Below are 144,179 nucleotides of genomic sequence, written 5' to 3' on the forward strand. Positions count from 1 at the left end.
TTTCTTTAAGGCCTTCATATATATCAATTATTTCAATCATATAGGACCAAATATTACCATCAGTCATTGCTGCCTTCATTTATTACTGATCTGGAGCTAAAGTCTGAGGGGATTTTGGGGTGGAAGAGATTTTAATTCATTGCCACTTATCACTCTTCCCTCATGAATTCACGAAAAAACACACCAAATTATCCAAACTACATACTCTTCTGTAATAAAAATTCTTATCACCTGATACAATTTTTTTTCAGATTGTTGAGGGTTTTTTTGCTTCCCTTCATTAAAAAGACCTGTTTCTGCAGTGTAATGCATTTCTTTGAAAAGAAAGAGGAAAAAATTTACAGCTGTTCAAATTAACTCATGAACTGGGCCTTGAGAAATTGGGTAGTAATTTTTATTGATTAGATAAAATATCAGCACTCTGTGCTTAAAGTTATAGTAAATTTGCAGTCAGAAAAAGGATGGTATTTTAAATTCATACTCTGTGTTCTACTCCTCACAGATTTTTCCACTGCATAAGGTCTGTATACTGTGCTTAGATATTTAATGTAGTATAATAATGGCATTTTAATGTATATATGTCCTTTGGATTGCTGAAAACTCACTGATTATTTATTTTAATTCTGTTGATCAATAAGGTTTGCTTAGTTATTTCCCCTGAGGTCTGGAAAGAGACCAAAACCATACTTATTGTTGTAACTGGCTATTTTAAAGTTCCACTGGAGAATATTGGTTGCAATGCCTTAATCTTCTGTTTCACAGTGTTTATGGTACTTGTGTACAATTATTTATTTATGATCTTGATATATTTATATATATGTTCAAGAAATGCAAACAGTCCACACATCTGTTTTTGTTTTTATGGCTTAGGCTGGTATTTTATTTTTGGTTTCCCATATTTTTATTTGTTTCTATCAAAGTCATTTTAGTAGTCTGGAATCAGATTAAAACTGGAGTGTGTGAATTAAAACTTTTTAATTCTTGTTCTGTTACTCTGTACCTATTTTTCCTTAAGAAATGCAGCATACATTTATATAGTGAAAGAAATTCCATATTCACAAACATAACAGGTGTTCATTGTTATAATTATTATCACTGCATCCTTAGTATAAATTCTTAAGAAACTCTTTGCCAAAAGTCATCATAGAATGAACAGAAATTAAAACTTCTGATACTCCAGAGAAATTATGTGCACAAGAAATATGCAGGAGCCTGTAGAAAATATGTCAGGAGAGGCAAAGATTAGTGAATTAAGTGAGGAGGGGGGGAAAAGCCAAAACTCATGCTCATTAATGGTGAAATTAGGTAAATCTCTCATTTTCAACATTTGGAGGAATGTAAATATTAATTGGGCAGAACAGTGGGTAATAATTCTTAGACTGATTGGTTTCTTTCACAAAGAGAAATTCAGCTGCAGAACTTTTTGACCAGAGCCACTTCTCATATGAGATAGGTTGAGACTCCCCAGAACTGAGATGCTCCATCTGTGTTTAAGAGTCTCCTGTATTTACAGCTCTGAGGAGAATATCTATCAAATGTCCATTTCACTACAGTTACTTTGATATTTTGGAAATTCTATGTGGTTTTAATTATATATTGTAATTCTTAAGAATGACAACAAGCTAACGTAGGTTACTTTAATATGAAAATCTTTTCACCTACGTGTGATTGAGTGACATATTTCTTGGAAAAAACCTACAGCACCAGTTACTAAGCACTTAAATGTGCATCTCTCAATGAGACAATAAGTAAAGACAAGGCAACTTGTTTATTTTATTTAATGTTTCATTTCTATCAAAAGAAACTTTTTTAATGCTTCAAGATACAGAAGCTTGCTCATGCCATATGAGAATGGAAATTATAAAACAATTAAGTCCAACAAAGGCAGGTTGTTAAAGCTGGGTAAGCTCAGCTGCATGCAGTAGAATATTGTGTACATAATTTGTGTGCACAAATAGCACAGAAATTAGGCCTTGGCTGGGTAAACAAGACATCCTTCTCCAGTATATGAATGAATCATAGAATCATAAAATGGTTTGGCTGGAAGGGACCTCAAAGGTCATAGTTCCAGCCACCCTGTCATGGACAGGGACATGGTTGCCCAGAAACCCATCCAACCTGGCCTTGAACACTTCCAGGTCTGGGCAGCCACAGGTTCTCTGGGCAACCTATTCCAGTGCTTCATAACTTTCTGAGTAAAGAGTTTCTTCCAAATATTTAACCTTAATCTCACCTCTTTTAATTTAAAAACATTCCTATATCTGCCTGTGTTAATCTCCCACTTTTTAAAAAGCTGCCTCTATGTACTCGAAAGGCTGCAGTGAAGAAGGCTGGAGCCTTCTCCTCTCCAAGCTGGACAATCCCACCTCTGTGCCCCAGTCATTGCAGGAGAGATGCTGCAGCCCTGTGATGATCTTCTGTCCTGCTCTGAAGATCTCTGATGATCTTCACAGTCTTGCTCTGGACCCACTCCAACAGGACCGATGTTTTCCTGTGCTGAGGACCAGCCCCTCCCAGGTGGGGTTTCACAGTGAGCCATAGGATAACTCTTCCAGCCACTCTCTGAACTCAGACTCAGACTTCAGGTTGCCCCGGACAGAAGGCAGGGAGCTCGGGACTGTGAAGTTTGGCAAGTGACTCTCTCTGTTGGTTGCTCACAAGTCCTGGCACAGCAGGGAGAGCCACCCCTAAAGGCTCTCTGTCTTTCTGGTTTGCAGGTGGGTACAGCACAGCAGCCCAGATTGACATCAGGGGGCTGGTTGTTTCCAGGGATGTTAAATATAGGATGATGCGTTCTCATCTAGATGCAGGATTAGCACAGTCTGCTTACTCTCAGGAACAGGGCAGAGGGGTCCATAATGACTGAGTCCTTTGGGATTTGATTTAAATGCTCTGGAGTTCAGGAAGTTCTTCAGTCCATCCTTTGGATGGCCATGGGTAAGGACAAGTCCATACTGTGCCTATCTCTGTTCAGTTAGAAATACACTATGCTTGGCCTAGAGGGATCTAAGAAAATTGTTTCAGCAAAACAGAATGGAGGTGTAAATGGATTACAATTAATTTATTGCATGGCATTCCATTTTAAAATAATTACTTTCATGTCCTTCATGCAAAGTTGTATGTCTTTTGTCTTCCTTGGGCTGTTCTGACTTCATAGTAAGAATTTCAGGGAAAATTTACAAGGATGGAGCTTGTCAAATTGAAAATATTTTGAGTTTACCCCCACTAACATATGAATGTTCAAGCACCGAGTTGCATTGAGTAGTACTTGCTGTTGACTCTGTTCCTGATTAAAGTCATATTTTAAATTTGCTTGTAAATGTATTCAACTCTTAACGTAAAAAGGTAAACAATTCAATTTAACATTAAAGTTAAAACATATTCCTCTGACGTAAGAATGTTTATACAGCGGCAGTTCCATATTCAGTTAGAGTCAACAAAATGCTACATCCTTTTTGAAATATTTTATTAATTATATAAATAGAATTTCCCTTTCCTCTTCAACATGAATTATTTGCAGGTATTTTACATTATTTTATTTTTTAAATATTGAATATATTCCAGCTTTCTGATGGTTTGGGATTTTTTTTTTCAAATGTATGAAATAGCAATTAATTGCCAGTTTCTGTTAGATAAAGGTGGATGCAATTGTAACTATCTGCATATGAACTGAAGTAGTTTTGTCTCAGTGGGTAGTAAAGCCACTGTGACCTTGATTCCTTCAGTTCTAAAATAAATGGGAAGACCAAAACTATTTAATGATAAATGAATGAGTTTCTAACGTTATGAACACCACCAGTTGCCAAACCAGTAAGAATTTAATTTGTCTTGCTACCTCATAGACCTCAGTCTCAGTGGGTAGATTATCAGGGGATGGAAAATTCACTGGGGATGGAAAATTCACTGGGGATGGAAAATTCCCCAAAATTCCAGTTTGTGAACACAGATAGAATCTTTATGAGAATTTCATGTCATTCAACTGAGATTATTGTTTGAAGTGCTGATATATAGCATGAACATAAAGGCCTTCATTATATGATTATTTATTGATGCCTTGAGAGGTTACCTAGATCAGAGGCTAGAGAGAAATAAAGGAATAAAGTAGGTATTTATTAAAAAGGATTCACCTTGGGCAGTACAAGAGCCTGGCCAAGGCTACACCCAAGATGGACACCCGGTCACAAGTTTTCACCCTTTTATAAGTTTGGCCCATTTACATATTGGTGTTAATTGTCCAATTACAAATTCTGGCTATGAAGTCCCATCCTCCCAGTCTGCTCTCCTCAATTCTCTGTTGTTTACACATTTTGGGCCTGAAGCTGCAATGGTGTGCTTGGTTCTCAGGCTGGAAAAAGATTGTTTTGTGTAACTAAACTGTGAAGAGAACTTGCTAACACTTTGTATGAAATTCAGAGTTATACATTAATTCAGTACAGAGTCTAAAAATATGAAAGCTAAAACTTAAGGCATCATTATGACAGAAGATGATGAGGATCCAAGGGCCAATATAAAGTCAGAAAATTTTCAAGTGGAAAAAATATTACACTGAAGCAAGGGCTAGTGAAGAATAAGACATTGTTCAGGATGCTGCAGGTAATGACAGAAAAACTACCAAGGTTACAAAAATAACGAGCTTTCCATTTTAACCATCAATTCAGATAAAGTGAAAAAAGGAAAATATTCAGTGAAAAGCACCCTGAAATATCTCTTTTCAATTCTCTAAACAAGTCTCTGAAAATAGCAATGGATTCATTGACTTTCAGATATTTCTTTCAGAAGATAACATGAAAATATCTTAGCAATTCTTTAAGAAAAATTAAATTATTTGAAAGTAATATTGGTTGCTTAAGTGCTTAAATTTGTGGCTGTTAATACACTACATGGTATGCTGATGTGTCTGTTTCTAGCAGCAGTCTGATTCACTGTGAGTGCATGACCTGCTTTAAATTATTGAACTGAATAAAGCTGGGTTCTTAAGCAAGATGATAGAAATGTGCCTAGCAAATTGTCAGTCAAAAATAAATATAAGTATAAATATTGATGATCTAGACACAGATAAAGATGTAGATGACATAGCTACATATACAGATTCGGATATTTATACAAAAATGCATTTTTCTGTATATATTTATTTGAAATTATATATATACATGTAAATAGGCAGGCAAATATTAAATTCTTAATGTTCTAGCCTGGAAAAAAAGGCATATATGAAATAATTCCAGTTCTCATATTTTAGTGAAAGTGTTTATGCTCATTTTAATGAGTCAGGGCTTAGAATAGTCTCTCAATAATTAAGTTTGGCTTAAATGCTTGTAGTGCAAATATTTCTCAGGAGGTTTTCTTCAAGCACTCGGCTAAGTTACTAGGTTACATTACTAAGCTGAGCAGGAGAATTGTTTATATGTCTCATTTCTGTATTTTAAAGGGTTTTATTCTTTCTTTAAGAACACTTTTAATTTTACATCTTTTTCCTGACTTTCAGATAAACCTAACTATAACTTGACTTTTTTTGTTATTTAGTCAACAATAGTTTCTAATCAACCTTGATAAAAAAATATTTCTCCTCTAGCCACAGAACCACAGAATATCCAGACTACAGAAGAGTAGGAAAAAAGAAAACAAAGATTAATTTCTTGGTCTTTCAAATGCAACAAAAATGGAGAGTGTTTGAAGACAGCAAGTCTGAAATTTTTGATGCATAGTAACACACCCTGAAGTTTAAGTATTTCTAAGTGCTTATCATGTTACAATCATACCATTTTGGAGTACAAAAATAGCATGGATATGAGTTTTTTTTAAAGAACAGAGATGGTTGCATACAAAAGGATGAATCTATCACATTTGGTGGCATTTTATCCAACCCAAAATCCAAGCAAAGGAGAGATTTTGGGAAGCAAGCAAAAGACCTCTTTGATCCCACATTCTGAGTTAAAGAACAGTTGTCTCAGAGGCAAAATTCTGTTCTTTAAGACATGGGATCAGGAGATTTGGAGGTAGCCTCTCAGAGAATACTTTATTTTGGCTAGCTAAGAAAAGATGCTTGGGATGTGTTTGACTCATTGTGAATGAGGTTTATGATACACAAATAAAAGTCTGATTGCTTCAGTGGTTTCACACAGGTTTCCTTCAGTCTACAAAGACTGTCTAATAAATTAATAAGCCTTGCAAAACCTACTAAGCACAAACTAGTCCAGTTAGACACTTTTAACAACGTCTTGGTAATTGCTAATGGTTCTGGGAATTTGAGCCAAATGTATCATTTGTTCTCTCATCCATATGAAAGGACTTCTGAGCTGCCTTCCTTCTTTTGCTCCCTTTTTGACTTCTAGTGCATTTTTAGCAAGCTTCTCATCTTTTGAGACTGATCTGGCTTGGCTGGCCATTGCCTTCTTTCTACCACCATGTCTACAGTCATTTCCACCTGAGCTTTTTACAGATGATGAACAGAAAAAAGCCAGGCATAACACGGCCTACGACTCTGGTTTTCCAAGTGCAATCTGTGATTCCATCCCATCTCTAGGTGCCAAATATCATTTAGCATTCTTCAGAGTCTTGTTTACTAAAGTCTCAAGAGAAGAGGGAAGCTATGGGGCTCCAAAAAAGAGAAACTTTTCCATGGAGAAACTTAAATGCAACTGCATTCACTCTGATCAAAAATGCATGGGAAATATTCTCCACTCTCTTTTAACAAGATAGAAATATGTTTCAGATTATAAAATTGTAGTATGGACTTGGTTTATTTCTTTAGACCTGTCACTCTTACTGAATACTGAATATTGTCTGAATTAAGAAAAATGTTTGTGTTTGGGGGATTTTTTTGTTTTGGTGGGGTTTTTTTAGATACTGAAAGACTATCAGCTAGATTGCATTAAAAAGAAACTACACTTTCAACAACAAGGGTGTCATGTTTTTCTGATTATTTAAAAGAATTGTTGCCATCTTCCCTGGGGCAATGCGGAGCATAAAGGGAAATAACATGGGAATATTCATATTTCTGAAACACTTCAGCAGTTGCTCCCATAGCAAAATCAGCTTGTCAGGTACATAGTTGTAATATGGTTTTTTTTTTCCAGAACATCTTAAAGAAAATAAAAGTATTAGTTAACCAAACAAGAATATTCACTGCATTATCAGTTTAACTGAAAGGAAAATATTCCCTTATCTAGAAAAAAAATCTTAGAAATAAATTAATTATTAATTTCCCTTAGAGCAAGCCTAATCTTGATGCTTTAATATTATTGAAAAGCACTTACAATAAATTCATCATTTCAGCTTTTGAAGGAGTATATGGAAAACTGTGACTCAACAAGACTCCTCCAACATATAGTCGTGTTTTGGCTTCTGCACAAGGCTTGATAACATTCTCATGAATAGCTGATTGGGCTGTAGACTGCAATGTCTGCATGCATAATTGAAGCTATACAGAAATAATTGATCTAATTACCAGTGCCGTGTAACGTCATTCTGGTTAGAGACCTGTCCCACTGGCTGATGTCTGCCCTACAGTTTCCCCTCAAATAGCATATGGGATATTCTAAAGGAATGCTTAATATTTTCAAATAGTCTTTTGCCCTGCAAAGTCTCTTCTTGACTGCTAATAAACTGTGCTGAATATTCTGTAGTAACCAAACCCTGTTTCCATATCCAAGTAAATTATTGGAAGGCATCCAATCTTTTTGAACATATGGATTTTCTGTTTGTTATCCCTACACCTTCTCATCACGAATGGTGGAATGAATGAAAAATACAAAAAAGAAAATGAACAATTTTTAAAGAAGAAACAGCCCTCTTCTCACCTCTTCCCAAGTTTAAGTATTGACCTAGCATTAATCACAAGATACACTTGCAAAATCCTTTGCCTTTCCTCTCTCATGGGATTATTGCCACAGGCTTTCTGTGAAGGTTTTGAACATTCAGCTATCATAGTATATAGAATACAGGTAGAATTCAAGTGCTCAAAGGGGTTTCTTTGCAAAATATCTCATTTCCACCTCTGCCAATTCTGATGTCTTGACATGTGAGCGCAGTCCCAGAGTCCTCAATCAATATCGACTGCAGGAACTTTCCCTGGAGAGTTTTAGGAGTCACACACCAGGTGAATGGATTCATAAGCACACACCAGAAGGAGCAAGTTATCAGGAACTGTCTGTGATGAGTATGAGCTGAGAATGAGGAAAAGGCTTCTCAATATTTCCAGTCTCAAATTCATGGGTTTGTGTACCTATAGTAACAGAGAGACAACCCACCCTAAAAAAAATAGCGGCAATAAATAAGTACCAAACAGAAAACAGAGGTTAATGAAACAAGATTTTAAACTACTAAGCACAGTAGGTGGTCCAAAAACAGGCAAGGATTTACTCTTCCAATAATAGAAGGAATTTGCTTCATATCATCTGATCAAATGTTCAAGGAGGAAAACTCTGAAAAGTTCCAAATTGAAAATGGCATGGCCCAGCTTTCCAAAAAACGTATTAGAGCCCTCCTAGCCCAGTTTCAGAAAGGAATGGTACAAATGTACTTGATTTAAAAATTATCAGTTTTATGTCAAGAATGACAAGCTAGAATTTCTTTTCAAGAAACCAAAGCCCTCATAACTGATGCAAGCAAAAAGGATATGTCTTCAAGTATATGATTCCTATTTAAAATATCCTTGATTTATTTTATTGCAAGTTATCAACTTATGAAAATGTTATTGACATCAGTTCAGAAATTTTCACTTCGTAAAATGAATGAGAATTTCCTTTCTAAAAGGGTGGAATGTGTCACTTTGGTGACACTCACAAACAGTGAGGAAGTGAGAACAGTTTCGATGCTCCATGTCAAAGCACCAGTGAAATTTTCTCTTGGTTGTGTCCACAAAGATCCTGTGGATAAATCCAGAGAATTCTGCATACCAAGGTAGAATTAATTGCAGTAAATCTCAGGTATGTTAATTGCTTAGAATTGTTTTCAGCTTGGGAAATTATTCTTAAAACAAGAAAATAAAATTGTTTTAATGCATAAGGGTTTTTTCTATGAATAAGTTTGCTGATGTCTAATGAAATAAATAATTACTTAAGCAAAGACATGAAAAAACAGAGGCTTAGGAATGTATGATAATATAAATCAAGTACATTTTAGGAAGTGAACTGTTTCTTTTATCTATTCTTGAAGTTCCTGAATTTAGGATTCAAGTGGTGCATCACTTCCCCCAATTGTCTACCTCCACATAAAAGTTTAATAATACAGTAGGATTTATAGTAAAGATAATTTTGGCTTTATCAGCTTCAATATAGGTTCTTTATTTCCATACAAATATATTTTTATTTAAAACGTAGTATGTAGAACCTTAAAACTTTTGAAGGTAAAGGAGAAAATCACATGCTAGGTTAACATCCTGCAAAACAAAATACTTTATAAATGCTTAGGAAACATATTAAACCCATTTATCTTAGACAGGTTCCAGTTTATACACCTGCCCCCACCTTACCTATAGACTTTCTCAAATCTTTGCTGCTTTTGTAAAGTAGTTACAAATACAAGCTGTGAGCACAGCCTTGCTGGGCACACGGACCAGGTGCAAAGCTCTGCTGTGGAGGAGGTTCCTTTGGGGCTCCCAGGAATTACTGCTCCGTGTAGCACCTGAAGTGGAAAAGCACCATACACTTGAGAGGGTGGTGCATGACAGTAGTATAGGCAGGAAAAGTTAATTCAGAAGAAATAAATGAGCTGCCAACTGTAAAGCATCAAATCATCTTAAAGTTTCCTACTTCCCTCCCGTCCCAAAGTTAACTTCGTGTCAGGGAAGACGCCAGGTCTACTCTGCTGCTGGGCAAAACGGGAAGTTTGATTGCGCCTTGCTCTGGAACTCAATTGCTCTTTCAACACCAAACACTGAGCTGTCGTATGACGGGAGCCATTGGCAGCAGGGGAAGGAGACACTCGTGGGCTGGGACCCCCCTTCAGCCCCGGCCCCGCACGGCCGCTCCGCAGGCTCAGCGCAGGGCGGGCAGGCGGCTCCTCCCGGGCTGTGCCCGCTGCAGCCCCGCTGCTAGCCACAGGGAGCCCGGGAAAACACCTGGGGTTTCTGACAACTTTTTAGGGTGGCCCCAAACACTACTTGTAGATATCTAAAAGAGTGTTATTGACAGTAATTCTCGAATAGCTTGGCAACATCCATCAAACTCTGTGCTTCAGCTACCTCATAGATAATTTCTCCTTCATGTGGTTTGGGTTGAAGCAGAGAGTTTTGTCTATTTTTTACTTTAGTCACATTGTAACATGAAAGCACAAAGGAATATCGAGAATGCACGCATTACAGCATTTTTTAAAATGTGCATATAGTCACTTGGACTCGATAGTGTAGGAAATACTGAAACACTGCCACTCAAAGCACCTCTCAAGAACTGAAGGAGCCTGTTCAGGGCCCAGGATCCTTCAGTCTTTTAGTGATGTCAAAGAACTCCACTATATTCTGCCATGCCTTTACAGGATAATCCATAAAAGTATTTGTTAAGTCATCCCATCCAGGTCCACTGCCTGCTAGTTGGATTCATAATCAGCACTGTAGCTATGGGCAGAAAACTCAAAACAGTTGTAAACTATCTTTCATTTAAACTCACATCTGCCACTTCGAAATGATGCTGCAGAGAGATCCACCTTTAGGAATGGCAGAAGGAAGTGTGCAACACTGGAAGGTGAAGTTTTGCCACAGTATTTACTCTCTGCTTGTTTAAAGATGATAAAACTGAACACCTACAAACATCTATGCTTTCCATTGTATAGTATCCAGTGCTGTTGATTTTTATGTACTCAGGGAGAGTTTTCTCACAGTCTGGTGTTTGCATCTATTGACTTTGTAATCTGTAGACAGACTCTTAATGAGCAGAAAAGACAAGAATCTCAGAGATAAAGCCTTGGAATAACAGTGGACCTTTACAGCTTGTCAGTAGGAGAAAGCTCAAACATAAATATCTGATTTACAGAAGTAACACAACTTATTTTGATAGATTACATTGTTTCTGTTTCAAATTACTCTGTCAATCGAGAAGAAAAAGGTTAAGAGGTCATATTTTTAAAAAAATGCTTGAAAGGGCTCTTTCAAGGGATTTTTCATAAATTTCACCCCCATAATTAATTGCTTATTTGTGATATTGCAGAATCTCTACTTTGTCTGACAAACATGCTGATTTTGTGAAATGTTGCCTTACAAATCCCCTCAAACGAACAGCAAGAGGACCAAACCCCCTACTCGTGGACTGAAATGTAGTGATTTGCACCACACGGTAGTTCATGACATGTCGTCGTCACATCTTCATTTCAAGTTTGATCTTTTTTCCCTTGTTGGGTGAGGCTTTGTTGCTGTTTTGACCTGTTTCACTTGGGAATGGATCATGCAGAAAACGACACGGGTTTTTTAAGCAAAAGTGAGGTCAAGCCTGAGAATCGTCTGTGTTGAAAACTTTTAAACCAGTGGTTAGCCAGCAAGAGATGGGGAAGGAGAAAGGTTAGGGTGTAAAGTGTTGAAGCAAAGATTCCCCTTGGCTACAGTGGGGCTTGACTTCATTCTTAAGTATGAACTCAACGCCCTGGGCGAGCCTATCTACTGGAGACGGAGCCTTTTGTTTCTCCCATGCCCTTCCCGTGTCATCGCCCCCGCGGTGTCACCCACGGCCGGGGAGGACACCCGGCGGGACACACTCAGCACTCACGGGCATCCCGCCGCCCTCCCTGCAGCACCGGGGCCGGGGTGAGCTCCGTGGGGATGCGGAGAGCCCCGCTGAGCCCCCGCCCGCCCAGGCCGTGGTTCGGGACGCAGGGAGGGCACCGCAGCCTCGGTGTAGGCAGGGCTGGGTGGACACTGGCACCTCCTGCTCCGGGCACAGGAGTTCGTGGGCCCTCGGGCGGTTCTGCCGGGAGAGGAGGCACCGGAGGCCGCGGCGGGTCCCTCGTCCGCCCCTTCCAGCGCAGCGCGGGGACGCGGCGGCGGCGTCGGTGCCGCGACACGAGAGTGATGGGTTTGTCAGCAGCGTGTGACACCGGGAGCGTGTGACACCGGGAGGGTCCTCCACACGCGTGGGCCGGCCAGACCTGCGAGGAGCGGCTGCTTGGCCCCGGAGCTGGCCCTGCCCGCTGCGCCTTCGCTTTTCCAAGGGCTCGATTCCCCGGCAGCCGGCAACAGGAATAAATTACAAAGCCGCACTTAATGTTAGTGACTCTTTAAATGGAATTTTTCATTCAAACTTTGTCATTAAAATAGAAAGGCCTTTTGGTTGTGACCATACAGGCATAATAAATTGTATATGTTTGCGATACTGAATGAATCTTGCCCATATGCTGCGCTGCAAGGCTACATGAATGAAGCATTTACCAAATCAGGCCCACCACATTAAACAGAAAAACAATCTTTATTCATGGTAACTTATCAGTTTCAATTAATCAACCTCAACAATAGAAATTCTGATGTGTTCAAGCAACTTGAAAGCAATAGGTCATCTCCAGGGCAGCCATGTTGTGTCTTTGTGCCTATGGCTTCAAACAAAGCAACATCTCCAATAAATGTACATCCCCACACACAGATGTGTGACTATATCTGTATAAACATCCAGGCGCACTGAAGGCCCTGGTGTACACGTACGGCTGTACGTAGAAGTGTTTAGCCTTTTTGTCATACAAAAAGTAATTGTTTTCCAGTATTTTTTTTTTTTTTTTTGGAGCTCCACAAGTTTAAACAAAAGAAAAGAAATTTCCATTGGATGACCATCCTTTCAGTTTCTCTGCTGCTATGTGAATAGCATTGTGCAAACCATTCCAATGGTATTGAAAAGGGGTAACCATTGGTTTGATTTGGTTACACGGTTTCGTAAAGAGCTCCCTCCCACTGCCTTAGGGTCTGTGAAAGGTCTGTGACCTGTTTAGAACTGCCAAGTGAAATGTCATGTCGCCCCTCCCAAATGGGAGTATCTGCATTCATTTGATCAGTATAAAAAATGATTGGGGATGGCGAGATCAGGGCTTTTGAATTGCAATTTATAGCAGTTTACAAAAATGCACATTGTTGGAAAAGAAAACATGGAAGTGTTTCTTTCTAAATTGCATTACCTGTGAAATGTCATTAGTCTTTTTAGGATATCGCATCCTATTTTTTATGAGAGAGATTTAAATGAAGAAGTTGAGTGTTTGCTTGAGATACGAAGGCACATTGCACTACCTACAGCACCTGCTAAGTTTTGCCATCAGCTGCTGGAGGAAATGTTTCCCCATTCTCCTCCAGCTTACGTCCATAGTTTTGCTGTCATCACTTGGTGGGACCGTGTATTTCATGAGATCTTGTCTTGTCATTTTCGTGCAATGACACGAGGCTGCTGCTTTCCGGGAGGGTGGTTTGTCCATGTCCAGGGCTCAGCATCCTCCTACCTCCCGCCGAGCGCTTTGACCACCGCCGCCTTGTCCGGAGACGGCTCCGCCGAACATTTAATTTGTTCCTCTTGTGATTGCCCGCACCCGAAAGGAAACAAAACCACAGCAAACGAAACACAGCAGCGACGAAAAAACGAAGGGTCGGTTGCACTTATTTAAAACTATCCTTCCTTCAGTGTGTTGTCTCTCACGCCATACCCCCCGGGTGCTGCGCCCCTAATGCTCCCAATGGTGGTTGGGGGCGCGGGGGGCGCGGGTCTGAAGGAGCGTCGTGGCCTAAGGCTGGGCCACCCTTTCCCTGGGCCTTCCCTTCCCGGCTCCGTGCCTGTCGCAGGCCCCATTCCCTCAGCACTGCTTTGGGAATGTCAGCGCTGCTGGTCACCGGAGGCACAGAAAGGACCAGACGGGGGACAGTGGCAGAGCTGCTCTGCGAGCGGTGCGGGACAGAGAGTGGTGCGGGGGAGAGAATAGCGGGGGCACGGCTGTTTCAGAGGCAAAGGCGAAGGGTGAAGAGGCCCCGGGTGTGCCCGGGACGACAGGTGCCCTTGACTGTGCTCGAGCCAGGCCCCGAGGGCGAGGGTGAGCAGGGTTGCTGGCTGCAGGGCCGACAAACAGGGCAAGGAGCCGGGGGCTGCTCCTTCTCCTGCAGGTGCCAAGTCGAAGGCTGAAGTTCTCTCTCAAGACTTTCTTCTCCTCACCTTGCAGGTGCTCTGCTGCCAGCAGCGCAGGGAGTGGCGGCTTGCTCTGAAAAGAGCCCCCCACCCTCCGGGCCAGCTCACCGCGTACTCGGCCGGCGGCCGGGTCACCCTGGGACTCCTCTTCGCTGGCCCAGAGCGAGCTAAACGTTGCTTGCCTAAAGGTGATACCTCACTACCACCGAGAGCCTTGGAGCGGCATGGCCGGAACGCCACGTTGCCGAGAGAACCGCTGGCAGGTCCTGGCGGGCACAGAGTACTGCAAGGGCAGAGTGTGTCCTGCGTCTTCTTGGGCTGATCCGGACCCTGGGACGAGGGGAGATGAAAGTAGTCACGGCACCAAGACTGCCAGTGTTCAAGACGCGTTTGGACAATGGTCTCAGGCACATGATGTGATTTTTGGGGTTGCCCTGTTAAGAGGCAGGAGTTGGACTTCTATGACTTCTGTAGGCCCCTTCCAGTACAGTATTTTCTATGATTCTGTGACCATGTTCACTGGGTCCGGCACAGATGCTCTTTGTAGCTGTCACCCAAGGCTGAAACGTTAAAACGGGACAGATAAATTATTAGGAGTAAAAGCCTTGAGCGGCTTAATTGGGAAAAGCAGTCCTGGTTCCAACCAATGTCCGTACAATTGCACACTGCAGTCCACCATTATTCGAGCTTCATCTACTATGCACTATGTACCACCGTCTCCAAAGGATTGTTGCCCTAGAAACTTGTTTTAAATCTCCAGCTATATATCAACACCTTGTTTTAGCAGTCCTTGGCTGAATTACAGTTACACAGTTTGGCGCTTCTTTCAAATTTCCTCCCATCAGTTTGGCCAAAGAAAGGAATTTTTCTCCTTTAGAAATGAATTGGCTTAATTAGTAAGTAGATTAATGGCAATTGCTGGTGAGTTGGTTTCCAGCAGAGTTTCACCAGAGAGGGTTAATCGGAGTCAGGTCTGGAATCTTTCCCAGAACTGGCTGCCAGCCATTTCCGTCAACCAATCAACCCCGTAAACAAACGCGCCATCCGCTGAAATAGAGTTTATTTCTTACTGTCATCCCGCTGGAGTCATTTCCCCAAACAGCCGCCACCTCGCCATGGGTTGGAAATGGATTGCCCTGAACTCAGGGCTTCTAATTTTCAATGATTTCCTCAAATACTTTTAAGCGTTTCTCCAGCGAAAAAAAAAGATTTGTTGGGAGCATAGGCATTCAATAAAAAGTAACCTGCTTTCAGCAGCCTCCGGCTGAGAATTTTCCCTTCTAAGAAGCTTAGAATTCGAGGCAAAACCAGTTAACATAACAGGGTGATTCAAAACTCTTTTCCAAAGCCACTGTCTCAAACGTGGGGCAAGCGATAAAAACATCAACATTGACTTTGACATCTTTTTCAGCCTTTCCACTTATTTTTTTCTATACCGATACAACGTATTCATACTTCGACTTGCAGCTGCATTAGTCTTGCAAAAAAAAAAAAAAAAAAAAAAACCCTGCTGAGAAATGCATATAATAGGAAAAACAGATCGGCTGGACAGCAGCGTAATTAATGCCAGAAAGGGCTGAGGCCGGTTTCATAGTTTGTCTTTTGAGGATATCAAGACGAGACCTGGTGAAAAATGACGCATGCTTTAACATTTCAGAAAGCTGGCAACTAGCAGCGCTCCCCCCCCCCTCCACCCCTCCTTTTTTTTTAACTTTATGCCTCTGAACAAAGGGGTCGGCAGAACTAGCTAGGTTGTAATGAGTTCTGTGTCCCTAGCACATTAAGTGCATCATGGAAACATATTGTATCGAAATAGTTTGGAGGAGAATACTGGGGATGAAAGAGAAAGGGTGCTTTGATCAGCTCCCTGGGGTCCTGAGTGCGCGCAGACCGACTTGCAAGGACTTATTCAGCTCCAGCGAGACACACTTACAACGCCATTCAAAGAAATTTGCATATCTGTAATTTATCACATTTGTCCCCAACATTTTTGCAAGGTAAATAAAAGTTGGCTGAATAAAAAATATCAATCATCACAGAGCAAGGGAGAGAGGGAGCCGGGAGCAGGGCGAAGTGTTTGTTTAACCAGACTCCGTTTGGAAAACTTTTGCTAAACGCGCGGTAAAACTCACCCCGAAGCGTTTTGCAGTTTATTTCAAGGCTGTGACCGCGCTTGTGACCGCAACGGGGGCTCCGCGCCCCGGCCCAGAACAGCACTGCCCGGCTGGGCTCGACCCGGACCCCCAGGGCACAGAGCTCTGGCACTCCGTGCCACCACCACCCCCCCTCGCGCAGCACCGAGCAGCACCCCGGTCCCTCGGACCGCGCCTCGGCCCCGCAGGTCCCGGAGAAAGGGCTGGCAAAGGGGAAACGGGGGAGGTAGAAATATAACGTCGGAAAGGGCCCCCTTGTTCAGCTTCAGCCGGCGGCGACCGCACCGCCACCGGCATCTTCAACTTGACCTTGGCGAGGGGTCCGCGCCTTCGCCTCATCTGTCACCCGCGCCCGGTGACAGTGATGCATTTCACGCATTGTCGGGGCAGGGCACGGGGAGAGCCGTCGGGGACGGGACGGGACGGACTGGCTGCGGAGCGGGTGCGGTGTGTCCAGGCGGTGGCAGGGAACAAAAGTTATAGCGAGACGTCTGTGCGGCTAATTCCGTGAAAGGCGCGTCCCGGTCCCCCCCGCGGGAAGGTCAGTGTCGCGGGCTGCGCTCCGCCGAGGGGGGGCCATAGTGCTCTGCGCATCTCCGACCCCGTGCTCCCCACACCGGCGGGCACGATCGCTCAAGACACGTCCCGAATGCACCATGTTTCCCCCCATTTCCCAAAACTGCCATTCCGAACCCGTCGGCGGCGGCCAGGCACGAGAAAGAGCTCTCTGAGCCGCGTTGAGCCTACAGGGGCTCTCGCCACTCGCCCCAACGCGCCTCTAGCCGCTTCTCGCTTCAGCGGCAAGGGGCAGCTCCCAGCGGTATCGCCCGAGTGGGGGTCTGCGCCGTCGGGGGTGCCCACCTCGCGTCATCCACCCTGCCCGCCATCCACCGGGGAGCCGTCCGCCCGGGTCCGAGCCGTGGCTCCTGCCTGGGACATCTCCCTGCCCAGGGCCGGAGTGCGGGAGGCTGGGGCGATGCGCGGCCGCTCTGAATCGGTCCCGGCCCCCGGTGAACTTGGGGGCCTGTGCATCCGTCGGGGCACTACTCGGCGGAGGTATTTCCCAGAACGGGAAGGCGCCTTCATCCGCCCGCGAGATGCGGAGCTCCTCCGTGGAGGAGTCTCCTCCACCCGGTCCTCTCACTGCGCCCCGAGACGGCAGAGGGCTCGCGGCCCCGTCGGGGCTCTGGCGGAGGATGCTCCCGCCCGTGAGACCCCGCCGCGTTGCCAGTCCTCGGGGACCGACAGCCTGCGCCCGGCGGGGCCGGAGGCTCGGGCCGCGCCGCTTCAACTGGAAATCCCGGGGCGGGGAGGATCAGGGGGACCGGGGCGGCCGTGGTCCGTCCGGGCGGGGCCGGGCAGGGCCGGGCAGAGCCTCTTGGCACCCCAGTGCTGTTCTGCGGGGCGCCATAGCGGGGCTGACGCGGCGGGACCGGGCCTCCCCTGCCTTCTCCAAGCCGCTCGGCGTTCCAGGTTGCGCAGAGCAGGTGCACGGGGAAAGCGGGGCTCCGCGCCGATCCGGGGCGGCAGGCGGAGGCTGGGGACGCGGGGACCGGGGCGGGCAAGGGGCGGGTGGTCCCGTAGGTCCCCCGGGTACCGGCTCCCGGCCGCCCGGTCGGGTATTGCGCCCGCAGACGCAGAGTGGAGAGCTGCCTCCGGAGCCGGCGCCGCCGCCCCAGGGGCCGCCCGGGGGGAGCCCCGCTCCTTCCGGCGTGGCCGCCGCCAGACGTGGCCCCGCGGCGCGACGCGACGGCTCCTCGCGGAGCACCCCCCGGGGCCGCCCACGGCGCTGCCACCGCACAGCGGCGGCGCCGCCCTCGCCCGCGGGGGAGCCCGACAGACGGGCCCCCTCTTGGAGACCTCCATGCGCAACGCGGGCCGCCGGGCGGGAGAGCCCCGCTGCCGCCGCCCGCTGCCGCTCGCCGGAGCCCCGACGGCGGCGGGTCCGCACCGGGGGCCGCGGCTGGGAGCCGCCCCCGGCCCGGGGCCGTCCCGCCCGGCCCCTCCCGGCCTCGGCGGCGGCGCGGGGAGCGGCGGGGCGCACGTGCGCCCGCGCGGGGTCCGGCCCGCGGCGAGGCGCGCGGCGGCGCGGGGCGCGGGGGCGGCGCGGGCCCGGGGCGGCGCGCGAGGGGAACGGCGCGGGGGGCGCGCGGCGGCGCGGGGGGCACGGGCACCCCCCCGAGCCCGCCGGGACCGGCCCCGGGCGCGGCGGCGGTGGCGGCGCGCTCGTCCCCGCCGGGCGGTCGCCGGAGAGGCCAGCGGCGGCCGGGCGCGCCTTGCCTGCAGCCGGAGCCATTCATCCCCCGCCCCTTTGTTCGCCCTGAGAGTAACGCTGTGAATTAAAAGAAATGACAATATTTCGTATCTGCTCGCCCGGCCAGGAGAAGGGCCCTTGAGCCTGGCAAAAATCAGGCGGATCATTCATCGTGCCACCCCGCACCTGTGGGCTTGGCATTGAAAACCCCGCGGACCTCTTCCTATTCAACCTAATTATTCCCCTAAGGCGCACAATGGTTGAAATGGAGCAGGTTGGAGTCTGTTTATTGGTCGTAAATGTTTTTCTGAAGATCTTCTGAATCTCATTGTTAGCTCGTTGTTTGAGGCTGCCCTCTTTCTTTCAGACGAGAGTAGCCTTGGACTTTTCAATTTTCAATCGTAACATCTGCTTAATCGTACGGATCAAAATATGGAGACACAAAACATATGTAATGGTTGATTTGTTAAATCCTGGTAATGAGTTATTAACAAGGGAAAACAATAGGGCAGGATGGTGAGAGCCTTATGGTAACAGAGTCACTTTATGCAACGCCTGACGTTTCCCTTCTTGATAAATGGAACTAAGGTCTGAGCGCCAGGTGATAGCAAGAAAATCAATGTCTTTAGGGGCCGGCACCGAGACTTTTTTTTTATGTGAAAAATTAGGAGACATAAAATTTAATTGGCTGATCAGGGGAAAGCAGTGGTCTTAAGTTTAATTGCCAGTAGGCTTAGCGAGGGAGACAAAACAAGATTTGGGCCTGTTTGTTTGCTTGCATCCCAGCGCCGAGTCCAAGTGTATCGTTGAAAATGTGTTTTATTATAACACATGTCATGCTTTACAGTTCCCATATTGTGTAAAGACAATAGTTAATGGTACATTAAAGACAAGCAAACCATGCCAACACGTCTTGGACACATTGTAAGGGCCTCTCTCTTTGCTCGCTTTAGGCAGCTGCAGTCCAGGACCCAGAAGCACAAAAAGAACAAGTTTGAAATACCAGGTGCATCCGAGAGAACCACGACAGGGATTGATATGTTATAGCCCAGGACATGAACCTAGCAATAAAGATATCATTGCGATTGTTTGCGGCTTCCACGCCATGTAAAGCCGGAGGCGCCGGAGCAGGCTGCTTTCTGGCAGCGGAGGCTCTGCCTCCCCGGGCTCCCCCGGCGCCCTCCGCCAAACCCGAGCACCTGTTGGCCAGACCCCGGCCCCGTCGTGGGAATCGCCTCCCGCCCACGCTTCCAGGTCTCGGCAGAGCGGTTTGTTGTGGAGTTATTTAGGACCATTCCCACCGGCTGCGGGATGCTTTGGAAAGCGGGAGGTTTACCAGGGGACACTCAACTGGTGTTTGTTCGACCTCGCAGCTGGTACTCGGTGCCAGCGAGAGATGCGTGAATGAAAGAGGGATGAGATCCCGGGCTCGGGAGGCTTCACGTCCCGCGCCTCGCAGGGCGCTCACCCGACTGCCGGCAGATGAGAGGCCCTGGGAACCGCGGCGGGACGGGTTCACAGTGCCCACGGCAGCCCCTGCCTGCGCACAGCTCTGCCGGGAAGTCACGCACGCCTTCTCATCTTTTTGCTGGCTGTGCAGATGAGCGGTCTGATGCTTCCCTTCCTTTGGGTGGGGGTCTTGTTGTTTTTTGGTTTTTGTTTGTTGTTTTGGTTTTTCGGGTTGGGGTTTTTTTTTTGTTGATGTGGTTTAGGGTTTTTGTTTTGGTTTTTTTAAAAGGAAGGATTGTCGGTTTCGATAATTAAGTTGTCTTTACACCTTGAGCATCAAGAGTGATGCTGGTTCCGGAAGCACAGCAACAGCCCGCACACCTACAATCCGCACCTCCCTCCTGTGAGACTGCGGGAAGCAAACTGCCTGCAAGTGCCTTTAACATTCCCTCCTACCCCAAGCGGGGCTGGGGATTTTCTCCCCCCTTTCCTTTTTGTTCTCTTCTACCCTCCTTTCCAGCTCCCGCGGGGCTGCGGGGAGAGGCGGAGGGAGGCGGGACAGTCCCGGGGCCCGGACGGGCCTCTCCCGCCCCCCCCCGGGGCGCCGTCGGGGCAGTGCGGGCGCGAAGGGATGGACCCACAAGAGCCGGAGCGGGGTTTCAGGAGTAAAGTGGGGGGCTCTGGGAGCGGGGCAGGGCGGCGGGGAGACACTGCCCACGGGGCCCCGGGGCACAGCGCTAGAGGGTGCAGCTCACGGCCGCGGGGAGGAGGGGGCAGGCGGCTGGAGCCGGAGTTGCGTGGCTGTCAGGCACGCCTTCCCCACTCTGGTCCGTACCGCGCCGAGCCGTGTTCCCCACCAGCAAACCCCCCAAAGCTGCCGCAAAAGCTGCGGTGTTGCGGGAGCCGCCGGGTCCCGCCGGGACCCTCTGGGCCGGGAGACCTGCACAGGCGCTTCCCTCCTGCTCTGTGCGGCGGATTTTGTCGCAGGAGCGCGGCGCTGGGGTGAATGGATGATGAGTCAGTCAAAAGGAGCTGTCAGTCTCTTTGAAGATTGCGTTTAAAGGGACTTGCCAAGTCAAGACGGGAGAGTGACAAGATAGAGACCCTGGTGCTTTACATGCGAAGGCCGGCTCTTCCGCTTCATCTGCACCATACTAAAGGATGTGTTGAAGCATTGAATCACAAAAAAGTGGCACGCCAAAGAAAAGGTGCCACATAACAATGATTGTAGTGTTTTAATTGTGGGGGATCGCATCACCAAAGCCAATTGAGACGAACGAGGCTATACACAGAAGGAAACGGTACAACACTTCCATAACTTATAATTAAACTGAAGTCCGACTAACATTTGACTTTCTAATGAGTGTAATGAGATTACATGCCTGATGGAAGCATTTGTGAAAAAGCGACTTTCTGTGTTTAATGAGGTCCTAATACAGGACAAGATCGAATTATAGGTCGGCTCTTTTTCTCTCAAAGAGCGCCGTTTAAGTTCAATGACACCGGTACTGCCCGCCTGTCGCGGGACGGGGCGAGGCTTGCGGCCGGTCAGCCCCGCTGCAGTCCTGAATCCCAGGAAAAGTGAGCAAATAAATAAGCAATGACCTCCCCACTCAGCCCCCTCCCCGGCCCAGCCTCGGCGTGTTTGTGTGTGTAAGTAGCTCCTCTAATTGCTATTGGAATAGATCCATGCCATCCGCGCTAGGGAACTAAATGTGTTTAACTAGGTTAATGCAATTAGCATGCATGCAACATATTGCTCCCACTTTGCAGCAGTTTTGGAAAAAAAAAAAAAGCGGGGGGGGAGAAGGAGAAGGATAGATGTATGGTATGTGATGAGTTATAATTATACCTTGGCTCACCCGGGCCGTTCCCATCCGCCTGGGCACCGCGCGGGGACAGCTCTGCTCCGGCCGCAGGCCGGGCTGGGCATCTGGGACTCTGCCGGGGGCTGAGCCGTCGGGGCTCAGCCGCGGGTGCCACGGGAAAATCAGCACCTGCGGCGTCGGGCCGAGCCCCTCGCCCCGGCCCTGGGTCGCCCCCCCGTTCCCGCCGGGAGCACTTGCAGCCCCCGGCCCGACCGGCCCCTGCCGCCCCCACTCCTCGGCCCCGGGCAGGTGCAGCCCAGCCGTCCCTTCCGCAGCCGGGCACGCTGAGCTGGGGCTACCAAGCGATTCTACCACCAGTTGCACGATGGCTTTGCCATCCCCCCTAATCCCCCCCCCGCCCCCAGCGGCAGCCTCAGGCGAGGAGTGCGGGGGCTGTTTCCCAGGCGCGGCCGATGGGAGAACCGCGGAAGGCTACGGGCAGACGGCAGAGCCCCAAGCTTGCCCGGACCCCAGCCTCGTCCTTCCCTCCTCGGCAACTTTCAGGAACAGCTTTGTGCGGCTCCGGAGAGCGCACCCATTCCCCTGGTGGCGAGGTCGGGGCTACAAGGTGGGGGACACGCACCCTCGCACGGTTTGTATTTGGGGGCTCGGATCTTCCAGCTGGAAACCACAAGCAGTGCTGAGACACTGAAAAGAGGGGACCTTCTAGAGATAGACAAAGACATCAGTTGGAAGCACTTCAGGAGAGGACGTCAAAAGGGGTGGAGAGAAGGCGAAAGTGTGTCCCCGCCCGTCCCTGTCCCCAGGCGCTATAAAAGCAGCCCGAGCCAACGACGGGGCAGAGTGGGGCCAGCATCTGGGCCGAGGGTGCCACTGGGTGTCGGGGCTCACCCCGCCTGGAGATCGGTCCAGGCTTTCATTGTAAGTCTTCCTTGGGATGTGGCGGGGCTCTCGGAAGCCGCTTCCTACAAATACACTGCTCCTCAATGTACAATTCGGGTTTATTATTAACAAACACAAGGAGAATCCACGTGCAGCAATAAATTATTTTCACAGGTTCTGACATATTTCCCCCATTAAAAAAAAAAAAGGTGCTGGTGGAATTAAACCTATTGCATATATTTAAAAAAATCAAGATAAATTATATAAATTATACACTCAAAACAGACGATTCTACCTCATTATCACTACTCCGTAATAAATAGATAAATAAAGTTGATTGCCCTTAGAGTCTGAATCTTAAATTACATTTACAATATAGGTCTCTACATACAGCATGTACAGAGCAGGCGGGGGCGGAGACCACCCGCGCGGCGCCTCACGCCACGTAGTCGAAGGGGGGCTCGTTCTCTATGTCGTTGACGGAGGGTTTGTTGTTCACCTTCCGCGGGTCCTCAGGGGTCCACACTTTGGCTGTCCGGATGATGTTTTGTTCCTTGAGCTGCTTTTCATCAGTCCACGACAGCGAGTGACCGGCCAGAGGGGGGAGTCCGTAGTCGGGGTCGCTCGGGGAGGGAGATCCTAGAGGGCAGGAGGGAAAAGGAAGGCAGGGGGTTATTGCTGGGGCCGGCATTCCTGCGGAGCGCGGTGCCGGGACGTACCGGGCCGTGCCGGCCCACCACTTACTTGTGCCGCGGTGGCAGATGATGATTTTCTTGGGCTGGCTGGGGCTCTCGCTGCTGGCGCTGCGCAGCGGCAGGTCAGACTGCACCAGTTCGCTGAGGAAGTTGATGTAGCCGATGGCCAGGCGTAGAGTGTCCACCTTGGAGAGGCGCTTCTCGTAGGGCAGAGTGGGGATGTGCGAGCGCAGCCCCTCGAAGGCGTCGTTGATGGATTGCATCCGCCGCCGCTCCCGCACGTTGGCGGCCTGACGGAGCTGCTGCAGCTCCGCCTCGGAGCGCACCCGCCGCCGCCGCTTGGCCGAGCCCAGCGCCTGGAGCCGCCCCCCGGGGGACAGCAGCGCCGCACCCGCCGCCCCGCAGCATTCGTAGGCGAAGCCGGGCGAGGCGGGAGACGGCGGGAAGGCGGCGGCCGGCGCCGGGCAGCGGTAGCCACCCTCGGTGTCGCCGCCGTCGCGGTAGTACTCCTGCAGCTGCCGGCTGAGGAAATCCACGTCCGGCTCCAGCAACACGTCCGTGCCCAGCACGTCCCGCGGAGGCGGCTCGGAGAAAAAGTCCTCCTCGTCAAAGTAGGGGGGCGAGGAGAAGGAGTCCAGCCCCCCGGGGAAGTGCTCCAGCAGCACAGTCTCCATGCTGCTCCCGGTCCCGGCGCGGACTGGACGGGGCAAGGGGGCAGCCCCGCCGGGACGCGCCCGCAGCCGCTGTCGCCGGCCCGCTGGCCGAGCCGCCCCGGCGGTGGCGGGGCGGCCGCCCCCGCCGTGCCCTGCCCTGCCCGCCGCGCTGTGCGGGAGGCGAGGCCGGGCCGCCCCTGCCCTGCCCTGCCCGCCGCGCTGTGCGGGAGGCGAGGCCGGGCCGCCGCCGCCGCCGCCGCTCTCCGGGGAGGGGCCGGAGCCGCTGGCGCCGCGGGCCGGCACGCGAGGGGTCTTATAACGACATCCCCGGGCGCGTGCCGCCGGCCGCCGCCGCCAGCCAATCAGGGCGCGCCGGGGGGGCCGGGCCGCCCGCCGGGGCACAGCGCGCGCGGCCGGGGGCGGCGCCGCCGCACGGGCGGGGGCAGCGGCGGGACCCGACGGAGCCCCCGCCCGGCACCGCCGCTGCCGCTCGCACCGGCGGGCCCCGCACGTCGGGCGAGGGGCCCCGGACCGCCTCGTTGCCTCCCCTCGCGAGCCGCTATCGAAGCGCGCCTCTCGGCTTTGACACAGCCTCCCTCTCGGCACCGGGAAGCGTCATCCCTGCGCATCTCACCCGCAGCGCTTTTCCCGCTCTCCCGGGACCGTCAGTCCCAGCCGCCAGCAGAGCGGGGCACAGAGGGAATCGACGGCGCGGGTTTTTTCGGGGCGCTAGGGCCGAAGGCAGTTCAGTTCTACTGCAACATCAAAATACATCACATCAGCTCTTGCGCCTGGCCGTGCATCGATTTTGACCTCATCGGGCTCCGTTACGTTCTCCCTTTCCCACTCCCATTGCTCCTTTTCGGACGAGCTCTCTCAGCGGAGGCTCTGTTAATAATTCTCTAACAGACTCTCACTGATTAAAGCCTTAAAAATTCTCACTGCGGTGAAATGGATTACCCGCCAGATTAGGAGAGGATTATCTCTGTCATTAGTGCTGCAATAGTTTGTCCGGCAGAGTCTGTCGAGGTTTATCGAAAGTGACTTTCCAGCGTGCCACCAGCGCGGGCAGAGATCAAACTCTGAGTGGAAACGTACCCGGGTCTATCAGCAGAGCAAGACAGGGCCAGCTCCGGGAAGGTAATAAATGACTCGACTTCAAAGCTGCTGACATCGCCGTGATAACGGCAGGGAAACGCGTGAGTCACGGGAGGGAACAAAGAGCTTTGCAAGAACCACTTATTGGAAAGTCCTGTCTGCAGACCGACTACGAGGAAAAAAAAACGAGAGGGAAGGCGGAGAACCTCTGCGCGAAGTCAGGGACGCGCCCACGCGCGGCCGTGGGACTGCTCCCACCGTCCCGGAGAGGGGAAACTAAGGAAGTGTCCCGCTAGAGGGGCGATACAACGGCGGTGTGGTTCCCCGTTCACGTCCACCCGCGAGGCGGGACCGGGGACCTCGGAGGAGACTGGGATGAGCGCGTCAGGACTCCGTTCACGCCGGCCATCCCTCATTCTCTCTCAACGCACCTCTGTCAAGAGCCAGGCTGGATGCCCATCCCAGCAGCGCTGCGGGCTGCCCCCGACACTGCCTCTGCCCCAGGCTGAGCCAACCCCGCTCCAGAGAAGCCTTCGCACCCCAGACAGCTGCTCCACCTTTCTCTGCCTTCGCCCCTCACGGCTGTTTTCTGCACCGGCTGTCCCAAAACCGCCCGCAAGTCTTAGACGCGGTCTCACGAGAATCGAGTGCGGGCAATAACCGCTTCCCTCGGTCCCTTGCGCTGTGATCGTGTTCATACCGCTCAGAGCTGCTGCTGGCATTCCATGTGGCCGGGGCACACGGCTGGTTTCCGCCCAGTTCGCTGCCCACCGGCACCTGGTGGGGACCGCTCCGAGTGGCGCTGGGCACGGCGCCCAAGATGTCCCTCGGCGTTCCCAGCCGTGGCTTGGCAGAGGCGTCGCTCGCTCTCCGCTCACTCCTCCCGAGCAGCCCTGTCCCGTTGAGCCGAAAGACCCACCTGGGAGAGCAAGCACAGCTTCGGCACCTCACGAATCGAGATGTTTTCCCTTCCCCGCCCCGGGGATCCCCGGGGGGCCGCGCTGCCCCCCCTTACACTGCGAGCATCCCTGTTCCTCCTTTGCCCTTCTCAGCGCTGGGTGGGCTAAATGCTTGGCGACCCCACGGCAGCCGAGTGTGAGGGGCTGGTGGGAGGGCAGGGACCTGTCCTGCCCAGCCTTTGAGGCTGCTGTGGCGGGTGGAGAAGCCGGGTAGCCCGGGAGAGCCCACGGCCCCCAGGAGCCGCCAGCTCATCCACAGCCGGTCCCACAGCTGTGCTGCTCTGCCGAGGTGAGGTTCCCGCGCCCCTGGTTCGTGTCACCTCCAGCAACCCCGGCTCCAGGCCTGTGCAGACCCGGGGGAACAGGGGCTGAGCTCGCGGTCCCTCTTGTCCCCTGGGACACACCTGAACGGGAGCCTGGACCTTCCCCACCTTGGCCCCGCGCAACGCAGAAGAATCTCCTTTTTCAAAAGCAAATGGACTTTAGTGCAGCCAGGGAATGATTGCTACGGGTGAAGAACCATAGCCGGAAGCACAAGTATAAATCTAACACATACCGTGCATCCCTCTCAAATCCATGTCACACCTACCGCAAAACACACGGAAAATGAAGAAAGCCAATCCCCTTGCAACACTGAGGTGATTTCGGGGGAATTTCCTGGCCACAGAGCTGGCTCGGTTCCCTCCTTTGCATGCCCAAGGAGTCATCACCCATGGGGTGGCGAGTCCTTGCTCGTGTCACATTCTGGCTGGACCAGACACTTGAAAGCCGATGAGCAAACCATGTCGAGTGGCCCCTGACACTACTGTTCCAGCTCGAGACACGCAGACCCACATACATACACTCATAGCCCACTTTGCAACGTCTCCCCCAGGTCAGACAGGCTACGTGCCACAAGATCCTGAAGAGGAGTAACACCCCCCAAACAGGCTCTTTCCTCCAGAACCTCTACCACCAGACTTCTCCCAGTGCAGCAGTTTGACCACGGTATGTCCCAGTCCTCGAGAGCGTGACAAGGAGCCAGGGTACCTCTCGTTAACGCAGTGGTGAAACATCTTCAGCCTTAACTGAAGGTCTTAAGGGGTAAGAAAGAGGAGAAGAGGATCTCCCCTGCTGATCCAGAGAGACTGGGGAGCCCGATTCATTTATCATGCCAGTCTTCCCCCCTTTCCCAGGGCTGCTGGTGCCTGTTCAGCTCTGGCGCACCACAGTACCGCGCAGCCGGGGTGAGCTCTGCAGCATTAGGATGCGAATGTCACACTAGAGGTGGCACGACACCATCGGGCCATAAAACTCAGGCAGGTAGTCTGGGAAGTCAGTCTGTGCGGTCTGTCTGTCCCTGAGGGGCAGCTCCGTCAGGACCGACGGCGAAGGGAGAGCGCTGCAAAAGGAAGCGGAGGGATATTTTGAGAACCCACTGTTTCCAAACTGTTGGGGGCTCAGAGCTTGTCTTGAAACTGGTCAGATCTAACAGATCATTGGAAAATTTGAGAGTAGTACCCCAGGGAGGAAAGCGATGGAGGGAGAACTCCACTACAGGCACGGGTAACGTTCTGCCTGTGCGCTGGGTTGCGCAGACAACGAAACTTCCCTCTTGGCTCCTCAGCGCTCGATGTGACGCCCGGCAGAAGCGAATCCCCTCGCTGAGCCGAACTCAGCCCTCGCCCCTGCGGCAGTGATGGCTTTAAAGATGAACGAGTCCAGTTTTGTACATCTGCCTCTGGGAAATAAGCACCGTCCTCGAAGGAACCACCTGAGGTGCGGGAAGGTTTCTCTCGGATTGCTTAAGATATTACAAAAGGAAATCTGCAAAAACTAGGAACATGTACAAGCGGAGCCAGGGCCGCTGCACCACACCTGGGCCACTACCGCCTGTGTCGCAAACTCCCTTCTTTCAATATTTGTCCAGCACGGATGTCTCACCTGGCCCCGTTTTGCCCTCGGGAAGGACATCTCCTTGCACCACTCTCCAGTAATGAAAATGTATGAACAGCGCTCGACACTTCGTTATTAGGGCACTAACAAGTGTTAAGGGGGAGGGGAAAGGTGGGGTAGACGACAAGGAACGATACACCAAAAGCGCATCGCCTTTCCCTCAGAGTCAATGACCACGAGCCAAATTCAGTTGGCAGCCACCTTCACGAGAACCAAGACTCGCCAAAAGTCCAGAGATGGGAGGGACATGGGGCCATGCAGGGCTGCCTGAGGAGTCTGGGCCATCAGCACCCACTCCTGACACTCCGCAGGACCACGCAAAGCCCCTCGCCGGGGGAACAAGGAGAGGGTGCAAACTGAAGGGACCTGGAGCACGCTCTGCCCTGACTCTGCTGGGATGCTCAGCCCTATGCACGCCCCGGCCAAGTAAACCGAGCCCTAATTAAGAGATAGGGCCCGACCCTGGCTCGAGAAGACGATATAGATCTCCTCTGTCGGCGGGGGCCCTCCAGCACCATTGAGAGTCCACAGAGGCTCTTCTTTTCTAGGGTAAGAAGCGCGCCTGGCCCGCCGCCACCAATCACTTGCCATTGATAGATAGGTTTCCCCTCAAGGTCTCTTAGGGCCGGAACTGGGACGGGAAGCGGGGGCAGTCCCTCACCCCGGAGGGGCTGCAAAGCGCACGACTCCCTGCGACGCTCTGCACTTAGCGCGACAGGATGCCAGTCTCGGCTCACTGACTGTCCCAGTGCCTGCCGTGCTGAGCACATCGGGCCGGGCCCGAGGGTTCGGGTCCTGGCAGGCTTTGCATCTCCCAAGGGTCCGCCCCGATCCCCACGAACACCTTGGCACACCCACGTCCTGGCTGTCTTAGCGGCAGGCGCGGCGGTGAGCGTCTCCCTTCGGGCAGGAACACGGCACCGGGCGTTGCTCCTCAGCCCCTCCGCCGGGGTATGAGCCGCAAGCTGAGAAGCGGCAGCGCTCGTCCTTGCTACCTTTCCGCGCCCCCGGAGCCTCCGCGGGTGCTGCATGAAGGGAGAAACTGCTGGGCCCCCGCTGCCTCCGAGTCTCCCCAGCCTACAGGTGCCCCTGCTTCTACTTTCTGCCACGTTTCACCAGTTAGTTGGGACACGGAAAATGGATAACAGGTGGCGTTAAAGGGGCAGCAGGTGAAGGGGAGACACAGCTGAGATCCCCACCTCGCATATTGCCTTTTAGTCCAGAGTCTTGTGAAGTAGCTCCAAACTAATGTGATATTCCAGAATAAGGAATCCTGTTAGCTAAAGCTGAGGCAAAACCCAAGGTCCCCAGAAGTGCCCAGGTTTGTTTGGTTTCCCATCCAACTCTTATTCCTATATTATCTGCATAATTTTCCTGACTTCTGTTGTTGATCCAATATCCTTCAAGGGGGTCATACCACAGGCATGGGAAGACAAGTCAGGAGAGTTCCACCTTCATCCATGCAGGCTCTACCCAATATTCTTCTCAAATCTTCGTACCTATACCGCCAGTGTTTGGCTAAACAAGATCCGGAGTCCATAAAGTCTCAGCGGAGCAAATTCTGAGTATGATGATTTTCTCCTCCAGGTTATAAAACTCAGCAGCTCACCTGCTGGGATTCCTTGGTGTGCTGCACGTATTCAGAGTTGCAATGTTTGATGGAGAAAGGAAGTAGGAGTATTTTAAAAGACTGAGTTTGCCCCGTATCTGTGCAAATGATATTTACCAGGAAAGGTTTTGGGAGAAAAGAAAAACCATAAACACTGCAATTCACTATACAAAGTGGCACTTTATTGAGCAACTTCTAGGAATTTTTTACCACTGAAAGAATAATTGGAATCAAACCTTTTTCAGTGCAACCCTGGGGCATTGTGTTTTTCATGGTAATAAACTTGTACATAACTTTCCTGGTCTGAAGACGAGGAGAGGAGTCTCGCACGTCAGGCACCGGGCAGATCTGACCTGCCAGGTATTGGAGACCCAAAACCACTTTGCAGAGACGTCTGCGGGAGCTCGTTTGCTTGCCGCGGGCCAGCAGACCCTCATCAGCCCACAGCATACCTGGACTTTGTAGCCCAAGCATCACCGGAGGCGGGTGCCCGGGACCCGGGCGGCTTTCCGGGAGCAGGGACTGGCCGGGGGAGTGCGGAGGGAGCAGAGCAGGCAGCGACGAGCCCACCCCTTCCCCCTCCACCACGTGAGGCCCACAAATAAGGCGGGGACAAGCTCTCCCCCCTCGGCGCGCTACCGGGGCGAGCGCGGCGCGGCGGGAGAGCGGCCCCACAAAGGCGGCGGGGCGGCCCCGGGCGCTCGCCCGCCCGGCGGAGGAGGCGGCACCTGCAGCCGGGGTCGGCCCGGCTGCGCGCCCTCCCCTCCGAGCCGGTACCTGGGCGCTGGGCTGGTAATGCACCATAGCGGGCAGCTTTTCAGGCTCTTTCAAACCGAGATCGTGGAGGTCACCGTGTCTGCAAACCCCCCTCCTTCGGCCGCTCGGGCCGGGGTGCCAGTGCGGCAAGCTGGAGAGCAGGCACAGCCCATGGGAATCCCAACACTTGTGCCGCTGGCTCCCCCGGCCCGCCCTTCTCCCCCCTCCCCGTCCCGAGGAACCGCTGAATGTATCAAATGAGCTGCAATCGATCTGCGGGCACAGGGGAAAATCAAATTATATGGTGCGGCTGGGCGGCCGCGGCAGGCAAAAGGTGCGGGCGGGCTGCCGGCTTCCCTCCACCGGAGAGCCAAGAGGCTGCCAGCCCCAGCCGCGCTCCCACCGAGCCCTGCTGGCTTCTCCTGCCTTTCCGTGCAGGTCCCTGAAAGGCAGGTGTTCGCCCCAGTCCCGTTAAACGCCATTCCCTCGATCGGTACCTCCCTGCCCGACGGCCTGCGCGCAGGTTCCCCGGTGAGCGGAGGAGCGACCGACTACGGCAAAGCACGTGCAGGGTAACGGGGTGGGGCGGACCACAGCGAGGTCGTTCATGAAAGGTCTTCCCTTCCCTGCTGGTGCCGGTTTCAGGTCTCCGAACTCCTCTCCCGGGCTTGGCAAAGGGAATCAGCCCCTCCCGTCTCGCAGCCGCCGGGCCCGTCCCGCACCTGTGGATCCCGGGGCTCGCCGCCCGCGGGACGCACCGCCCCGGCGAGAAGCGAGTCGGGCACCCGCCAGCTTGGACGGGCAGCACCTGCCGAAGCCGCGGGCTGTGAGCAGAGGGGTTTCAGACAGCGAGCTCGTACCTGAGCCCTTTTCTCGCCCCCCAGACGTGCGTAGGGGGACAGCTCCTCTTGGGAAAAGCCCCGCGCGGGGCTGGCGGTTGTCTGCGGGTCCATGGGAATCTGGCCACTTGTGCCGGCCGCAGCCGGGAGGGGGCTGTGCTTCCTTTACAAAAAGAGACACAATTAAGCAAAATGCTCAATGAACATTATAAATGATGTGCAATCGCCTCGCAGATTGCTTAGCAAATCAAATTATATGGTTGCTCACGGATGATTTCCATGTTCTTTAAAACGCAAACAGGTACTTTCTGATTCGGGGGGGAGGAGTGTTGGTAGTTTTTTTTCCGAGACAAAACAACAACAACAAAAAAAGCACAGCGCTTTAAAATTGCGAAGCAATGCCACACGCTGAAAAGAGGCTGTGTGAATATTCACGTTCTCCTTTGTTTGCCCCTGATTTTCACAATAGCCCGGGAAGGGCACGTTCACTGCGCTCTTGTAAATTTACCAATCCTTGACTAAAACCGCCAGGCACCTGCTTGGCAAAGCACAAAGCTGCCTACGTTTCCACCAACAATTTACTGTTTCATCAGCTTCTAAATTGACCCGTCAATAGAAGGGTTTAAAGTTAATATCATTTACACCAACGGAGATGGTCGGGCTCGAGGCTCCCCAGCCGCGGCTGCTGCTCGGCTCTGCCTGCGGGAGCTGTTCAGGTGCGAGCGGGGCGGCCGTGCCCAGCCTGCGGGGCCAGCCGGGCTGCCCTGCCAGTCCCGGGGCACAGGGAAGCCGCAGGAAAAGGCAGCGACGGCGCAGGGCCGGTGATGTCGGGCGGGTGCTGGTTTTGCAGGACGGGGAAGCAGTGACTCCTTTAGTGCAGGGCAGCTGGAAGGGACCGCAACAAACCCAACTGGTCCCCGCAGGGAACGGGCTCCTCTTAGGGGCCGTGACCGCCCCAGAAGGCGTGGGCAGGCTGGGAGCAGGGGCTGGCTCCTCGGGCTGCCCCGAGCCCCTGGTAGAACTCTCCCGATGCCCCCCGCCCACGCCCTGCCTTATGGACTGTGGTGTCCCTCCCGTTCCCCCGTGGGGAATGTATAAACAGGGCCATTGGAGGAAAGCAGTATGTAAAAAGTATGTTTGATAAGGAGTCTCTTATCTTCCAAGACACAAAACTACTCAAGAGAAGGGGAAATGGTTCCTTGAATCGGCTCCTGACAGCGTTGCTCTGACGCAGGATCGCTCATTTGAAACCGTACACAAGACTGTCCCTACAAGTGCAAAAGGGTTCGCTGAAACACAGCAGAGCAGGGCGCAGCTGATGGAAAGCTAGCGACTTGCTTTACGGTGTAACGAGGGCAGTAAGGCTCCCCAACAGCAGCTGGCAGGAGGCGTTGTGATTTGGCTTCAATTATTTTATTCCTGACAATTTCCAACAACTGAGTCCTATCCAAATGGGTAACAGGGTACTTTTTCATTCTGTTAAGCAGCTGTATTACATCCTCTCTTCCATAAATACAACCAGCTCTAGGTTAAATAGAAACTAAGCTTTCCAGTCATTGATCCTTCTTGTTGGTTAGAGACTCTATTAATTTTGTACCCTCCTTTCTTGAATTCTTCTTCCCTGGTTTATGCCCATCTGTTCCAGTGTGGGTGTTGATTCCCATGAACGATCTCATAATCTCCATGGGATTTTCTCTTAGGTCTATACACACACGTTCCTTCCCAGCTCTTGCTTTGCCAGGGCAAGCAAAGCAAGCTCAGGATTGGACTCCACCTTTCTTTATCACCTTTCCCTATCCTTTTCTCCATGTAAGTTCATCTTCTGGGGTAACCAGAACCCATGTAATGGTACACATCTACACTATCTAGGAGAGTTCTCACAGCTCCTTGGAGAATGATGTCAGCATTTGCCTTTCTGCCAAAATCCCTCACTTTGTATTGCAAAGGCTGTATTTACCTTTTTCATGGCCATGTTCCTTCAGTGGCTCATGACCACTTAGTCATTAGCTAGTGACCCAAGGTCTTTTTCCTCCTCTTCCTGGCAAGGACTATCAAGACACGGCCATAGAACATGTTCTTAACACACATCTCTAAAGTGTGACCTCTTAACACTGGATTTCTTTCTTTCTTTGCCACTTTGATACTCACAGTCCTAGGCTTCTTCTGAGGATTTTTCAAGCCTCTTCCATGCTGGGATGCCTTTCCTGCTCCAGGACTGCCAAATATTGTTTTCAATCCTTTTGTTCTACAGTTCTTCCTGAAAAATTTTATGTTTTGTCCGTAAGAGCAATGAGATTACTATCCTGGGCCACAGCATAGATCCATGTGCCTAAGAGTTCTTGATATATTTCCCTCTCTCTCCCTTCCATGAACTTGTCTAATAGCTTTTAAAACTAAAATAATTTTATTGAAAGTATTAGGTACTATTTAGTAGAGCTGAATTTTTAATTGATGATTACTGTCTTGGAAAGAAGTAAAGTTTAGAGATGCAGGAAAAACCAAAGGCTTAAAAGCACCTTAAGAGTCCACACTCCTCAGGAATCTCGCATCAGCTACCATCTAGCCTCACACGTGTCTCTCGCAAGGAAATACTCTATATTGTTGATGTTTTGTTGAGTAGTCTAGGCTGTAATATGATGTTAAAACTATCTTGATGACTTTTGACAATAATGGCTGACCTGCCATGGTTGATTTCTGCTGCATATCCCTCAAGCCCCACTTCTAAGTGCAGCTATGTTTTTGTCCAGCCCAGAGCTAGACATTTTTTAGCTCCCTAGTGAGCCCTCTGGGTCTCTCCTACATTCTTTGTTGATCACCTGCCTCCCACTGTACCAGGAGCCTTGGGGCTGCGTGCCCAGCACCTACAATTTAGGCATTGCAAAACCACATCTCTGCATCCATTTAGCCCTGAGGCTTTTATCTTTGTGGCAAATTATTAACCAAGTCAGGGACACAAAAAAAACATCTACACAAGGAGATGCTGCATTTCCTTTGGAGTTGTCCACACATTGAAAATACTGTTTTACTTAGCCTGGTAGCTCTTCTCCAGTGCTCACCTTCCAGGAGGCATGGGAGAACATTGCTCATTCCACTCCATGAAAAACTTTTTCACAACAAGGATTGTTTTCACATCTCCTCTGAATGACCTTTTCCTGAGACTAAGCAAATCCATATCCCTTCAAGTGTGCACTCTTTAAACATATTAACATTTTTATAGTGTTCACTGCTAATTTCCCTGTAGCATTTCTTCAACTGTAGTGTCCGAAATCGGGCACTGTACTTAGGCTAAGCCTCACCAGCGCCAAGTAGAGCAGAATAATTACCTAAGTGTTTTACTCAAAACACTGCTGTTAGTATACCCTCAAATGACATTTGTTTTTCTGCATCTCCCATTTTGCCTAGTGCATAGTTCACAACACCCAGCTGATCCATTCCTGCACTACTGCTGCCTTATCAGTTATTCTTCATTTCACAAATCATGCATTTGATCTATCTTTTCTCCCAAGATTGCATTTTGTACTTGTCTTATTACAGTGAATCTTATTGATTTCAGGCAAGCTCTCCAATCTGTGTAGATCAATGTGAGTCCCAATCCTGTTCTCCAAATCAACCTCTCCCAACCAGTGCTCTCAGCAGTTGAATTAAGCACTCTCTTTCCCTGTAGCCTATTTATTGTTGAAAACATTGGAGCTGCAACAGACACCTGCAGGACTCCACTTGGCACATCCAGCTTTGACAGTGAACTGTGGATGAGCACTTTTGTATGATTCAAACATTATGTCCTCATTCCAATCCCTATTTTATTTAGATCTCATTAAATGGTTTTGTTTATAAGAGGAGTAAACACTAACAAAGTTGATGTATATTCTATCTATGTCTTTATACACTTGGCTAGTTAGTCCTTCAAATAAGGACACTGAATTAATTTGAAGTGATATGTTCTTGATTAATCCATGCCAATATGTTTTACTGCCTTCTTATCACTTATGTGCTTACAAATTGATTAATAATTGACTCTCATTATCATGGTTACGCTGATGGATTTATACTTCCCAGGACCCTCTTCTTTGCTCTTTTTTAGCTTGTAAACACATGCCTCTGGCATCAACGTCCTCAAGCAAGTTGCTTAGGGTATGAGTCCTCATTAACTTCACCCAGTCAAGAGCTGGACGCTAATTAGGAGGGGGATTCAGTCCCTCACACAGAGCAATGACATATATGGTCTAGTACTATGTTAAATACTACATAGTATCCAAAACTTGGGGCTTGCAGATGTAACACAGGATCAACAGGAGACCTGCACCTTTCAGAGGGCTCAGCTGGAACTTCCATGCAGGCTATCCATGTGGGATATCTGAGAATATTTAGAACAGGATAGGGCATCTGTATCTGTGTTAAAGTAACTGCTCTCCTAAGAATAAGGTGTTCAATAATAGTCAAAGGGAAAAAATGGATACAACAAATCACTCTCAGGAGGGAACTTTTTTAAGGTGGAATCTGGTGGCCATTGAAGATGCCACTCTTGGTTCACCAGCAACAGAAGGAACTGAAACAATTAACCTGCAAGTTAAAGGATTAATATTTAGGCAGCTACATGTTTCCCAAGGCACTCTGCCATTTAAATGATTCAAAAGCCTAACGAGTTTTGAAGTAATCAAGCACCTTGCACTCAGTCTGGCCCATACTTAGTCTGGCTGATTTTTCAGCACTACTGAAGATATTCCATGTAGGAAGCTAATTACTTCAAATTACTTCTAGACCATCTTTACATGCTTATAGGTCTCTAACAACTACGAAGAGAGCCTGCACTGTTTAAACTTTAGCTTGAGTGTTTTGGTTGATTCAGAGGAATCCAAGGTTTTATAACTCAGTCCTACCTACTAAATGCAGTAAACAGCCTTCCACTCACAGTCAGGTGAGGATAACCAGAGGAAAGCTTGCAGGGCACTCTGATCTGTGGTAACAGAGCCACATGTACCCAAGGCAGACGCATTAGATAGTACAGACTGTGAAAGTGGAAATTTGAATGAGCTGAGGTACCACCTCTCTCCAAATCTACAGACAGGACACCCACCAGTGGCAAGACATGCCTAACACAACAATATGCAATACACATATGCAATAAATTTGGAAAACAGTAAATATCACATCAGAAGACAATTTCATTTTTTAAAAAATTTTGTTTGCTGCCAAAACTCTCAAGACCTCTTCTGGACATAGCAAGTCCCAAAGGTATGTGAACACTGCAAATGCCCTTCATGTGTATAGTCAGGCTTAGCTGATGTACAAGGTCTTTATGATCAATTATAGCTTAATGAATGAATGAATGAATAAATGTAACAGAATATGTGAGAGAAAGGGATAGCTTGAGAAAGAAGCTTTTCCATCATCTGTGCCTTTATTTGCAAGCTGTCAGAAACCTGTAGGAAAAGTTCCACTGCCAGTATCTTACAGGCTGTTTGATTTAATCCATGCCTCCATCGGCTTTGCAATCAACAGAGCCAGCAAGGAGTTATCAGATCCAAATGAGCTGCTGCAATTTCCCACCGCAGCATGGGGACTGAACCTGAATTACCCTAGGCCACCTGTCCCCCCTCACCACTGCAATGTACAGTAGAGGGATTTAGGCCTTATTTGTAATCTTTTGTCTGCAGCCTTGTTGTTTGGGTGGGGCTGCACCTGTTCATGGCGAGTGGGAATCCCTTAATTATGGCTGTGGGAGTGGGCAGTGAGAGCTGGCCCTGTGCACTGGCACATAAAGGCTTAGAGCAATGCGTGTGAATTCAGTGCCCTCTTTCTGCCATGCCAGCTTTCATTGCAAATCCTCCATAGGTCTTCACGGCTCAGCTGCATTCCCAGGGCTCCTGCCTGGTGTTTCACACACCAGATTGTCCTCTCTTTACAGGGCAGAGATGCTGCCTCCCTTTATTTTGGATCCCTGGGGAGTGCAATTGTTTAGGAATAGCAGCCAAGAGACAGTAACACATTTTAAGGTGTACTTTCATTCATAACATTGCCAGTTCTTTACTGTTATCAGATACAAATGGAGTTTACCTGGTGAACATATCCACATGTCTTTAAAGGGTCGTGTTAGTAATGATAGCTTGAGCCACAAGACACATCCAGGTCACACATCTAAGGAGTCCTCAGAGATTCTGTTATCCACAGTGTCAACACAGGCTGGGGATGAACAGGCCAAGAGCAGCCCTGCCCACAAGGGCTTGGGGGTGCTGATGTATGAGAGGCTGGACATGACCCAGCACTGTGCACTCACAGCCCAGGAAGCCAAACGTGTCCTGGGCTGCACCAAAAACAGTGTGGGCTGCTGGTGAAGGGAGGAGATTCCTCCCCTCTATCCCACCCTGGTGAGACCCCACCTGGGGTGCTGCATCCAGGTCTGGGGTCCCCAGCACAGGTAGGACATGGAGCTGTTGGAGCAAGTCCAGAGGAGACCGTGAAGTTTATTAGAGGGATGGAGCACCTCTCCTATGAAGAAAGGCTAAGAAAATTTGTATTGTTCAGGGTGGAAAAGAGAAGGCTGACTTCATTGTGATCTTCCAGTACCTAAAGGGAGCATACAAGAAAGATGGAGAGGGACTACTTACATAGTCCCTAGCATGTAGTGCTAGGACAAGAGAGAACGGCTTTAAGTTAAGAGTAAGTTTGAATTAGACTCCATGAAGAAATTATTTACTGTAAAGGTAGTAAGGCACTGGAACAGGTTGCCCAGAGAAGTTGTGGATGCCCCATCTCTTGATGTGTACAAGGCTGAATGGGACTCTGAGCAACCTGGTGTAATGAAAGGTGTTCTTGCCCATAACAGGAGGGTTGGATCATTTAGGTCCCTTTCAACACAAACAATTCTATGATTCTGTGATGCCACCCCAATCCCTTCCTTCACTCATTCTAGTTACCTGCTGAAACCTCTGTTCATGCCCCCTCACTTCAGTGGATACTTCATTCCCTTTCCCATTCCCCTGCCCTGTGCCTGGAGTCACTGTCTTTTGCTCCTTCTTCTCCTTCCCTACGCAAGATTTACCCCTCTTCATTTCAAATGTTATTGTCTCTCACCAAGTGCCAGCAGAAAAGATACTGATGGCACGACCAGCCTCCACTTTTTAGAGAGGCAAATGCCAGACAGATCTCTCAAGACTATAAATAAGTTTGTGCCTGGAGTGCATTCCGGGGTGGAAATGTGACCTGTTCAGAAGAAAACTATGGTGTACCTGACTGCAAAAATCGACCAAGCTTCCGTTAAACGTGAACATAGACATCACCAAAACTCTCAACGCAATAGTTTATCCCACCTTTTTCCAGGCCAGCTCTCCAGATTCCCCACGGGAAGAGCCGGCCAGGAGCGGAGCCTCGGGGCTCTGCCGCCACCTCGTGACGCCGCTCGGAGCCGGCCGGGAGCGGCGCTGGGATGGCTCCGCCGCCTGGAGCACCGCGATACGGCTGAAACAGCCCTGGAAACATTTGCTTTCTCCCTAGCTCTCGCCAGGAATGGCGTTTCATTTGCTGTGCTGCTGTCCCGTGAGCTGCGGCCGCAGCCCAGGCTGGGCGGTGCCGCTCAGCCCGCACTGATCCGGGACAGAGGCTGGGGCTGGTACCCGGCAGCGGCTGCCGAGCCCGCTGAGAACAATTCCTGAGAAGAGAGAGAGAAAAGCGCTTAAGTGGTGCTCCCTCCACTTCGCCGCAGCACCTGGACACCCCCTGCTCCCCTTGCTCCTTGGCAGCGTGCAGATGAGGGACCATCCCTCCATACCTTCTTTGAACCTGCTGTAACAGCCACGAGGATAACTAGGGTTGAGAGCCAGCTGTTGCTGGGCTTATATGACAAATGAGAGATTCAGATGTAAGATTGATAGTAATTAGATTGCCACCTGCTATCGCTTTAATCCGTATCCCGGATTTTTAATTGTTAAGGGAGGGGGGGCTGTTGGCACATGAATACATGAAGACTATCTTGTAAGGCACAAAGCATTGGGATTGTATCCCAGGCATCACAATTAGAGCTGCCCGGTTTTTGGTTTTAGCCTCCACTGTGAATTTTGGCCTAATTTTTCAACATTTTCCTCCTGAGTTTTCTAGGACTTATGCACTCTGTCCTTCCACTCATCAATTTGTTTGTTTGTTTGTTTGTAGCAAATGCAGGCAATTTCATTTTAAGCTTGGACAGCACTTTCCAGTTTGGCGTCCTGACAACCCTCTGCATCAAGTGGCCTGCATTCACTGGCATTGTGTCTGATTTTCATCAGGTTCCTCTCTGAGGCCTATTCCTCCTGGCTGTTACCCAGGTGAGCAGTCCTGCTGCAGTCAGTGATAATAGCTGTCAGTAATTAGTACTTAAACAGATTTGTAGGGTTGGGGCTTACTTCTTCCCCCTTGCTTTGGATAGCACCAATCTACTTTCAAGTCACACTTCACCAGAAAAAGAGAACACCAAGAATTTTGAAAGGTTTGTTATCAGGTTCCACAAAGGGATATGCTTGGGATGAACGTATTGGTTTTGTTGGAGAGACACACAAAATAGACTATAATTTGCATAAGGAGCTGAGAGACAACTGAATGAGGGGTCGAGGGAAGGGGTTTCATTGACTTCAAAGAGTATTGGATCAGATTCATGCAGACCATCTGCAACTTCCTTTGATGCACCAGCAAACTGGAGATAACAAGCCTCTCCTCTCTACATGCCTTGTGTAGGGCATTATGTGAAGAAGGACTTTGAGCCTGGCAATGGCACAAGCCACTCTTAGAAGAGAAAGTAGGTCTACATAATATGCTTGGGGGAAGCTGTTTTTTCGAGGTTTGCAGCAGGTTTGAAAGCAAACGTACCCTAGAGGTCACTGCAGAGCAGTCATTTCAGTTGCAATGTGTTTCGAGGGAAAATTGTCAGAATACTTTGGAATATTAGATTTAGTTGAGGTGACTCTCAGTAGTCATTGTAGAACTCTCTCCAAAACCACCCAACCATATGCCATACCTCCATAGAGCAGGATCCCGAAACTCTACTCTGTTACCTTTCTCAGGCAGAATGTCACCTCCTTCATGCTACACATTCCACCTCATATTCCCACCTACTCCCTCTACCACACCTCACCTCGTGAGGTCTTCCTGCTGTGGAGTAGCCCAATCTCATTATCCTGTCTGGTCACATCTCCACAGCACACACAGGCTGCTCCCCTCACCTTGCCATAGTTCCATCAAGTAGCTTTGTTGGCCTTTCTCCATGCAGAGGAGTGGTTGTGATGGCAGATAGGGATAGGTCCTGTCAGTGGTTGCCACAGGCTGGGAAGCCATCACAAGCACAGCTGTACACCTCTGATCAGATGAAGGGGAGAGGTGCTTAAGGGACTTGGGTAAATACTATGGTATGGGTGGAGCAGAGGAGTTGCATTGTCTCTTTGGAGAAGTTCATCTGCTTCCTCCGTTTAGGTAATGTTTATCAACTGGCAATTTCTGGCTATTCTTGAGGCAGGTGTAGCGCAAGAAGGTGAAATTTCGCAGAAAAGATAAATTGGCACAGGGGTAATAGAAATAAAAAGAGGAACAGGATCAAAATAATAAGCCATCATAAATATTTCTACAGCCCTTTTCATCTGTGCATGTCGAACAATTTTCAAGAGCTAAAAGAATCAAGCCTCTCAGCAGTGCTCATACACCAGAAATACGCAATTCCTTTCACCTATTGCTTAACTGCTGTCACCCCTGAATTAGGAGAGAGAAGCTGTTCATTGCTCAAGGCAACAATGCCTTGTGATTTAGGGTATGAGAGGCTAGCTCAAACTGTAAGACAAGGCAGTATTTAGAGAGTTGGCCAGGCCACTGCCTTACAAAAAAAGCCATGGATCTTTAACACCAAGTGGTCAGGCCCTCAGTTTGACGTCTCAGCTGATAAAACAGGAAAGGTGAAAGCAGGGGCAGAACCAATCTTTTAACAGCTGGCTGTAGGAGAAGACAAATTTGTAAACTGTAAGAGGGACAAAGGAAAAACATTTACCCCCTGCTTTTAATAGAGATTCATTCATAAAACTTAAGTGAAGACTACAAGGTCATAGAAAGTTACATGTGATCTAGTTTTGGAAAATGCCCTTCTTACAGACTAAGCCCAGAGGCAGAGGCTATTTTAGCTATTGCTAAGGAGAAGTGTCATGGAGGCCCCTTTTTTCCTTCTCTGGGGGCCTAAGGAAACTCCAGCTAGACATATTGTACATGACAAGGTTTAACGATCTTTGTTCATAATGGATCCAAGCGTGAATACCCAAGTGCATTCAGGAGAGACCCAGGACTAAGAGGTAAAATGTAAAGCCTGAAATACGGAGGGAACATTTTCTGGATTGGGGTAGGGTCATTCCTGGGGCAGTGAACGTATGCGGGTTCATTTTGCACCTGGTATTCTGATTAACAGTGAGGTCAATCTCCTGAACTTCCCAAGCATGAACACCTGCTTCTAGCACTGCTCATATCCTAGCCCTTCACAAGGCTTTCTCCTTCAGTAATCCCAGGAAATGCATAGGCATCCCATGTTTCTGTCAGAACTATCCCCAAGAGACTTTCACACCAAGGAGGATTGATCTCAGCTCTCCCATTTCCAAGAGCTCACAGACAGTTCTTCAGCTGACATCCACCAGCTGTGTGATGATCCTTCAGTGCTGACTCCTGAAAAGAAAAACATGAATTCTTGTTGTCCCTGATTTCAACACCTTTCTCTCTGTTGCCTTTGCCTCTTCCTTAGAAGATGTGCAACGGTTGCTGTTCTTTCCTGTTCCTTTTCCCACTATTACAAGATGTCTGGATCCATCTTTTGATCTTCCACAAATGACACCTGAGCAAAGATGACCTGGCTGTGATCCACATTTCTACATCTCATGCATCAGTAGTACAATAGGGCAGCACAGCCTTTGTTTCCTGAATGAAGCAGGCTGTGCAAAATTCCTTACGACTTTTTTACCGTCTTTTTCCTGACTTCTGTGGCAACGCCTCTGCCCCTGATGAGTTTTTCTGGAAGTCGCTTTGTAAATGTTGTCAAACTGTGTGTGCAAAGCAGGCGAGCAGAATGAGGACGTTTGCTCTGGCAGGGGATCCAAGCCCCGGGAGCCTGCAGGGGATCCCCCCTGGCACAGGTAGGGAGCTGCTGACTCGGAAGTGGCTGCAGGACCTTGTGCTTGCTCATCTCTGGGCACCAAGGGGAACGAACTGAGTGTGCAGCTAGGAGAGTCAAGGCACAAGGTAAGGGTGAGTGCAGTCAAGAAAGCCAGATCCCAGGGAGGAGGAGCAAGGAAGGATACCACAGAGCAACAGAAAAAAAAAAAAAAAAAGTAACACCACAACAAAAGAGAAGACAGTAAAAGGGAGAGCAATAATGGGCATGCATTTCTCTTTCTTCTGCCCCATGGCAAGCTGCCAATCTCTTCCACACAAATTCCTCACTGCTACTAAAACCAGCCCCCATGGACACACCTGCCTTGAGACAAATTCTTTTAGTCTTGAAAAAATCTGGGCACTTCTTCAATAAAGCGCTTTGCTTTTAAACTGCTTTGCCTTTGTGAATTTTGGCAGCAGCTCACACTTGGAGAGCTTTTGAGAGCCCTTTCTGTAATCAGATTTCCCGGCCCTGCCCCAGGGGACTGTGGGCGAGTGACTTCCCACAGCTGTGCCTCAGCTTCCAGTTCTGTGACGTGTGGCTCACCAGCGCCTCAAAGGGCTGGGGCGAGGCATCATTTGTGTGCGAAGAGCTGTGAAATCCGTGAGGATGACGAGCACTGAGCAGTACATGACATGCTGTGAGCGTAGTGTTACCATCAGCTCATCACTTGGGTATGGCAGGAGGTGGGGTAGGCACGGGAGTATGGTTTAAAACACTTCATTGCCCAGTGCAAAACATCATAAAGTGAATGAAGGAGGAGGCAGTGGAGTCATGTGGTGACAGGACTTATTTCTTCTACACAGTAGGGCAAAGGTTTAAGACCAGAAAATACGAACATGCTTAGGACTGCTAGCTAAATACTCAGAAAAAAAGAAAAGCTCAAGCTGAGACTTTTCCAGTTCCTTCTCATGCAGGCTGTCTCCTGAGCCACCTCACACACAAAAATCTTATATCTGCATTGACAATAGTCTCCCTTCTTTTCCTCTACTGACCAAAATCAGACTAGGCTCCACAAGCATAAAGAAGAATCCAGATGACTTGCAGCATAGTGCAACAAAAATCACTACAATTCTGTGGATACATGGCTAAAATAATGGGCTTTATGATTTCTGCCCATTTCTGCCCATTCTGATTTTCTTTGGAGTGAAGTTTCTAGTAGCATAAGAGTAACCTGCTCCTTCTTTCCTATTCTCTCTTTTTTTTCTATAATTTCTAACCAAGCCCTTACCACATTTGCTCTGAGAAAGAGGTCAAGTATTGCTCTTTATGAGCCAAGTTGCTTATGTTGGCTTAGATTTGGTTTTAATATCATAGCTAGAAAACATATGCTAAGTTTACCTCCTCTTTGTTGGCAATTTACACCCTCTCCCCCCTAAACAACCAATTACCAAGCTGTGAAAAAGTAGAGTCTGAAGATATGGATGCTGCCATGAGCCATGCAGAGTCTAATTCTGGCTTGGCTGCAAATTTAATTTGAAGTCTTAAGCAAGTCAATTAAATTTTTCTCATCAAGTCTTTCCTCAGCAAAAGAGGGAATAGTTACTTGCCTTGTAGAGATGCTGTAAAGACTAAGAAAGTAATTAAATAGTTTATTTAAGATGTAAAAAAACCCTTAAGAATTGTGTAGAAACCTCAATTAGGATCTATAAAAAGGCTATTTAAAAACACAATGGGATAAAGAGTATCACCATTGAAACTAATTAATGAAATAACCATGGTAAAAACTCCTCAGATATGAACAAGAACATAAATCTGTAGTTGCCTGGCAGAGTATATTCCACTCAGAAAAGCAACTGCTCTTTATTTGCTATGGTGGAACAAAGTAATTGCAGATACATAAGGAAATTCTTGTAGCCTATGAAACTCCTTGATAATGCTTTCCATTATTATTGGTCTTTATTTTTCATGATCTTATAACACTTTGGTCCTTTAGTTGGGATCTGTAGTGGTGTGGTTGGTACCACAGACACAGAAGATAACGAATTGCACTGCCCCAAAGAGCTTTTGGTCAGAGATCCCAAATGTCCACATTGAAAGGTGATGTGCCATTACTCTGATTTTACACACATGGTCTAATTTTTCCCTTTCCCCCTCTTTCATATGAAGCAGAACAAGGTTGCTTATCTCAGTGTCTGGTTCCCCCTCAGTGGGGGCTTTGCTGTGTTTGTTTGGTGACATACCAATGCAGTGCAGCTCTTCTTGGAGCTATGGATCTGTTCATGTGATTGTGTGTCAGTAACACTGCACAAGCTGATCTGGGGCCTTCCAGGACTCTTTCCTCAGGTCATCCTGCTCTATGAGTGAGGAGGCTGCTTACCCCAAGCATGCAGCTGCATACAATGATCTTTGTAGGTGTGAAATAAATGTGCTCTCTTCTCTGGCCATCTCCCTCCGTCAGTAGTAGGTACTAACTTGGCATTTTACTAAGAGCTGATCTTCACCAATCATGTCCATCCATCTAAGGTACTAAACCGAGTCTGGTTTGCACATGGGTCTGTGTGGATGCTTGTTTTGTCAGTTCCATGGTCTGCTTTGTTTGTATGGCACTTTCATTTGTAAAAAGTGTCAGTGAGACCTGGAATCCCTGGGGACAGGAAGAAAACAGTATTTTGCCAGTTCTATTCTACTTTAGGCTACGGAAGTGAGAAGCATTTCTGTTGGTATCCCAGCCAAAAGTCACTCTTCTAAGGCAGGTGCTGGCTTCTCCCACCAGCACTTGGCTGAACACAGGAGTCCTTGCGGGAATACCTTCCCCTTTACTGAGAGAACCCTCTCCTGTTAGGAAATGCAAGGAGAGGAGCGACGGCTGCCTGACTAAAGAATGCCTTTAAAGGTCAAATAACCTTTTCAGTAGCTGTGCAATAGATTTTAAGACAAACAGTGGATGAAAGTGTATCAGATTAAGGGAGCAAATGAATTCAGATAGTGCAAAGACAATGATTTCTGCACCACCTGTGAAGACTATTGAGAGCAGAGACCTGAGCAGGCTGGGCATGCACAGCCTGGTCAGAGCAGACAGAAAATACAGTGGGGGATGCAAGGGCAGGCCTGAGAAGCAGAGCATGATGCAGCACAGGCACAGCAAGTAGTGTGTTAGTGCTGTTAACAGACACCTCTGATGGCAATGGGACTGTCCCCAGCTGTGACATTACATAAAGTCAGTAGCACCAAGCCTTGGCTTCAGTCATGCTGCTTCACACCTCTGGTGGGCTTTAGGTTCTGTAGCAAACTGGTTTAGGTTGGCTGTGGTGATCATTTTTTCTATAATGTGTTTGGATTTGTAGAGTTATGATGTCAGGGAATTGTAGAGTACCCCTGTAGAAAGCCGAGGAGAATGAAAAACCACAGAGCTCCAAGACAGAAGGAGCAGAAGTAAATTCAGTGCAGTAGAGGTCCATTTTCTGAAGACATTAAACAGCTTTAAGACTACACTAGTAAATGAACACACCCTTTTTATCACTGAGGCAACCAAAGTGGGGAGAGTGGAAACAGGCTGTTATAGGTAGAGCCAAATGAGATGTTGCCTAGTAACTCTCAGCAGGGAAGCATTTAAACCCAGCCAGTTTAGTGAAGCTGATGTTCTGAGTCAGAGATTATTTTCTCTGGAAAAAATTCTGAAGGAAGGAAAGCTCAGTTTAACAGACATAGGATTTATTTTGCTGTTAAGGCAAACCTAAATGACAGTGCTTGGGAGAATGCAGAAGTATTTACAAACTCATACAAGGAAGAACAGACAAGGCATCAAAAGCGAGACTTTACCAAGCCTGGTTTTTGATGCTGATTTATTTCCCCCTAGTACAGTAAATTCCATATTTATTTTTATTTTTGGATTCTAAAATACACAAGTGATAACAAAAGTCTGAAAATATTACACAAATCATTACATTATTATCATATAATTGCTGTAAGAGAAGTTTCTGGAGCAAACTCTATTTCAACTCTGCTATTGGACACAGAATCAAAATAATTGATTTAAAAGAAGAAAGACTCCATGTCTCCACTGGTTCCATTGCCTGAAATAGTTTTAATTAGGTCCTCCTTCAGGACTTTGCTTTTATGAGTTCACAGAAAAGTCACTTGGCTCAGCTAAAGGTCTCTCACATCAGGGGGAAAAAACCCCCTCAGACCTTATTTGAAGATTCATGTTATTTTTGCTTCCCTTTAGAAGGATATGATGATTTTACAGAAGTATATAAGCTTTGCCATGATCAGCCATGTACATCTGTGTTCCTGAGTGCCACAACTACTGCTCAGAATAGGCAGTCAGGTTCAGGAGAGCACCTCATTTCAGCAGCCTCAATACAGTTAATGATGATAGCTGTGAATGTGAACCATTGCACAGATTTTTTTTTTAATTAAAAAATACAATAAGCAGATCAACACACTACACTAACCATGGAAAGACAGACTGCCGAAGGGTTACAACAAAAATATTCATTTTATCAACAATGATAAGAGCTGGAAAACAAAGCTACTACAGTATAAATACTAAAATTTGAGTTATATATTAAAAACATGAGAGGTTTTTTTTTCACAAGCATGCTGTATAAGCAGAGAAAAAATGTTCTGCAAGCCAGAAAGAGCCACTTCTCACTGACCAGAGCCTGGTTTGAAGTTTAATGAGACACTGTTGATACAGAACCTCTGCCCAGAAGGTGTGGGTCCATCATCAAATACATGGCCTAGATGGGCGTCACACTGCAACAGAAATTATTACCATTTTATTGTTGTATTGCTACAGAATGACAGAATCATTTAGGAAAAGACTTCTCATTCACAGAGCCCATCTTTGACTGATCACCACCATGGCACTAATTGCCATGCCCAGTTGCTTCCTGAACACCTCCAGGGATGGTGACTTCACAATCTCCCTTGGCAGTCTATTCCAGTGTTTAATAACCCTTTTCATGAAGAAATTCCTACTGATGTCCAGCCTGAACCTCCCTGGTACAGCCTGAGGCTCCTGTCCCCAGCTGCCTGGGAGAAGAGGCCAAGCTCCACCCTGGCTGCACCCTCCTTTCAGGCAGTTGTAGAGTGATAAGGTCATCCTTGATCCAGGCCAGGATGCCATTGGCCTCTTGGCCACCTGGGCACTCACTGGCTCATGTTCAGCTGCTGTTGACCAGCATCCCCAGGACCTTTTCCAACTTGGATCTTCCCAGGCACTCTGCCCCAGCCTGTAGCACTGCAGGGGTTGTTGTGACCCAAGGGCAGAGCAGGCACAAGCACTTGGCCTTGTTGAAGCTCAGACCTCTGGCCTGTCGCCATCAATGCAGCCTGTCCAGATGGCCCTGCAGAGCCTTCCTGCCCTCCAGCAGATGAACACTCCCACCCTGCTCAGTGTGTCTGCAAACTCCCTGAGGGTGTCCCCCATCCCCTCACATGGATCATGGATAAAGATATTAAACAGAACTGGTCCCAGCACTGAGCCCTGGGGAACACTGCTGCTGACCAGAAACCATTATCATTGCATTATTAGCATTGGAATTATGGACCAACATTATGCTGGTACCTACTGTGCTATCCTGAATTAAGAAACTTTCATGATTAAATCACTGCAGAGCTGTGTGAGTGGGAGACTCCTAGGGAGTGACAAAGAACCACATCTTGTCAGTGGGCAAGTATCTGCCCCCAAACAAGCAGATCCCAGAAGAGAAGGTCAAAAGTTGTTAATGCCAAAAAGTGCAGGAAATAAATGAGAGGATCTAAATATCTCAATATTTCAGGAAAATTTCAAGTTAATTAATAAGTCACTAGTAGGTCATCCTAACAGATCAACTGAGGATTCCCCTCTCAAATTACTGAGGTGAAAATATTAGACACAGTAAAGCTATCAGCAACGTTACAAAACTGGAAGATCTTCAGCTGGGGTTCTTGAAGGTGTTTGCTGCATATGGCTGCAAATGTGAACTCTTCCTGGAGTTCACATAATGGACTGCAGCAAATTGTTGTTACGTTTGTAGATGTAGCTAAGCCTGCAGCAAGCACACTGAAGGACAGCATTAACAATCTTAACAGTTTACAAAAACAGACACACAGAGACATTAAAAGAACCCCAAATCCAAGATGCAACTCATTAAATTTAGTTGCATATTTTTATATCTTAACAAAAGTAAGAAACAGATTCAGGGTTGGGAAGAAATGGTTAAGGGTGGCAGTATTTTAGAAAAAGAACCTGGGTATTACAGCAGGTCCCAAAATAAATAAGTAAATATTATGTAATATGGTCTGTGGAAAGGTAAAGGTGTAAGAACAGGAACACCATTTCTAACACACCTGAACACCCTCTAACCCCTGCTGTAGGCTGGGCTCAGCTGCAGTGCTATGTCCAACTTTGATCTCTACTACCAAGAAGGAAAAGGGTCAGTTGGGAAGAATACAAAGTAGAGCAACAGGATGATGAGCACATTAAAAAGCACAGCATAAAAAGGAACAGTTGAAGGAACTGGACGTTTCTGGCCTAGAAAAGAGGGGGTCAAAATAGCTAGAAAAAATAAAAGAGTGGCTTCTGTGAAACAAGTGAATCTACAGAAAATAGCTGTGGAGATGTCGGGCACAGCCACCATCCTGCAGGGCTAATAGTAACAGCTGCAAATGGCTCCAGTGGCTGGTGTCTCAATCTCTGCATATTTTAAGAACATCTATAACAAATATTTAGCACGACTGAATGAGGAAGAACTGTCCCTGTGATGGGCCAAATGCATGGACCCTATCTCAGAGTCTCTTCTACCATCTCTTGTCACACCTTGCAGCATACCTGGAGTACATTTTCTGTCTAAACTCCAGCTTTTGGCTATACATACACAATTGCTTTCCCCAGTCACATACTTTTCTTCACCACAGACTGAGAAAGAATGGCTCCAATGATACTGTAATTCTTATTGCTGTATTTAGGTACATTATTCATGGGCACAAAGAAAACTTACCTGTGAAGTTTTGTGTCTTTGTGTACCATCTCCAAAATAAACATACCTGTTTGCAGACAACTTCAGTTCTAGTTAACCCCAGTGAGTTATCTGGTCGTCTCGTGATATTGGTATTACTTTCATCTTTGCCACAAGTACCATAAGCCTCAGAAAAAGATGGCCATCCAGTCCCAGAATTGTACTTCTTCTCTGAGCTATAGTGGAAACCAGATCTTGTTAATTAATAACAGAGATGTTACAAAAGAGTCTGCTTCTATTAAGAACACTGGCTTTTTCCTTCATTCCTGTGTTGTACCAATATGAATAATATTTGGCACAGTAGAAGTTTTCTCATTGGCATCAAACTATGCTGGAAACTCTTTTCCAAAGGGAATTCTGAATCAGCTCACAACAGGAGATTTTTTTTTGCCTCACTGTTTCTGTTTCAATGACAGGTTGGTATTTTACAAAGCTTAGAAAAGGTTTTTTTCTGACAACTATGCCATACTAAGATTATGCTGTAGTTTTTAGTTGAATTACACCTACAGAGTTGCAGTTTAAAGCCTGGCCCAATCCAGCAATCTCAGGGAAGAGAGTTTATAAGAAGAAACGAAGAATAGACAAAAGCTGGGCTGGCTCACCAGACCAGGCTCGTGCCTAATGATGATAGAGATTTGTCTTGCAGTCAGCCATCAGGCTGGTTTGGAAAATCAAATAAAGCCTTGCTCAAACCATCAATCAACCAATGACAAATCCTCACAGCACAAAGATCTACTTTTCCCAAGAGATAATCACAGCCATAAGAAACAGTACAACAGACTATCAGCTTGTGGGTGCCTCTTGTTAACATCCAGGGTGACCAACACTGTTAAGCTGCATATTAAAGCCTAGAGCATATTGGCAAATTTGATCAAAGGATATTTTAGGGATTTGGTACAGAAATGCGATAATCCCTCCTGTTTAAAACTGTGCGAGCTTTGACAACAATATGAACCTTCGCTTGTCAAAGAGGGACCAAGCATGAGTTAGAACAAGAAATGAAGATAGGTTCACATCCTTCTCGGATAAGTGGTCTGGAGACTCACCACAACCACTTCCTCACGATTTCTCGTGGCTTTTTCCCAGTTTCACAAACGCAATGCTCTTACTGGCATCTAGTGGTGGATGGAGACATCAGCACCATTAGCTGCTCTTGATCAAGGGGATTGAAATGTTAATTACGACTGAATTTAAAACGAAGTATGTAATATGTACCATGTATATTTTGGTGGGTTATTCACACAGTGAAGAAAAATCCGAAAATCATAATTGCAGTGCCTTTTAAAAAGAGAAGCCAAACAAATTGGACAAAAAGCTTTAAAAATTCAACCCAAAGAACAGTGCATGAATCAGCATTTTTATAATAATTTGTACAGGGCTGCCGTTGAGTAATGCAGCTATGGAAATAAAAGAGGATTTGCTAGCACAGAATGACCAAAGGCTTGTTTTAGTGTGGGTTGTTGCTGAGTCATTTACATCAATGCACAAATAGCCGTGAGAAATGCTCTCCTTCCCCTCCTCTCCATAAAACTGGAGAGAAATAGGACACAGCACAGGAGCAGCCTGCTCTGAAGCAAATGCAGTTTGCAGACTCTGTGTTTGTACATCAAGGTCCTTAGGGCTCCAGGCCAGTTTCTTTCCAGCCAAAGAAGTTTCCCTGCTTTCCCTGCCATAAAACCATATGAACACTGTCCCTACCAGCCACAGAGTCCCAAGAATGACCTGGGGGACACATATCCCCACATGACTTCTGAGCTTCCCTGGCATACATCTGTTCTATTTCTTTTTTTCTCAAAACTCTTTAATTTTTGACGCAGGAATCCTCATGTTTATTCACACATAGATACAAAGATCCTCTTTGAAAACCCACAGAGTCAAGGAAGGTCTTTAACACTGTGTGGGTTTTGCATCTGACCTTGACTGACTCTGTACCTTACATGCTGCTCACACTACTTAAGTTTATTGTAGATGTTTTCCACTGCTAAAGGAACAATCTTCTGAGCTGTTAAACTAGCTCTCAACAGAAATGGTCTCTGTGTGGTTTTATTAACAGTAATGTCACTTAGATTCCCTAATAGAAACATTTTAGTACCCAAAAATATTGCTGCTCAAGATCATATTTGTCCTTTGAAGTATTTCACCACTTAATTTATGGATAAATGGACTTTCCCTAAACATATGCATTAGATTAGACCTCGACACACCATTCCTCCAGCATATGTCATTTACTTTGATCCCTATTTCAGTCATCCTGGATGGAATCCAGATAATTCTAAAAAGTGCTTTTTGCTGTATGAATCTCAGCTGTAGGTTTATGGTTTGATGAAGGTTTGAGACTTCATTAAAGCACCACAATTTGCTATCTGTAAAGGTTAGGGGTTTGTTCCATGTATTTCCAACTCTTTCAAATGCATATTTGGTAGCAGAAGGTAATAAATTCTGGTATAAATGTATACACACATGTTTCAAAGAAACGAAGAAATACTTCATGTTTACCTGTAGCTAATGATCTAATGTATTAAAAAAAAGAACATTTTTAATGGACTAGGAAATAAATATGATGAATGAATCTCTTATCCAATACCATTTCTCCCCCTCATGGCTTGTGTTCTCCACAGCATAATATCTCCATGGAAAAGATACTTTCAGACAATTTTTCACATTTAAGAGTTTCCAATTTTCTTACAAGGCTTTTTTTTTTCCCCTGAAAGTTTGGCCTTTTTTTGTCCATCAGGCTTAGCATTATCCTGTGCTGCAAGGAGAAGTGCTTATATTCTCTGAGAGCTGGACAGTGCAAAGGGCAGCCTGACTGTTTGCTTATATTGCTGTTTTGTTACTAGTTTAACAACAGGAGCAATTCCCTCCAGTGTTTGTCTCTCTTCATGTTGGCCTGTCAATATTAATTGTCTAATATAAAAGACACCAAAATTGAAGGAAAATCTGAAGGAATGGAAGGAAGTCTTCCACAGCTTTGTGATTTACAATTTCTCTAATTTATCTGAATTTTCCAAAGGTGTTTTTAGGTTTTATATCTATCTTCAGAATATTTTGTAATGCTGAGCTAACATCAGAAATTAATTTATTTAGAAGTGTTCATTAGCAAATCTCTACAGAAAATTATACATTTAAGCAAATGCATGTTTGCATAACAGTAGTTTCCTGCACTTGGCCAAAGGAAAACTAATTGTACACAATTATCATTTAATTGCTTAGTTTAGGTTTATTTTCAATACATCCATTACATTTTCCCCTCCTATCTTACTATCCAGATCTCTTGGTCCTTAGTATCCCATTTGAAGTTCTGATCTGTGATTTATCCTTTAAATCAGCCACATTTCATTCAATTCTCAGTTGGGAATAAATAAGGGCTATTTTCTAGACCAAAAATATGAGAAACTGTCTTTCCTGGTTCAGTTACAGAGAACAGAACACCCTCTGCACATCCTACTCCAAGGCACTCTATTTCCTTTTACTTAGACATTAATGAAGTTGCAAAATATATAGTATTCTAAAGAGCACAGAGGTTAACTGTGCAATCATTTGCAGCCAGGCTTTAAAAAGTAGATGTAACCAAAAAGGCAAGAATAGTGGAATTTAATTTAGGGAACAAGGAGGGGGTGGGGGTAAAGAGAAGGTCTCAGCTGCAGTGTGAGTGACCCAACAATAAGAACATCACAACAGTAGGAAAAGGCAGGCCAAGGTCTTTCCAGCCCAGCAGCATGAGTGGCAGAGGATGAGTATGGAGGAGCACAAGAACAGAGCAAACACACAGTGATACTCATGCATAAACACATGTATGTTGCAGCAGCTTATGGCTTAAGGACCTCTTAAACAGAGAATTATGATCAACCAAAAAGAAGTGTGTTAGCAGAAACAGGCGTACCACAGCGTGACAGCTGAGTGCTGGCCACTGGCAATCCTCATCAGCTCAAGGAAAAGGCATACCACGTATCTGTGTCATCACAGTCATCCTGGAAGACTTACACACAGCACTTGGGCACCAAGGGATTGTTGTTCTGGCCAACACTTCCCATGCTACTCATGAAAAGAGGTTGCCCTTCATGCCACAATTAGTACATGTTAAAGATGCTGTGAAATCCAGGGGATGTTACCTGAAGAGGGGGGCATTGCAGCATACGCAGCAGTATATTCCTGATTCTGTGTTGTTCAGATAGATCCCACTGAATGGCTTTTAAAATAGGAAGGAAAAAAGAGAAGTTAATAATGCAGGTCTTTAAAAGCTCACCATCTGGAAGAAGCATGTAGGAATCAGATTCAAAACAGGAGAAAAACCATAAAAAGAAGGCTTCGCAGGGGGGCTTTGAAGAACAAACATTAGCAGCCCGAAGAAATGAAGGGGAGGATGCCTTTGGATTAGTAGTGAAGACTACCCCCTACCCCCACAAACTTTGAGACCAGTCAGATGCATAAATCATCCAGGTACCAAGGATGGAGCCATGACCTCCAAGAAACTGGTGAAATGTGCAGGATCCCAAAGGCCAGGGCACTGCTATGGACTGCCACAACTTTAAAGTGGCTTTACAAAGGGACTTTCCTCCTTCCTGCATGGTCTGGCACTGGGATCCTTATTTTACAGATATGGATTTGGGCACAGTTCACATAGTACATGCTCCATGTGTGCAGAAGTCTTGGCTCTGGGCTAGGGACAACCAGCACTCCACCCACAGTGTTACATGGCTTCCTTCACAGAAGGAGGAAACGTGGGGACATGAGTGGGTGATCTGGCACCTGCGGGAGAGCCCATCTCCTGAAGGGAGGGAACGCTATGTTTAAGATTTCCACAGCTAATCTACATATGGTCATAAAAAGGATAAAAATATGATCTCCCTGTCCTCTGGATGGGCCTCTACTCCCACTACACAAACAGTTGCTCTGGCAGCAAAGCATCCCAGAAAAAAAAAAACAAAACCAACAATAAAATATGAAAAGAATGCAGAATGTTTTTTCATCTGCAAAACAGTCTGGGTCAGAACAAAATCCACCCTGTTCCGTCTGTTGAGTCTAACTTTCATCCACAGGAAGGCAGGGGAGACCCTGTGAAGAAAGTGAGTGGTGACAGCTCCCCAAGGCAGATTTTTCTGTGCCCAGCAGGCAGAGGAGATGGCTCACCCTTGCACAGCATTAGCACCTCTGCTCACCGGTTCAGTTCCTTTTTCTCGTGTAACATAGAATTGCTCCGGAGTCAATTTTTTTTTCCAGTCTTTAGCAGCAGCTGCTTCAGCTTGTTTAGTGAGGGGCCCTGTGTCTTCAATTAGATATAGAAAGATAGTTTAGAAAGATAGCTTAGATTCCATTGATGCTTTCCATCATCATCTCAGTTCTCCCAAAGTTTCTATGCAAAAACACAGAGGGCTGTTCAGGGACATGAGCAGGGGCAAGTGCAGGACTTTGAATATGCTTTCCAGCTGGTGTGCTACATCCAGAGAGCAGCTCCAGAAAACTGCTTGGGAAGGCTTGTAAAGGAAATGGGCACCTATGATCCAAAGCATCACCCTCTCTCCCAGCACAGACTTCTGCCCTGGCTCAGGATAATTGCTGATCTGCCGGTGCTCCTTCTTCATCCCTGGGTTTCACTAAAAGTTTTGGCAAACCTCTTGGAAACCCTCAGAAACCAGAAGTAATGTTCATCTGTGGGCTGTGGAACACTGGCAGCTTCCACAAACCCCAGTGTAAAGTGGTGCTAAGAAGGAGGACTGGAAGAAATCAACACCTGCAGCTCAAGAGAAATGAAGCCATTGTTAAGGAAGGGACACACAACAGCAGAGCAGGAGTCATCCACCATAGTGCAAACCTCCAGCAACATATCCTGTGAGTCTGTACACACCACACTTAAGGTGGTAGGGGATCAGCAAAGAATTAATAGACTGGCTGAAAAACAGCGAGTAAAATAGTTTAATATCTTCTTAATCAAAAGGTCTGAGGTGGGGAACTACCTGCCAGCCTATCAGCACGGGATCCTTGAAAAACAATCAGCTCCTGAGGAACGAACGCTTGCCTGTATTCATCTCTTGCAAGGTAGAGGTGAAACTGAGGGGGCGGAGGGCAGGAGGAAATTACTTTGAAAATGATATTTAACCAAAAATCATAGAGTTTAGCCTGCCAGTTCAAGACAAAAACCTCCAGGACGCTAACGCAGCCCTTCCTAAGTGGCCAGAAGACGGCGAGCACGGGACAGATGCCCTTTCCCCCTCCCTACGCCCAGGCGGGGGTACCTGTGCCCCTGTGCGCAGCGCGGGCGCTCGGCAGCGGCGAGCGCAGCAGGAGGAGCAGGCGGCGGCTCCCGAGCATCCTCCCGAGCATCCTCCCGAGCGGACGAGCCGCCATAGCGGCGGGGCGGGACCGGGAAACGCCGGCCTTGTGTAATCCCTGCGTTCCACCTAAGGAATCAGACCTCATAAAAGCAATGAGCAGAGCACCCGCTTAAATGCCGATGCGGCATTTGCAGGTAAAGGTTTCAATCACTTCTTACCGAGAAGCGAAAAGACCAGTGTGAAAAACGAGGTTCACTCTTCTGGTAAAATTAAAAAAAGTTTAATAAAAGACAGTAGGAGACAAAGATAATAAAGCAAAGGGTTAACGGCTGGGTGCTTGGCCTTCAACCAAGAGCACACCTACTATTTTTGGAGTCACTCTTTAAATACCTTTTCTATTACATGAGCCTGTTGTGAATTCATAAACCATTATGCATGTTCAAGCTTTTCTGCAAACTACTTTACATATCTCAGGAACTGTTTAACATGGCCACTCCTTGGGCCCGCCTTTTTACAGCATGAGTGTTTCTTGTCTGCGGTTTTAGTCCATTCTCATTATCACCTCCAGTCTGGGCCTTGGTCCATACTTTCTTAGGTTGGCAGGTGCTGATACTTGGCCTATCAGTAGCAGGGTCCTCACCATATGTTCGCTGGTTATCCCAACCACACAGGCAGTTCGATTACAAGCATAACTATATATCAGCTATCCCCCTACTAGGTCTAAGTTTTGTTAATAGCAGAAATAAAAACTATATATTTACAGCAAAGTTATTTTAACATTATACATATAACATTCATCTTAATATTTGCAAAAAAACCCAATTTTACAGTATGTATTTATAGCTTAAAAATGAACACTCACTGCAGGTGTAAACATGACAAAATCCTGTTGAGGCATTTGCTTACAGCCATTCTAGGTTGCTTTTAAGGAAAACAGGTCTGGTACTTGCATGCAAAAGCGCTCTTGCTGTCCTCTTGCTGGCCTGGTGTTACAGGCATTGCTCTTCCACTGATCCAGGAATGGCGAAGGGGCTGTGCCATCTGAGGGTTTCCTGTGTTCCTGGGGTGATTTGCAGTCACAGCTGCCTTGGCCTGGCCTATAAATAGACCTGTAATAGGACACGTGTGTTAGTTTGGCAGCCTGTCCTTAAAAGTTAGACCTAAACACGAGTTAGTTTTCCAAGTCAAGCCTTAATGCTACTGTCTGCCTTTCTTCCAATAGTTACATTTCTGATTTGGAATTGGTTCATCATTACAAAAGGATGTGGAAGGATGTGTTTTGATTACATAGCATAACAAAATTAATAATGATACTTAATACAAATTTACTTTCTTTTAGTCTAATTCTTCTAGCCTAATTCTAAAATCAAAGCTAAAAAATAGTCTTGTGTGATCAGTCCTGTATATACACATTTGTATTGAACCATCCTTATGCCTAAGACAGTGAGTTCCATGGCAGCTGAAGACATCCAACATAGCATCTGATCAGTACCATGGCTATAATCACTGCCTCTGCTCAGATCCACAGAGAATTGCACCAAAAGATGGATATCAGCAAGGCTCCTACATGGTGCATTCACTGTGTGCAGTGGCAGGGGGAAGCAGGGCATGGCTTTGTCCTGTGTAATAAGACACAGTGGAGATAAAAAATCCTGGAGTGTGATGCCTGTGAGTCCTCAGGACTGTGATTCAGGATGTTGGGGAACAGTGCTGCTGGCAGGGAGGAGAGGGTGTTGCCACCCCACTTTGGTGCTGGCAGAAGGCAGCATCCATGCTATAGGCAGAGGGACAATATTTTTCCACATTCAGCCATTTTGGGAAGTGATGATCCTGTGATCTTTTCAGATCCAAGATGATCCAAGCACTTTCTAGCTTACCCCGTGGCATATTATATCAGTAATTTAGCCATGGTTTGGTAGGGAGTTGGAACATGCTAGGGAGCCTTTGGTGAGGAGAGACCCAATCTGACACTTCCAGTTCTGGCAAGTGGCTTAGGGCTAGAAACTGGTAGCAGGTGATGGTATCACTCCTGGCCTCTGTCTCCAGTTCAACTGTAGAAAAGAGGCATTTCCCCCACCTTCCTGGTCTTAATCTCACTCAGATGGTGTTTGCTCCTGAGGACAGGTAATCAATAGAGTTCTCCCTGAATTATCTGAGAAATGAAGGAGGGTGAAAGAAAGTGGTTAGTCCTGAAACTTACATGTTTTCATGTAATTGATATTGATTTAACTGGTGCTTTTTTTAAAGACAAAATTAAATTTTAAAAATGAACTGTCAGTATCTTTCTTGCAGGTCTCTGTTACTGGTACCATCCCAGAATGCAGCAGTTTTGAGGCAGTGGGAACTGAATCAACACAGGTCTGCTGCTGTACCATTTTCCTCAGATTCTGAAAGAGGGAAGTGCGGGCCTGGGCAGCAGTGGGAGCAGAAGGAGCACAATGCATCAGGCTCATCAGCCCAAGCCTCATCATCCACTCAGTTACTCGTTCAGTACAAGCCACTCCTGGATTAAAATGAGGGGAGTGGTGGAAGAGGCAGATCCCATTCATCCCAACATCTGTGATCCACATTTGAGGTGGTGCATGACAGAGCAGGAGAAAATCCTCCATTTTCCCCTCCAACAGAAGCCTGACCTGCAGTCATCCAAACCAGCATGACAGGTCTTCCTCAAGTGGAAAACAACCCCCCAGCTGGAGGTAATTCATTTTTCAGATCTTCAGTGCTGAAAAACCAAATCATTGTCCTGTCATGCCTGTAATGTTGCCTCCCATGGTTACAGCACACACCAAGCCGTGTAGCTAGGCAGACATCCGGCCTGCCTCTCTCCCTATAGACTGTTCTGAAAGCCAATTAAGCTGTTACTTAATTTTCCTCCTATTTTTTTTTCTCCCTTATGCACAAGGGGAAGCATTTAAAAATCTCCCCTAGCTACATTATGTAAATTTTCAAGTAAATTCTCCCTGAGTTGTAATTCAGCAGATTTACTGTTAAAAATGTCACCTGTCTCCAGCATGTACACAAGCTGCATCCAGGGAAGGGTGGCTCATCCAAAGCACAGTGTCCCCTTAGACACGTGTAGATGGGGAGAAGCTCCTCACCTCCTCCTGTAGTGTGGCTTTGTGCCAAGGCAGCAGCAACATCACATGTATAGGTGAGAGCAGAAGGAAAGAGGGAAGAAGTCAGAGTCCAGACAATCCTGCTAATATTTACTGGGGCTCCAGCCATTTCCCAGCTCAGGCTCTGTCTTGACTGATGGCTGTGGGGACAGCAGAGCATCACGAAATGCCTATGCTGGCAGATACTGAGCAGTCAGCCAGGAAGCAACGAGGTGCAGAAGTGAAAAAAAACCCGTTCAAATTTAAACCTCTGCTTACACAGCTTTTGTTAATAAAGCCCCTTGACATTACCGTGGGAGGAAGAAAACACTGAAATTGTGGTGGTTTTATTTTTTATGCATTTGTATGCAATCAGTTTTCCTCTGCTCCTAAGGTATGCCCATTTTTATGGGGTGGTTCTACTGAAACATGTGGGAGCTCACCATGCAACGATTTGTCTGGGACCTGTCATATGTAGGGGTGCTGTGTGCCAGGTGCCTGAGGAGTGAAGAACAGGGGTCTGGCATAAGCCCTTCAGTGATGGGTTGTACCTGTGAGGGGCTCTGTTTCCTCCACGGAAACCCTCCGTGCTTTTGTAGGAGATACTGCAGGAACTCCATATCCTTCCTCAGAATCTTCTCTCTCCTCTGATAGACTTGATACAGCTCCACAGCCAGCCTCTAGCCACTCAGGTGTGACGAAATGATGAGCTCTTGGTATATGGAGATACTGTTTCCATAAGGAAACACTATCTAACGATATGTGGTAGTGCTCTGGTGCTGAATTCCAGTGATGGAAAGGGATTTTGGCAAAATCTATTAGAAGCAGAAGTGCCAAAGTACCTTAGAAAAGGGTACTGCTAGTTTCCAGAGACACACAGAGACTGAATGCAAATCTGAACCTCCCTGAAGCTGATTTATGGATTCTGCTTAGATTCATTTATGGAGCAGCCTGATGTGATTCAGGTCATCATCAGAAATAATGAACAACTTCTTGCTTTGTTTGCTTTATGGTTTATTATCTCTTTTTGCTAATCATAAGTTATAGGATATCTGATTATTCTAACCTTTGTTTTTGGAAAGTAATAGGTCATATTTGTGGACTAGCTTAAGTGGGAGCCCTCTTTTGGAGTCTAAGGGTAGAATTTGAACAGAACAGGATAGAATAGAATAGAATAGAATAGAATAGAATAGAATAGAATAGAATAGAATAGAATAGAATAGAATCGTTCCAGTTGGAAGAGACCTATGGGTTTGGTCCACTGTGACAAATGTTTTGAGTTGGATTAGACCAAATGCCCTTCATAGGTCCTGTCTAGTGTAAATTATTCTAGCATTCTAAATGCTTTGAGAAATTTCTTGCATAGCAAGTGAAGGCATGAATTCAAACTTAAATGGATAGTTTACAATCACTCCTTGATAGAAAACTTAACTCTGCAATTGAGCCATTGATTCAGCTAAAAGTAGACATGCAGTCTGGAATGAAGTATGTGTGTCTTCAGGGGCAGCTGTTGGGAGCAGCAAACCCAGCCTATTTCCCTGCATTGCCCTATGCATGCCCCATGTCATACCATCCAAGTTCTTTCAGCCACATAGACAGTAATAATACATTCCACAAATTTGTGTGTGATTTCTTATCCCTTTTAGCCCAAGGTAGTGAAGAACTGAGATGGTTCTTCCACACAGTACCCAAAGCCTGAAAAGAAAATTGAATGAACACTTATTTGGCAGCAACTGCCATAGCAGCAAAGTCTGTAGGTTATCTTAATGGATTTATCACCCTAAACTAAGCCCTGACCATCTGTTCTATTCTCTCATTACAAATACAGAAAAAGCTAATTCATGGTTGCATCATAAAAAAGTAAAATATAAATGATTTAAGAGTAGGGCATGCTTCACACTCTGATTGGGAAAATGGCTCTCATCCATAGAGTGACTTCCCTGATAACAGAGTTTGCCTTTTTCCCAGAAAATGGGAATTACTGAGGAATGAGACTCACTAGAACAAGTTTTATTCCCACTCATTCATCTTAGATGTATTTTTAAATTTGGGATTAATGTAAATGAAGTTATGAATCTTCTATCCTTCTCTCTTAGGTGAGCCCCCCAAGATTTATTTTTGTTGAAAAAACTAGCATTCTGTTCTCAAGGCATGAGCTGGTTTTCCACTTCATGAAAATGAAGTGCCTGGTGGCAGTCTGGCCCAGCACACCCTGCTCCCACTGGAACAGGAGTGGGGTTTCTTTTCCAGAACCTATCTGAGCAACTCTGAGCTGAGCAAAAACTTCTGCAGCTTCATGTGATGTAAAATCTGGCCAGATCTGTGGGGACAACCTACTTATGTGGGAACCTTAGGTGAGGAGCTTTTTAAAAGGCAGAGTGTACTGAGTCCATGCTGGTGTGGTAAATGTTTTTGTCCATATCTGCTATGTAGGAAGAGGATAGAAAGGGTCAGAGCAGGCTCTAGGTTTCACATGGACCTCTTATTTCTACACTGTACTGCCATTCATCTAGCAAGAAGAAATACTGGTAGGCCAAGTATTGCTAGCCCATTTGTTAGTGAATTGCTTTAATTTCTGAGTGCCAAGCAAAGATACCTTCCCACCATACCTAATGTTCAGCAGTGTTTCAGTATCAAAACTGAGCACGGACCTGACTGAAATCTGTGCTACTCTTTACTACTGAATTTCCGTGCTCAGCAAATACACAGCAAGTGGCAACAATGCACTGAATCAGTGGTAGCTCCTGGATGAGGCACTGGAACAGGTTCCCCTGAGAAGCTGTGGATGTCCCGTGCCTGGAAGTGTTCAAAGTCAGGTTGGATAGGGCTTGGGACTAGTGGAAGGTGTCCCTGCCCACTGTGGGGATTGGAATGAGATGATCTTTAGGATACCTCTCAACTCAAACCATTCTATGATTCTATGACTCCCATCCCTCCTCTATCCCATGGTAACAAATGCTACAGACTAATCCCTGTGTAAATAACTCCAGATTTCTGACCAGAGGTTTTGCTCTGAAGAAAGCGCCCTGAGCATTGGACCAGTGTGATCCTTGGCACATGGAACACTGCATTCTGAGCTCATCCTGCATTTCATATTTGTGTTTAGACCTGTACCACATGCCACACAGCTCCTGGCTTGTGGAAACTGCAGTGAGCTACTTAGACCTAACATTAAATTTGGCCCAGTGCTGCAAAGTCCAAGTCCCTGTCAGTTCCTGATACTGTCTTGTCATTGGGAGTTCCTGATGAAATTTAGTACCTGAATAACCCAGTATTTGGGCTTACAGTCCCTGACTTTTTTGCACATATTTATACCTAGGAGCCAGCCTTTACCCACCTAGTTCTCTCTTTGGTAATGCAGCTCCCATTAATAGCAGGTGGATCTAGGATTAAACCCACTTACATTAGAAGTCTGCAAAAAAAATAGTGTAATGAAAAGAAACTGGAACTCACAGCATGTGATTCTTCTGTGTGATCTACCACAGATAAACTGTGTCTTAAGAGTGCCCATTTGTTAGAGAATTCTCCAACTTTGGAAATTAGATATCATTACCAACATCTGTTATATCTTGGGACACTGAGCAGACCTCCAGTCTTTCATAATATGTTCCCTAATGCCAATTAAAACTAATGACTTGACATTTTGAAAAGCCTTTTGACTCTTTAATATCTTTTTGACACCTGGCCTTTAAGGAATCTTCTTTCAGACTGTGTCACTAAAAGCACCTTGTTCAGAGAAGCTTATACTAAAAAGGAATTAAAAACATGCAATGGTGTGGGGGGGCTTTGTTCAAATCCTTCTTATAACTGGGAAGCACTGCTGATCTGTAGAAAAAGATGTGCTGATTTTGAATGGGATAGACTTAATTTGCTTCACAGTAGCTGGTATAGGGCTGTGTTTTGGTTTTGTGCTGGAAACATTGTTGATAACACGGGGATGTGATTGTTTCTGCTGTGCTGTTTACTGCTGTAAAACCTAAGGCATCAGCTGAGCAGCTCTTACACAGCAGTCAGGCCTTTTCTGCTCCTTACTCCACCTGTGAGTGGGCTGGGGTTGCACAAGAATTCTAAATTCTGCCTGGGTGACAGTGGACAAGGAAGGCCAGATAAAGTTATTCGACTATTTTTGATATGCTTCAGTGTCAGAGACAGTGTTTGTATAATAGAAAAATAATCTCATTAAGAGGGCTAAAGAGCTGTTAATTTATCTGCAAAGTTCTGCTGTAGTTCTGGTGAACTGAAATGTCACGTCCCATATACACAGTTGTATTCCTAAGGCCACAGCCAGTGCTAGAGCAGAGTCCTTTGGTTGTTTCCCTCTGTGCCATCTGGGAAGAGGTACAGCTACCTGGGAGGAGAGAAGGTACAGGGGTACAGCTGTAGAGTGTATTGGATGTGCCAGTGAGTGGCTGTACAGGCATATCTGTGTTATGTGTTTTCATCTCTGTGTAAATGTGCTATAAAATCCCTAGACACAGAGAAATTCCCTCAGCTGTGAAGTGCTGAATCTAGCAGAGTACTCTGGAAATATATTTGAGCTATGTTCTTTACCTTTTCTATACTGATTATTGTCAGAGATGAGTTACTTTCTTGGACAGACTCCTGGCTTGAGTCTGTCTGTCCATTCTTAGGCTTTCTTCTTCTACTTTGTTGCAATGTGTTTGGGCTTTTAATTACATGTGGATTCTTTTTTTTCTTTTTTTCAGTTTTCTGAAGGAAAATAGCCAGTGCCAAAGAGTAGTTGGGAGGAAGACCCTTGTATAAACCCAGCAAGGGGGCTATGAATATGATAAATGTTTTAGTGCACTTTTATGTCTGAACTAACTTGACAGGCTGGCCAGTAAGTGTCTACTGTCTCTGCAGTTTCCATTCTGACACACTATGTCAATAATGAGCTGGATTTACAGAAAAATGCATCATGTAGTAGAGGAGGTGCAGATCCATGCAAAGAAGCTGTAGATGAAATAATTTGTCACCATTCAAAGCCCATGTTTACTAATAAAGACTTGTTTTTCCCTGAAGACAAGTTTAGTGAGAAAAGTAACAGAAAAAAGTTCCTCTTGGATGTGAAAATAAATATGTATTTTGTTCCGAGAGCCCTGGATTCTTCTCAGGATCCAGAGTTAATCAGCAACAGATTTTCTGGAGGAAGAGTTCATTTCAATTTATACAGGCATGGGAGTGCACGGTTTGAGGGAGTGATGTCCTGCCAATGCTCTAGTATAGCAGTGGGTAATCAGAAACTATTTGGAATGTCCCAAATCTATAAATTACACTGCAGTTGTTCCCTGCAAACATAAAGAGAAAATAAATGATCCCTGAGCAGTGTTCCTACTGCTCAGGGATCAAGGGCAATAGAAGAGAAGCATGGAAGAGCTGCTGCTGCTGCCAGCAATCTGCATTGCCTCAGCACCGGCAGGGGGAAGAAGAGTCCACTTCTGCAGAGAGGTGTTTGCCAGAAGCACCCTCAAAAACAGATCTCAGCCAAAAACTCATCTGCAGAGACTGGAATTACTCCCTTAGCCACAATGGTCTCAGACACACAGAACAAGCAAAAGCAGAGGTTTGCAGGGCCAAAGCATTAGATTCTCTCATACCAAAACCTCTGCTGGAACTTGCAATCCCATTGATACCACCATCAATTTGGTCTGCTGCTTTACAGACTCACATTCATCAGACAGGTAGGAATAATACCTGACCTTATATCCACACAGTCCAGATTTGTATTTATTGATATGCAGATGTGCTACATATTAAGCATTGTGCTTTTCAATACCAAATTAAAACCAAAATTCTTTTTAATGAGTAGTGGGGGCAGTGGGGTGTATATTTGTGTGTGTATGTGTGGTATGTCACTTGCAGATGCCTTGGGAGACACCATGCAGGAAACTGAGCAGGGAACTTCATTATTTCTGCACAGTTAATACTAAGTTGGGCAGTTCTCATGAACAGGAGGAAAGAGACTTCATGCCAGCTTCTCTCAGAAGCCCAGACCACAGTGAGGATGACTTGGGGGTGCCTCATTCAAATCAGGATCTCCAGGCCCATCACTGTCCTGGGATAACCATCTACATGCCCTCTCTTTCAAGAAGCTGAGCACATCTCATTTGGTTTTCATTCTGCACAGCTGCTGGCCATGAGGCCCATTTCTGTGTCATTGCCTGGTGGTTACAGCTGTGGAGCAATAAACCTTGTCTCAGTTCTTACCTTTGCTTAAGACAGCTTTTCACCTTGCAGGAGAGCACCTAATTATGAGGATCTGGTTCCAGGTAGGGTACAGTTTCTACATGTTACAGTAGAAATTTATATGTCTAGGCAGTAAAATATAAGAATATTTCTGGAAGTGGGTACTGGAGACGCAGACTATTTTTTCCCAAAGGAAAAGCCTAATTGCTACTCCCAAATATTGAGTTGAAGAGGTTGCTCAACTTTTCTGTTTCTGTAGTCTATTAATTCTGCATTCTTTTCTACACAACAGCAGATCTTCAAAAAGGAATGCAGAGTGCTTAGTGGCCAGAACAGATCCTGCAAAGAGGTAGCTGCAGACTGTTTTGTTCATGCTTAGGAAGGCATCAAGCCTGACTAGTTCTATGTGACTGATCTGCCCAGTGAACTATTATGTAAAAGGAAAAAAAGCCCTTCCCCATCTGCTCCGTAAATGAAGGTAGGCGATCAATTCCCTCAGGCACAGCCCAACCAAATGGTGTGTGCTGGGCATGTCCTGGGAATATTCACCCAGCTGAGCCCTGCAGAAATGCTTAAACATTTTGTTTTCTGATTCAGTTCTGGAATGAGTGTGAGCTGAGGTGCTCTTATCAAGGGTGGGGGAATTCTTCACCAGGCCATGGACACAACTACAGGTCCCTGATTAACCTCAAATAAAAGTGTGGCATCTCTTTACTTACTTGACAAATAAAGTGCAGTTTTCAAAGTAACAATTTTAGATTGAAGTGTTTATATTCTACCTATATCTTAATTCTGACATCCAAGTGCATTACAATTTTGAAGTGACAGAACTCAGACAGTACAAAGTTTAAAACTGTGAAAGACATAAAACATTTCTGGATCATCAAATTCTGCATCATACAATGAAGGGTACAGTATTTTAGACAATTATTTTATGCAAAGTGAGCTTATATGTCTAGAAATTTCTCAATTTTTATTTTGAAAAACTGCATTTTGTCTATTTTTTATATCAATTTTTATTAGAAACAACAGAAATTGCTTTCTTTTCAAGACCTCCTCAAACACAATAAGTCATACTTCAACATTATGGTTCCAATACAAAGTAATGAAATTCCAATGTAAGAAAACTATACAAACTGATAGCTAGCAGGAAATTAATTCTTATTTTACTTAAATTTACTGGACTTTCAAAGTTGTGGGTTTCTATACCCAATCATACCTGTCAGTGAGAGCATATGACTTTCCATCAGTCTCCTACCTGCTACATAACAATGATAAGAAACACATCCTCACCCTTCTCCCAGTTCTGCCAGTACATCCTGCATTTTGTTTCCAGATTTCTTTTTCATTCTGTTGTCTAGAGGATTGCTGAACATAAGGTTAAAAAAAAATGAACATGAGGCCATATAAACGAATTTACAACATAAAGATAAAATGTTCCCCTAAGGGCTACCAGGAAATCATGCTGCATGTCAGAGGAGGAAGGAGAGGGAATGGTGGGATCATGCTCATGAGCAGTAATGAATACAACAGATACAAACCTCCTCCTCAACCCAAAGCAGTCAAGGCAAGTGACTGTGCTTATGCAAACATTAAAAAGCTAAAAGAACACAGACCTCAAATTTTTTAATCACATTTTTGGTAGGCAGGAAGTAAATGCCTTGCTGTAGGTGTTCTGGTCTCCTGAAATTCAGGTCTGTATAACAGAACTGCCTGCACTGGCCTAACTGCTGTAACTGCTGTACAGTGCATTCTCTCAGTTTTCCACAGTAAACTCAATTGATAGTGGTGCTCTCTGAAATACTCCAGTACATTCCTGACAGTTTCACCAGGAAGTGTTTACCAGAGTGTTTTAACCAGTATTTCACCTCTCTTAAAAGCCCCGCTGCTCTTCAGCAACACCACGTTACCCAAGGCTGCAAGAAATACCAATTCTCTGTTCTAAAACCACTGCCTTCTCAGAGTCCATTTTATCTTCAAGTCAAAAATAAAGAACTTAAACAGATCACAAGCACTAACTTAGCAATCATCTGTCTTTCCTGTGCCAAACTATTTACTTTCATCCAGAGTATCCTACTATCTGTAAATATTAACTCTGCCAAGTTCTAAGAAATATAAATGGGACTTTTTTTCTACAGAGGCTGAAAGTATACTGTTATTGTAGTGCTAGTTCTCAGTTCTTAGGTTATTTCATACAAAAATTGTCCGGTTGTTTTTAGGTGTCTTGTTATTTCATCAGATATATTCACATTTATTGCTTTATGGACATGAAATTCCTATAAATGTGCATGGGATTAGAAGGAAAATTTTTAAAAAAGCTGTATTGGAATTTAGCCTATTTAATAAACACTGTAATGTTAGCACACAACAATTATTAATGATTACTAAATTTTAATCTGTGGCTTTGCAATTTAGTCTTAAAGTAATAAAAAAATTAACATAGTTTCTAAGCACTGAAGCTAGATACCAAAACCACATTTAATTAAACCTTTAAGACAACATACCAGATACACTTCTTTTTGATAGTTGGATATGAACTCCCTCATGTTTCATAAATACAGCACTGCAAACATAGTTAAAATATTTATTTCAGTGAAATTCATCGAGATTATGAAATATATTTGTATTGATCAGCCTTTACACTTCCTTGTTTTAGCAAACGGCCTGGTTCAAACATTACATCTACAACATACTCTTGAGGAGGAAGCAGAAGCCCTTCGGGAGAGTGTTCAACCAATTTAACTTCATTCCAAGCTCTGTTATACTTGCCACGAACTAAACTACAGCCAATGCCAATTCTGTCTGCTAACACCTAAAGAAGAAAGAAAAAGTAGTTAATTGCAGTTCATTCATGTAGCTTCTGTGATATACAGCAATGCCCAGTGATGTTTAAAAATAAAACACCTGAAAGGCCTAGAGCTTTCTTGAAACAGATTTTATGAATTTCTTAAGTGTTCCAAACGTCAAACCTTTCTTGTTGGTTTTGTGCAGAAAGTGTAGGCTTTTAACTGTTATTTCCCGCATAGCCGATGCATAACATGAAAAACATTCAGTTTAACTCTTTTCAAACACTGATACATTTGTTTATCAGCTCGTCCCTCAGATCTCAAATGAAGTGCAACACCCACAGTACCCAGCAATGTTTTTTTCTACTTGGAAGACTTACTTCTGAATAACATTTTGAAGTCTATTCAAGCAATGAGGTGTAGGCACACTGCATGCATATAGCTAATATGAAATATTAAGTGTAAAAATGTAACATTTTTATCAGTGTAAGTTTAGGACGGTTGCTTCACTCCAAAGCACACTCCTTGCTTTTCAGCCCTGGAAATGTGGGAAGCAATGAAATGCGAGGCAAGTGTCTGCTAGATGAAACACCTGCCTTTCCTCTGGGCTGCACTATCACAGACAGACCCATAATGATTTCCAGCTACCAAACTGCTTTTTCAACACACATCTGCTGTGAAGGAATGAAATCCTGGAAGATTTTTAACATTTTACAAATGGACATGGATATCCATTGCTTGGAGTGCTGTGCCTTTAAGAGAGATGACCTGTCCCTAAAGATGTTTCTTAGGACAGTGGAGAATAATTAAGTCACACCCTCAGAATGTCATAAAGTAAGTTGGAAACTGTCTCTCCCTATGGATACCACAAATTTACAGCCTTACTGCTTCTCCTGTGTATTCTTTCCTAGGCCCTTCCTGCTTAATGTACTAGGCCTTTGTTTCTCTGTTTCCACTCAAGAAAGAGAAAAATCTAGCCAAGGAAAAAGGATGGGACAGATTACCAGGCTGCACCAGTGTATCTTCATAGGAGGAAAGAAGAAATAAAATTTCGTAGTTTCTTCTAAGAAACTAGAACATAGAAGCTATTATATACTATCACAGAATACTGGATAGATACAAAATAAAAATTGTCCCAACAAGTTTACTTTTGCAGCATGGAAAAAAAAGGAAGCTGCATAATTCAATACTTTACTGTTTACAGAAAATGTAAAATGTTTTGACTTCAAATCAAGTACTTTGGCTTTTTGCCATTAATCAAGTATTCTGCTGATATCACTTAAGACAATGTAATGGCAACAAGAATGTTTACAGAAAGAAGTGATGCTGGCTTTCATTCACTGGGAAATCAACTTTGCTGTTGAAAAATTATGAAACTGTATACAAAAGGTTTCACGATTTTACATGAATATAAATATTGTATTATACTGATGCTAATATACTTAAGCTTAGATTGTCCATTTAACAACAATATGTTATGTTGGAAAATAAATGATAATTTACCTTGAAAAGTAAAGCTCTGTGATAGAACGTCCCTCTTTTGATTTTCCCGATAGGCACAATGTTGCTTTTCAGTCCAAATTCTATTTTACTCATGTCAAGTTCCCACCAGAAGTTATGTAGTTTCTCTGTTTCAACAGGGCCACCCATCTTGTCTGCAACAAACCTGTTCCAAATGCATACTGGGATCAATTATAATTCCTCTTGTAGTTATCACTAAAATGTAGCACAATGAAATGTATACAAGCAAGAAGTGAATGACCTTTAAGCTTGCAATACTTTTTCTACGTTTGCTTAATTATTTTTTTAATTCAGTAATTGGCATTTTAAATATGCTTACTGATAAATACAGATAACCACAACTCAGGTCATTCATATTTATCACAGGCCTAAACCAAGGTGCAAAAGCAGAGATTCTGGAGAGGTGTAGTATAGGCACAAAGTCCTCAGAAAACGTCATCAATAACAGTGTAATTACTGAGTAAGTAATTAAAGAAGCTGATGTTCATGTTTACTGGTAATAGATTAGATGAGTTACATATTACAGTCCCCAGAGCTATAATTTGTTTGAAATAGTAATAAAGGCATGAGAATATGTATGACAAAGCCATAGGTAATGATCCTAACATAGAAAAGCAGCTGTATTCATTGAAGGTACTTATCTTCTACATTGCTTACTTATACTGAAGCCAGTTTTTTGGGGGTGAGCGGCATTTATCCATTAAAACAAATGGCTCAGAAACAGAAACAGAAATAGATCAGAACTCACCGTCAGCGCAAGCTCTGCCAAAACCATGTCTATTGGGAGACTGTGCACACACAGGACCAAACCCCGGGTTGTAAGTCTCCCCATTCACACACCACTTCATCTCCCCTCTGCAGGGTCACTGTATGTAAAGACCTTTGCTCCCCTCAGTGTCTCAGCCACAGGCACAAGGGTTATTGAGGTCTCTCACTCTGGGCAAGATGTTGCAGAGCTGACATGAAAATCACAAGCCATTGCTTCAGACAGGGAGCTAAAATCTGCATCCCCTCCTCTTGCAGAGGCAGTGAACGTGTTCCTCTGCCCAGCATAAACAAGGCAACCTCTGAGGCCTTGCTTTTCAAAATTGAGAGTTGAGGAAGCACTGGTTGCAATAGCATGGGCACAGGGAGCTCTCACCAAGAATGTCAAACAGGGTATCTTGAAGCTGGGAATTACAGGGTGAAGCTGAGAATGTGTGGGGCTCAGCACAGTCTCTTTTGCTGTGTGTGCCCATGGCCAGCCCTCATCAAACAGAGCAATGCTGCCCCTACCAATGTGCTCACCACCATGCAAAGATGTGCTGTGTTTGTTCCAAGGGAGACATCCAGCATTACTGATGTCCCCTCATCTAGCCTGAGCCTGACCCCCTCCCCAACGAGCACAAGAGGAACTCTAGCCAGGCTGCCAGGCTGCTGAGGGATGCTGCAGCTGCCTTTTCCCCCACTCCCTATTCAAAACATACTATTCAGGCAGCCATCTGAAATGGAACACAGACAGAAAAACACCCACAGAAAACATTCCACTTAAATTTCCCATGATTGTTTCACTGGGCTGTGTGTCTGCAAGTGTTTCACTGGTGTGTTAGACGAGTGGATTTAAAAGAGAATTTTATGGATTCCACCTTGAGGAAGGCAGCATGATTTATACACAGCTGGATAGTTAAGGATGTATATCTGCCCTGTCAAATTCTGCAATCAATGGAAGATTCATTCCTCATATCACATTAGATGACTTCATTAAAAATGAGAGTTAGTAAAAGTAACAAATTTTGTGAGAGTAAGTAGGATCTGACACCAAACTCTCCAGATTCAGGAGGCAGCCTGGAAACTGCTAAGATATAAAGATGGAGAAGATGAAAACAGACACACTGCTTGGAGTGATTGGTGCCCAGGCTGAGTAGTCAGTGTAGTTAATAAATCACACATTGATACCAACAGTCTGTACATGCACTATTGCAATATTTTGGCACTATTAAATCATCAGGATATTAATTACAAGAGCACTTAAAAGCTATATTAGAAAACTTGTCTTATGCTTTTGGCTCTATAGAAAACGGAATACAACAGAGTTGCTGTCCCAAGGAGTTCCAAATCAAGTAGACAGGAAAGATGGTAAGAGAAAGAACAGACATGATATGTAACTTGCAACCATCTTGACTATTAGATTTGGGTTCTAATGATGCTTTTAGGCTTTCCAAAACCTGGGTCACTGGGGTTCCTTGATGATGTAGATGCTATATGCAGTAATGTGTTCACTGGAAAAAATCAGTACAGTTGTATAAATGTGAAAAATAACAAGAAATTATTTATAAGAATATTTTTTAAAATGAGAAATTGATACCCTTTTGTTGCGAGTGGTACTTTATTTTAAAATAAATAAATTGCAACAAAATTAGGAACTAGAAGCTTCTAAAAATCTAAATATGTCAACATTCTGGGCCAAAGCTGATTTGGATTCCAGTTAAGCATGAGAAAATAACTATTCTGAAAAAGTTGACTTTGGATAAGAAAACAGTTATTTTATCAATTCAGCTTATGGAAATACGATTTGGTACTCACTGTGCAAGAGCCACAACCTGTTCCCGGGTAGTAGTTAGTGGTAGAATTGTTTTGGAAACATCATTAATGTAATCCATTAAAATGAAATCAGGTGGTGGTAGCCATTTGGAATTTTCTATATTTATTTCCTCCTCGACTGGAGGTGTAACTGGAGTAACTTCTTTTGGTTTTTCCTCCTCTTTTTTCCCCTTCCCTTTTCTTACATAGAAAAAAAAAAAAGTTATACACTTATTTAGAATATTGTAATCTTTAAAGTTCAAATTCAAATACATTAGTTCTCCAACAGGACATTTAGACAAATTGACTAGGGAGAGGTGGAAGGTAGGAGACATCTTTTCTCCTAATAACAAATATCCAAAATCTAAAAAGCTGTAGAGAGCTCTTACGGAACATGCCCTCAGGAGATGGTTAGGAACAAATGCCACCAGCTCCATATTAACATTGCTGTCAATTCTCGTTTTATTTTTAGTTAATGGCTCTGATATGCCTTTGCCATGTATGGATTATATAGAGGAGAAGATACTTACCTACTATATACATACAGGGCATGTTTTTAGTTATGGTTTAGTTCTGTATGGATATGAACTAAAATCATTAACTCCAATGAGTTTTTACTTGAAAAAAATCTGGTCTTCAAATAGAGGAAAAAGTTATATCAAAAGCACACCTGAAATATTGACAGGACATTCCAAAAGACAGCCTCTATACTTGCAAATTCAGGTACTTCAAGCATTATGCAAACTACAGCATGGCTTGTCAGAGAAAGATTTTACAACAAGTCTGTCGTCTTTTTGCTGACTCTTTCATTGCACATGCTTCATATTTTACTAATGCTCAGGATCTGAAAAATTACTATGATCCTATACAGGCATCTTAAGCACCCAGCAGAAGTATAAATGAATGCTTAAATTAAATACTCTGCATTTCATAAGTTAGCAGCACTATAAAATCAGTATCTTGCCAGAGGTATTTTTAAGGTCTATAACATCAGACAGTTTAGGATCTTTCATTCGTGGGAACACATGAAACTGTGTTTTGTAAGCATTATGTCTTTTCTGTGTTTAGTGTTTTGTAAGCATTATGTCTTTTCTCAACATAGAAAAATTCCCTGAAAATTTTTACTGTGAAATACAACAAAACTTCTTTCCTTCGTTTAACAGTCTGGCATGTTTTTTTAAAAAATCTATAATACTTATGCTGATCTTGGAAAGAAAAAGAATAAAAGAATAAAAGAAATAAAGGACCACTAGAGTACATGGCTCCAGGACACACTATCATTATTGCATGCTCTTCAAATTATCCTTAAAATTTATACTATGAATAGCACTCTTAAGATGGAAGGCATTGAACAAAGCAAAAGGGCATACACCATTATCAGTAGTTGAATTCAAGCAATTTGTCTTCAGAATACTTTGCAAACTTTTCTTTAATCTATTGAGATTTACCATATTCACAAAAAGCCCTTTTCATAGGTGTCACAAAGCACATTATTTTAGAAGGATAACCAATTAAGATTTAATCTTAAAATTATAGAAAATTCACCACTCTCTTAAATAAACTGTTCTGGTTATTAATTACACTTACACTTGGAAAAAAGCAGGCAAACAGTTTTCTTTATCTAATTTGACTCTATCTAACTATAGCCAGAGAACCTTATAATGCTAGATTAAATAGCTATCTGCTTATCCATTTGTACATTATGGTTAAAATACCATTTTTTAAAAATCCTGAATTATTCCCAACTCTCTGGTGTCCAGTTTAGAAGGTTTACAAATGCTGTAATTCTTGTTTCTTCACCATTTTCCCTTTTTCCCCTTCTTCCTTTTTTCCTCTCAGTACTTTCTTTTCTCTATGAGAAGTGCACCATTAAATTACAGTGCTATAGGAGAATTTGTTTCCTATTCTTATCTATTCAAATAACTCTAGAATCACAGTTATTCTCCTCCTTTCAAATGTTCAGGAACAAAACACCTGAGAGAGATGGGTTTGAACAGTGATTTGTTAGGGTTTTTGCTGCTGCTTATTTCTCTCAGGTATGACTACGTTCTGTTCCTTGGTGGAAGAACTGATTTAAGGTTGTCTTCCACACTTGTCTCTACCTTACTCCTCAACTCTTCAGTTCATCACATCTGTCCAATCTTTATCTCATAAGAACCTGAGGAGCTGCTGTCTTACAGCTCAGTGCTATAAAATAACTGGTAACCACTACAGGAGACTTCTACTGTCTTTTTTCCTGCCCCCTTTTTTTAATCCCCGTTTTCTTGCCAGCAGGAATTGTGACATGAGAAAAAAAATCACTCTCATTTCTCAGAGCTGTCTTCCTAGTAGTGAGGCTACTTGCTGTGAAAGCAGAGGAGTATTGCAAAGCAGAACTCATGGTACTTTAATAGTCTCCAAGCTGTTTCTGATTCTTTGCAACTTTAGTACAAGAGTCCAGCAGGTCACCAGAGCATCAGCTGGAGGAAGAAGGCACCCGATATTCTACCATCAAAAAGCAGCCATGACACCCATTTCTTTCCCATTTTGCATAGCTTAAATGCCCTGGTTCTCTTTTGAAAAGGAACAATTGAGCATTGGGAAGTATTTTCTTAAATTCAGTCCTGAAACATAGGATGGAATAAGCACACATTTATTAGTCTACATTAAATATAATATTTTAGCCCAGTCAATGTGCATATCAGATACAAAACTTCCTGATTAAAAATGTTGATGTCAATGAAAATATATGTCAAACTATCAACTAGGCACTTCCTCACATCTAATTCAAACCTTTCCAGCAGACAATTACAATTGCCCTTTCTCTTGGCTTTCAACTATGGTTTATATAAAGTAGTATCATTTCTTCAAAACAATGGCTTTAAACAATGTTCAGTAGAACTTTGCAAAATAATGATGAACAGAAACATATGATCAAAGGAAAAAATATGTAGGAAAAAGTCTAAGCATGTTTGAGACTTGGAGTCAGCTACTGACCTTCAAGTAACTCCCATATATCTCACAAATTAATAATAATAATGATGTATGAATTATGGTTTCAAAATGAATGACAATGGGGTTATAAATCATACAACTTGACCATGACATTCAAAAGCAATTATTTCATACTCCAAGAAAGGAGTCCTTATACCCCTGCAAGGTTTACTATGGGAAATTGAGACAGATACTTGCTTTTTTCCTGAAAAAACATTTTTTTGCTTTTCAAAAGAATTATGGTTGCAAACAAAGCAGTCATTTACATAGTAATTGACATAAATTACATTAAAACCAACTATCCAAGTGTATCCTCATCACACACTGTAATAAACAAATATATTATCATGTCAGAACAAGTCTCCCTTATCCTGAGACTATACAAAATGGCCTATGACTCTAGAGCATCTTCCAAGGTGAAGGAACTCCCCACTGAAACAGAGAAAACATAGCTGGGGCTCAGTATCTCCCCTTGCCTCTGTTCCCTTTGAGTAAAGGCATAGCTACAGTGGGTCACGAGCAGGGCCCATGGGGCAGCAGGAGGACCTGCAGGGGAGCAGAAGCTGGGACAGGCCTCCTAAGGCACTCATGCTGCTGTATCTACTCTGGTGCATCCTGAAACAGGGACCTTGCACAATGTGATTCATACAATCCATTTCAGGTATCTACTATAAAATTATTTAAACTGAATTTCAGAAGTGCTTGCAGTCCAAGGAACTAGTCAAATGGCAATGTCTGCCTTATAAGTCGATAACTTTTGGATAGACTAGCCTGACAATTTATTCAAGTCAAAACCTCAGACATTCACATTTAGTAGCTACTATCTGTCAATTATTTGTATGTCTGTTCTAAACAAGTTGATATAATTCAAACACATTCAAATATAACTCAAAGTATAATACTTTAAGCCTTTTCTCTAGTGATGCTTTTGCTGAGTGAACACCATTGTCCAGGTAACTTCTGGTTTTCCCCTACTGGAGATACCATTGAACTATTGAGATCAAAAGTAGGTTTCAGTTTTGTCTCGATTTTCTTACTGCACATTTAATTTCTCAAGTGCAGATACAGAATTATACAAGCAGCATCAGAAATTAGCCATTATCTCTGACAATAAAACACCTGTACAGGCAGTAGGGTATCATAGTTCATGAATGAGCTCCAAAATAAAAATTGGAAACACAGTACATCAGCTCCTAAAACAGACACACCATTTCTCCTTTTTTTCTAACCCTGTGGCACTTAGCATTTTCTAATGTCCATCACTGACTACAACTCACAGCCCTTAGCCATTGCCAAGGCTCCCTTTACCATAAAGAAAGGAAAATTAAGAAGTCAGGACTGGGACCCACAGAAACCAGCATGACAAATGGTCAGCTCACTAAGTTAGCTAACAGAAAAGCCAAGGAGAGTTGTAGGTTGTATCACATTCCTATCAAGGACTAGAGAACATTCCATTGACAGCAAGGAGGCTCGATTTGGACTGCTTTTGGATTCCCCTGGAATCAGGCATGTACACCTGCCTTCTCCAGAAGGCACTGTTGTGGTCATGATTGTGCTGCTGTTTTCCAGGAAGGACAGTTGGGACACCATGGCTCAGCTTCCTCCCACAGGAACAAACTACAGGTTAAGTATTTTATATTAGACAAGGACTAGAAGCCTGGTCTTGGTGAGAATAAGGAGAGTTAAGTACCTGAACAGCTCAAGTAAAAAGCCTTGTTCATTACACCTCATCATTAGTGATCAGCTTCAACAAACCACAAAGAGAACTGCTAAACCCCAAATATCTTGTGGTCAGCTATCTGCAGGTGTGAGGGACAGATTCAAATCCTCTTTCTGTAAAAGAAGGAGATTAATTTTCCACTACAAGAATAGAGGTTCTGATCTACTTGGTGTGAAGAGAGAGACTGCAGCATTGTATCTAGTGCATGGTATGGGTCAGGACAAGTGCTGCAAGAGTGAAGCATTTTTAGGCTAGTTGCCTAAAAATCAGGACAGCTCTGAGCACACTCTTCTCAGCTTTTAGTCATCTGTCAACTGCACTGGAAGAGATTAAATCTGGAAAAAAGGATGCATATAGGCAGTGTAGGAACATTTTATGTTTAGGTTATATCTCGGTTTAGGTTCTAAACTGAGAACAAACTTCTAGTATAATTTCCCGGTGTCTCGGTTGTCAAGCTGTAAAATAATAGTATTTCACTGCTTCCAAGGGATAATGAAGAAAAAAAAGAGCAAATAAATGTGAGCTGTTAGAGGACAAATAATCACTAAGATAGACAAAGGAGTATTACTGCAAATAGGAGGTGAAAGAAAGACTCCAAAAATATATTTAACATTGTGTTTAGGTATTTGTACTCCATTCAGAAACTGTCTCTCACTATTTTCTCAGACTTCTATTTCTAGTTTTAGAGGAACAACAGAACATTGACAACTAGTAAATCTGAGAACCATACCTTATTTTTTCTTTGCTGCTTACTCTTGAAACAGGCCGTGATTCATCTTGTACCTTCTCTACTACAACACTGAAACAGAATAAGATATTTTTGCATGTTATTTTCAGAGTTAATATTTGCATGTGAAGCTATGAAAATGGAGTTTGGATTCTAAAGGATATTCACAGGTTGTATATAAGTGAAAGAAATAACATAACTACTAAAAAAACAGACATTAATTCAGGGATCAAAAATGAAGTATGGAATCATAGAATGACAGAATATCCTGAGTTGGAAGCGACCCATCAAGATCATCATACCCAACTCCTGGCACAGAACCATCCCCAAGAGTCACACCATGTGCCTGAGAGCATTGTCCAAAGATTTCTTGAACTCTGTCATGCTTAGTACTGTGACCACTTCCCTGGGCAGGTATTCCAGTGCTCCACCATTCTCTAGGGAAAGAATCTTTTCCTAGTATCCAACCTAAACCTCCCCTGACACAACCTCAGGCCATTCCCTCAAGCCCTGTCACTGTCACCACAGAGAAGAGATCAGTGCCTGACCCTCCTCTTCCCCTCATGAGGAAGTTGAAGATTGCCATGAGGTCTCCCCTGAGAAAAGAAAGAGACAATTCCTGTTCAACCAAGATGCCTTCTGTCTCATCTGCTTGACTTCTGACATTTGGGAATTGTCTGCTCTTGTGCCCTTAGGAGGTGATGTTTAAAAAGTGACCAACACTGACAGATGCCAGCATCTGCAAAAACATGTTCCCAGAGGATCTTACTCACTAATTCCCTGAGCAGTCTGAGGTCTGGTCTCCTCCAGTCAAGAACTGAGTTTTTTACATTTTTCCTTCTGTTAACAGAGATTTTAAACTTAATCACTTCGTGATCACTGTGGTCAAGACAGCCACCAATCTCCACTTGCTCACAAGATCCACCTTGCTGACCAGGAGTAGATGAAGGAGGGCATCTTTCCAAGCCTGTTCCATAACGTTGTCATTCGGGTTTTTAGGAATCTTCTGGCCTGTGTTGTACCAGTTGTGTGATGTTCTCAGTTAATTTCTGGCAAGTTGAAGTCTCTCATAAGGACAAGGGCAGTTGATTTGGAAGAGACCCTTAGTTCCTCAAAGAATAATTCATCATTGTCCTGGCCAGGAGGCCTGTAGTGGACTCCCACGATGGCATCTGCATTATTTGTTTGTTTGTTTGTCCCTTGATTCTTATCCAGAGGCTCTCAACTGTGCCATTGCCAGCTGTGAGCTCCATACATTCTACCCCTTCTGTTCCATACAGTGCCATCCCTTCACCTCTCCTGCTGTGCCTGTCCCTCCTGAAGAGCCTGTAACCATCCAACAGGGCACTCCAGGCACAGGACTCATCCCACCAGGTTTCACTGATGCCAGTGATGTCAAATCTCTGTGACTGGGCCAAAGCCTGGATTCCCCTCGCTTGTCCCTTGTGCTGGGTGCTTTAGTGTGGAAATTTCAGGTGTGGTACATTGTAGCCAACACTTCCTGAGGCAGATTGAGGGATCCCATCAGTGTTCCTTTCCTCAAGTTTTGACACACCATTCCATCACTCATCACTGGCCGGCCTGGCTTTGTCCATTTCCTCCTTCCAGCCTGGTTTAAAGCTCTGCCAATGAGCCCTGCCAGTTCTTGTGCTAGAGTTCTTTTTTCCTTCTGAGATTGGTGAATGCCCAACGATGTACACAAAAGTAACTGGGGAGCAAGGCTGCTGCCAAAGTGCAAAAGCAAGCATCTGTATCAAAGTCAAAGAATGAAGACTTGATAGTTAAAGACAGCTCTAGGGATCAACAAAGAGCATGGAAGTCTAATTTGTCATAGATATTCCCAGACATCTTTATGGTGTCATATACAAGCTTAAAAGGGAAGCTAATGACATTGTAACCCAAATATGTGATGTGTTGACAGAGAAGAAATTTTTGGACTTACAAAATATTGGTAGAGTGATCTTTGATCTGTGCGACGGTTTACAGGAAATGGCTCCCAGTTAAACAAGCCCAGTACCAACTTCCTGCATTCAAATCTAAGAAGATTTGTTAGGCTGGCTTCAACTTAAACAGAGAAGAAATGGACACAGGTTCTTTATCAAGCCTGAGAGCTTAATGTTTGGCTTTGTCCCACCCCTTGGAATGATGTGCTTAAAATTCCATGCATTTGTCTGTACAAGAGGACCATCAAATCATAGGTTTCATTGTCGAATGTTGACATTCAGCTCAGATGACATAATTACTACAGCAGATGACAAGCTTTGTTATAACTAATAAAACACTGAGTGTCCCATCATCAAGAATCAAAGAGTGTTAAATGAATGAGTCTTCAAGGCTAAGATAAATAAAGCAACTCAACTGAATAAGCTTTTTTCCAAATTCTTATTTTATAAAATACAAATGTTTTGCTTCCTAGGACATAAAAGCATTGTGCTGGGAATAAAATAGATATTTATATGTATGTGTGGATAGATAGATAGATAGATAGATAGATAGATAGATAGATAGATAGAATTAAGTTTGTAATGGAAACAGTGAAAACCATTAAAAAGATGAGCTATTACAACAAACACGAGTAGATCATGACTCACTTTTCCTGGGGTTTAGCATTAATGAAGATTATTGCCCGCCGGTCAGTAAGCTCTTGCTGGCTTAGTTCTTCCAAAGACAAAAATTTCCCTCCATGTTTTGTCTACAAGAAAATTAGCATAAAATATAAGGTGTTCTGTTCAGTTAAAGATGCAGAGAAAAAATATCTTTAAAAGATACCTAAACAGTAATTTAAAATTCCTAACCTTAAACCAAAGTCTGTGTAAGAACTTATAAATCTATTCAAAATATCTGAAATTATTTTCTACTTAATTCACATTTTCTTCATCAATTTTTCTTAGAAAAAATTGTGTATAAATATTTTAGCTTGTAGTTATTGGTTGGAAGAATTTCAAACAGTTCCAGAATAAGGAAATGTTCCTGCCTCTGAAGACTTTACAGCCTTCAGAAGGATGGAGTTTTCAAAAGCAACCAAGTGCGTTAGGAGCAGGTATTTCACTGAGTGTCAGTAAGACTAGTATTTCTAATGCATCTGGGTATTTTGAAAAATCCTTCTCAGATTTAAATTGAGCACAGCACTAATAAGTGATACCAGAGTCAGTCTTTATATACAAACACTTCTTTTGTGAGAGAAAGGGTCATGACCGAGGTAAAAATATGAACTCTTTGCTTCCTTATGTAAAAATGAACAAACAAAACGTCCACAGGTCATACAGTGTCAAGTTAGCATTAAGTATAGTGCAGGGAAAGAGACCAGAAGAGCTAAAGTTTGAGAAAGGATCTGGAAAGGTCTGAACAGATCAGATAGGATTGGGAAGATCACAGCTAGGGAATACCATGAAGATGATTTCATCCATTAAGAAAGATAATCAAAAGAGATCTGTATAACAGCTGTGAAATTTCAGGATAGGAAAACAAAGTCTTTTCTGTAACCAGATTTTGGCTGTTGCTACAGTACTCTTTCTAAATTAAGAGGAAAATTTTACTCTTTCTAAATAGAGTAATTTGTTTAGAATAGCTTACCTGACCACAATCATAGAATCCATTAGTAATGATATTTCTTGATGATAAATATCCCATCTGGCTGTACTTTTGGCAAAGATTGTTATCAAGTAGTTTTTCCAGAGCAGCTTCACTAAACTTATTTTTACGCTTTGTTGACAGATTAATTTCTTCTAGGATGTCTAAAGCACTGATAAATAAAATACAAAGGCTAATTCATCATTAAATACTAAACAAATGTTATTATACAGCTCAGAGTTAGTTTTCAGCATTACCAAGATCAAGATAGATTCACTTCCAAGTGCTGATCCTGTGCCCTCTGGGCCAGCAAGGAGTGGCTGTGCTGCACTGAATTCCTTCTCTAGGGAAGGAAAACACCATGCAGTGCTCAAAAGCAAAAGCAATTCCTTTAGGTTGTTAAATGCTACCTAAAGAAATGCAGACAGGATGCCACAACCTTTTATCTAGAAGAATCTTATGCACCATAGAGAATTTAGTAGAATAAAAAAGATGTAAAAGGAATAATGATCAGAGCCAACCATATGATACAGTCCAGGTAACCTCTCTCCCTCTCTCACTCTTTTCAGATGCAAGGCAATTTGCAGATTCAGTTGTGCATTATGCAATGTGTGAATCCTTCTGGTCTAGGACTGTTACTGTGTTTGGGGGAGCACAGCTGGCAGATGTTTGCTATGAACAAGAATGGAAACACAAGGAGTTGTAACACCACCAGAATGGCAGGATTCTTGCAGTATGGAGATGGAAACAAATAGTAATGTGGGGACATGGGAGGACAGGAATTACTTTCTTAAGATTTTTCTGGTGCTGAAACCACAAACTGACAACTTTTGACCTGAAAAACTTAGGAAAACCTCACTAAGAAAATAAAACAAACTGAAAAACATACTGCAGTTCTAAAACTGTTCAGGAATGGAAAAAAAAAAAAACAAACCAAAAAACAGGAAAAAAGGAGTCTGATGCCTTTTTTGCTTCAGTTTTCATAGAAAGGTTTCAAGCAGATGCCCGGCAGTAATATTAACAAGGAGGTAACAACAGTAATCTTAAAATGTTTAGGATAAGTTTGAGGAGACAAGGTTAGAAGTCCCTGAGGATACTTACCTCATATATTCTATGAATTTGCAAAAGCAACATTGGAACTATTTATAATCGTATTGGAAAAGTCTAGGCTAGATGGCTGGAGAGTGGAGAAGGGGAAAGATACTATCTAGTTTTGAAAAAACTATGAACAAAGAAATTATAATAGAGATCATTCAGCCAAATTTCAGTGTCCAAAAACACTGTATCAAATTATTAAACCATCAGTTGGCAAGCAACAAGTGATGAGAAATAGCCATTATGTATTTGACAAGAATCAATCATGAAAAGTCAATCTAATCCTTGCTGCAATTGGGTAATTGACTTAACATACAGGCAGAAGTAGATGTGAGATATGAGCTGAATTTGAGATATATTTTGACTTTTATAAGGCTTTTCACTTATTCCTACTTGGATACTTATAAACAAGTCAGGGAAATATGATCTACATGCAAATAAAATGAAATAGTGCCTGACTAGCTGAAAAACTATGCTTAATGTATTATTATCAATAATATGCAGTCAAACTCAAAGGATACATACATTAGAGTCCTGCTTCAATACAGTCACAAAAAGGGATTAAATAACAACAGTGCTATATGCAAGACAGAGAAAATAATTAATGAGCTATATTTGATGGTGGGATGACCTCACCTGAAGTACCTCATCCAGGCTGGGAGATGGTACTTCAAAACGGCATAAAAAATTATAGAAATTCAGAGACGTGTGATGAAATGATACAAACAAAACTTGTCTAATATTTTTACTTTGTCATGAAAAAGAAACAGAGAGGGACATGAACAAAGAAAATTCAGTGAGTTAAACTCAAATTGCTATAAAAAGTGTTTATTCAACCTCACTGAAAGCACGACAACATGACTTGTTTTAAGGGATATTTAAAACTGAGAAACCCCTTCTAAGTGTAAGGATATTCCAGACTGGAACAGGCTACCTCAGAAAGTTGTGAAACACCTGCAGGAGCAGTATTTACCCAAGCCAAAATATGTCACTGTACCTTATGCAGTCTTACACCAGGATAGATGGATAATATCACCTTTGAGGTCCCCTCCTGATCTGAATTTCTGAGAGTCTCAGAAATTCCCTCATAGATGAATTTAAAGTATCTGTGCAGTCACCAGATAAGTGCCCAGTAGAGGGAGCAGGGCAATTACATATATTTTAATTTAACAGTAACTGTAAGTTGCCTTGTCTGAGGAGTCTCATGTCATAATTCTTATAACCTAAACAAGCTTTTGTAATTCAGATATTAATATATGGAACCAGCAGTTCCTAAGAAAGAAAAAAACAGAGCCACTTTTCCATGACACTTCAGAACAACTGCAGTTAACCAGAGCTTGTAAATCAAATCTAGCCTGTGTATAGTAAGTGCAATTTACAGTATATTAAAATTAGTCTGAAACCTTTATTTCAGTTTCAAATGTATGGGGCACTGTAGTCCCTAATATTGACGGATATAAAGTCTCTTCAATATAAAGCCTAATTCAGTCACAGAAACAATAAATGTCTTATTGTTCTAGACAGTTCTCTCTACAAGCTTACATTTTGTTAGATGATTCTGTTCCTTAAAATCAATACCATCTCATCTGTAACATCTGTGGTGCAAAAGTAGTTTCAGCTTATCAGAACGCTTTGTTATTCTGCTATAAATATGTAAAGACTGACTTAAATTGAGTTCTCACATTAAAAATTTTCTTTTGAGTTTTGATACTATTTCTACTCACCCTAGCCTGCACAGTTCAACGGCAGTTAGTTCATCGCTTCCACAGACCATAACAGCCCAACAGGCATTTCTTCTGACTTCGTCATTCTTAGACTGCAGCAATTCAACCAGTGGTCCCAGCCCGCCTACTTCTCTTAACTATTAGAAAAGTGAAAACATTGCCACTTACATATTTCATCTCTCCCAGCAAGAATAGCCTGTGAAATTCACTTCCCAAAACATTCAAGCTTTGTAGAAAATCTACAGTGGGCTGAAAAAAAGGTCATTTACGGGGATTCTGTGCTTCTGTGAACTCTGCATAGGCTGCAGCTTTAGAGTGGTACAAGGCAGACATCCCTTCTGGCTCTGCCCTACTTTTCAGTTATTAGGCTGTGGTGTGGAACCCGAAGAGACTATGCAACCCAAGACTGACACAGAGAGTTACACAGCTTTTTCTGTGTTCTGGTGCCTCCTAGCAACTAATTTACATCACAATACATTTGAATTTGTATTGTATGTATGACAATCTTATTAACATCCTATTCTCTTGTGTGCTACAGTATCTTTCCTATACATGCTGGAGGAAATATTGCTCATTTGGATTTTCGAAGAGAAAGACATTTTAAGGACACTGAAAGAAGTAGATTAATTATCTATGCCCCTTATTCATGTCCTAATTAATAGCCTTGACCCATGAGAAAACCCTAGCTTATGATTTATGAATGCACATAGCATCATTCTTATTTATGAGAAGAAAATACTATGACCAATTCATAAACAGCAAAGAGTCCAACTTGCTGGATGTCACTGATCAAAGGATTAATTATATTTTGAGTTTTGTCTGAAATACATTTACTCCATGCACATCCAGTATCTCATTAATCAAGGTCAGACATTGCCGTTCAGGCCTTGAAAATGGGCAGCAGAACACTGAGGGAGAGGAAAGAGGACAGAACTTCTCATCTTCAAAGTTCAGCCGACAGTTGCAGCTGAAAGAAACCTTGACATTTAATGCTCCTAAATATTCAGATCAAGATACAGCCCTGGTGAAAATTCATTGAAGTCACTGAAAAGCTGTAAAGCATTAATTTGGGGCAAGCAAACACAGTCATGAAAATTTAAGTTAAAGAAAACCCTTTCCAAAATCTCCTAAAAGCTGAGCTAAATTCAGCAGAACAAGTATCACAAAAATAAGTAACTACATAGAAAGCTCAGGACTTCTAGGTCAGACACAACAGATTCCTGGTTAATATAATTCCCACCTCAAATACAGAAATGTTATCAACAACCACAACCTCAAAGAGTTTTACCTCAGCTCGTGCCTCAGCATCACAACCAAAGGCAGCCACAGCAAACAGTGCTTTGCTCTGCACTTGGCTGTTGGTTGAGCGCAGTGGCCCCACAAGGGCACGCATGATACCATGGCTCTGGATTCTGACACGGGATGGCTCTTGCAGGGACAGATTTGTTAGCACTGCAATGGCATTGCAAATGGCTCCATCTCTCTGGGCTTTCAAGGTGTTCATCAGTGGCTCAATTCCTTCAGCCTCAGCAACAACACTAGCAAAATGAAAAAGGTGAAAAAAAATTTGTTATTTTAGGACTATTTTTTCTTCTTAGCATGCTGTTTTTACCAACTAAACTAGTATTACAATTCAAGGTTTGCATATATACATATGCAGGTATCTCTACATATATATGTGTGTGTGTGATTTCTATGGCTCAGGGTGAGAAGTTCAAGAGGTACAACCTCAGCAGACAAACCAAGTCACAAACTTCTGGATTCTTTAACTTACAAGGACATGGATCCTTTCTGAGGCATTGAACAAGTCAAATAAATCTTGCATCTTTTCAAAGGTGCAGAATTTCTGTCTCTTTAGTTCCAGGCAAATGTTTCTGCAGCCTCCTACCACTTCTCCCCAGAAGCATTCTAGCACTACCAATGAGGATTATAGAGAACAGAGTATCCAGATCAACTAGTCTATGAATAGCAGATCCAGTGTACATATTCCCAGTGTTACCAGATGATATTGCATCCATGGCTGAAGGGTGCTGCCCCTCAGCAGTGCTGGAACAAATGCTCGTGTGGCCAAGTCCTAAGATAGACGTGCAAAATAATCTATTATTTTGTTGTTATTTCAATATATTTTAATGTTATTTCAAATAACACTGGGGAGGATGGTTGGGATTTTTTTCTAAGGACAATCTCACAGATTTAGGTTAGAGAACAGTCAAGGAAAAAAAACAGCTGAAGAAGTATTATTAATGAAATAACTTTGAGCACCAGACAGCAGAAAGTGTAAGGAGCTGCACTACTAGAGGACAAAGGCTCATATATTTGTTAAACAAAAGTTGGTAATATTGTTAGCAATGGGAATGCACAGATGGCCAGCTGAATTTTCACTACAATTGCCTTTTATACTCTCTGTTAATACATCTACATCAAAAACATAAAAAGCTCTTAAAAAAAAGAGTTTACGCTTTTTATAAGTTTCACTAAATTTCTGTGAACACAGTAATAAAAGAGATCTGTATGTGAAAATCTTTTACTATAACAGTACCTTACCAAAATTTGACTAATATTTGGATAACTTTCATAGTTACAAAGTAAACCAAGCTTAGAAGTATCACATATAAACAAAATCACTACATGACCAAAGACTGTTGGCACTGATAACAAACAAAAAACCCCATGAGGAATGCTGACAGTCACACAGTTAAGCAAACAGGACAGAAAGTAGAATACATGCCAACCTGAGCCACTAATAATAAAATAATTATTCAAATAATCCCAATACATGTGGAATATGACGTAGGTCTTACAGTGAACTCATCTTAGTGCAAGTATCTCCACATGGTCAGAGAGGGGGATACAGAGCTCCTGAGCATACCTGGAATGAATGAGCAGAGCCTAATGGGGTTTGCTACTCTCGTTTCTGCCTCAGGTGCAAGGCAATGGCAACTCACAAGCAGTGCTGGAGCATGGATCTAACACTATGTGGCAGGAAGACAACAGTTACTTGTTCGGAAAACCAGGGAAAAAGCAGCAATCCAGGGACTGATGGTGCAGCATTAAGATACATGGTCAGTTTGTGCTGCCTAATTAATCCTCACGGAGCACCAGTAGCTTTAATGCAAGCACTTTGGTCTCTATTCAGAAGTAAATCCCATGTTTTCAGATGTCCCACACTGCACCCCTCTGTCTTCCTTCAAGTAGCTGGATTTGCCTTTGTATGTCCTCCTTCCCCTTTCCTACTTGACCAGATGAAGAAGAGCTGAAAATGTTTTATTTGTTGGGTTGTTTTTTCTTGTGGTTGTTTTGGGTTTTTTACTTAGGTAAGGACACTATACATCTTTGGTTAATACCATCTTATCATTCCCATGAAAATTTTATCCGAATTTTCAGCTGCAGGATTGTTGTAGCTCTGTCCAGGCTGCTGTATATGAAGAAATTTCGGACATGCTGATTGCACATGTGAGAAAGAGCTGTAGACCACATGTATCACAGGCTTGCTGGAAAACACCACATTAACAGCATGTGTAACAACACCATGAGGTACCTGCTGGCACAGATTGGGTGAGACTCACCATACACACACACAGCTGCACACAGTGAGGTGTGTCCATGAGCTATCAGATTTACTGCATCATGCAGTGCATACACACACATTTTACCCAGGAAGGGAAAGAAAAACCAAACAAACAAAATCAAGAAGTTTCTCCTTTACAGTGGATACACAGAAATTCCAGGATTTATGGGACAGATTCACTACTCATAAAATGCATTCACTGCATCTCACAGGTGTAGTATATCCAATATTTCTGCAGTAAGTACAGGACTTACTATTCCCACACTGCACCCAAAAAAGAATACACATGTTCTCCCACAGGAGCTCCTAGTAAACAGATAGTCCCTAACAGAATGGCTACAGAATGATACATAGCACTGGATGACGTAGCCAATCACATCATAAGCAGATTTACTATAATTTCCATAAAACCAGCGAGTACACAAGCACTTAACAAAAGAGCAAGGTGATGGCTCCTCATGAGTTCAGAGCTGACCTCAGCAAGGTACAGAGCACAGCCAATTTTCTCAAGTGCCACTCAACCTCAAAAAGGTTGAGAACCACTGATTTAAAAGATCATACATATTTATTTCTATCCTGTGTCCTACTTCTGCGCAGACTCGTTTTGTATCACAGTTTCATGCATTTAGTTTAATAATCAAGTAGCACAACTGAGCACAAGACAAAAAGAATTTGTTATAAGAGACAATGGCTGGTAACAAGAGTTGAAGGTAACCAACATCTTTGAGAAAAAGTTTTTAAGAGGGTGTGAACATCTGAGGCCAGTGCTGTGTCCTGGTAACAGGGATGCACGCAGAAGAAGGAGGAATGGGGGATCCATTGTTCAACTCACTCCTACTCCACAGGCCTCTGGAGAACACAGAAATAGCACTGTCACCCTGGGCCACAGGACCTGACCTCAGAAGGGAGCTGAGAGAATGGACATGGTTAAGTTTAAGGTGCTGAAATACCAAAACACTAAGTATGGAGGTCCTTGTTCCCTTTTATCTTGGGCACAGACATGCACTGTGTAAATTTTTTATTATGAAGCAACAAAAGTCAGAACATGCCTTTACCAGCTCTTTGCTTAATGCAGATCAGCACTAGACTCTCCCTGCCTCCAGAACACTCTCCTTCAGACATATCCCACTGAGACTGTGCAATTTATCAGTGCTTCCACTACAGAACTATATCCTCAAGGAAGAAGTGAGCCTTGGTTTAGCTGAAAAGAAGCATACACTTCTTGATGTGGAAAAGGAGTAAGTTAAATAAATTCAGAAGTTTTTGCTCCATGTTTTGCATATATTCAAACTACATAGTTTTCTTAAAAAGGAGAAAAAAGATAGGGAAAAGGAAAGAAGACAACAAGAGAAGAAAAAAAAAGAAGGACATTGCACTTGCCACATCACCATTTTTTCCTCAAAAGTAGAAGCTGCCTATCTGAATTATAAACAGGAAGAATAAAAAGACAAGACAGGCATAGGAATTGCAGAGCTCAAATTAAAGTTAAAATAATTGAAATGCTATGAATCATAAGCACATATTATGATCCTTAGAGCACGTAACAAAACAGGGTAAGGCATTTACCTTAATCACGGTATACAGAGTTAGGTACCCTAAGGACTCTAAGCATGCTCTTTAGTAAAACAGTAAAATTCTGATTACAATTGGATTCAAATTACTGTATTCAAGAATAGCTAAATTATTTTTTTTCAGCTGTCATTGGGATGACAAATATTAAATGGTCATATAATAAATATTTAATTTATTAGTTTTAAATATAAATTGTAATGTTAAGATATTTTCTTGAAAATTCTCTAAAAGATAATTCAAGATTCAAAGAATAAATGCTGAGAGACTGAGGAAAAACAAACATTTCCTTTACCACTTTTACTGCAAAAATAAATTTAAAATTGACAATAAAATCATTACCAAAAACTTCACACTACAAACTTTTTTTTAACAGACATTTTGGAGATGTGTATGAATGTCACTGAAGTGAGTAATTTGTTGCTTCAGTTGTCTGGGGTGCAATAGGAAAGCTCAGATATTGGGAGTATGTTGTGAAAACAATCAGCAGTAAAACATTGATGAAAATCCTGAGGGGTTTTTATACTTTATTTTATTTTTAGCACTATAAGCACTCTGCGGCAAGAACCACCTCTTTGTTGGCATCACAGGAGCATAAAAGCTCTGGTCTGTGACCAAACCTTCTAGCCACGGCAAGAAAAATAACAGATTATTTACTTAGAGCATCAAGAATTGTCCAGATAGCTTTTCTTCCTGAAGAGAAAATCTAGCCTAAGGGAGAAACAACTAAGAATGTTCAAAGAGCTGCCAGAAAACTGCGATTGCCCCTCAAACGCCCAACCTAAACAACCTCCGGGGGAGGGGAGATAGAGGAGAAGAGCAGTGGTACAGCTTGACACCACTGTTTACTCAGGATTGTACTAAATTTACACTAGTGAGATTGACACTTCATAAAAATGGTAAAGTATGTTTGGTTTTGTTTCTTCTACCATGATTGAACATAAACTGGTTTATATTCAATTATATTTTTATTCACTTCTATGCTGCTTACTCCCCTGCTCCTGACAGAGGATTTAACACAATTTCTGCGCAGAAAAAATTCAAATTTTTCCTCCTCACTGGACTTCATTTTTTTCAAATGTGTTTGCAACTGCATGTTTAATTTCTGTGCAAAATTACTGTGATTGTGTGTGAGGTGCTTAGCTAGCCATTTATGCCTGTGCATAGCTCATTTTCATACATAATTGCATGTAAATTATGCATAAGAATTATGCATCTAATTACACACATTTTTTAAAATCAACTCTATCTGTGTTAAATCGCATGAGTTCTTTTTCACACAAGGCATTTCTGATCCAGCTCTCTTATGCAATTTCTGTCTGAGAAAGAATATCATAACCAGAAGTTTGAAAAAGGCTCAAGAAATATGTTCCTTTTTATTCCTTAAATGTATTAGTATTCTTCATTAGCCTTGTTATGCCATCAGAATAATCACATCCAATAAATGTCTTCTGCACTTACCAAAAATTTCACTTTGTGATTTAATTATTTTCAAAAGCAATTGACTGCTGTAAATACTCGTATTTTATTTAAAGACTAATATTGCTTCTGTTTTCTTCGCTATACAAGAGAAATTCAGTATGTTTATTCTGAGTATGGGAATCTCTAGCACAAGAGACTCTGATCTACAATCTAGAGGCCCTTTGTACTCCAATAAAAATACTGATGATATCAACAAACCATATTAATTTTTCATTTCAGGAACTGAAGCCTCTATTCCTATTTTCTAATGACAAGTACCTAGTTAAAACTTCTACAAAACCAAAACTCAATAAATCTCACAGTCTGGACACAATAAAATCTTTAACTGCTAACTGGGTTAGCAGAGACTCTAATACCTGACTCTCATTTAGCAATTCACAGAGATCTTCCAATGTCTATCATTGAATTCATCTGATGAAGTTACACAGATCTCAGTTCTAAAACTGTAGTATTCCCCATTTAAAATGTTGCAGGAACATTGGTAATGAACTATCTATTCATAATGCCTGAGACTTTCAGTTATAATAATATTTGCAAGCTTTGTAAAGAATTTCTGATATTTCTCCTGTTATGTGGAAGGCTTAAAATTCAACAATAGAAACGCTTTTTGCTCCTGAAAGATCCCATGTGATAAGCTCATGAAAACAACAATCCCCCTCTCTCTTTTTTGTGACCCAAGAAGAAGTGCATGCAAAAATCAGTAACTAGGCACAAATATATTCAGAGTCTGGAATCAACATTGTTAGAAAAGCAAAGTAAGAGGGAATGTGCATGTATTGTCAGAGCAGCCTTCATGGAGGTGGAAGTAATGAAAAAGTCTAATCAAGGTCCTCACAATTCCTCTGAACACAGGGAACAAGGAGACCGTGGTTCATCTTCATCTTTGGAAGCATCAGCTAAAGCAGGGTAAAAGAGCTGTGCCAAGTCAGTTTCTACACACTGTAATTTGGATTGTGAACTTGAGCTTTCACTTCTGGATAACTCTTTTCTGGACAACTGTGAAAATATCTGAAATGCAGTTGTCTGTTTTGCCTTGCTATAAGCTCAAGCTCTTACAATGATCTAGAGTGCAGAAATTTATGCTTTCTCTCTTTAAATTACATCTCTAAGAAAATACATATACACTACTATGTTACAATAACATTACTAAGGTTGTATGTCAAAATGTTAAGGTTACTTGTGAAAGCTTATTTTTACCAGATGACAGTCCAAGCGGCCAACATGCCATAGTCAGTGCACAGGTTAAATTCACAAGGAAGAATTAAGTTTTTATGGTCAGTCATAACCCTGAAATTTCCTTACAGACACTCTAAATAAACACTATACTCAAGTAAGTTAAAACATACACTTAAATAATTCAGTTTAGAAATCTACTACAAAGAAAATGTGCATGCAAAAGCACCAATAGATTTGTCTGAAATATTTACTCATTTGTAAAATATTCTTTGCCACTTTTAATTCATAAAAAGCATAATTTATCTCAGTGAATATCACTGAATGAGATTGCAAGGATACACACTCAAAAGTAATCATGGTACTTGTGCCACTACACAAAAGGAAGTTTTCTCTCCCAGGCTTAGGGGTCTCCACCCAGGAAAGAAAAGTTTTCACCTGATCCCACAGAGATCTATCATGGGAAGTTACAGGTGACAACAAACACACTCTGAGTGAAATTCCAGCCATCCACAGCTAAGATAAACAGTGATCATACTGCAAGGCTTTGAAAGTAGGGGTATACAAACAGGCCAAAAGATTCTGCTGTATCTACAAGGAGTAAAATTTCTATGTAGTTATCATCATTCCAGATCACAAGTGTTCTGTGTTCTGTCTGAAACTATTTTGAACTTAGCTTTCCATGTGCTTTAGGATGTGGTGATATGAGATCTGTGTTAGATAAAGATAAATGCTCTATATTGGTCTTTGTTTTGAATACAATCCCAAAGTTAAAAAATAACAACCGTAAAAAGCCCCTGCAGAATGCATAACAATATTTTTTAAATTTTGTTCCCTTTTTTTTTTTTTTTTTTTTTAATTAGTGAAAGAAGGGCTGTACTGGGAAAAAAACAGTTACAGTGTCTGAGCCTACAGAAGGACTTTCCCAGGCAGCCACACCTTCCCAATCTAAAACAAAAATACAGCAGCTGGCTGCATGAAAGATTTTTGAGTGCCAGCAGAACACAGACCCATGTCCGTGTGTTAATGTGTTACGTATCAGACATCAGACGTGATGTTAAAGTCTTAGTGGGAACCCATTTCTGAGTGACATCCCAGACACAGGACTTAGCTTTTCTGGCAAGGGAGAAATTTGTCAGAAAACATTTTGCAGTTTTCAATGGAAGTCAAGATATAACTTGCAAGGAAAAGCTTGTGAGCTCTTAGGTAGTGGGTAATGACTTTGTTGTCTTTTTTTTATTTTTTACAGTACATCCCACAATATGGATATACATTAAGATAAAGGAAAAAGAGAAACCTGTTTGTAGCCTGAGATAACTGTATTTTACAGGGTGTAGACATGGATGCCAATGTAAAAAAAGTAACAGCACAACCCACAAAACTCAAAAACCTCCCTTTACTTTGCAGCGCATTAGCTCAAAAATATAATTCTGTCACTAGGGGTCAGTATTAAAACATATTACGTCTACACAATACAGCCAGCAGCATTCTATTGTTGATTTCCTCCTTTAGAAAAACAAACTTATGTCATAAAGAACTATTAAACCACAAAAAAAGACAAAACCTACAGTTGACTGTCACTTTTTGATGCTCTTAAATATAGCTCTTGTTCTAGAAATTTGTGTTCCTGTTCTCATAAATTAACACATATTCATGCAAATGTATCATCTTACATAATATTGATACTTTAATATTTCTGTGAATTAGGTTCCATCTACAGTCTTGAAAGAGAAAAGCTATTACTAAGTTTCCCATTTTCTAATAGAGAAAATTACTACCTAGTGTTTTTACTACCTAATGGCAGCAATCATTACTTCCTAATAGTAACAATTTTTGGAATGTAAGAAAAACTGGATGTTCTTCAAATTTATTCTTTGACAGCCATACTTATCTTATAAACAATAAAATAAATCTGTTGTGTACTGAAAGTCTCAGTTGAAAAAGGTGAGACACTCTCAATCTACAGGTGAAACAGATTGAGGATTTATTTTGAGTCATTGGATCAGTGCATGAATTTCAGTTTGGAATAATAGATATAACACCCACTAATCTCAAGGGAACAACTCACTTTCTCATCACCAGTCACTGTACATAACCAATTAGTTCCCAACTTCTCCTCCTATCCCAAACTACTCTCAAATCTTGATAATCTTGACACATTTGAGAAAGTACACATTCAGATGCTGCACTAATGCCTGGAACTGTCTATATGGATATAACCTTTGCAAATTTAAATAAGTTGTCTGACTACTGTGAAAGATTTAAAAATTAGAAAATTAAATAACATAAAGCTTACTGACGTTGTAAATTTTGGGATGATACTTTATTATTTTGAATCCAGATATAAAACAGAATTTTGTCACATGACATTTATTATAAACCCCAGGAGAAATATTCTGTCATAAGTCTGTCATGTACCACATCTTCCTGCAGCCCTTGGTACAAATGAAGAAAAAACATCCTTTTCCTTCTTCCCCCAGACCAAATTCTAACTGAATGCTATAAATTTTGCGCTTAAAACAAACAATTCAGGACAAATATTATTGAGGCTATTAATTAGTTTTCATGTCTAGTACAAAGTTCTAAATTCCAGACCACATGTTTTCCTTTAGTGGCAAATCCATTAGGTGCCCAGAATTCAGACATAGCCAGATTTATGAAGGCAGCTATTAGAAATGGCATTTGTGTTACGACTACACGGAAGAAAAGAGCTGGTCAAATTAATGTCTGACTAACCGGTATATGTGAGAGTTTATTTCTATGTGCTACTTCTAATATCGTATTTATATTTAACATGATTATCTTATCCTAAATGAAAAGCGAAAATAATTGATTATACTTTAAATGAGAAAAAATAGGCAGAGGCTGAGGTAAGCCATTTGTTCCAGGATTAGATGTGTGGCACAGAACCACTTATTTTCCTGCCCAACAGATGACGCTGCTGTTTCTTTGTTCGTGCGCAATTGTTCCATTTGTGCATCACATCCATTACTGAAGTGACTGCGCCCACACTGCCCAATGCCCGCATACAGCAAAACCAGAGAGCTTCAGAGATTCTTTAAATGGCATTCTGCTGTCCAAATAACCATATACAGTTTTCAATAAAGCAAGTTGTTGCTCTGGATTAAAAAATACGTGATAGAAAAGATGGATGCAAATACCCAGCTGAACATAATTCTTTCTTTTTTCCAGGAGCAGACCACAGAAACAAATTCTGACATATATATCAAGGATGACCTCGGAGCTATGCACACATAGCAACATAACATGTTAGAATAAGCATATGAGATTTTTAACTGCAATGTACTCGGCAATTTTATTTTTACTCAGCCTAATTATTATACGGTTTACAAGGATTTATCATCAATACTGATCAGCATTAAAACTCTGTCCTTATGGTAAAATTCTTATAAAAGCATATTCTGAGGATGTTGGCCTGTAAACTAATGAGGCATTTGACCACTGTATTTTTTCCTATGTGCTACTGAAGTGGGACACAACATCAGCTCTGTTTTCACTGTTAAGTGAAAACTTAAATGCTGAAATATTTTGTAAGTGATTTATATTAATTCCTATGTATTCTAGTAGAGATCCTACTGAAAATGCATTTCCTCCAGTAAATGTGAAAACTCAAACCACTCACATGGGATTCATGTCTTCTTCTCCTCTAGATTTTTGTTAAAATACCATGGGAAGCAGAGTAATTTATTTATTTATTTTTGCCAAATCATGGTTGCTTGAGGACTTGTGTCAAATGACAAACTGGTCTCTGTCCCATTCAATGTGAACAGGTGTTCTAATTACCAAACCTCCACCATATTTGACACCTTTATTAGCTGTCTCAGTTGAGAAACAAAGGATTGATTGGGTAGGGGTATAGAACTAGCCTTTCATTGCTGTGGGGAAGCACCTAAAGGTCAAGGTTAATATACATTAGTGGGGGGTAGTATTGCCCATTGCCTATCCTGTTCTTGTGCTATTAATCAATGGAAGACTTTATCTTTATGAGCTACCTATGGTGGGAGTTTTAATTACACAATTGCTTTAAATTATATTTTTTTCTGTATTATATGAAAAGTTGGCAGCACTTTTTGATATTCCTAACAAGAACAACAAATCTCCAGCAAAAATAGCAATGTCTTGTATTCATTTTATATCCTCAAATATATATTGTACCAAATAAAAGGGCAAGGTACACATCCTTCAATCAATATAACATAGAAAAATACTCATGAAATGAAATGCAGCAGAACCCATGCATATGAGTTCAACAAGGTTGAATATTTGACTGGCCAGTAAAAAGTGAAAGCACTTACAGAAAATAGTCTTCCCCATCACTGGACCCATGTTGTTCTTGCCACATAAGGTCCACCTGCTGCAACTACCTTTCTGATTTTATATTCCTGGAGAGTTTATAACAAGAATCTAATACATAACTGATAAAAGGGCACTAGTCTCATCAGTTTCATTTGAGATCAGAATATTGTCAACATAACCACACAGCGAAGTTACATTATTATAAAAGTGCATCAGCATCTTCATTATTTATACACTTATTTTCAGTGGTCTACAGGACATACAAATGAAACATTCTAGTATGAAATATGATTATGGTAACTCAATCTGGAATGAATTTTCTCCAAACTATTTTTTTTTCCTATTATGTGAATGTAAAATAAATATGGGCCTGATAGTCAGTCAGTGAGCTGGAACTATACCAATTTGTATCAGCTAAGGGTTCAACACTATATATTCATTTATAGATCCTAGTCACACTCAGACCCTTCTGTGACTTATTAATGGTTTTGATTTAGAAATGAAGCTTTGAAGTAATTATATAGTCATATGGAATTCATCCAATATACATATTTAATGTAAATTATTGCTTCCTGATTTTCACAGAAGACCTCTGATTAGATTATCTGGTGCTTCCACATTGTACTTGAAGCTAGATTGCGAGGAGAGAGAAGTATATGTAAGCCACCTTTACAATTTCCTGACTCTGCCCAGCAAGAAACAAATACGGAGCTCATTACAATGCAGAGGAACAGAGACAGCTATTTCCCTGCCTGAGGTCTCAGAGAATTGTTCCAGCAGTTGAGCTAAACAATGTCCTGACTATCTCTTTAGCAAAAGAAATGGAATGAGTTGGCATAAGCTGCTATACCAACTCAAAACTCTCCAGAGATCTCCTTTTCACAACGTGAAACCTCAAAGGGCTGCACTACGAAAACCAGCTGTAGTGGAGCTGAAAGTTTGACCTCTGGACTCCAGCACTGTGCTCGTTTTATGTGTGTGTGACTCCCACTGACACCAACTGAAGAGTCCAGCACATAAGGAGAGCAGAATATCAGACAAAAAAAAAATGTACTATGTGAATCTGAGAACAGAGTATTATTCTCTTGTGTCAAATTACTGCTTCATCAGGTAACATTAACGGAATACTAGTGACTATTAGAGCTGAATCAATAAAATGAAACTATTTATTTTGTTAGTTATTTTATTTTTTCACTTCAAAGAATGCCTGTAAATCGATTACAACTTCTTTAAGTATATTCCAGGAAATTTTTAAGGATTTTTTTGTTTGTTTGTTTATAAGTTACATGTGATTGCTCATATACATCACACTGCTCTGTTGCTTTTCCCTGAACAGGACTTTTAATAGAGTCGGGATAAAAGAACACTGTATGTGACAGTAGAATTTAGTTGATACAATCGTTTTGGAACATATAATGAGCTAACCATTTTTACCTTTGTTAGTAATTTTGGATTCGGAAGGTACACTTCTTTTCTTTCAGAGAATGCACTATAAGCGTTCTCTATTCCTTGGAAATTATTTTTTTAAAAAGGAAGAGTAAAACAATGCCCATATTCGGGAGATCTATCTCCCTCAAATAATGGATTTAGATCAGTCCAAAAGGTTGTAGGAACCATCAAGTTTTAAAATATATCAATGATTTGGGATTTAAAAAAAGAACTCCACATCAAATGCTTTAGATTACAAGGCATATTTTGCTCATATGTTCTCCTCAAAACATGATTTATATCTCTGCTTTCATTACATCTGCTTCATACCTTTCCTTGATAAAGCTTACGTTAGTAGAGACAGCACAACTCTTGTAACACTGATGAGAACCAAGCTATTCCAGGTGACTCATAAGCACCAAAAAGTGCCTTAGAGTCAAATTCAAACAGACCTGCCTTGTAGGATAAGGACAAGATGAGGCATTCTTTAAAAATCAAAATATTATCACTACAAATGAGCGTTTTAAATAATAATTTAATTATTGCAGACTTACCTTGCATTTCTAGGACTGGCTGTTGTCAAATTAGCTAATGCTGTCACTACAGCTTCTTTTACCTCTTCATTATCACTGCTTAGCAACTGTATTAGCTGGGGAATCCCTTTGAAAGAAATAATTGTATATATGAACATTTAAATAAACCACAGCAGTCTGAAAAATGTTAATATTCTCCTTATATACAGAAAAAACACAAATTCACATTTCATCCTTTCCCACCTTACTTACCCTGAAGTCCAAGGACACATTTACTGTCTATATTCTCAGACATGGCAGAAATGGCTTGGGAAGCAGCAACTTCAATTTCATCATTGTTAGTTTCCAAAAGGCTTAGGAGAAATTTCTCAACCTCTCCCCAGTGTAAGATTTTTCGTATTTCAGCTTTAAATGAGAAATAACAAGAGTATTAATCTGCATTTGTTTTCCAAATCAGTGAAAAGACATTAATTTGATTTCATTTAGCTGTTGGGAATATTTTGGTAACAGAGGCACCAGCCATTAAGAAATGTGCACAAAGGACCTGAGCAAATCCCATCATAGGGCATCCTGAGTTGGAAGGGACCCACACGGATCATCCAAATCCACCTTCTGGATTAGGCTTCATTGAACTCTGAACCAAGCCCAAATAATGACTGCTAAACACAGTATAAACATACGCAGCCCAACAGAATGCAAAGTTTGTTCTCTGCAAGACTTAAAAACCACAGAATACAGGCTTGATGGAAACAGCCTTTCCAATGCAACAGATCATGCTTACTCAGGATTGTGCTGAACTTCAGTTTATGCTAACAAAGTCCAAATGCATAAAACTGAACAACATACCAATAAATGTACAATTGAACTTGGTGAAATAGTACTCAGTGTATTAAAATAGCCAAAAAAGGCAAAGAGCATTACAAAGAAAATTTTAAACTCTGCATAGCTTGTAGTTCTTCATTAATGCCCACTCTACAGGGAATTTGAATTCTGTCCTTTAGCACAGTGTTCACTGCTGACCTGCACTGCACTGACCGGCAGCTGTGGAAGGATAGAGGTGCTCCTTTCTCTGCATGAGTAACAGCACTCAGCACCCACAAAGTATCTACAGACATCTGCATGTAGATACCAATAAACTGCTGAACTCCCTCATCTCAAAATTGATGAGATCAGAAATGCAGGTGTTTCTTAGAAAGATCCCTAAAAGAAACTTTCTCATGCATAAAGGCGCTGGACAGCACAGAAGCTCTACAATGAGTCAGTAGACATTTTCCCATATACATAATTTAAGCCAGACTAATTACATGCTGGAAGTTATATCTATATAGTAGAATTCTGGAATGTATTAAAGAATCTCAGGAACTGAGAAATCAGTGGGACTTCAAAATAGTTAGAAATTTTACCAGGGCTTGCTACTGTTCTGAGAGATCATTCCTTTGTTTGGATTGTTGTCCCCCACCCCCATCCCAAAAAAAAAAATTGTAAAAATTGTAAGTATTCTTTTAGATAAATCTGCATCTGTAGTGAATATAAGTAAACAAATAGAAGTCCACAAAGTCAATGAAAAGCAAGTTTGATCGAAAATGTAATTAGAGCAGAAATTACTCAAAGCACAGAGATGAGACAGGTGCAGTCAATTTCTCCTCTTCAGCTCAGTTTTAAACTGTTTTAGAATTCTCAGATATGCAAATGAAATCACAAAATAAAGATGTAACAAATAAAACAGAGGATTTTAAGTGTCAGCAGAACTTTGGCCACAACCTTGATGCATATCAGCCAGCTCTCGAGAAGGCCTCAACTGGGATGAGAGATTATTTTGACAAGTTATCAAGTATGTCACTGGCCTGTTGCTTGCCAAGGTAGTCCATAATCCCTAATAAGGGTCTCTAGAGGTTCTTCATGGCTCAGTAATTTGTTTATTGTACAGCAAGTCACTTATTTGTTTACAGATTTTCTTTAAAATTATTCTTGCTTTTAAAAGCAGCTATGATGATGGGTAAGTATTTATTTTAAAGATAATTTATGCCTATATGAAATAGTAATATGAATAAATAATTTGAATGAGTGAAATAGTAATTTAAAATACTTTTAGTAGAAAAGTAATTTTAAAATAATGTGGAAAAACAGATCTTGAAATTTAATTTAGGATATAGAGTATGCATGTATGTTTAGGTAGCAAGATCAATGAAAATTATTAATATTTCAATATCCAGGTGCCAATTCTATTTAAGGGATGAACATCTTCTGTTTATCTTCTCTCTGTGTGTATGAGTTGTTTCTGTTGTGTCCTTTACTACAGACTAGAAAGAATGCACAACTGAAAAGCATCATTTATACTGAAGTACTTCATACGTCAGTGCCAACACCATTTTTACAGTGATTAATTTCTTGACCCCTGGGTAATTTGAATACATTGATTTAACAAGAAGGAGAATCAAGCACACATGAATTAAGAGAGTTTGGAGTATCAACCGGTCTGTCCAAATTTTCATGCACTGACCCCATGGTGAGACAACCTTTATTTTTCAATATATTTCCCTATTTCCCCTTCTCACCCCAAAATCATGATCTGAGTTCTACTGATTATTATTCAGGTCACTGTCACCACCTTATGCAATTATTTATACCAATTTCAAATGAAAAAAGTTAATGTTAAATAATATCATGACCTCCCACTGATTTTGAGTTAATGCAGATAAACAAAGATCTGTGTTATGAAATGCATTTGTTAATCAGGCTTCAGAGCATGTTTAGTGTGCTTCCTTTTGAGCATGAGATGCACTGAGATACACAAAAAGAATGTGAAGAGCTTCAAACCAGAAGTTTGGCAGAGCAAGTGTGATTATCACTTTCTCCATACACACTCCACAGCATTTTCTTGCTGGTGTGTCTGGCATCGTCAGGGGAAAATCAGGCTCTCCTTAATCAACAGTCCAGATAATCTACTCACAGATATTCAATAATTTATAGCATTAGATTATATTTAGCATTCTGAAATGACTGAATTATTTGGTGGGCAAAGTGGGAATCACAGTATAATTCACCATTGTAATTCTGAGCATACAAAACAAAATCATCAATAAATTAATATATTAAATTCAAAATTATGTTACAGAACAAAAAAAAATTTCAGGGACAAAGACATAATGATTATGTATAGAAATATTATCCATTTTCATGTATTTAAACAGACCAGCATCCTAAAGATTATATTGAAGGTTGAATATCATGTTTATATCATGTAATTTATTCTGATACTGAGAATAACTCTTAAGGGATAAATATATCTTATAACAACAACACCAAGTTACAGGAGCCCCTTTCCAAAGGGAAAGAGACATAAAACAAAACTGCTTGCTATGATCACATCTATCAGGGAAAAAAACCAATCCAAAACCAAATTCCATCTGTCAACAATAATAATTTCAAAACCAGATACTGCTATATACTCAGCTGCCAGGATTAAAAAAACAGCTAGATACATGTTCTGTCACAGCAGAAGTAGGTTTTTCATTCCAACACAAAGCAGTATTTTTTTTATTCAAGTATACAGGAAATGTTGGTAAACTGCAACTCTGATTATCAAACCTGAAGAATGTAGGTATAGGTATTGCAAATTTAATGAAAAAGTCACTGCAGAGCTAAGAGCTGTGTTGTATTATACTGGATTCATATCAAGGCAAGTACTAGTATAGTGTACATTAGTATTGTATTTTGGATAGGCTCTAGTATGCTTACAACCAGAATCCAATCAAAAAACAAAACCTGAAAATATTTCTGTTTTGTTTTTGCACTTGGGCTCCTTCTTATAATGGCCTTTTCTTTCCATTGCAAGGCTGACTTCAGACCAGTGTCTCTGTGTAGCTGAAATATTCAGTGCTTTTGGGGACTACATTGAGCAGCAAGTTTTACTGGACTGTATTTTCCACTGCACCAGGACAAGTTTCCTTTTGTCTAACTGGGTGTCAACAAGATTCTACAGCTCGAAAGCAAATATTTTAAATCTTCTTTTGATGTATTTTCCCAGCTTGCTGCATCCATACTAACTGTCATAGGCTGAAGAAGAGAGCAAACCTTTATAATGAAACCTCATTGACTCCATTTGTAAAGAAGCATGACAAGAAGATGCATCTTCACTGACGGTAACATCCCATGATATAAGATCATAGGCAGTACTGTAATATATTATGTGTGGTTCTTGCAACCGTGCTTTAAAAATGTGCTCAGACATGCTTCTACTAACAGCTGCTAAAATATTAGGCCACAAAAACTGAAAAAAAAAAAAGTGTGAAAGAGGAAAAGAAGGCTATGCTTATTTGAAAATAAATATGATAAAGGAGTAAGATGCAGTAGAAAGCCGTAGGAGCAAATATAAATCTGCTTAGCATACAACTTACAAGCCTGTCACAGGACTATAAGAATGATACTGACAGTCCTAAGTAGCATAATAAAATAACAACACAGGAAAATACACAAAGAAAATACTGACATAAGAAGGTCCCTTCCTATCTTTGATACCTGAACATTAATGAAAACAATTTTCAGTGACTTGCCAAGCTTCCAACAGATAATGACAAAAGCACAGAATACTCGGACACACTTTCTGTGTATCATTTTCAATCCAAATAATTACAGATATTCAGGATATCAAACTAAGCAAGGTGAGAAAAGAATCAGAAAAATAACATGGGGAGACATGAAAGGAGGTCTGAAATATGGCAGAGAGATTATTTTATCCATGTATTAAATTAAATGACATATTTTTGAAATACACATAAAGCCATGATTCAACCACAAGGTGCCAGAATTATGAATGAAATATTTAAATTCTACTGTCATAAAAATCCCTTGACAGAAGTAAAATCTATAGTCAGAAGTATGTTATTAGTTACATTGCATTTTGTTACACAACGCTACTTGGTACATGTTGCAACTCAGTAGCCAATGTATGGAAGGAATTTCAAATGTAGCTTGATTAAAAGAGCATCCTTGTGTGCATAAATGATGAGCATGTTCTGCCTAATTCAGAATTCCTCGGTGAATTAAAGAAAAGTATATAAAAAAGAACTATAGGATGAATAATTATAAAAAGATTACAATGAAACTATTTAACTCCCCTGGGAATATTAATCTCCAAGCCATTTGAAAGGTTTCCTTTCATGCCTCTGTTAAAGGAATTTGTATTTGAAATTGCCTGACATTTAGACGAGCAGTTGAATGCAAAAAGAAGTCAGCTTGCAATGAAGTCTTAACAGATAGAGGCAGAAACAGTGCCAGCAAAGGTGGCTTAAGATGGCAGTCAGCTGGCATCACTAAACAAAAGACAAGGATCATATTTTCAGAGCTCCATTTTCCTTTGAAGACAGAATTTTACAGGAGTTTATTAAAATAATAAGAAAAAAATTAAAATTAATTGAGGTTAAACTGTAACATTTTAAAAATATTATTTTTTATATATATATATACAATTTCCTAGCATCCAATTGCTGCTCTGATTGGCAAGACTCATCACTGTAATTAATTCTTCCCAGTGCTTTCCTCAGCATAAGTACTACCCTCAAACAGAGAAGATGGCCTCATTCTGGATAAAAATTTACTTCATAAACAATTTCATGTCCATGGATAATTAAAAAGTCACATACAGTCATAAGCTGCCTTGGTAATTGCCTTTGCTGCATTCTTCTGAATATCAGGAACAGTAGAGACTTCTAAAAATGAAACTAGTTTTTTAAGGCCTCCTGTCAGCTGAATCTCTTGCAGAGTATGCACATCTTCGAGGCAATTTCCCAACACAGCAAGAGTTTCAATATGTAGATCACGGAGTTCCTAATTAAAAAAAAAAAAAAAAAAAAAAAAAAAAAAGGCAAAAAAACCTAAACAACTTTGAAATCAGGACTAAAATACCTTAGGTAGGATAATTGTTGTAACTTTCTTTTGTACAGTTTATTCATACTGCAAAGTACATATTTATAAATTCATATTTTCATATAATTTATTTGATTATGACTTAGGATTCAACACAATTTATTAAAAATTCTACAAACCTCAGAAGTTTTTAATTTACATCAAAGTGGGTTAGACAGGTACTCAGAGTGGGCCTGTGATATTAAAAATTTAAAAAATTAAGTCATATCTCCATGCATTATATTTCCCATTGTGACACCTGAACTCAAGAATCACTGAACTGAGTCTCAAAATAACATAAACAATGATAGGAAATTGTGTCTAAAGCCATTACATAAAGTAAACTCAATTCAAAAATTGAATAAAAGCATTTTGAGAAATGTCTTTGCTTCTATTCTTAGTAAGCTAGATATCCTAACTTACCCTATTTCTAGCATAGTTCCCTCCAGGTAAGTAACTCTTTGTTCTTATATCTCTCTTCCATAAAATAACTAATATTTCTCATTAGTCATACAAACATCAGCACCAAGGAAAAAAAAACTTTTAAGGCAAGTAAACCGTACATTGTTTTCCAGTATATTCAGAAGGCAATCTAATCCCTTATTTTCTCCCAGTAATATCCTGGTTTCTCTGTCTTTGCTAATTAATTCTAAGGTTTGAAGGGCCAACGACTGAATGACCGGATATTCAGATTCCAGTAGTCCCAGCAAGGGTGGAATTACATTCAGTTCACGAACTGCAGCACGATTTTGAAAATCCTGCAGTAAAATATTCCAACAAAGAATGTTAGAGAATATAACAATACATCAATTTCTCACTTTACAGAAAGAGCACCAAAAATCTGATTTCAGACATTAAAAAATTATTTAATACTCCAGAGCTTCCAGTTCTGCAGACTTCCTTCTTTTAAGCTAAGAATCAAATTGAAAATAATCAAGCCCCACAAACCTTAAATTCTAGGGGGTTTTTGCATGACTGAAGTACACACTACAAAATCTAGTCCTGTATAAAGAAGCCCATTCACTCTTGATTTTACCATGTTTGCCTCAACATAAATGTTTCTTTCAGAAAGTTTTTTTTAAATTTAGTTTCATTTTTATTTACCGCAGTGGGAGGAAAACAGTTTTTTGCACTATGCTGTGGTTGCCTGGTTATATCTTCTTTTGTTTCAGTAATTACAAAATGGCAACTTAAAATTTCAACTTTAAACAGTGAATATGCAGCTTAATAAAAAGACAGTAGTTGATTATATTAAAAAAGAAAATAAATAAATAAATTACAATTTGCTTTTAAATAGCTTACTGCACATGTGCAGCATGCAATTATCCTTATCAATATAAGCAAGCACCAGGTGCAGTTATCCAGATATACCCTGCAACAAAGACAGCGAGATAGTAAAAAAGGAGAAAGAGTAAAATGTGATTCTGAATAGACATGCTCTGATGCCCCAAAAGAGATAGAGTTATAAACTGAATTCATTACTGAATTGATTCGCTTAAGCCATGGGAGAGAACTGCCATACAAATGCACCATTCTTTTGCTAAGCAGCATATGGATGACATTACTGCAAGTAGCCAATAACGAATCTATTCCTCCCAGTGTGGAGAGTAGCTGTTGACAGCATTCACCTATCATTAAAAAGATGTTCCAAATTGTGCTATGGACTTGCTGGTCAAATGAGAAACAATACAATTGGTAGTTCTTTAATTTATAGGATAATTCTAACCTTTTGGGTCGACAAATTACACCTCTCATTACTAAGATTAACATTTTTCAACTAAGAAAGCAAATTATTATTTAGTTTTAAAAATCTAAATCTCATCCTGATTTTACTTTTACCGCAGTACAGGACAGATAATAGCATTAAGTTCAACAGAATTTCAAAACAACTATATTCATAACTAATTTAACATTCAGGGGACTCAGGTGCAAGGACGAACACTGTGGAGTAAAGGCAACAAATATCTTAAAATTAGTAACCCCACACAGAATGTCAGGGGTGGGGGTGCAAACGCTTATCTACCTCTGTGATTTAAGACAACAAACAAGAGCAAACTTTACCTGTACCAAAAGGTAGATACACTCAAGTGAATTCTTCTTAACATCAGGATCAGGACTACCCAGCAGTCTGATAAGTGGTTCTAACCCACCTTGCTCAAATATTTTTACTTTAGTAGTATATTCAACAGCCATATATGCTAGACAAAGAGTAGCAAACTCATGAATAACTACATCTTCTGTGGGGAAAAAAAAAGAAACATTTTGATCAAGTTTTATTCAGCACAGAATATTTTCACTAATCCAGTGAAGTAGTTTAAAGCATTATTTGAAGTCAATAAATAATAGCTGTTAACCCAGCCGACATGTCCAAAAACATCTTGGTCCATCTGTACAACATAAAACACTACTCAGTGATCTACAGAGTTACTCCTATAAAAGCATTTAGCTACTTAACATGCACTAGGAAAAATCACAAGTTACAGAGTAGATTTTATTAAATTGTCTGATAAAATGGCAATCATAAATTATTTCTGACTGTACTTCTGCACAAGGAATGAATACTGTTGGGTACCTTCTGGTGCTAGCCGTGATATCAGTGAATTTGTGACATCCAGTTCCCTCAGTAACTTCTTGACATCATCTACAATGAAGTAAATACAAATATGAAGTCTTTTGTTTGGCAATGTCGGCTGAGTAAAGAAACAGAATCTGCTCCAAGCAAAATGTACTTATGGTTACTCCCTGAGTGACAAAAACATCTGACTGGGAAAGACACACAACTAAAGTTAGACCAAGATCATAAGGGGCCCAGAAATAAAAGCAGAGACTTTCAAGTAGCAGATTACATTCTTTCACATTTGATACATGAAGTTCCTCTATATTTCATTGAAACATTATTCAAAATACTTGCATCTAGCAGGTTCTTATTTAATATTGTACGATTTTAGTTGCCAAAGAAGTCACACTCTAATAGTTAAAAGTATTTGAGGCTAAAATTATCAAATTAAAAGCAATCCTTCTGTTATTTAGTTTTCAAGCCATCACTTTGCAATTTTATGCTAACACCAGCCCACACAGCAAATGGAAAACATGAATTACACAGGTCTCACTAAAATCACAGTAAAGACTTTCAGATTGCATTTTTAATGTTGTCAATGGCAAACCAGCAAAACCTCAAGCCTTGGATAGAATAATCAAGTAATATTCTTTGGGACAGACTTCATGTGATCCTACGGGGCTGTGTTGTTATTATCAACATATTCAACATGTTGAAATGTAAGGAAAAAAGATATGAGTTTAATTTACTTTTCAATAAAAAAACAATTGAAATGTGAATATAAATGGGAGATATTTGTTCATTCAAATCCATGTTTGTGCAGCACCATTGACAATATGCTAATGCCAAATTAAAAGTAATCTAAGAGAGTAAGGTCCAGTGCAGCATGACAAGCAGGTAGCAGTTGATGAAAAGATTTAGAGTGTGGTTGGGATATCCTCATGGAAGACAACTGGGTAAAACATTCACCAAAATAAGATGTGTCTAATTATATTAGTCAGATATAGGTCTATAAAGCATGATAAAAATAATAGCCACTGAAACTCAACCTTACATAACATAACTTGCTCTTTATTCTGAGCCATTAATATAGGATTTTTTCACATGATCAACCTCTTGTTTTGATGACCACACCCTGAAAAATAGTAAAACCTTGAGACTCTTACGATTAGAAGCCATGATGCCAAGTATCATGACGGCATTTCTGCGTACAAGTGGATCTTCGTGTGAGAGGAGTTTATGCAGATGTTCCAGTGCTCCAAGGCCAAGAAGTGTCACTTTGTTTTCATCACCTGGAAAGGAGCTGGGTTAAAAGCCCAAGAAAAAGGCCAGCAACCTCACAGTTCTAATGAATCAAGGTAAAAACACTACCAATCTTTTTACTGGACAGTAGAATCAAAGAACAGAGGCCTGACGGGTCCTTTGGAGATCATCTAATTTACACCTCAAATAAGTATGTGTCAAATAGTTTCAAGGTTTAATAGAATCTCAGATTGATTCACATTTTTAAAACAAAGGATGCTTCTGTCTATTCTGTCTCCACTCATTTGCTGGAGACTGCAGTGGGAGTACAAAGGAAAGCAGAAAGCTTTCTGCTTAGCAAAGTACAGGTGAACACTATCAGGTGAATGCATTTTATTTTCCTCTTTTCTTGCCTCCCAATTTAATTTTCCTCAAAATAACAGTTCACTAATTCTATAGATGTTTACTATCCCTCAAGGGAAGCAACCAGGATTTGTATAATTAATTTCTACCTGAAATTTCTACCACCTGAGAATGAAGTGCTTTGTAGCTGAATAGGTGTTGGACATGCAAAGAACAGAGGAGTTTAGTGTGATTACAGCCTTCTGTTCCTTCTCACACAAAACACACACAAACCCCAAGATACAAAATCCCAAACCTATTCCTATTCTCAGTTCCCACAACAGTTTTATAATTCATTTTCTAATGAACCATGCCTGTCCTTCCTGGCCACAAGTGAGCAATGTGAGAGAAAACTGGAGATCTATGCTCATTCTCAGGTCAAGACATGATTAAAATGGAAGAAGTATTTTTTATTGAGAGACGGGACTTAATTTACTTGCAACACTCAAAAAAAATAGATTAACTGCAATCAATTAACTGAAAACAACTCCTTCTCTTGTGCCACACCACAAAGTTACACTCTAGTCTTCTAGAGGATTAGAGGAATATCTACGTTAATAATTTAAAGGATTATTCTTTTAATATAAACATAAAAAACATAAACCTCTATCCTCCTGCAGTGTGACATATTTTACTGTGGACAGGAGGGAAGGAGCCAGCAAGAGTTTATGGTTCATAGCTGTCTCCCAACAGTCTACATTCTCTCTTCACATATTCAGAATTTGATCTCATGCCCTCAGCCAAGCTTGCCATATTAAGCAGAACCTAAACATCTTTCAGAACCCAGTGACCCCTAGCCAGCCATCAAAGACTTCAGCTCTTCTATCACAACTTCAGCAGTGTTGGTAATTTACATCAGTATAATAATCAGCATATAAATGCATAATTTTAAAAGAAAACATAAATGGAAATTAAAATTAAACCAGATTAATCAGAGCAAGAATACTACCAGTGTATACCAATTTGAGTGACTAACTGAATAACAAGGAATAAGTAGGAGACAACTTAGGAAATTATTTGCTACATAAATTTGAGCCTTTGTTATACAGTTGTTTGTCTCCTGAGTACCTTGAACATGATGTTTAGCTATAGATTATACAGGCACTTTTGGAAGATTTGGAATCGTGGAGACTTGTTAGATTCCCAACTCATACAGAAATAAGCTTGATAAAGGAGGCTGAGCAGTCTCCAATGAATCACCTGCACAGAAATACCAACACAGCAATTTTGTATAAAAATAACAGAAAAAAGCTAAGAAGTTCTTTTCATTGAACACTGAAGCTTAAAATTCCTACACTGGCACAGAAGTTTCAAACTGTAACATAAAAAAGAATTCTTTCCCAACTGCAGATCTGTTGCTCATAAAATAACGTGTCTATGTTATATTTAAAACAAGCTCTATTAAACAGTGACTATAAAATTATCCAACAAAATTATAAAAGTTTCCTTAATGCAAACTACAAGACTTCTTTATTAGTGCAAGTACAAGTTGGACAGATATTTCAGAAAACCCCCCAAAACTTCAACAGATACCTTTGAGGAGAAAGTAAGATTTCAATGCTAAGAAACTAAAGAACAGTGAACTACTATCAAAATCTAATCAGTGCAAAACAAAGCTCATTGCAAAAAGACTAACCTTTTGATGCAAATTTATACAGAGCATCACATGCTTTGGCCAAAATTTCATTTTCAGGAGAACTAAGCATTAGCACAACTGTTGCTGGTGTTTTGCTTTCAATCAATAAAGGATCAAACTAAAAACAAAACAAAAAAAGGGAAAGAAAAGGTTTATTTATATTGAGTCTTCGTGTGTGCTGCAGTAGACTCCCACATTTCATTAAAAATAAAAAAAATCTTGTTTGATATATACACTGAATTAGAAATATTAATGAGTTGCTGTTTCCTTGGAAAAGTCCAAATTTTTTAATAACAATTAGAGATGTTGAAAAATTAGAAAGAATAATTGACTTCCAAATAAATATAACCATGATTTCATCACATATGAGAATTTTGGGAAAATCTTCATGCTTCCCTGCAAATCCAGAAGTTTTGAAGGTAACAAACTATGTAATTGTTATACATGTAAGAGCATTTTGAGGCTTCAGAACCAGACAAGAGAAGTTTCTTTTGAGCAGCAATACAGGGAGCCCATGGACTTGGGGTGTACAAGGAAGGGGATTTGGTTACTCTGTGGCAATATCACTTTGTGGCTGCTCAAAAAATAAAAGAACTCTTTCTGTGCCTTTGTCAACTCAGTTCACCAGCTCACCATGATCCTGTACTAGATGAAGTATTTCCGAGATATAATTCCTGCTCGCCCAGCAAGAAATGATACAAAGGTTTCACTTCCATTTCTGAGCTCTTTCATGCAGAAAGAAATCTTCCAACAAATCAGAGTTTTCAACCTCTTAATAGACTCCTTAGGACTAACATCACTCGGGCAAGGGAATCTTCTAAAAAAGCCTTTTGTTTCTTAAGAAGACTCAATGAATTCTGAAAATTCTACTCATTAAAAAATTTTAACTGTCTCTTATTCTCACACTTCAGGCCTATACAGTATCTCTGTTGCATACAGAAACTACTAGATGCTTGAGTCATGCAGTTTCTCAAAACCAGTGTATTTATATTTAAAATATAGCAGGTTATAAGATAGCAATACAAATTAATTAAAATATTGGTACAATTTATATACATATAAATTACAAATGTCAGTATTTGCTTTACTTCATTTAAAAAAATTCTAATAGCTACATCAGAGGCACATGTTGAACAATCAAGGTATGAAGATACACAGAAATCAGTTGTCAAGCAAGGAAATTATGGGGAGCAAATCTTGAAAAACATTATGAGTGTGCTAGAAAAAAAATTAACACAGAGAAGGGTTTTTTCTTCTTCCTCTGACTTGTTCGAAAATAAGGCAAAATATGATACTAGTAATTTAGAGATGACTGAAAGTCCCTTTAGTTTCTTCATACTTCTCTACTTCTGCACATTTGGGTCTTTGCATGGACAGAACATGATCCTCAGGTAGGTGCTATTATTCAAACACAGACATAGCTCCTGAGTTTGGTCAAATACTTGGTGATGGGATAAAACTTCAAGTTTTAGAAAAGTCTGATAGTTTTTCAGAGAAAAATAAACACCAATTCTGATCTTAGATGAAGTTCAATAAGAAATGAAAGATGAAGTAAGAGTTTTAAATCTCAGTTATTTATATATTGATCTAATACTGTAATCATAACTGCATTTCTCCATTTTCAGTGTTTCTCATGTTTACAAGTAATTGTATAAACCCCAACTCAGTGAAAATTCCTAGGATTTAACGACAGGTTGGCACATGAGCAGAAGGAAATCAGTCTAATCTCTACCCATTTGATTAGACATTAGATTTGCTATTACTGTATAAAATATTAAATAGGCACTTTCCTATTAAAAGCACTTTTGTGCTTAAAACACATTAAAAATAGTCACTGAAATCAATGTATCTTTAAGAATATGAGGCCTGAGCAAGTGAGTGACTGATGAAGAATTTCTTTACTGTGTGGTGACTGTGCACTCAGCTTGCCCAGAGAGATTGTGGAGTCTCCCTCACTGGAAATACCCAAGAACCGTGGATGCAATCCTGTGCCATGTGCTCCAGGGTGACCCTGTTTGCGCAGGGAGGTTGGACCAGATGATCACTGTGGTGCCTTCCAACCTGACCCACTCTGTGATCCTGTGATTTGCTGGGAGGTAACATTCATCAAAACTATCATAGAACTGGTTATGACTTCTCCTTATCACAACCTCAGCATAGCTAGTGTTCCACCTTTTTTTTTTTCCCAAGGCTTGCATCTAAATCTTCATACATCATTGCATAATCTTCCTGTAATGGCACATACAGGACATTATGTGATAGAATTATATGCTTGAAGTTATGAACAATCTTGAATTGAACACAGAAATTTAAATAATTTATAAGCAACATTTCCAGCATTCAGTTTGTATTAAGAAAATAGCAAGTTAAATGAAAAAGAAAGCTATAACGTGTCTTTGATCTTAACTTTTGTGCACATTTGACCTCAAAGCCATTAGAAACTGAAGAGCATTTGGGGTTTGGTTTTGGTTTGGGGTTTTGGGGGTTTTGGGGTTTGGGATGGTTGGGGGTTTTTTGTTTCTATTACAGGTTGTTTTCTTGGGGGGAGGGGGTTATTTTTGGTGCTTTGGGGTTTTTTTCCCCTTCCATCACCTTAATTTAGTTGAAATTGAACGTAATACAAAATATGTTTCCAGTCATACCAAAGACCCACCTAGTCCAGTATCCTGTCTCTGACAAGGATGAAGAGTAACAGGTGTGGGCAAACAGACTATTACATTTTACTTATGTTCTCTCTCAGATACCAGCTTTGCAACCTAGAGAACTGGAGAGCATAATGATTTTTTCTCTGTGTTCAAAAACTCCAAGAAAAATTTGCTACATAATTTTCGAAGCCATCTGTTTTTTTAACACCCTTAATATTCTGAGACACAAGTATCACAGTTAAAGAGTCATAAAATAACTGTGTCTCTTCTTTGTTTTAAAAATAACACCAGATAATTTTATTTATCCTCCACAGTTCATTGATTATAAGAAAAAGTGAAATAAATTACATCATTTGCCTTCCTTATATATTCATAATTTTTTAAGTTTCTATGATATTCCTCTTCACAGTGATTCCTTCTGGGAATGAAGAAACCTACTCCCTTTGATCTTCCTGAAAACAGAGGCCACTCTGTCCTTGTTGTCTTAGCTCATTCTTTGTTCATTCTCTTGTCTTTCTATAGTTCAGCTGTACCTTTTTGAGATGGAAACACCAGAACTGTTAACGGCATTCATGTGTTTGTATAAGATATTTGCTAGGAACACGATGTTTTGTCTTTTATATCTGGAATTTGAAATTTTGCACTTATTCACTTTCTCCTACTTAGGAACTGGAAACTATTTTCATTAAAATATCCACATTAATTCTGAAACACTGGATGACATATATGCAGAATAAAAACCCCATGACTGGCAACTTCCCTCCATTATGAAATCTCATCTTTGCTTCCTATTTTATAACCAGACGTTATTGCTGGGAGAGTAATTTCTTTTATCTGCTCATGTTTATGTGAAAAGCCTGGTCTGAAAACTTTTGAAAAAGCTAAGTAACTGTATCAATCAGAACATCATTATCCACTTGCTCACTGACTTCTCCAAAGAACTCAAGTAGATTTCATAGCTCAAACTCTCCTCTACACAAGCACTATTGATTCTCTCTTTCCCATTACTAACATATTTATCCATGAGTTGGATTTTTGTTTTTTTGAAGAACTATTTCTACCAATTAACACAGCACAGAAGATAAACTTCTGTTATTTCTGTTTATGGCTTTCGAAAATTAAATTTTCTACCATCTATTCCTCTAGTACCACATTTTCAGATGTTAGCTATTTTTCATTTAGCACCAGACCTGGGAAAACACTATTTATTCCTACTTGGTCAATTTTATTACATTTATTTTAGTGATTACCACATTGTTTTGTCTTTTGACACAAAAGTAAGTAATTTAGCTTTTCTTTCATGACTACAATCACCTAATAGTGTCCCCTGAAAGAAGCTTCTTGCATCTAGTCAATTTGAAAAAGCTTTACTGTTAGTTTTTGTATCTTTGCTAGTTGTTTCCCAAAATATTTTGATGCAGGGTGACATAGTGCTTTTACTTCTCATTTGGGAGTGGAAGCAGATTTTTTGTTTTCCCATTTGGATGAAAATCTCACCTTTTGAAGAATGCATTTATCTGCTATTATTCTATTGTTTAAACATGATGGGTTTCTTTTTTTTTTTTTTTTATCCCTTAAATTTGATTTAAGGTCAGTTTTAACCTTTCACCTCTCACAGAATCTTCAGAAGCACTACAGATATCTTTGTGATTCTTAATCCTTTTTCCTTTACCTAGAAAAACAACAGAATTAGTAGATACCTGGACATGCTAATTATTTCAGTTCTGTGAGTGAGTGATGTCCTGTACTAACAATGAAACCCAAGATACTCCACTGAATCACAAACAGTTGATATTAGAAAGTACCTCCGAAGACAATCTGGTCCAACTGCTCTGTTCAGAGCAGGGTGAGCTGGAGCTCAGGGCTAGTGCACTGTCTGATTCTGAGTATCCCTAAGGATGGAGACTCCACAAGCTCCTTGGAGAACCTATGCCATGATCCATCACTGTTATGGTAAAAGAGGGATTTTTTTTCTTATGCTTAAATGGAAACCTCCTGCATTTCCATTTGTGCCTACTGCCTCTCATCTTTTCACAGGGCACCATTGAGAAGAGCCTGGCCTGACTTCTTTATTCTTCCCATCAGCAATTTCTACACTGACAAGACCCCTCCAAGCCTTCTCTCAAGACTGAGCAGTCTCAGCTGTCAGTCTCTCCTCCTATGACAAATGCTCCAAGACTTTGTTCCAATAAAGCCTTGTCTCTCTTGTACCAGAGAATCAAGAACAGGACATAGTACTTCAGGTGTGGTCTCACTCACCAACACTGAGTAAAAGACAAGAATCTCCTCTCTCAAGTTGCTGGCAACACTCTGCCTAGTGCCCAGGATTTTGTTAGCTTTCTTTGTCCTGAGTTCACATTGCTGGTGCATGTCCACCAGAATCACCAGGTTCTTTCCTGTAAAGCTGCTTTCCAGCTGGTCATCACCCAGTCTGTACCGGATATTCTTCCCCCAGGTGCAGGACTTTGCCATTTCCCTTTATTGAACTTAATTAAATTCCCAATTTCCTATTTCTCTAGGAAATTGTTGAGGTCCTCCTGAATGGCTGCACAACCATCTGGTCTGTCAATCACTCCTCTTAATTTCTTATCTTCCGCAAACTTGCTGGGGGTGCCCTCTGTCCCATCATTCAGGTCACAAAGGAAAAGGCTGAACACTATCTGCTCCAGGATCAACCCCTGGAGCACAGCACGAGTGCCTGACCTCTAACAGGATCTCGTGCTGCTGATCACAACCCTCTGAGCCTGTCAGTTCAGCTACCTTTTGGTTCATTTATGCTGTCAGTTTATCTTGTCTGTACTTCACCAGTTTACCTATGAGGATGTTGCAAGAGGCAGTATTGAAAGCCTTACTAAAGTCAAGTCAAATTAATATTTATGCATTAATCAAAAGAAGGTGTTTATGTGGAGACAATTTCAGGAGCTGACAGTGCCAATTCATAGATTCCACTTTTTTTTTGAACATCAGTCTTGTGAATGAAGCCATTTTCAAAACTACTTGGGTATCTATAGCTTTCTTTAAGTGATAACACTTCAGTATTTTCTCTAGGGATAATCTTAGGTCTCCCCTTTCAATGTCCATGATCTAGCTGATGATCAAATAATAATATTGTCTTGACCAAAAAATGTAGATATGTGACAAGTTCCTATCAATCTATGTCAAAGACAGCATATTTTATCTGCCTGAATTACTGTCTTAGGTCATTTATATAGAGATAGAGGCTCAAAGCAATGTTCTTCCTCTTGAAGACGAATTCTCAGGACAGAGAATAGAAAAACACAAATTATGAAAGAGAATGAAAACAGAGTCCTTAGGAATACTTTCTGAAACATACAAGCAGTGGCTAGGCTAAAAGATGTGTTTCCCACCTGTTCCTAGAAATTTATAAAAAATTAGTGGTCATCTGCAGTACCATATATTCTCAGAACATTCCACATGCACAAAGGCCTTCTTTTATAAGCCCATCTACATTATCTCAAGGCTTCTTTTCTTGGACTTGACATTTTCATAAACAGATTATCAATCACAGATAATAGCTAATACATCTTTTATTTTGTCTGCATCTCATTTCCTGCCATCTGAAATACCCAGGTGAAATGTAAAGTTTTCAGATTTGATTTTACATAATCATTATTAACAAAATTCTCACTATGGTAAGATATTCTTCATTAATAGTTACAATGATCTAGTTTCATGTTTAATATTGCCTTGAAATGCAACATTTCTCCTGCTACGACTGTCAGAATAGATATGATAGCTTGAATAATAAGGGTAAAAACAAAAGGAGTAAAACCTAAGCCAAAAGCCATAGATGCCATCTGGAATTCACTCTTTCCAATTTGTTCCTTTTGACAGTTTTACTGACTTTTTCTATGTATTCACAGGTTATTGTAGTATCTAGTATGCTGTATCTCCATTTTATCTAGAAAATCAAATTGTATCTTTTGGGCATAGAAATTGTGGTGTTGCATCTACTGATTTTCTAGCTATTTACTGAAGAAGTCAACTTTTATTACTTCAGCACATCCGTATGACTTAAATGTGTTGTGCCTTTCAAGCCTTTCCTTAGGCTGCAAAGATACTTAGTCTTAATTCTTCAGGCCTGTTTTAATTAGACTTATCCACATACACCTTCTTTGTGACTCCTGGTTTTCTAGGTTATTTTATACAGACAGAGGTTATATTGAGATGTTATGTAATTTCCTTTCATAAGGATTTACTATTGATTGAATGTTATTAATTATGTTTGTAATATTCACCTTTCCACAGAAAAGTTGGGAAACCTGATGTCAACTGCTTTGTCTCAGTGACATCATGGCTATTGGATATTACTGTCTTAGTGACAACTATTTATGCTTATTTAATATTGAAATTACAATGTAGTTTTTGCTTGCTAACTTTTCTGTGACCTTTGAAAAAGCTCTTGCAGTATTATAACTCTTTACACATAAATCCATTGTTTTTCTTAAAACAGTGTACTGAGCTCTGCATTTAGTGGGACTCATTGAGGGAGTGGGACTCCCTCTGTGGGACTTGTTGCAGGCCCCATTTTCATTAATTTGGCTGTTATTTGACACAGAATTTATACTGTACTCTTTTCAATGTTTCTATATTTCCTTTACTTCTTTCTGAAGAAAACAATTAAACTTTAAAAAGCAGTTATATTTTGAACAATTATCTTTTGGGGGGGCCTCCTTTTACTTTGTGAATTTTTAGAAACTCTTGAAAAGTGTGCTAGTGTCAGACTCTTAGCCTTGAACTAAAGAAGTCTCATTAACACCATTATTCTATATTTGGCTTCCGCTCTCATACTTTTCACTGTACTTCCAATAACAACAGAAAACCTTAACTGCCTCTTCAGACTGTATATTTTTGCAAAAGAGACAGAGTATGTAGTATTATTCAAAATATTTGTCAAATTTTGTATTCAGTAAAAAGCTGCAGATCCATCCAGGCTTTTAACTCTTTCATCCTTAAAGAAAGAGAATGTCTTCACAGTTGAAAAGATAGGCAGATTTCAGGTTGCTCTTCTCCTTTTTCCTTTGATTTTTACGAAGAGAAAGCTAACACTGTTCTTCAAATAAAAAGAAGCCTGGATTGTTTCATACATAACTGTTTTGCAATGCCTGCCAAAGACAACAATCTCTACAAAGAACTACACATGCCCAGTCACTCTGGTTTGTATGCTGTCCAAGAAAAGCAGAAACAGAGTCATCTTTAAAAACCATTTTTAGAATAATGTGGGTAAACTAGCAGAATAAGGAACTATGTAAGGACGGTAGAGCTGGGCCTGTAATTGCGTAATGTTTATTTTATAGCACATAGCAGTTTATAAACTTACCACATCCTTGGGTGGATCCTGTGATCCCTTCTTTACTTTTTTACCCATTCTAAAAACAAACAAACAAACAAAAAAAATTAAAAGCAGGCAAACAAACTCCCTTCTGTGTTTTAGGAACCAGTTTACCAGTGACTTAGGGAAGCTTGTAAGACAGACTTTCTTATTCATTTGACCCCCCTAATCAGTCTGAAAATTTCGTCGACATGGTAATTTCTTGACAATTTCTATACAGAAAGTAGTCCCTCTTTCTAACATTTGTACATATTTGGTAAAATACATCTGTCAATAACATACATAGCTAAAAAGGTCTGAGACATCACAGGCTCAGGTTGTAATGTGGTACAAACACATTGAATATTCTTTTCTGTAAATTAGTTTTATCTGCATCTATATATCATATATGAACTTGAAAGTCCTTTTAGGGTATCTACCCATGTTTGTACACACATTCTATGTTAGCAAACATTCCATACAACTGCAGAATATACAAATAAGTTCTACCTTGAAAACATGGTTCAAATACAATTTGAAGTCTCTGCTCATATTTCACAGGAGACAAAAATCAGGTCTGCAGTTATTAAGAAAAGTTCTGCACAGTATAAATTTCATTGCCTTTAAAAAGTTACATTTATTTACACAAAGTCCAATTTGTCTTACTACTTTTTTGTTTTCTTTTTCTTTTTGTATTAGCATACATGCATATAACCAAGAAGACCTTCTCAGCTGCATTTAATAACAGTTTCTGAAGCATATGGATGTAATATCTCATGTGGACCTAATTTCATGTGGCTTGCAAAACTGCAACAGAACCTTCCAGTTAAGGTACACGCAAAAGTAAAGGGCAACATGAGCCACTAGCACTAGCTATGCATAGAACATAACCCAAGTTATGCCAAACTTAAGTTTGTTTTAACACTGTATAAAAGTGCAATGTGCACCACTAGTACTCCTTGTTAATTCCTCGGTTAGTTCTCAAAGGGAGACCACACATTCACCCTCAGCCAGAGTTTACTGAGAGCCTACCTCTGGTATAAGAGTTTATTTTCTAGTGCAGCATGAGCTGTAGCTAGAAGACTGGTTACAAAAGTAAAGGCTATTGTTTGTTGTGTTCAACAAAAATTTGGAGCTCTTCTTGAATTTTCCAGGTACTGCTCCTCTACCAATCTCTACAAAGAAATTGTAACACATCACTAATGAAAGCAGTTGATAAGCACATCCTAAAAAGAGATCTGAAATTTAAAACTTCATAGGCACGTCACGAATTACAGTTTTAAGGGGAAGATCCACACAGCCAAAGATTTTTCAGGTCAAATCTGCTTTACCTTTGTACATCTGTACACCCACACATATGAACCATACACACAAAAATTTAGTGTTTCAGAAAGCACACTTTTGGCTAGAGACAAATTAACTTATATAAGAAAAAGCATGAGGACAAATTACTGACAGAATATTCAACAAGTGTGATGGACATACTACCTTCTGATTTATGTAGTCACTGTAGAAAGTAAGAATCATGTACACATGCAACAATCAGATTGAGATGAACATTTAGGAAATTGGGGTTATTTAAATCGTGCTAAATCCTGGTATGGAGATATGAACACTTACTCAGAATCATTCAGTTCAGCTCAATTCATTTCAGATATAAATTAAGCTGAAGTCATAAAAGGCAATTTTAATTCTGAGTGTTTAATTAAGTTTAAACCAACTAATTTTAAAAGTTAATTAATGTAAAATTATTCATAATATTATATAATTAATGTTCTCAGATTCAAATTATATATATTTCAAGACCAAGAATAACTAAGGCTTTTAATGGAAAATATTTCTTCACTCTCTATAAATCCAACTTCTGAGCATATTTGTAAGAAACTTCTACACATTTCTGAGTGTTCAGAAATATTTGGTTCCTTAAAAAATTTCATTAAAAAAACAGTGTGATCTGTAGCAACAAGCAGAGAGAGCAGGTCAATTACTTTATCGTGGGTTATGCCCCTCAGTCTATTTCTTTGCTGCAGTTACTAATCTAGATTTCAATACATTCTGCCATCAAATGTTGGTGTAAGCTTTGTTTCCATAAAGCTCTCTGTATTCAGTGGTCATTCTCTGACTTGAGGAAATGATGGACCTGGAATTCTTTGGCTTACTGATAATTAAAAGTGTGTCTTCTGCATTGAACTGTAATTATCACAGACAATCAATGTGTACAGGTATTGAAAAGCTACTGACCCATAAAAGAGCTTCTCTATCCAAATCCCTTTCTCTCCAAGATAATTGCATGTTGTCCTTTTCTCAGTAGGTTTACAGTATGCCTATTTCTGATTCTCAGTTTACCAATCTAAGTATTTAGAATTTGGGAAAGAATTTTAGTAGAGCTAAAATTTTTGTGTCTATAAAATGCTGGCTTTACCTGAAAAACTTGTTTTAAAAATGAAAATTATTCACTAGTAATTACATGTAATTTAATTAATTCCTGGACAAACTGGCTATTCATGGCTTGGATGGATTAACACTTTGCTTGGAAGAGACTCAGAGGGACCTTACTGCTCTGTGCAACTGCCTGAAAAGAGGGTGTACCGAGGTGAAGGCTGGTCTCTTCTTCCACATAACAAGAAATACAGCAAGAGGAAATGGCCTCAAGTTGTGTCAGGGGTGGTTAGATTGGATACTAGGAAATATTTCTTCACCAAAAGGGTTGTCAAGCATTGGAACAGGCTGCCCAGAGAGGTGCTTGAGCCACCAGCCCTAGAGGTATTTAAGGCATTTGGTGCTTAGGAGCATGGCTTAGTAGTGGGCTGAGCAGTGTTAGGTTAACAGTTGGACTTATTGATCTGAAAGGTCTTTTCCAAACTAAATGATTTTATGTTTCTATTAAAGACAAAATAATATTCTCATTTGAGTAATATCCTCTACTTCATGTCCTGCACATTTCTAGAATCATAGAAGCATGCCTTTTCTACATATGTTTTTTGAGATTAAAGGGTTGATTGTTTTAAATCATGTAGAGCTAGAGGTAATAAAGTACTTTGACCTAACAGATGTAGCCAATACATAGCCAAGCAATCCATGAAGTTATCATTCAATGCTACTTCCTGTCCTTCACCTGGAATTTATTGTCTCAGTATAGACAAACTAGCCTGCTTTACTTTCCTCCAACCCAGCTTTAGTGCAGTGGTGCAATTAGGTGTTGTCTCTCAAGCAGCAGGACAGTCATTACGTCTAAGTAAACCCTCATTCCAAAACCACAGTCCCCAAAGGTCTCCCTTAGCTCTGGCTATTCTTGGTGCCTTAGCTCAGTAGGTGCTTCCCTGTTTCAGTCTGAACTTCATTAGGACCTCCAGCTTTCCCACAGGACCAGAACCACTCCAGTGTGAGCATCCTAAGTTAAACCTATATCCAGAATCTATGAGGAGTGCCCATTAAACTTAACTAAGTATCAGCACTAAAGTTAATCAGTCTAGTTGATAATTGATGGAGATCTAGTCAACATATTCAAGAGCTCTTAAGGCAGATTCATACTCAAGGAGGTATCTAAAATGGAATAGCACCTTAAAAATAACTAGTTTTTCCTTGGACCAAGACCAGAGTCTTGAGTTCTTAGCTCATGTATTTACATTGATATCTAAACTTGTGAGCTAAGTTTATTACTGCATTTCTCCACATGAATCCACATGCTAGGCTAGGTCTGGCAGACACTATCATAGCAGACTGAACACTAGCAGAACAAGGCATACAAAAAAACACAGCCACCTTGTCTGTTTTGCAACGGCTGCAGGAACAGGCACATCTCCAGTAATATCTCTATGACCAGAACATTCTGCCTGTGAGTGGAAAATTATTTTGCAGAAGGTCACAAATGCAAATTTTTTGGTTCAAAGTGGAAACGTCAAACTTCTTAACTATTTTATCAGGAGCTGGCATCTCTGCTATGTCAAATAAAATACAGAAAATTTATTTCGTTTTTGAAAGAGTTGCTGCAGATGCCTGCTCAGAGGAGCAGACTCCAAGTACTAGATCATAAGATAATGATGGCTCTGATCCCTGTACTTATTTTTACTGTCATGCTTTAATGTGAATAGTTGCTGTTCTCAGTGTGAATAGTTTCTCAGATTTCAAATCTGAGATACCCACTTATTTCTAGTCATTATACTTTTTTTAAAAAAAACACGAGATGATGGCTAGCAAGTGAGCTTTAACAAAAAATCTATAAATCATACTTTGAAATATGAGGAAAGTTTTCTGATTGTTTTTCTGTTTAAAATACTCAAGTCTTATAAATACTTCCTTGACACTATAAGAGTCCTGTTGCATACACTTAAAGAACATAATATTTCCCGGATTTAAAACAGACAATGCATTTAGAAAACACTTCCTGTTTCATTTGCATCTTCTGTTTTCTAAAACCTTAAATAACAGATGCAACAAGCTAGGACCCTGCACATACTGAGAGAGCTGAGTCAAAGAATAGGAATAAGTCAAAGGTACAGCCAGCAGTGGAACTTGCCTCTTAGTCAAGGAATCAAAGGTCTTTGCTGAGAGCAACTACTCCTGTGGAAAAGCAGTGCAAAGAGAAGAATTTAGAAATAACTTCTAACCAGTTGTTTATGACATGATCCACTTTTCAAATTAACAGTCCAATGCTTTAAGACAGTCTCAATCTGTGTTACTACAACCTAGCCACAATTTTCAGGTTCTTACTGAAAATAATGACAATTCTTTTTGCCTTACAGGTGATAATTACATAACATCAACTTAGTTGAGCAAGTTTAATTGAAGTCTAGCTGTTTATTTTTGTCTCAGAGAAACTATTTTTCCTTGTGATAACAGTGAAAATTGCCTATAAATCAGACATTATCATTGATTATTTCAATTGATTTTTTATTCTAGTACTGCTGCCCTCCAATGGAATCAAAAGATAATCATATCATCAGCAAACAATCTCACTCGTTTCTTGACTCCATAAACCAATATGTTCTCTGTATACCAGCTAAAATATCCTCATCATTCTCAGATATCTTAGTCTTAATTAAGAGAACAATGTAGAATAGTCTTGAAACTCCTTTCTCCCAAATTCTTTCATCTTTTTTCTGCCCAACTCCTGAAATATGGATCAATAGACTCCCCTTTCTTTGTGTGTCATGACAGTGCAAGCATTACCACACTATTAAAAAACTTGGTTTCATATAACAAGAGAGTTAAAAGGAGATAGCAGGTATAATTTAATATTCAGTTCCTGCAGATACAGATATACGTGCCATATGAAAATAATACATTATATGATAGACCAATTAAGTCAAGGCCTTTGAATTTGCCCACGGTTTTATCTGTGTGCATGTGTATATTAAAAAAAAAAAAGGATGAGGAAGTTCAACCTGAATATGAGGAAATGTTTCTTTACTCTGCAGGTGATCAAGCACTGGGACAGATTGTCCAGAGGGGGTGTGGAGTCTCCCTCACTGGAGAGATTCAAGAACCATCTGGACACAATCCTGTGCAATGTGCTCTGGGATGGCCCTGCTTGAGCAGGGAGGTTGGACCAGGTGACCACTGTGGCCCCTTCCAACCTGACCCATTCTGTGATTCTGTGAATAAGAAGTCTTCCACATGGCTGAGCAGTATCCAGCCTCCAGAACAACAACAGACAAATGTTTCTGATAAATGTATGAAACTAATCCCAAAAGTCAGATTTCTTCCATCTGTTACAGGGTTTCTATTTCCCTAAAGTACCAAGGTTTAGATCTCCTAAAGTTTTTATGTTCTTCCTAACAATAGTAGCTATTTTTACTGTCCACATAAACGCCTAATCCTTTTACTCTTCATTCTTAGTCAGACATGCTACAGCACAGGTCCAATTCTCAAGTGTACAATATATGGAATTACTCCTTATATTTAAAAATATGTAAATAGTTTAAATGTGTTATTCAATTCAACACAATAACCCTTCGTTCTTATATTACAACTTCAGTTTACAGATGCCTTGACTTGATCTTTTTTACCTTCCTTTTAAGCCACTGCACATTCTGATTTACCTCCTTTCTAAGCTGTCTTAATTATTTTTTTCCATATAGCTTTTCCAGACATGTATGTTTCCTGTCTCAGAGTCCCTCTGTGACTGTTAAACCTTTCTCAGATATGACATACCTAACAAGAAATACTGTAATCAATTCTAGGACACTACTGACTTATTCGAGTGACATTGAAACTTTCAGGGTATTTATTTTTACCCAGTTTCCTCAGTAAAGATTTTCACTAAGTTATCCACATATGGTAAACAGTTCATTTTCTCAGTCGATCACAATTAATTTAGATATACTGCTGAAGAGTATATTGTTCCAAGTATTCCCAACAGTATAAATTACACTGCTTTCATCAACAATGAATTTTATTTGTCATGGTGTTACCAGTTCACCAAACTGCAGAAGAACTCTCAGAAGTTTCTACAGGTCTTCTTCAGTTATAACAAAATTATTTTAATCTCACCAGAATATTTTTATTTTTCTATATTATTGCTAATTTCCAAAGTATAATGAACATATTAAATAACATCAGACCTAAGATCTATCCTTGGAGAATCCACGTTGTGACAAGCTGAGGAGGTTTTCATGTGTGATTCTAAATGTCTGAGATGCATAGTGAAATCTCTCATCCCATGAGAAACAGACTAAAGAAAAATTGACTTAATCTAAACCAAATGAGAGACAGCAGTTACACAACCATTATCTTAGCTATAATAGCAGGACACTTCCCATTCAGAAGGCAAGACTTAGGAAGAAGTACTAGTAAAAAATTAAGACACTCCTACGATTTTAGCCAGCTGTGAAAATCTACATGAATTAAAATGAATCCTTCCTCCTATCAGTTTCATGGTGACATCAGGGGAAAGAGACATTCTGAACGAGTGGACATGTCCCCCTCCCCATCACAGCCACTGCATCATTTTAATCTCATCTATCACACTTTATCTTAAAAACCTTAGTTATTTTTTCCCACCTCTCTCATAAAAAAGTTGTTACTTCAATTACTTTCTTTGCTGACATGCATGAAAACATTTACACTATACAATATATATTTACTATATTCTATAGTATATTATATAGATTCCACATATAGATTTACATATATAGAATCAGAATACACTTAGAATCCTAGAATGGTTTGGTTGGAAAGCCCCTTAAAGATCATCTCATTCCAGCCCTGCTGCCGTGGGCAAGGATACCTTCCACTAGATGAGGCTGCTCAAATTCCCATCCAACCAGACCTTGAACATTTCCAGTGATGGATCCACAACTTCTCTGGGCAACTAGTTCCAAAGTCTCACCACCCTTTGAGTGCCTATCTAACCTAAACTGACACTTTTATAGTTTAAAGCCATTCCCCCATGCCCTATCCCTACATGCCCTTGTAAAAGTTCCTGTCCAGCTCTCCTGTGGACCCGTTTCAGGTACTGGAAGTGCTCTAAGGTCTCCCTGGAGCCTTCTCTTCTCCAGGCTGAAAACCACCAACTCTCAGCCTGTCTGCACAGGACAGGTGCTCCAGCCCTCTGATCATGCCCTTCCTCTATCTGAAGGTAACAAACATATCCCCACTCAGTTTTCACTTTGTTAGCCTAAAGAATTCTCCTTTCTTCTGCTTTCCTAAGTGATTCCTTATTTCCCACGTAGACTCATAGAATATGCTGAGTTGGAAGGGACCCATCAGGATCGAGTCCAACTCCTGGCCCTGCACAGCACCACCCCGAAAGTCACACCATGTGCCTGGGAGTCCAATTGCTTCTTGAACTCTGTCAGGATTGGCTCTGTGACCGCTTCCCTGGGGAGCTGTTCCAGTGCCCAACCACGCCTTGAGTGAAGAAACTTTTCCTAATATTCAATCTAAATCTCCCTTGACACATCCTGAGGCCATTCCGTCAGGTCCTATCACTGGTCACCACAGAGAAGTGATCAGTGCCTGACCCTCCATTTCTCCCGGTGAGAGTGGAGGGGCGTCCTCTTGGTCTCCTTCAGGCTGAACAAGAGTGACCTCAGCTGCTTGTCACACAGCTTCCTCTCCAGACTTTCACCATCCTCATGGACCTCCTTTGGACATCCTCTAACAGTTTAATATTTTTCTTACACTGTGGCACCCACAACTGCCCCCAGCACTGGAGGTGAGGCTGCCCCAGTGCAGAGCAGATCAGGACAATCCCCTCCCTTGCCTGGCTGGTGATGCTGTGCCTGACGTCCCCCAGGACAGGGTTGGCCCTCCTGGCTGCCAGGGCACTGCTGGATCATGTTCACCTTCCCACTGACCAGCACCTCCAGGTCCCTTTCGGTGCGTACATCCAGGGTTGTCCTGACCCTGACACCTGACCTTGTTAAATTTCACATCTGGTAATTGCCCAATCCTCTAATTAGTCAAGATCTTTCCACAAGGCCTCTTTTGACTTAAATAACTACAGAAATATGTATCTAAATTCAGCCAGAATGATTAAGGACTTATCTGCATAAAAAGATGCTCAAGAAAAAAATGTTGCAAACTTTCTGAAGAAGTATGCTGTTGACTGAAGTGTTCGGATTGCTTTAGAAAGAAAAATCATGTCCCAGCAGCATGTTATTCATTGAACAATGTTTTAATAAAAATCGTAAAACATTATAATGATTATATCTTATAGTAAAATTTTATAGATTACTAGAGGTTTATTATTAGAGGCTCTTAACAAATAAAAATCCTAAATGGAACGCAAAAAGAATTCATCTCTATTTCAATTAATAATGTATATAAAATATACATAATATAATATTATCTATAATAATATAGTTTTAATACATATTTATATTACATATATAATAGTCTCTGTCTATTGTAAGAATGCTAAACTGCAACCTTAATCAAAGGATTTCTCACACTGCACATACTGAAATCCTATGTTTTTTCCTGTCTTGGTAAAAAAGTTTACCATTGCAAATATGTAGTTTCTGCATGTACAAGCAAAAGACCAAGAAGACACATGGCCATATGTCCCCATCTGGCTAACTAAAGTATAGTTGAAGAGTATGAGGCATTTTTCAGAAAATGAAGTTATTTTAAACAGTATAAATAGGTTCTGAAAAATGGCTGTGACACGACATAGCAAAGGCAACAAAAGAGTTTCTGCAGGCTGTAAAAGGGACTCAATTTCCAAAAAAAATACAGCAACCACAAAACACACACACACACATATGAATTATGAGTAAAGAACACTGCAACATAAGTAGAACCCCAGGAAATGAGATAAACTCTAAGTTTAGCCCTTACTTTTCCAAGACCTGGTAAGAATATAGGGATATGGAAACCGCTTCTATTAATAATTTCCTCTTCAAAGAAATGTATTGGCTGTTTCCTTTTCTGAATTTTTGCTTATGAAAGATCATCCTCAGAAGCGTTTTTTAAGTCCTTTTGAAAACATGGATGACCTCTGCTGAACATCCCAGATGAAGCCTCTCCTGTCTTGTACAAAATTGTACTCATATTTCTTTGTCGACCCTGGAAATGTCTCAGATGTGTTACTATCACGTTCATGATTTTGACAGTTATGTCAGCAAGGGTAGTCCTATTGTTTAATTTGAACTTCTCATTTACCAAGCTCTATTATGTTAACAGTAAAAAAAAAAAAAAAAAAAGACATTGTTGCAGTTTAAGACAAATATGCAGGTAGCAGATTTGCAAATGTAAGGACAGCAGTGGATAAATAAGCCCAAGTTGACATTCATTGTGTTAGAAGAATATTAGATGATCAGAAAATGGCAACAAAAATCACAAAAATGAAAGGAAGTTAAAAAAGGGAATGTTGCTTCTATCAATAAATGTGAAAGTGATCTTGCACACTGTCAATAAACAATAGAAAGCAGATGTCTTTACCTTGCATGACTATCTCATATAGATGATAATTTCAGACAACCAAAAAGATTTTAAAAGAGTTCTATACTACAGACAGTGCTTCTCTATCAGCTGATCGATATTTTGCTTTGAAATTCCTGTCTACAAAAGTCCCTAAACCTTTGAAATATTAATAAATGAGGTGAGGTTTTCTCCCTAATAGCCTAATAACCTGTTATTATTCTTTCAGAGAAAACTTCTGTATCCAACTGGGGTTTTTTTATTCTCATCTCAAATCCATAGAATTTTAGATTTCATACCTTTCATGCTACTGTCACACAAAAATTCCCTGTCTCACCTGAACTGTTTTTTTTTTCTTTTTCCATATTATCTATCTAGATTTTAAAATAAAATTCTTTTTCCTATACCATCTACATTTCCTTATGGCAGGTCTTTCCTTACTGCAGTTTCTTACTTCCCAGTTCACATCTAAAAGTACTGGTACAGTTATCTGCTGAATGCATCCACCCATTGCTGACACCAATTCCTAAACTCCCAGTTTCTAGTATGAAATAGTGTGAGGAACCCTTCGGTGCAGGATATTCTTTCTCTGGGTATAAATTTTATTTATGTTCATCCTGATACACTTCAGCTGTTATTAAACATCACAATTTTAATATAAATCTTGCAGACAGTAAGTATTTAGTGGGCCTTTTGGTTGTGGTTGGAGGAAACCTCAATGTATGCCTTTAAAAATTGTAGAATCTTAGAATGATGGTTGGAAGGTGATCTTGAAGATCATCTAGTTCCAACCCCCCTGCCCTGGGCAGGGCACACTTTCAGCTAGACCACGTTTCTCAAAGCCTCATCCAAACTGGCCTTGAACACCTCCAGGAATGGGCATCCACAGCTTCCCTGGGCAACCTGTTCCAGTGCCTCACCACCCTCACAGTAAAGAATTTTTTCCCAGTATGTAGTTTAAACCTACTCTCTTTCAATTCAAACCCATTCCTCCTTGTCTTGTCACTGCATGCCCTTGTAAACAGTCTTGCTCCATCCTTTCTGTAAGTTCTCTTCTGGTACCTGGAATATCTTCCGGTATCCTGGAAGGATGCTATCACCAAAAAAAAAAAAAAAAAAAAATTAAAAAAAAAATTTAAAAAAATCAATTCTGTTAGAACTTTAACTTACTTTGAAGGTCTACAGACCCCTGGCTTTCAGTTCACTTACAGGAGCCGAGGAGCCAGACCCCGGGGAGGTGTGGCACGGCCTGAGGGCTCCGGCCGCTAACGCAACGCCCGCCCCGACCCGGGGGCTGCAGGCGGTGATCGGTGCTCACTGCCCTGGGCCCAGCCGCCCTCGGCCCCGCGCCCCCCGCCCCGACCCGGGGCTGCAGGCGGTGATCGGTGCTCACTGCCCCGGGCCCAGCCGCCCTCGGCCCCGCGCCCCCCGCGCCGCCCGGGGGCGATCGCGCCGCGCCGCCCGCGCCGCTGCTGTTTCGCCGTTGCCGGGAGACGGCGGCGGCCGCGCCTGAGGGAGGCCGGGCCTGAGCGAGCCCCGGCCCGGCGGCCCCGCTCTCCTGCCCTCCCCTCTCCCGGTTGTCCCCGGGCAACGACTTCGAGCGTCTCATGTGAATTCCCAGGTGTCTTCGGGGAAGCGTTTCGCCGTGACACACGCGTTTAATCCATTGCTTCGCTGTTTATCCCGACTTCGAAGACGCTGCTTTGGGGGTGCATGTTCACCCGGTATTTCAATACACTCACATGGAACAATGGGCTCAGTTGTTCTTGAAGACTAAAGTGTCTTCTACAGGTAGGAAACGCACAGGTAATCTCAGACTTGTAGTGAGGACTTTTCACAAATTTTGTGAAGAGTGAGGATCTGTTTTGTGAAACAGAAAGGAAGATGGACAACAGCAGATGACCAGGAGAAAGTCGAGCCTACAGGGACAGAATGAAGACTTGGTGTTTTTACTTTCATCTGTGTTGGCCATGAGAAGTGGCAATCAAAAACACTGTGTGACAGACATATAATTGCAGCATTTTAGCCTGTCTTTTGGCAAAATTATGCAAATATATCAGGAAAAATATTTTTAATTTTAGTTTTATGAAAATATTCTGAATGTGTCCTTAAATAACAACTTACTAATAAGGAAGCAAAGAGAGAAAAAATGAGGAGAACAGCTACAAAATTCATGAAAATTCACAACAGAAAAAGAGTCAGAAATGACAGAATCCACAGAATAATAGAATATTCTGAGTTGGAAGGGATTCACAAGTATCATTGATTCCAGCTCTTGGCCCTGCACAAGACAGCCCCAAGAATGACAGCATGGGCCTAAGAGCATTTCCAAACACTTCTTGAACTCAATATATTATTGAAATATTATTTATTCTAACGCTAAAAAATATACAAACCAAAATAATACATATTGTATTAAAAATAGGAGATTATTAAATAAAAGAACTTCCTAGAGACTCAATACCTAATAAAGTGAAAAAGGACTTATTTATGAAAAGGACTACAAGAACTTCATTAACGACACATTTTAATAAAATTTTGTGACTAAACTTTTGACAAAGTCACTGTAGAATTTGTGTGCTGTCCTATAAAGGGACAGGGCCAATCAGTTTGATTAATTAAAACTTTAAAACTTCTGGGGAAAAAAAATCAAGTATGAATAGGAAACATATTTGAAATAATTTTAGGGGAAAACATTTTAAAACATTTTAAATATTTAATTTCAAAAGAGATTTAAATGAATAAGCTACTGCCAAATCAAAGTACTTGTTGAATGTAAGTGTTGGAAATTTGCATGTTGAAGTGTTAGAAATTATCTTTCTGCTTTTACTGGAAGTGCCACTGGGGGAGTAATTTCTCATTTCCTGAAACATCAGAAGTAGAATTACATTGCTTGTATGAAATAATTCTTTTTTACCATTAAAAAAAAATCATTCATAATTTATGCTTTAAGAAATACCTGATGACATACAGTACAAACAGTCTTGTCATATAACATGTTTTATATCAGTCTCTAAAGACACTTAAAAGGAACTTTCCTTTTCTGACAAGAAGCAGCTGGCTTAAGGAGTGATGAATTTACAACACATCATCCTGGCATTTCAGTTTTCTATATTACTTCACACATTAAATTACTCAATATCAATGTAAATGGACCTCTTTCTCTAGGGGAAAAAAAAAAGAAATCAAAATGGAGAACAAGCCTTTCCTTCTTTTAATTTGCAAGTGAGATTTGTAAGTCTTCATTTTTCATAGGCATCCTGCCTGAACAAGTGTATGGTATTGGAGTATTGAAAAATGTTCCCCCAATGTAGTTGTAATCTTTTCTATAAAACAATGCAATTAAATTCATGACTTATCACTTTTAGCAAATAGTGTAACACTATCATTTAGAAACTGATGACCTGCAGCCACAGCTTGTACCTAGTGCTGGTCATGATATATCACATCAGTTCATGTGTACGTTTGTACTTAATAGCTTGAGAGTCTCAAAAGGGGACAGGTGGTTCAGCAGTGAAAGCTTTAAGCCAGGAGTTGAGACCACACAACTTTGTGCGTAATCCTGAATAAACTGCATAAAATGAAACCAATTTAGTTATTTAACAGAAATGACCAAATACTTTTGTATTTCTATAGGTGAATTTCTGCCTATAAAACTGGGGATTTCTCATCATACACAGTGTTTTGAGACTAAATTCATTAAAGTCTTCAAAAATTGTTGTTGCAGCACATAAACATTACAAAATCAGGAAGGGGATGCTTAAGAGGTAACAAGGAAATCAATATGTGATACACTTGTTTCTTAGGCCATATGTGAGCCAAGAAAATAAGATTGTGTTTTACGTCACTATGACTATCACATTTTTTGGTTTTTTTTTTAAAAAAAGGAGGTTAAGAGTGCCCACTGCCAGCTAATATAAGTGAACATATACAAGTATGATTTTTATCTAAAGTGGTATTTGAAAACTGTAGATATTATCAGAGATGTTGAAGGATGTCTACAAGGAATGACTGAAAGAAGGGAAGAAGCTGAAGAAATTTTCGACCTTATATCTAACACAGATCAGATAACTCTGCCTAAATATTTTCACATCTCTCAGCAAATATATTTTAAACCTTGTTTTCCCAAGACATAGATAATTTTAAAGGCCAAACTGAATCAGTTCTCAGGGATACTGTGAAGTGTCACCCTGGATAGATTATTTGATATCGGGTGTTCTCAGAGACCGCAATCTCCTGTGACAATGAAGAAATACACAGATTGTGTTTAAAAAACCCAAGACTTTTCTTGCCCAAATTTCAATGTACAGCTTCATTCTTCAAAGATTAAATACTCTGTGGTGTCCTCAGGACAAATTATGCTGCATTGTTTCCATTCTTGTAGCAGCACCAATCCTCTGAAGCCTTGCCAAAGGCTGTGTTTCAGCAAGGAATGACAACTCTGTTGCATTTGAAGGCTAGAGTCACAAAATGTAGAAGATAGTTTAATTAATATTTTTAAGTTGATTCGATACTGCAGCACTCAAACTGAAAATGATTCTTTATCAAAGTCTTTGCTCACTTGATTGTAGATATAGAATTCTCAGAATTTGAGGGTTTGGTCCCTTTCTTTTTCTCGCTATGTTTCTTTTAGATTTGCAGGAGGAATTGAGAAATAGTTTCACTTTTCTTCAGTTCCTCTTCATTAATCTACTCTGTCATTTGCATAACTCTCTCAACTCAAAAAACAGTGCAGAGTACACAATTACAGTTTCATTTTACTTTTTCTTCCTGTGCAGCTTTTAAAATCTTAAGGCAAAATATCGCTGCAGCTGAGAGGAAAAAATCCCCTGTATAGGTTTTTTTTTTAAATTCAGAAAACAGAAAAGAAACAAACATTTTAAAGCTTGAGATAATGCACATGAGTCATAAAAATAAATTTTCCTGAGAAAGATACCAGTTTGGATGAAAGTTCCGCTGTGTTGTTTTATTTTTTATAACTGGAAATTCCCTTTATATCTAGAAAATGGGTTCAGAAATGAACATAATATAATTTAAAATATTTTACGTTGTTAGTCTAGATATAACTTCTAATTATTATGTATTACGTTCTTTCTTTTACCTAGGATACATCTCTCTGTTGTCCTTTCTGATGTTGTGAGAGTATGTTGATAGTCTGTTACTATTGCAAAAAAGCCAGATGCATGTATATGGGCATATCTAAATATCTTCAAGCTGCTCTCTTCCCTTTCCCATCACAGCCAGTTAAGGAAACTTCTGTAAGATTCAGTGCACCTATTTGTTCCCACACCCTACAAACACTTGTTTTGGAGTGCTTTTGCCAGACTCACACCTGACATGAGAATCCAGCATTTTGCTGGCCAACTGCTTAACAAACTCATGGGTAACTTGGGTAGCTGCCAGCCCTGCTGTCTCTGAAGCCTGGTTGCAGTGCCAGGCCTTACTGTTAGAATAGTGACATTCACATTTTCACTTAGATCTAGATGTAGATCTATCGGCCAAGCTCTTCTTATATTTTTGCTCCTAAAATTGCTAGACAAAGTGGAAGAGGAGTGCAAAAAGTGATATAAGCCGTGCTTTAGTCAGTGACCTTGAACTGCATGGAAATAAACGAGACTCTTGTTTTTACTTGAAATTATTTTGAATTTCACGCATTTCCCATGTCGATTACTATCCACTTCTTGGTTTGGCATTATTTGTGTTGAAAATTACCTTGGCATGTTGTCAGCCTACCAAAATGGTCCATATTTCTGGATGTTAAGAAATTGGTCAACAGCCCAGTCATTTTAGGTGTTTGTCAGGGTGCATTCAGGAGTTTTGGTAGGATTTCTGCACCGAATTGTTTCAGAGCTGCATATAGTTTAGGATATTGAATAAGATGCTAACTAACATTTCCTGCAACACAGCCCTCCTTTGTCTTCTGCTTTTCCTTTGTTCAGTTAGGTGTCATTGGATCTTGTGCTCCCTTTGACTCGAGAAGAATTGCAGGTTTTGTATTTGCCCATTCCTAATTTCTGAGTAGATACGTACTAATGCACCTTTTTCTATGTTTAAATTGGACTAGGACTAAGTGCTATATGGTTTTGCAAAATCACTGTTGTCCAGAACAGCAATAATTCAAAGTCAGTTGCCTTTTACATGGCTCATTTATAGAGCAGAGCAGAAACTTTTCAAAGAGATTGGGAAGTTCAGACTTGAGGATATGATTTTCAATGCAGAGGGTAATGGTATTGAAAAAGGCTTTTAGATATATAATTGTGTTTTGTTGCCTTCCTTATGATTCGTGAGATACACAAATGACTGTACCCAGATGGAACAAGGTCGGTCTTTGTGGTGCCCCAGAATCTTGTTCCATTCACCGTACAGATTCAGGAACTGTCTTGCAGAATTAAAGCAGGAGTGAGAAGGGGAAGGATGCAAGCCAGAGAGTTCATGGGTTTTAGTTCCTGACACAAGATGACACAAAACACATGAAGCTGAGCACACTCAAACCAGGGTACTCAGAAGCATTCCTTTTTTTTTTTTTTAACTCTTTTTATAAAGATGACTGATTTGAAGATGTGCTGGATTTACAATTATTTGCTTTTTAAACTTTTAAATCTGTACACTAGCACTGCTTTTAATTGCTTGCTGGTTTATTGTGGCTTGCTTGCAAAGGGAAATCAGATTTTAAAAGCATTTACAAAATGATAGCTGGTGTCTGCTTGCAGACTTGCTGGCATATTTTAAATTTGGCCTTCATAAAATTCTGTTGGACATTTCTTAGTCTATTGATACAAAGTGTGTATTTAATAGCTTCTCACATCAAATTAGGCAAAGATTAATGTGACTTTTTTTCTTGTTCAGCCCAACTTTTTTTGGTTGTACTAGCTGGTCATGCAGCCCGTGCAGTTATGCAATGGGTTAACTGTTTCCGTGTGACAGTTCCTCAGTTGCTATAGATTAGCAGAGCTGACTTCAGCAGAACCAGATCTATTTCCAGCAGCTCAGGATATGGTCTCTTGAGCTATATTACAATTAAACAAACTTGTTCAATTAGCAACAATTACTTTTGACAGTGAAAGGATAATAGAGGATTTTGCTTACAGGTGTCTCCCTTTGATCTCAGTCCATTGAACCATTTAATGATTCTGTTTTGTTTGGTGCTGCAAGCTATCAACTAGACAAAAAGAATTTAGTTCTATCATTTTCAAAGGCCTTTGCCATTAAATGTTCATGACTAAATCTATTTGTGTGTGACTTAGGAGGCAGTAGCAGCAAGAAGAGCTGCAGTGAAAAACAGCAAAATGAGAAGAGATCCAAGGCGCACAGAGGAGTCTGAAATGGATTGCTTGAACACAAAGCTGGAGCATGAACAGTCAGAGAAATAAATCAAAGAATGGTTTTGCTTGTTCTGTTGGATTTTCCTATATTTGTACAGGGGGCAGGGTCATATGCTTAGGATTACAGCTAATGTGTCTTTCAAACAAAAAAAGTCATTCTTTGGGGTTTATATGTTCTGTTCTCAGAACTCATGAATTCAATGTTGAAGTCATTGGCAATTTACGGGAGAAGATAAATCTCCCTTCAGGTCTCCCTGACTGGACCTGAAGACTCTAGATGCAATATTTCTCCAAATGACAGCTTGATGCCAATCCTTATCTCTAGCTACCTCAGCCTGGCTGCATACTATATTAAAAGAAAGGCTAAGAGTAACACAGTTACTGAAGACTAACACAGACATCCTGACAGTCTTTAGAACAAGTATTTTGTATTATGCAGACTTATAGACAGCTACAACTTTTAAAAAATTTTCAGGAATATTCCATGCCCATGTCTGTTGTCTTACATCACTGTCATTAATAGTAAATACGTGCATAGTAAGTCATAATGAATCCTGCTTATTAGCAACTAGTATCTGATAAAATTTCAAGTTTATTAGAAAATTGAAACCACTCTTAAGGATTTATATATTCATATAAATTACATTTAGCATTATTCATAATATTCAGTTCTATCTTTCCCAGAATAATATGGAAACCCTATCACAATGATTAACTATATGTGTTTCTGTTATTATTCTGACAGGTTTATCAGAACAGTGTATTTCAGATTTCTGTAAATTATAATAAGATATGACAGGCAGGCTAGATAAGAAAGGATAAACATCTTTGAGAAGGAAAATTGGTATAGTTATATATTGTATTTGGTAAGACAGAGATCTCATTGGAAAGAAAGATGGGGAAATATAAACATTTCAAAGCCATAGACAATTTTAACAACAGATTCTACTTATTTTCCACTTAGCAACCATTGTATTAGCTATGGCACAGGGAGATCAAATATAAGTAGAAAACAGGAAGCTCTTTCACATTGCTGGCGACTGCAATGGGTATTGCAAACAAAACCTAGTCATTTTTATTTGTCCCTTTCATTGTGCTAATGAGACTCTCTTGCTTATAAAAGGGTTTCACTTGGCTATTCTGCTTTCTGCCAGTTTAGAAATTGGCTAGTACTATATAGTTGTATTGTATGTTTTAGCACCTGTTGTTATGGTCATTACTCAGGGATAGTGACAATTGCCCTTTGGTCTTTTGTACATGTTGTTCTTTCCAGCCTCTCTATGGCTTATTGTTTTTCGGGCTCTGAACCTGTCATCTTCCCAGCCTGAATAATTTTCTCGCTGTAGGACAGTTAGTGTCTCATCAGTCAAATACTTCACTCTGGAAGTGATTTATTCAAAGCCGTGGGGTTTTACAAAACTATCCAGATCACTTTCCTGAATGACACAAATGATACCATTACTAAATATAATACAGAGGGATTTATTGCACTGTCTGTTTCATAATAAACTGCAAGTTCTGTGCATTGCATGGTATCAGATATCGGTGCTTTCAGTCCTGTTTATTTCAATACCTGTGAGAATGCTGTGTGAGGCCAGGGGACAGAGGGAGCACTGAGTGATGGGCTAATATGCAGCTGGGAAACTGGGCTGCACACAGAGAGCACATTCCCAGCAGGACCTCTGTGAGCAGAAGGCTCCATTAAGATGGCATGGGTTTGTGACAGCTTCATTCCTGCTCCATGATCTCATGTACCAAATCAAAGGATCTGTGTAAGGGCTGAATACATGTGTGTGTTGGGTCTCCAGCTGCAAGAGGCCAGGCAGGAGCCAACGGCAGGAGCTCTGCAAGCAGTGTGAAATACTTGGCAGGTCTGAAATCTAAATTCAGTTATGTAATGGATGTGATTAGATGTACTAGACTAGCATCTTGTACATTCACTCACATCTTTTAGATGAAAGTGATAGAAGGCTGTAACCACATTGTGCTTATTATGCTAGAAGCAACATACAGCAAGAAAATTAACACCATCAGATATTTTCAATTTCTCTGCAAAGGAAAAATATGGTAATAATGTCCCAAAAAAAGATAGAGACTATTATAACAAGTCGCCTAAATACAGAAAAGAATCCTTTATTATAAGTAAAATGAGAGCTTACACTTCATGTCAGAATGCTTTTATGAAACTGGCCATAACTGTCAAGTTCAATCTGTAATTAATATATTGTGCTGAATAATGATTATGTGGATGCATTTGGGGGTATTTTTGGTGAATTTATTTTGCAAATATTTTGACCAATGTAGTATTATAAGAGATTTTTCTCATAGTTATATTTACAGAGTTATGCAGTTATTTATGGTCTAGGACCTTGTAGTTGTGTGGTGGACAAGGCTTTCTATCGTTTTGATGAACACTTCCTTCATTTTTTTGAAACACTAAGTTTGTAATCCTTCTTCTATACATTATTTTGAACTTTCCAGTGAAGAGTTTCAAGCAAAAAGATGACCAAAAATATGGGAAGTAAGCAGCGCTCCCTTCCTTTGTGAAGAGAATCAAATCCACATCTCAGTTCCAGTCAGTGGGTTTGAGCTCTGTTGACTGTGTAGTTTGAGGTCCAGCCACAAATGTTTCTAACTTCCCATTAGGAAGAAAGTTCAGTAAGATCCTAATTTATTACTATTACTATTACTATTATTATTATTATTATTAGTTGCATTACTAATCTTTCCTTACTGAATCTGTTGTTTGTCAGACCACTTCAAAAGTGAGAATTTTGTTTTTCTGTGTTGATCTGTCCTGAATTTATTTCTTCTCTTTTTATATGGAATAATATAAACCAAAGAGCAGTTTTTAGGCAGCTGTCCAAAATGGACAGAGGCAGTACAAAAGGAGATATCATTATTTGTAGGTTTTATCCTAAAGACATGAAAAATACAGGATTATTGTCTAGAAAGTACTCCACTTTCTCTAAGAACATTGTAGCCGGATAGTTGGAGACAAGTATTCCATAACATGCAGCTTGATAACCAGCTTGACAAGTCTTTAAAATCATGGTCTAAACACACTCCAAAAGAATGGAAAGAGTGTGAGAAACAATCAAAATATAGCTCTCTCCAGGAAAATATCACCTATATTTGTATCACATATATCTAGGGGTTATAACTGATTACTAGGTTTGGCTGTTAGTTGGCAGAGCACGTGATATGTGCTCAAGGACAAAACTTGTGGGTATGGACAGGATTATAGGTTGTGTCAATGATGGCAGGGACCAGACTCACCAGCACTGAAAGCACTTTCCATTCCAGCGTGCCAAGTACTGATGCATCCAACATTTGAAACTGAATACCTGATGGTGATTTTTTTCATTGGAGTTATTACAATTTTATTTTAATAATTTCAATGTATTTTGTAGAATTGTTTTCTTTGTTACAAGTTACATACAAACTAGGAGACTAGGGCCTCCAATTTAGTAGCCTGTATTTGAAGGTACTCCATATCTTTTCAGACATCCCAGAGGATCTCAGGAATCCTCAGATAGCTGTCAAATGTAGTGTATGATTAGTTCTCTCTCTGTAGTGCCCAAAGAGAGGCCATGGTGGGTTTGCAAGAAACTAGGACATCTCAGAGTTCACCAAGTGCCTGTGTACAAGTCTGTGAATCAGACATTTGTGATGGAATTTATTTTGTAGAATTATGTATTTATATAGAGCACAACATCCTACAGTTTTCTCCAAAAACACAGCTATCAAAATGCCTAAAGAATACTGGACTGAAAGTGAACTTAGATTAATTAAGAGCCTTTGCAGTATTTTTATTGTTGTTACCTAGACTCTTGCCAAACAGGTCCTATATCTGTGGGAACTCATATACTTTGAAAAACTGTTGGGATTATTTATATTGTTATCTAGACCCATGCAATTGTTTAATTGAATTTAATTCCAACATAGTATTTTCTGCATGTTTTCTAAGCTGTACGATATCATTTTAAAGAAAGATACTGACAAACACTGCAACCCTTCCAGTTAGGCATCATCTGGCAGCTTCTTCAAAAAATCCCAATAATTGAACTCTGTGCAGAAGAATGTGGAAGGCTGGAAGGCATTCATGCACCAGTTCAGTGGACTGGTCACAGCTACGATTTGCCATGCAGATCTGCCTGCACAGGCAGAACCCAGTGGCAGAATCTGACGAATGGGCAAGCAAATCTGCTGTGCTGTGGGGGGAGATATGCAATGCTGTGATGAGACACAAAAATGCAGTAATGTCAGAATTGTGGTCAGGGAATATCATAACTACTGTATCTTGTCTATACTCAATGGAGGGGGGTGGGGGGGCAGGAAGGAATATGTATAACAGATGGCCTGAAAGCAGCAGTTTTGAATTAATCAGGATGCAGGATTATGAGGATCTAGATGACAGATTTAGTGTATAGATGCAGATATAGAAGCTAGATATGAGAAGTATTACTGTGGTAGGAGTAGCAAACCATGCATATAGGCTTAGAATTTAGTTGGAAAGGACTACTAGAGGTCACCACATACAGCCCCTTGCTCAAAGAAGAATCAGCTTTCAAGTTGCAGTGGGTAGTCCTGCTGAACTCTGAGTGTATTCAAGGATGGATTCCTGCTCTTTCTGGGCAACCTGTTCCTGTCCTTTATTGCTCTCACAGAGGAATTTTCTTCTGTACGCACTCAGATTTCCCTTTATTGCAATCTGACTGTCATCTTTTCCTTGTGCAGCTCTGAGAAGAGTCTGGTTTCATCTTTCCTGTAGACCCAATTAGGTAGTAGAAAGTAGAAACTGGATTCCCACTTAGTCATCTCTCCTCCAGCCTGAACAAACCCATATACCTTAGCTTCTTCTGGTTTCTGGTGTTTCTGGTCCCTTAAACATCGTGGTGTCTGTCTGCAGGACTTGGTCCAGTATGCCTGCATTGTTCTTGTACTGTGGTTGCCAAAACTGGACATGAGTGTCAAACAGAGGGGCCCACTCTGTGAGCCAGGCCGCCATGCCACTGCTCATGCAGCCACTATGGCATCAGCACTGCTGCTGCCCTGACAGGCAGAGCCTGGAAACAGGGAAGCTGCAGAGAAGTGGTCCTTGTAACTCAAGTTTCTGAGAACCATTAAAAAAAACTAGATCCCATTAGGGTTCTTTTGTATATATCATGATGTTGGATAACTCATTTAAAAAGACAACTGAGAGTTGTCCTAGCATGGTTGAGTTTCCTAAATTGTATAAAGGAAACTGTAACTGCAGTGCTAAAGGATATGTGGTGGTTCATCAATTTACTTTTTTGTGCTAACAAAACCTGAATTTTGGGAATTCAGCAAGGCATACAATGCAAGGACATTGTGAAGTCTGAATCATAAGAGAAAAGTTATACAAACCAACAAAAACATTGGATTTCATATCCAGTGGGGGAAAAAAAAAGCTGAATGTGTTTAAATCCAGTTTATCTGAAGTCTAGCGTATGAAAATTCAGTAGGTCCATCCATGACTAAAAAGAAACAAATATTTTGTTTTATAAAGTTCTCCATAAAATGGTATAACGACTTTGTAAATATTATGACTGGAGATTATTCTTTGTAACTTACAGGATATGGATATAAAATATGTGAGTAGCACAGTATAACTAATGGTGTTTATTTTTAAAGGATTCAGGCAAGAATCATATCTATTAGGCTTGTTTTCCATTTATAGTGCTATTGTGAAATTGTTGGATGTCTCTTGAAAGATGCTGAAGACCCTCAGTTTCCACTGTTGGACTTTGACTTTAATTTCAATATATATTTTAAAGGGCTATGTGAGCTTTTAAGATGCTTAGTATATTGAAATAAACGTGCCTTAAAATATTATTCTTTTTCAATACAAAACAGATGGTGCAGATCCCTGATGTAACTTAATCTAAAGCAGCCTTGGTCTTTGTCTGTAGTTCTGTCATAATTTATTTTCTTTTGTACACTGATTCTATTGCAGACTGAAATCGCAAGGCAGAAGTCAGAGGTATGTGGAAACCTTTATTTCCACTTTTTAAATCCTGACCAATAGTACTTGGTTGAATTTTCATGTTCCCTTTTGACAAGTATCATGGAAGATCTCTCTTGGGCTTTGCATCAGATGAATTTTAGGCTCCATCGTGATTTCCTTCTTAGTTTAGTATTTGCAAAAGTTGCTGTGATGCTAGATGACAACCTTCTGATTTTGTGAGGTGCCCTAGTACCAGCTCTGGAAGTATATCACTGGATTTTTTTTCAGTTGTTTTAGTTCTGATTAATGCCCGTGTAAAATCAGAATTAGACCAGCAGAATTATGATGGATTTGAGTTCACTCATGTATTTATTTATATTTCAGTGACTCCACTTTTAATTCTAGGTGATATACAGAGATAAAAAAATGCAAAATTTAATCTGATATACAGTGCATTAATAAAATAAAACTGCATTTGCAGGATTTAAATAAACCATCAGTAAAAGCTGCATGATGGAATTTTACTCTTAACTAAGCAGAGATATGAAAACCAATGTCCTCAACTCGTTTCAGGGTCTCTATGATGGCAGGTCTCCCACCTCTCCCTGCTTGCAACCTTCCTGTCGGTAGTGCCATACAGTTAAAGTAACAGAGATAAGCAGAAGTGATCAGGTGCAAAAACTGTGATAGAACTGCATGTATTTTTTCACAGGTCTAAAATACCTGTCCTCTGGTTGATATTACAGAGGTTACTGTCTAATGGCAAAGAGCTCTCTACTATGTCCACATTAGCAAGTAATTTGGTGCAATAAAAGGAAGAGTTATGGAGTTGAACAGTTCTGAGGCCTGTACATCTACATTACGTACAGTCCAGGGATTTTACTGGGTAGCGGTTTGGACTACCAAACCCCACAGTCATCATGATCACACATGCGACCTGAAACTCTCTGAGGCTGAGTCTAAGTTAGCAGATCGTGTGCTGCAAGAAGAGCAGGCCTGCAGGGGGAAGTAGCTGGTGGTGAGGACCACACTCTATGTGCTTCAGAAGGTATATTTCAAACTGGATCTCATATGCACTGCATATCCATTAATAGCTTCAGTGCTTTAGGTGAAACTGAGGTACATTTTCTAGTTTAGTTTCACCTACAAATAATCCAGTTTAGGATCTATGAGATTGCTCTGCAGTGCAAATCAAAGAATGGGGCAGCCAGGAGCTCTGGTTCAAACACACACTTGTGATGGAACTGACTCACTGCAATGTTATCGTGCTCTGGAGCAGCCAAAAGTGTTACAGTCTCTCGTGTCCCCAGCAGGGCTGAAGTGAAACTGGTGGCCATATGGAGCACCACCATCAGGTTTGACATCTCTGAGGGGAAACCCAGTTGGTGTAAACACTGTTCTGTGGACTGCACCAGTGTGCAGTAATTGCATTGCCTCCAAACACAGCACTAAGAGATGCAGTTGTAGCCTGTATTTTGCAGCAGAACTATCAATTCTTCTTGGCATCTAAAATGAAACTGAAGCAGACCAAGCCTCTGCACTGGGATCTGGGAGGCAAGGATGAGAAGAATTTCTGGAGATGGGTTTGAAAATCAATCTTCATGCAGACGTGACAATCCAGTGCCTTAACACAGCCTTAGGAATTTAATGAGATCATGCGCCATGAATTTTTCCCTCTGTAGAATAACACTGGTGGAAGAACTTCCTGGGTTTCTGAGCCCCTTCTAGCCTGAAAGAACAGGGGCAGTGCCTCCTGGTAGTGGGCAGTGCTTCATTCCAGAATTTTGGGTATAGGGATTTTTTTCTTGTTTGGTGGCATGGTTGCTTTTGTCGTTTTTAATGGTTTTTGTTTTGGAGTTGTTTTCTTTTGACAACACAGTTGCCATTAGGTAAAGATTCAATATGAAAGTTCTTCAGCTGATGGTGGGAGAAAGTCACAGGTGTGTAATGGCCTACAGCTGAAGTCTAAACAGGTGGCTTTGAGTTTACTGATTATTACAGCTGTTATGAAGAAGACAAAACTCTTTAATTACAAATTCTTTTTCTTAGATAGCCTAAAAAGGTCTTATTATAAACCACGCTCACTTTGGCTTTTTTAAAGTGTTCATCTATCATTCCTTACACATTATATAATTTGTTCCAACAAATTATAACTGGTCCCAAGAATAATTATAAATCAATAAGCATGATATTCACCTCACAAGCAAAATAAAGACTTTTTTATGTATCTAGACCAAATATTAAAATTTAATGCATTATAATTTTTAGGTAAGTAATGTTATAGATAAATTAGAATGTGTTCGTGTTCTGAGCCTTGTATGAGACATCAGGACAATCCAGTAGAAAACTATTTATAATTATGGAAAGTGATAGGCAAAGACAACTGTTGTAGTGCCAGTAATGATTAGAAGTCTTTCTAATTTTACCTGATTGCATTTTCTTGATTTCCAGATCGTTTTTTGAAGCTTAGTCTTCAGATACTAAGAAAGTCATTCATCAGATCCCATTCCCAATGATTCAACTGAAACCAATATAGACAAACATACTTTTATTTAAATTTGAACATTTTGGAAGGCTATTTCCACACTAAATTAGCAGTCATTAAAAATGGTTTTAAAAATACTATGATTTTTGATCCTTGCTGCTATTCAGAAACTCTTTATTTTACAAACTTGCACAACAAAACTTAAGAATGGTTTTCAAAAATGCTGTAGCTCAAGATTTTTTTCATAGTTAATTCTCTCTCTTGAAGTATTTTGTTCTGTTTGATATAAATCTCTACACGTGACCTGTTTGCTATGTAATAATTCCATTTTCTTATTTAGTGGCATAGACCTGACCCATTAAATGAAAGTCATTAGATCGCATCCACTCTGTTAGAAATGGAGCAAAGAATTTTTGTACAAGTATTAATTTGGGACAACAGTATGCATAGAAGGGCTAAAGCCAGAAACTAAAGTTCTTTAAAACCATAATCATATAGACACATGATTTGCTTACATACAGTGCTTTATAAATAGTTTTTTATAGAGATCCTAGTGCTTTTCCTGCGTAAATTAATGGCAACATGTCTGTTGATTTGTGGAATTTCAGGATTAGATCTAAGTACTAAGGTAATTGTAACAAAGACATGTAGGCTTACAGTAAAACAAAGAAAACTCTAATCTATTGATTGATAAATTGTGGCAAGTGTTTAACCAGCTTGATTATTAATGGCTGTCAGCTAATAAACACCACCTTTATTAGTTTAATCAAGAGCCTTATTCAGATCAGTGATACCTGAAATTGTCAATTGCTGTACAAGCTGAATATGCCAGAGCTCTCCTGGACACCCAGAGTGTGAGTGAGGTCAGGCCAAGGAAATCTCTGATATAGAAGGTATATCATTATTTGTCTGTTTGTTTGTTACCCCTCACGCCTCATCCTCTCAGAGAATTGAACCTGGAACAACTTGCTTTTAAACTTGCCCATTGACTTCTTGATAGAAAAAATGTCCTACATCTGTGTGGAGATTCTTTTTGGAGACGCAGATGTGCTTCATGTACTGGAGTGCTAAGGAATGATCAGCTTTTGCACTTGGAAACAGTTTTTGTGCAATAGAAATGTTGTTTATGTGCATACACAGCAGTGTGCAGTATGTAGGTAGGGCAGATATTTGCAGGGGGGCTACAGGAGAGATGGGAGTGCATGAGCTGCACGTCCTGGCCTAATGGTGCAGGAAGCAAGGAAG

At 41.4% G+C, this 144,179-nt stretch overlaps 3 protein-coding genes and 2 long non-coding RNA genes across 6 annotated transcripts; 1 reads left to right on the top strand and 4 right to left on the bottom strand.

Moving 5' to 3' along the window:
* Positions 1-22,740: 22,740 nt before the first annotated feature.
* Positions 22,741-24,008, bottom strand: PTF1A (pancreas associated transcription factor 1a). The gene is made up of 2 exons (XM_014882161.2): positions 23,384-24,008; positions 22,741-23,278 (listed from the first exon to the last, which is right to left on the bottom strand). Exons 1-2 carry the CDS (start codon positions 24,006-24,008, stop codon positions 23,076-23,078), a joined length of 828 nt encoding a protein of 275 aa, XP_014737647.2. The 3' UTR covers positions 22,741-23,075.
* Positions 24,009-45,959: 21,951 nt separating this feature from the next.
* MSRB2 (methionine sulfoxide reductase B2) lies at positions 45,960-55,641 on the bottom strand. Its single transcript, XM_014882152.2, has 5 exons — positions 55,507-55,641; positions 54,433-54,539; positions 53,386-53,462; positions 49,302-49,449; positions 45,960-47,027 (listed from the first exon to the last, which is right to left on the bottom strand). Exons 1-5 carry the CDS (start codon positions 55,616-55,618, stop codon positions 46,920-46,922), a joined length of 552 nt encoding a protein of 183 aa, XP_014737638.2. The 5' UTR covers positions 55,619-55,641; the 3' UTR covers positions 45,960-46,919.
* On the top strand, positions 55,568-69,039 carry LOC148225093 (uncharacterized). The gene is made up of 3 exons (XR_015801885.1): positions 55,568-55,739; positions 57,838-58,241; positions 67,483-69,039. It is a non-coding gene; the product is annotated as an uncharacterized LOC148225093 (long non-coding RNA).
* Positions 65,573-117,346, bottom strand: ARMC3 (armadillo repeat containing 3). 2 transcript variants are annotated; one of them, XM_014882151.2, is made up of 17 exons: positions 117,299-117,346; positions 109,313-109,430; positions 107,199-107,324; positions 106,048-106,116; positions 105,537-105,712; positions 104,039-104,233; positions 103,214-103,397; positions 97,824-97,976; positions 97,593-97,698; positions 84,790-85,039; positions 83,502-83,638; positions 80,686-80,854; positions 79,704-79,804; positions 77,116-77,184; positions 71,696-71,893; positions 69,116-69,278; positions 65,573-67,638 (listed from the first exon to the last, which is right to left on the bottom strand). In XM_014882151.2, exons 1-17 carry the CDS (start codon positions 117,344-117,346, stop codon positions 67,435-67,437), a joined length of 2,466 nt encoding a protein of 821 aa, XP_014737637.1. In that variant the 3' UTR covers positions 65,573-67,434. The 2 variants fall into 2 exon arrangements, with proteins under 2 accessions (XP_014737637.1, XP_088016665.1); XM_088160539.1 differs by lacking the exon at positions 109,313-109,430 and having other exon boundaries at positions 117,299-117,340.
* Positions 117,347-121,805: 4,459 nt separating this feature from the next.
* LOC106856665 (uncharacterized) lies at positions 121,806-128,483 on the bottom strand. Its single transcript, XR_015798865.1, has 3 exons — positions 128,366-128,483; positions 128,124-128,249; positions 121,806-121,849 (listed from the first exon to the last, which is right to left on the bottom strand). It is a non-coding gene; the product is annotated as an uncharacterized LOC106856665 (long non-coding RNA).
* Positions 128,484-144,179: the final 15,696 nt, after the last annotated feature.

Source organism: Sturnus vulgaris, chromosome 1 (assembly GCF_052056855.1).
Source record: "Sturnus vulgaris isolate bStuVul1 chromosome 1, bStuVul1.hap1, whole genome shotgun sequence".
Classification (NCBI taxonomy): Eukaryota; Metazoa; Chordata; class Aves; order Passeriformes; family Sturnidae; genus Sturnus; species Sturnus vulgaris.

What these genes read in the sequence shown, in the direction of transcription:
- PTF1A (XM_014882161.2), bottom strand. Translation starts at nt 24,008, where the DNA reads ATGGAGACTGTGCTGCTGGAGCACTTCCCCGGGGGGCTGGACTCCTTC. An exon ending in CATCTGCCACCGCGGCACAA is followed by an intron (nt 23,279 to 23,383) that starts GTAAGTGGTGGG and finishes CCTGCCCTCTAG; the next exon opens with GATCTCCCTCCCCGAGCGAC.
- MSRB2 (XM_014882152.2), bottom strand. Translation starts at nt 55,618, where the DNA reads ATGGCGGCTCGTCCGCTCGGGAGGATGCTCGGGAGGATGCTCGGGAGC. An exon ending in CGCTGCGCACAGGGGCACAG is followed by an intron (nt 54,540 to 55,506) that starts GTACCCCCGCCT and finishes ATCTAATTGAAG; the next exon opens with ACACAGGGCCCCTCACTAAA. An exon ending in TGCAATGCCCCCCTCTTCAG is followed by an intron (nt 49,450 to 53,385) that starts GTAACATCCCCT and finishes TTTCCACTATAG; the next exon opens with CTCAGAGAAGAAGTACAATT.
- ARMC3 (XM_014882151.2), bottom strand. Translation starts at nt 117,346, where the DNA reads ATGGGTAAAAAAGTAAAGAAGGGATCACAGGATCCACCCAAGGATGTG. An exon ending in TACCAAGGCAGCTTATGACT is followed by an intron (nt 97,977 to 103,213) that starts GTATGTGACTTT and finishes TCTCATTTAAAG; the next exon opens with CTGAAATACGAAAAATCTTA. An exon ending in CAGGTTGTGGCTCTTGCACA is followed by an intron (nt 69,279 to 71,695) that starts GTGAGTACCAAA and finishes CATTTGGAACAG; the next exon opens with GTTTGTTGCAGACAAGATGG.